Below are 124,358 nucleotides of genomic sequence, written 5' to 3' on the forward strand. Positions count from 1 at the left end.
TCCCTCAACTGCAAAATGGGGATTCTGTCCTTTATCCTGTTCTTTAACTGTGATCCCCATGTGGGACCTGATTACCTCGTATCTACCCAGTACTTGGCACATAGTAAATGCTTAACAAATGCCGTGATAATTTTTATTAGTTCATTCATTCATTCAATACTATTTATTGAATACTTACTATGTGCCGAGCACTGTACTAAGCGCTTGGAACGCACAATTCGGTAACAGATAGAGACAGTCCCTGCCCTTTGACGGGTCTACAGTCTGTACATATAGTAAGTGCTCAGTAAATATCACTAATTAGAACCTTTCATGAAGTGATTAAACATGAGATGATTTTACCCTAACTCACCTGATACTTACCACCCCTGTTGCTTGAGGAATGGTGATTTCTTAAGCAAAGGCAGTTTCGGTTTGCTCTTCAAGGTAAAATGGGTTTATGATCCTTGCTCTACTCTGTTGTTTTCAAAATTTTCAAAATTTTTGTCCCCCGTGAGGCTCACAGTCTTAATCCCCATTTTACAGATGAGGGAACTGAAGCACAGAAAAGTGACTTGCCCATAGTCACACAGCTGACAAGTGGCAGAGCCGGGATCCTACTCATTTAAAGAAGCAGTCAAGGAACGAAGTGAACAAACATGGACAATGTGAAGGTAAGACTAAATAGAAAACACAGACTCAACCACACAGGCGAAAAGACAATTGGGTCACGCGCAGACAGGAAAAAATGGACTCAGATGCCCATGACTTAAAAATTAATATATTCATATTTATCCCAATGTGCAGTCTTTAAAAACCTCAAAATATTATTTCTCTTAAATCTAAAAAATGAAATCTTGGAGACCCTAGCTCCTTAATGCTCATCAGTTCACTGACTCTTATAAAATGCTTTGATAGGGTGTTTTCGAAGAACATAACTATACTGTTACACAGGAGAATTTACTGTATGTCATTATTTTTCATCAATCCATAAGTGTGCTCCTTGTCTGAATAGCCCACAGATATCCTAACATCTTAGGATGATAACGAAGATTAAAGAAAGGAAATCTTTTCTGGTGTTCCTAGTTGCCACATTAATTTCAAAGTGAGAAACGACGATTGATGCAGTTTTTCTCTCATCTGCCAGTATAATTTGTGTTCACAAACACTGCCTCGGCTACCTCAGGTGTTAGGGAGAAATAAGATTGTTTTGGCCACTTCAAGTCTTTTTAAAGGACAGTAAATAATTCCATTTTTTACAATTCCTCATATTTATTTGTTTTTATCACATATTAGAGTTATAGAGCACTTTTTCCTCTACAGAGCAGAAGGCCTCATAAAGAGGGCTGCAGATCTGCGTTTTCCATTATAAAGTGGAACACAGTGACAGAATATAGGGAGCGACTTATCACCCACGTCCTGACTCTGGCATGGAACTCCCTCCCTCTTCTTGTCTGACAGATGATCACTCTCCCCAACTACAAAGCCTTATTAAAAGCACATGTCCTCCAAGGGGCCTTCCTTGACTAAGCCCTCATTTCCTCTTCTCCCACTCCCTTCTGAGTTGCCCTTGCACTTGGATATTCATTCTCTATCCACCCTTACCCAAGCCCCATAGCACTTATGTACATATCTATAATTTATGCATTTATATTAATGTCGGTCTCCCCTTATAGACTCGTTGTCGGTAGGGAACATATCTACCAACTCCTATTCCTAATTCCTCTACCGACATATTGTCACTGGCCCAGTTCACTGTGTAGGTAGAGGGATGGAAGTCGGCAAAGAAGTATCTGGCATTCTTCAGTGCCATGATTCACCATTTACTGTGGAGGGGCTGGAGACATTTCGGTGAAGTCGGAGGGGGTGGGGTGGGTTGGATGTATTTCTTTAAATCCTCTTGCAGGATCGTCACATTATTGATATGGGTAATCTCCACCTCCAAACTCATTTTTCACTCTTTCTTTGAAACAGTAATGGCACAGAATCTTGTACCAGACTCATTCATTTCAGCCGTCATTATTGTAGCATGCTTGGTAGCCCCCTAAAATCTGATACATCAAAATCAACCCCTCTTGGGGTTAGGGGAAACCAGTTAACTTCTCTCTGTCTCAGTTTCCTCATCTGTAAAATGAGGGTAAACTATCTGCTTTCCCCTCCTCGTGATCTCTGAGCCCCATATGGGACAAGGACTCTATCTGAACTGATTATCTTACATCCACACAGTGATAGGCGCACAGTAAGCACTTACTACAACAATTATTAGTTTCTGTTGGCCACTGTGTGTCGATATCAGTGGTGTTTCTCCTCAGCTGAGTCCTCTTGAAGGATGCATATGAGAGACTGGATGAGAAGTTGTACTCAGCAATAACCCACAGTTTATTTGATGGAGCTGGGGTGAGAGCCAGAATTAGAGGCTGACAGGATTTCTGAATTTCTACTTCCCTGAAAAGGATCAAGAAGCCAGCCCAAAGTAATTAAAGGCTGACAGGAAAATTGCTGAAGCGAAAAGGAAAAGATGCTTGTGGCTGCCAGGGACTACGGGAAGAGGAAGAAGAATTCAGTAGAGGAATAGAGCAAAGACTTTTCAAGGCCTCTAGTTGTGAAATCCCTAGTCAACCGAGTCTAATCCTAAAACTGTCTTTGCGTGTGCTGACAAGATGCCTGAAAAGCTGAAGTTTGTCTTTTGGCTGCTTCACTGGAGTTATAAATCTTACAGACCTGAAGGAAACACTCCTGGAGAAGAGACTAAAAGTAGACACTTGGCATTCCCACAGGCAGTCTTTCTGTGAGTTCAGTAAGGTGTCCCATAAAGAGGAAAAATGCCGTTGCAATCATAGCCCTGCACTCTCCTCTCACTTCCGACCAAATCCGTAATTCCCTAACAAATTGTCATTGGAACCTGCCAGCAGGACCCAGATTCTCAAGCTTTAGAGAGCTGGAGTTGGCGAGGTCATAGAAGTAAGCCCAACTGGGACTGTCTCTCAGAAAAAGGTTTTTCCGGCCATGCAGACGGCAAGGAGATGGAGTTGCTTACGCTCTTGCGGATATGTGGGAGATGAGAGCGTGAGGCTTCTTAGAGGTGGTGGACTGTATTACACAGGGAGAGGCTGGGGTAGGAAGAGAAAAAGAAATGGAAGTTATCCCTGATGAAATAGTCAATTATATCTCTGTCGGTATTTAAAGGTGACTTATTGAACCATCAACCTGTGGGTATAAAGCTGAAGAGCCTGATGGGAGACCAGTTGCTCTTTCCATCCTAGTTGTATTTATTTGGTATAGGTCTAATGCATGATCGCAGATATGATATGAATTTTTGTTGAAGTTCAGTGCCAAAGTAATCTTGTAGCACAAAAACTGAGCTCCTTATCTTCCCTCCCAAGCCCTGTCCTCTTCCTGACTTCCCTATCACCGTGGATGGCACGCCCATCCTTCCCGTCTCTCAAGCCTGCAACCTCACTGTTATCATTGACTCAGCTCTCTCATTCACCCCACACATCCAATCCGTCACCAAAACCCGCCGGTCTCACCTTTATAATATCGCTCAGATGCGCCCTTTCCTCTCCACCCAAACGGCTATTTTACTAATACAGGCTCTCATACTATCCCGGTTGGGTTATTGTGTCAGCCTTCTCTCTGATCTCTCTTCCTCCTGTTTCTCCCCGCTCCAATCTATTCTTCACTCCACTGCCCGGCTCATCTTCCTGCAGAAACGCTCTGGGCCTGTCACTCCCCTTCTTAAAAACCTCCAGTGGTTGCCTATCGACCTCCGCACGAAACGAAAACTTCTCACTCTAGGCTTCGAGGCTCTCCGTCCCCTTGCCACCTCCTACCTCTCCTCCCTTCTCTCTTTCTACCGCCCACCCCGCACGCTCCGCTCCTCTGCCGCCCACCTCCTCACCGTCCCCCGTTCTCGCCCATCCCGCCGTCGACCCCTGGTCCACGTCCTCCCACCGTCCTGGAATGCCCTCCCTCCTCACCTCTGCCAAATTAACTCTCTTCCCCTCTTCAAAGCCCTACTGAGAGCTCACCTCCTCCAAGAGGCCTTCCCAGACTGAGCTTCCCCTTTTCCCTCTGCTCCCTCTGCTGCCTCTCTGCCCCCCCTCACCTCCCCTCAGCTAAACCCCCTTTCCCCCCCTTTCCCTCTGCTCCTCCCCCTCTCCCTTCCCCTTCCCTCAGCACTGTGGTTGTCTGCTCACTGTATATATTTGTATTACCCTATTTATTTTGTTAGTGAGATGAACATCCCCTTGATTCTATTTACTGCTATTGTTTTTGTCTGTCTGTATCCCCCGATTAGACTGTAAGCCCGTCAATGGGCAGGGATTGTCTCTATCTGTTGCCAAATAGTACATTCCAAGCACTTAGTACAGTGCTCTGCACATAGTAAGCGCTCAATAAATACTATTGAATGAATGAATGAAGAGCTCATTACCAAATTTCAGCAAAAAAGGAATCCTTAATAATACTAATACTATCTATTAATAAAAATATAGTATTTGTTAAACTAATACTATCTACTAATACTATTATAATGTTGGTATTTGTTAAGTGCTTACTCCGTGCAGAGCACTGTTCTAAGCGCTGGGGTAGATACAGGGGAATGAGGTTGTCCCATGTGAGGCTCACAGTTTTCATCCCCATTTTACAGATGAGGGAACTGAGGCAGAGAGAAGTGAAGTGACTTGCCCACAGTCACACAGCTGACAAGGGGCAGAGTTGGGATTCGAACCCATGACCTCTGACTCCCAAGCCCGGGCTCTTTCCACTGAGCCACGCTGCTTCTCTAGCTACTATCTACCGCTTTACTACTTCTCGCTGCTTTACTGTCTACTAATACTACTAATACTATCTACTAATAAAATGATACTAATAATATCTACTAATAAAAATATAGTATTTGTTAAACACTTCGTGTCAAGCACTGCCTTGGGGTAGGTACAAGATAATCGGGTACCACATGGGTCTCACTGTCTAAGAAGGAGGGAGAACAGGTATTAAATCCCCATTTTGCAGATGAGTGATTTGCCCAAGGTCACACAGCAGGTATGTGACAGACGATGAATTAGAACCCAGGTCCTCTGTCTCCCAGGCCTGTGCTCTTTCCCCTGGGCCAGGCTCCTGGACTTGATGAGAAATTCTCCTTTGCCTGTCCCCCCCTAGCTGACCTGCATTTATCACTGCTACTTCTTTCTGATCATCCCAGCCCACCCAGATCTCACTCAATCTATAATCTGTTGCTTGCAGTCTGCCTAGTGGCTTTCATGAGAGCATACTGAGTTCTCCCCAAAATCATTCTCTTCCTTTTTCTGCTATTTTACATTTTGCATTTGATCTCTCTGATCACCTTCCTCCCTTCTTATTTCCTTGCCTAGACACTTCCCATTCTCCTCTTCTCTCAGTAAATCATTTTGTGTGTGTTGCTTCTGTTAGATTTGTGAGGTCCTGGAGGACAGGAATCATGACTTCTATTACTATATACAAAATACAGTGTAGGGTACATTGATATGCTGTATGTGCTCAATAAATACTACTGAGCTACTATGCTGCTGTTCCTTCCTCTTTTAACGTGTAGTTCACCTCACTTATATTCTAAATTGTTACCATGTTTTGATCAATCCTATTTATTTCGCATAACACTATACCAAGCACTTGGGAGAGTACAATATAACAGAGTTGGTAGATATATTCCCTGGCTACAAGGAGCTTTCAGTCTAGAGGGAGAAACAAACATTAATATAAATGAACAAATCACAGATATGTGCCTAAGTGAGGGACTGAGAGAGGGATGAATAAAGGGAGTAAATCAGGGTAATATAGAAGGGAGTGGGAAGAGGAAATGAGGGCTTAGTCAGGGAAGGCCTCTTGTGCCTTCAATAATGCTTTGAAAGTGGGAAGAGTAATTGTTTCCTATCTTCTCTATCAAATTTGGTTTGTTCCAACCAGATACTCAGTTCTGTGTTCCTTCTATATGCCTGCAACCTAACCCTTAGATTTCTATCCTCTTGCATTGTTCCCATTTGGCCATAACAGCTCCTTTTTTATTCATCTAGAAAATGCTTTTTCTTCCTTCACAATCTTCTTCCACACCCACACTTTTCTCAAAGCCTTTCAAACGCTGCCTCCATCTGAAGTTATCTCCACTCCACAGAAGACACATAATTATGTATCTTAAAATAAAAGCTGCCTTCATACCTGATATAAAAGGAATTCTGATTTGCATTGTTTAGCTTGGACTAAAAGGTCCTTCGGTTTTGTAAAAACTCTATTCTCAGAGTTGGCACACAAGATCAAATCAAAGTCAATCACCAGCAAGCTAGGAATAGAGCACAGTCAGCAAGGTAAATGTCTAGTCTTCCATTTAAGTTAGTAACATATAGTGAAAGCACATGTTCCATTGAAAAAAAAAATTCCTGTATCCATTTTTCTTAAAGGTTATAATAAAAATGCAAATTAAAGCATTCGCAACGCTGCAGTACTAAGAACATGGAATTCTATATTTATTAGACCCAACAAAGCTATGTCTTCAGACTAAAATTGGGGTAGCTTTGCTGTGTAACCATAAATGAGAACCAATATCAGTCATTGTAGATTTAATCAATCAAACATATTTATGCAGCACTTACTGTGGGCAAAGCACTGTACTCAGCACTTGGAAGAGTACAATATAATAGTGTGGGTAGGCATGTTCCCTGACCCCAAGGAGTTTACAGGTTAGGCTACTAAAGGAAGATATGAATTAGGAATTCCATCCAGGATCTGATTGAGAGGGTAGGGTCCAGCAACCATGACTGAACTAAGCAAGATCAAAATAAGGATTTAGTCGACAACCTAAATGACAAACCTCACAAAAGGGAATAGTAAAGATGCTAGATTTTAGGTTCCCTAAAGGCAGAGATCATGTCTGACAACTCTGTTTTACTCTTCCAAGAGCTTAGGCCAGTGCTCATTATCGAGTAAGTGCTTAGGTAGTATTTACATCAACTAAACTTTGAGACTGTCAGGACCAAACTGAAGATCCAATTAACCAACCGTACAGTTTGGCCATGTGCTGCCTGAGAGTTCGTCTTGAGGATAAAGTGGGATGTAGGGTTCAGACTAAAATACCTGCCAATTAACCCACCTTAGTTTACTTGTTTTATATCCCTGGCATATCTTGGGTAGAGAGAAATACATTCCCACAGGCAAATCTTTCTATCTAGATCTCAGGGAGAATAGGCGGGCAGGAGCGTATAGCAATATCACTAGCTTCAACTGAGTCATTTCTTTTAACTCTTCTCCTAAGAGGGCTCAGCTGGGCTTCCGGAAGAGGGAGGAGGAAGATCAGGGAGATGGGAGGGTAGGGTTTGAAACTTTTCACCACTATTGGCAGAGAAACTAGTGCACTTCCCAAAATCCCAAACAACCCTGTGGAAATGAAGGATTCTGACTCGGGCAGACCTGATCAAGCCTGTGAACTTGATTTCTAACAGTGTTAAAAGTGTCTGGAGAGCCCACAGTCTTTTTCTTCTTCTTCTTCTTCTTCTTACAGGGCAGCATCATTATCATTGTAATTAGCCTTCTAATCACAAATGTTTCCTGTACCCTCTTTGCATAACATGATACCCCAAACCATAATATAGTATCTTCTGAGTATGTAGTGTGTTTGCCAAAAAACAGGAAGTCTTACCATAGCCTATTAAAAAATGCATTATCTAAGTTCTTTAGGAAGTATCTTTAAAAACAATTAATGAAAGATGGTGGAAGGCTGAGGCTCTGTTGCACACAGCCAAAAGATAGGAGTATAAAGAAAACCAGGCTAACGAATGGATCTTCTATCAGAACTCAGCTAAAACCATCCAGGAATGTTGGTCAACGCTTCCATTTTTTAAATAATAATAATGTTGGTATTTGTTAAGCGCTTACTATGTGCCGAGCACTGTTCTAAGCGCTGCAGTAGACATGGGAATCGGGTTGTCCCACGTGGGGCTCACAGTCTTAATCCCCATTTTACAGATGAGGTAACTGAGGCACCGAGAAGTTAAGTGACTTGCGCAAAGTCACACAGCTGATGTCACAATCTCCCTTAGTGTATTTCAAGACGCTTTTAATGTGAGTGGGTTTTTTTCCTTAAAGATTGTCATATTAAATGTTGGTATTCCATTCGGCATGCAAGAGTGGATTTTTTTAGAGATGAATGGGTTCAAATCAGCAGGTAATGAAAATATGCAATTTAAGGCATAGTCACTTCTTATTTATGCATGGTTAAAATGTTCAGGGGTATCACACTTCAGATGATAGTTTTAATCTCCTCCCCAGCCAGATGTTTGAGAGCTGCTAACAAGTAGCAAAAGTAGTAGAATGGGTTTTGTCTCTCCGTTTCCTTTTTCAAGACTCCGGAAATGGGTTCAGATGAGCAAGGACATGGCTAAGAGATGGCCAGAAAGAGGAAAAACAAAGCATCAGGATAATCCACTAACTGGATACTGTACTCAGTCCCTCAGTGAGCTCTCTTTTCAGGGAAACATTAATTTAGGAATTAGCTAATGGTATTGATGAACAACCAGAGAAGCAGTGTTGTTTAGTGGATAGAGCACGGACCTGGGAGCCAGAACGACCTGGGTTCTAATCCCAGCTCTGCCACTTGCGTGCTGTGCGACTTGGACAAGTCACTTCACTTCTCTGTGTTTCAGTTATCTGTAAAATGGGGATTAAGACTGTGAACCCTGTGTGGAACAGAGACTCTGTCCAACCTGATTTGCTTGTATCCACGGTGCCTAGCACATACAAAGCTCTTGACAAATACTACAGTTATTATTATTATCGAGTAGCTCCTGGGGTGAATTCTGTCCTGGCAGCAACAGATGGTTCGCCGTTACTCCCTCTGGTGCCATAGAGGAGGAAAATAACCCCTCTCCACTTCTTGCTGGGTGTGATTTAAATGGATAATAATTATGGGCTTTGTTAGCACTTGTTTTGTGTCAAGGAGGGTATTAAGCCTTGAGGCAGACACAAGATAATCAGAGCCATCACAGTCCCTGCTCCCACATGGGGCTCACAGTCTAACTGGAGAATTGCTGCCTGGGAGGTAGCATCCTCCAGCAACCCAGTTCAGTTAATAGATGGCATTTATCGAGCACTTCCTGTGAACAGAGTACTGTACTGAACAATTGAGAGAGTAGAATACAACAGAGTTTGTAGAGTTGTTCCCTGCTTACAAGGAAATTATAGGCTGGAGTCCCTGAGGTACGTGCAGGAGCTGGAGAAGGGATGAGGGAATGACTCCTTGGCTACACTCAGGTACAAAATCACTTTGACCCACTTAGCAAACCAAATAGGCCAAAAGCATATCAATTGGTTTGTGTTTACAGGCACGGTTGCCATCTAGCACAATGTGGAAGCACAGTGGTCAAGGTCCTGCATTTGTCCACCTTTCTCTTTGACCTTTCCCTCTGCTTAGGCCCGCTTGACCACTTTGGGGGTGCCTGATTGGTTGACTAACTCAAATTGAGTAGCCAAGCTAGATCTCAGTCAAGCACAATACAACATGGTAAAACCACGCCCTTGAACCAATCATGCCCCTGGCCCTATTTATCACCTTATCAAAGGAGGTCCAGGCTTAAACAGAAATGCCCCGGGGACTCACTGCTTTCTATCCTAAAGTATTTCTCCTATTGTATTATTCTGATCATTGTGAATGCTGTACTAATGGTATATAAAGAAACTCTGTATTGCTTGAAGTCAAGCTGGCCTTGACTAGCAGGGGAATCTCTGCCTCTCAACCCCTCTTCCTACTAGTGCCAGATGAAATGCTGCTAGTACTAAAACTTATAATAATGTTGGTATTTGTTAAGCGCTTACTATGTGCAGAGCACTGTTCTAAGCGCTGGGGTAGACATAGGGGAATCAGGTTGTCCCACATGGGGCTCACAGTCTTAATCCCCATTTTACAGATGAGGTAAATGAGGCCCAGAGAAGTTAAGTGACTTGCCCACAGTCACACAGCTGACAAGTGGCAGAGCTGGGATTCGAACTCGTGACCTCTGACTCCAAAGCCCGTGCTCTTTCCACTGAGCCACGCTGCTTCTCTGTGACATACCCTTTTCTGAACACAACACAGAGTCTGTAAAGTTTTTCTTCCACAATACTTAGATGGAGCCTAAAACAGGAAGACATTTGCTGCCCTGAATCAATCAGTGGTATTTATTGAGCACTGTACTAAGCGCTTAGGAAAATACAATAAAGCTGGTAGACATGATCCTTGCCCACAAGGAGCTTTAGGTCAGTGGGCTGTCCTCTTTTAGTTTTATGATAGCCCACTCTCAACACTTCAGGCAAGGAAATTAGGCTCGGTTTTTTTTGGCAATTTACAGAAATGAGAAGTTCATCAAGATCAGAAAGGAACTTACCTTAACTCTGGAAAAAGAATGGATTGAGATATTACACACTGGTCAATTTTATTTAGCTATTCAGCAAGGTAAAAGAACAAAAAATTCACTGAATTGGGAAAATAATTCATGTTACATTCATAAATTGTTTGGTTTTAAAAAAAAATGAGTTGAAGCCAGTTTGGTTGGCAAATCTGTTATTACACAGCTCCTGGGACGAAGTATAATCAACTATTCAGTAAAAAGGAGAGCTGTAGAAAATTTAAGAATCTGTACTTGGGATGTTCCCAATTCATGCCAAGTTTGTGTGGGTGTCAGGAAGAAAGAGATGGAGAAATAAAGAAAAGAAAGGGGTATGTGTGTGTCTAAGTTGGTGTTAAAAGCCTGCAATATTTTATCATATCATTTTTCTGTTTCTAGCATTCGTAAGAACATAATTGTTTGCTGTTTCTATGATATCCTAATAACCATACTTAGATAGCTTTAATCTTGAATATTGTATTAAAGTGCATTTTTAAGAATTCTCTAATTATCTCTGAGGAGCATGAATTAAGAGGATATTTCATGGTTTCATTATTTGACTGCAAATGTCACCTACCAATCAAATTTAAATTGATTAATGGGAATGGAAATATTTGGAAACCTGAGAAAATAGTTTAATAAACTGTTTCTTACTACAGTATATTCGTTTGTAATAATGAAATGATCAGAACATCAAGCATTACTGGTAAATGAATTTTTAAATCTTTTCATCCACTTATTCATTCCTAGGATATACTTTATGCCTTAATCATTGTAATTAAAAATGACAGTGGGATTTTTCTGGTTTTCTTTTTCTAATCCCTTTGTAGTAGAGTATGCTTGAGGTGGAAAATTGTGAAGAATGTAACCCCATTTCCTTTTAAGTGATTTTTATGGGGTACTTACCACTGATCTTTTTGTTGACCACTCCCTGATATCTCATAGTTGGAAAGTTCACTGAGGGCAAGGATTGCAATAATTATTTTGATCTATCCATTCCTGAGAATATAGCCAAGGACAAGTTGTACTTTTGGAGTGGGCAGGTGGTTGTGCTTTCTGGCCCAGGGAAAGGTAAAAAAAAACCTTTATGTCCGGATGTTTTGCTGTAGCCAGGAATTAGTTACTCAACACTAAAAAACTCGAAGCAGGTTACAGGGCAAAGTAGAGGGCAACAGGGCAAGGAAGCCAGTGATGGCAAGTGGAGGATACTGGGCGGGATGGAGTGCTTGCTGCATCCTCTCTTCCCCCCCAGACAAGATGGAATGACTGATAATGAAGAACAGTTTATCATTTGAGTTATTGAGGGTGACATGGTCTCCCCCACATATCAGAACACCTCAGCTACTGAATGTTTCCCCTCAATCTTTCATGAAATAGTAGAAGCAATATTATTTATTGAGTTCCCACTAGGCCCAATGTGCTGTACTAAGCACTTGGGAAATACAAAGTCAAGTGACCCATTCCCTGCCATAAAGGGCTTAAACCTAACGTAAAAAGTATTTACAAACTGAGTAGTCAGAATAAATAATCCAGTGTGCAAATAAATAAGTATAAATACCAAGGGATAAGCATAAATAAGTTCAAAAGTGCCAGAGAGAGCTGATGGGTTAGATGATTTAGGGTTCTGGGAAACTAATCGAGGAAGGCTTTAGAGTGGGGGGAGGTGGGATTTTAGAAGGGCATTGAAAGGGGAGCGATCTGTCAGATTTGGGGAGGGAAGCAGTTCCAAGCCGGGGGAACGTATGAGCAAGGAGATGGAAGCCAGAGAGTCAAGAGCAAAGTAAAGAGGTTAATTTGGAGAAACAAATAGAGCAAACTGGGGAATAACTGGCATAGAGAGCTGACAGGAAAGGTGGGCTGAGACTGTGGAAAGCTTTGAAGCCAGTTGCGAGGTGTTTGTTTAATGCAAAGGGACATGGTTAGCCAATAGAGGTGGCTCAGGAGAGATGTGTGCCAAGCTGTTTCAAGAAAATGATCCACATCCCCAGCAGTAACAGAGATTATAGTGGGGAGAGGCTAGAGACAGGGAGACCTGCAAGGAGACCGATAAAGTAAATTGAGCTTCTTTACAATTTTTTCAATAAATTCCGGAATCATGGCTTACTTTTTTTTCTTAATTCATTATTTACCTTCACATTTTAATACATGGACATGTCCCAGTTAGGCATTATACAAATGAAAGCTATCCTCTTTGGTTCTTACCTGATAATACATTTTGGATATATGCATAAGAGAACATTATTTATGATACAGTTGTACACTTCCTTTATTTTCATATTTTCACCTTGTAAGAGGTCAATTCTATGGAATTAATTAGGTCCCTTGAAAGAGAATGGTGATATTTACATGGTTAATTTTGAACAGTGTTGCTACATTAAAATTCGACAAGATCTCGGAGAGAAAGCCAGTATTTGCCTACACTGTCACCATAATTTGAGCATCATGGAATTAAGATTACGTGATTTTGTCGGAGAAGAGATGCCTGTCTTCTCTAAATCCCTGTAGTCATTTCTTTGGTCAACTTACTAGAGGAAAATCTGAAATTATTTAGTAATTCATAGAGGCTTCTAGCGCTCTGGCTTTTTCCATGAAATTCTTTTGAAATGGCATCATGACTTTTTCAAAGTCCACCTCATAAGTAAAGCGCTCCCGGCGCATTTCCCGTTTCCTTATCAGTTCTGCTGTTGTAGTATCAGGGCTCCAGACCTGAAACAAAGTCACCAATAACGGTAAAGTACTGTAAGGCAAAAAACAATTTGTGATGTTAGGTTTCATATTTGTGATCATATTTTTGATCATTAGAAATATCAATGGGGGAAGCAAGCATGAAAGCTTCACTGATGGCCAGGATTAGAACCCAGGTCCTCTGTCTCTCAGCCCCTTGCTCTTGCCACTAGGCCCCGCTGCTTCTGAAAGGTGTCTTGTATAGTAGACAGACCCAGAAGGAATCCTGACATGGCTGGCAAAGACTGCAACAGCTGACCCAGAGGCTACCTTAGCAACCACCACCTGCTCTATGGTGCTATGGCACAGCCTGGAATCAGAATACGTCTGTGGCCAATTTGACCATAAAAAGCTTATATACACAAACATTTTGCTGCACTTGACAGTATGTGGGACCCCTATTTTCTCCAACCTGATTAACTTGTATCTACTCCAGCTCTTGGAACAGTGCTTGGCACATATTAAGAGCTTAACAAAAACCAATATTATCATTACTATTACCCTCCAACTTGCCTGTTGCACTCACTGCCCTAGGGACATTTTAACTGAGATCTTTACAAAGATTACAGTGATTTCCAAAAGTAACAGTTTAGAGGATTAATTTTTTGGACGCTAATGAACTCCAAGGACATGGACCATATGCATGATATAAAACATAAAGTAGTCGTGAGCAATGGCAAAAATAGGTCCTGCTTAACACATTGCACTCCGGGAATTATGACTTGAAGTGTTAGTTGGCCTTTGCAGTTTATAAAACCCATCATTTGACAAGCAAGGGAAACAGAAACGGCACGGAATTAAAATATTATATAGTTTCTGGCAAAATACTTACTCTCTTCGGGACGAAGGTAATATCAACTCTCTTCGTGTATCCGCTAGCAATCAGAGAATTTAAATTAACAACATTATCCTTAGCCGATTCCTTTTCTTCTTTTACAGTGGGGATATCAAAAGCCAGTGGGGGTGGTGCCTGAAATTTCAACCAAAAGAAGCCACCAGTTACAAAATCCGGTGCCGCGATACAATTTATCTTACATATAGAATATATAATTTCAGGACCGCTACAGCAGCCTGAAAGTTCTTGGATTTATAGATATAAAAATAAACACACACTTTAAAATAGCAGATTCTGGCCCTTGGGTGTAGGAAACTGTTACAACATCAATCGTATTAGTGTCTTTCTCCCCTATCATGTCTTTTCTCTTATTGTACTGTCCCAAGTGCTTAGTAGAGTGTGCTGCACACAGTAAACATCCAAGAAATACTATCGATTGATTAAAGTATGGGCATGACTAGTTAGGAGCATATCCCAAGTTACACCAACCCCGGGGATACATACACCTGACCGCTCTTAGAAAACTCATATAGTAAACTTGGTGTTCCAAAAGGGAGCTCCAAATGTTATTTTTTTTTTTTAATCACAGACTCCTAATATTTTTTTAGCTTGTTACCACTACACCGTGAGACTTCTGGAAAGAACATGAGGCCTTCTTGAGTCAGTTTCCTAATCTCTCAGTAGATTAATGGAATAGTGCCGCTTAGATAGCAGAATTCTTTGACAGTCTTCAGCTCAGTGTTGCCAGTGAGTATTTTTATTCATTCATTCATCCATTCATTCAATAGTATTTATTGAGCGCTTACTATGTGCAGAGCACTGTACTAAGCGCTTGGAATGTACAAATCGGTAACAGAGACAGTCCCTGCCCTTTGATGGGCTTACAGTCTAATCAGGCAGTGTGGCTCTGTGGAAAGAGCCTGGGCTTGGGAGTCAGAGGTCATGGGTTTGAATCCCGGCTCTGCCACTTGTCAGCTGTGGGACTGTGGGCAAGTCACTTCACTTCTCTGTGCCTCAGTTACCTCATCTGTAAAATGGGGATGAAGACTGTGAGCTTCACATGGGACAACCTGATTCCCTTGTATCTATCCCAGCGCTTAGAACAGTGCTCTGCACATAGTAAGTGCTTAACAAATACCAACATTATTATTATTATTATTATTATTAATCGGGGGAGACAGACAGACAAAAACAATAGCAATAAATAGAATCAAGGGGATGAACATCTCATTAAAACAATAGCAAATAAATTGAATCAAGTTGATGTATATCTCATTAACAAAATAATAGAATCAAGATGATGTACATCTCATTAACAAAATAAATAGGGTAATGAAAATATATACAGTTGAGCGGACAAGTACAGTGCTGAGGGGAGGGGAAGAGAGAGGTGGAGCAGCAGAGGGAAAGGGGGGAGAAGAGGGTTTAGCTGAGGGGAGGTGAAGGGGGGGTAGAGGGGGAGCAGAGGGAGCAGAGGGAAAAGGGGGAGCTCAGTCTGGGAAGGCCTCTTGGAGGAGGTGAGCTCTAAGTAGGGCTTTGAAGAGGGGAAGAGAACGAGTTTGGCGGAGGTGAGGAGGGAGGGCGTTCCAGGGAGGTGGGAGGACGTGGCCCAGGGGTCGACGGCGGGATAGGCGAGACCGAGGGACGGTGAGGAGGTGGACGGCAGAGGAGTGGAGCGTGCGGGGTGGGCGGTGGAAAGAGAGAAGGGAGGAGAGGTAGGAGGGGGCAAGGGGACGGAGAGCCTCGAAGCCTAGAGTGAGAAGTTTTCGTTTCGTGCGGAGGTCGATAGGCAACCACTGGAGGTTTTTAAGAAGGGGAGTGACAGGCCCAGAGCGTTTCTGCAGGAAGATGAGCCGGGCAGTGGAGTGAAGAATAGATTGGAGCGGGGAGAAACAGGAGGAAGAGAGATCAGAGAGAAGGCTGACACAATAATCCAGCCGGGATAGTATGAGATCCCGTATCAGTAAGATAGCCGTTTGGGTGGAGAGGAAAGGGCGGATCTGGGCGATATTATAAAGGTGAGACCGGCAGGTCTTGGTGATGGATCGAATGTGTGGGGTGAATGAGAGAGACGAGTCAAAGATGACACCGAGGTTACAGGCCTGAGAGATGGGAAGGATGGTCGTGCCATCCACAGTGATAGGGAAGTTAGGGAGAGGACAGGGCTTGGGAGGGAAGATGAGGACCTCAGTTTGGGCCATGTTGAGTTTGAGGTGATGGGCAGACATCCAGGTAGAGACGTCTTGGAGGTAGGAGGAGATGCGAGCCTGAAGGGAGGGGGAGAGGTCAGGGGCAGAGATGTAGATCTGTGTGTCATCTGCATAGAGATGATATTTGAAGCCGTGAGAGCGAATGAGTTCATTGAGAGGGTGAGTGTAGATGGAGAACAGAAGAGGGCCAAGGACTGACCCGTGAGGAAACCCAACAGTTAGAGGATGGGAAGGGGAGGAGGAGCCCGTGAAGGAGGCCGAGAATGACCGGCCAGATAGATAAGAAGAGAACCAGGAGAGGACGGAGTCTGTGAAGCCAAGGTGAGATAAGATGTGGAGGAGAAGGGGATGGTGGACAGTGTCAAAGGCAGCTGAGAGGTCAAGGAGGATTAGGTTAGAGTAGAAGCCATTGGATTTGGCAGGAAGGAGATCACGGGTGACCTTAGAGAGAGCGGTCTCGGTAGAGTGGAGGGGACGGAAACCAGATTGGAGGGGGTCTGGGAGAGAATGGGAGTTAAGGAATTCTAGGCAGCAAGTGTATGGTTTCAGTGCGGGACCCTGTATTTCTGTAGATTTAATATTCAGCCTCTTTTGGATATCAAAATAAAACTGTGACTAAATGCAAGTAAAATTTGTACCAGAAATACCAATGAATCACATATAAGTTAGAAAATGACATCTTGGAGTGGGCCAGAGACCCTTCCCCATCAATTCATCAGAAAATATTCTTAATCTTCCACTTTTTAAAAATTTAGAGACTCACTTTTGGTTGCAGATTCAATTTGATTTGACTATTTAGACTTTCCTTAAATAATTTTTTTAATTGCTCATTGAGACTTTCCTATGATATTTTAGAAGTCTATCTAAACTGCTTTTGTTGTGCAAAATCTTGTTGAAAATTTTCAGTTTCCAAAAGCATCTTATAAAATAGTAGTGTTTAAGAGAGAGGTATCCATACAGAGCATTCTACCACGGTTCTAGATATTTAAATTAGCCCTTGGTGTCTTTCATACCTCTTCTACTTTAGCTTCAGACCCTTCAGCCTTGGGTTTCCCAGCTTTTTGTTTGCCACCTTTTCCTTTGCCCTTTTTAGTGTCTGGTGGTTTGGGAAGATGCTCCATCTTTTCTTGAATTAGCTCAATTAATCTGTAGTCTGCATATGCTCTGGCAATGTCCAAAGAGTTTTCTCCTGTTTACGAAAGTTTAGTTAATTCAAATATCCAAATTTTGAAGGCACAAATCTAGAATCTATGATTTCACCTCCTACACCTTAATAGTCTGACATTCCTAAACTATACCTCCTCGCTCTTAACCCCAGTCAGCCCTCCAATTCCTAGATTTGAGGGAACATGTCCTGGGTATGACTCTTCCCAATGTTCTTGATTCCCTTTGCCATATTCAACTCACCAAGTTCCAATCTGGATCCCCTCACCTCCATTTTCCTCTTTTGCTTGGGCTAAAATATTAAACTAAATTATGTTTGAAATATTTACATTTTAGTATAATTTGCTCTGATTGAATTTTGCTACTTTTTTCCATCGTTTCTTTTGAGACATTGTCCGTAAAGCCCCTGAATCTCCTAAAATACATTTAAGATGGGAGACCTTATTATTAAAAGGATCATATTAACTAAGTGCTTACTAGAACTAAGCCCTGGGGAAAGTATAATAATAATAATAGTGCCACTTGCGAAACCCTTAATAGGTGTCAAGCACTTAGGTAGATTCGGGGTAATCAAATTGAATAAAGTCCCTGTCCAAAAGGGGGCTCACAGTCTAAGCGTAAGAGAGAACTAATGCTTAATCCTCATTGAAGAGATGAGTTGACTGCGGCACAGAAAAGTTAAGTGACTTGCCCAAGGTAACACAAGTTACCTTGATTAGATTAGAACCCAGGTCCTTCCCTTCCAGCCTTGTGCTTTATTACCTAGGCCTAGATGGTGCCCAATACGGTCCCCACATGGACCTCCCAGCCTAAAGGGAAGACAACCCTTTCTTAAGGATTTGAAGAAAGAACATTAGGCATTTGGGATATAATTAATTTTGAAGTGATTATACACCCACATGCCTTGTGGTTTTTGTGAAGATACTTTTGCTAAAAAGCCTTAATTTCATATTTGTATCGAATGTATGAAAAAAAATTAACCTTTTTTATTAACTTCCATTTAAAAGGCTACTATATGAGTTTGGCAGGATTACATAGTAGTAGCCCAAACAAAGAACCAAAGATGAGAGTGGCACACTATCAAAAGCTTTTTAGTACTCTGAACTTCTATTGTTTCTCCCTTGTCTTTGTGTTCTTTCACTCTGATATATAGAGAAATTAGATTTATTTGATCCAATTTTCTCTCCACAAAACCATTTTGTTGCTTCCTATTATCTGCCTTTCTTCTGGAGGCTGAAATCAACTGATAGCATAGATATGTACCTTTTCTGTTTTCCAGCTGGATTTTAGCTCCAAGATTCATTAAATACTGAACAGTGTCCAGCCTACAGCTTTCAATGGCTCTCATCAGGGGAGTTGAGTTGTTGATTGAAGTTGCATCTATCACTGCTCCAGCTTTAATTAGAAGTTCAACAATATCTTGTTGACCAGCGTGACATGCATGGTGCAGAGGCGTCCAAAGGAAATTATCCGTAGCATTGACACTGGCCCTGCAAGAGAAGAGGTATTAAAGAAAAGATAGAGTGGAAAGTACATTTCATTAGCGGTGGCATTGTATGGATTTTCATCGAATTGCTAAGTAAATGTCCATCTACATGAGCTATAGGATCATTTTGCAGTCACCAAAGGTTTAATGTGATAGGACCAATGTATTCCGGACTAACAAAAAGCTCCTGGTGGGCAGGGAATCTGTCAACCATCTTCCAAGCATTTAGTACAGTATTCTGCACGCAGTAAGCATTAAACACCATGTGCAGAAATGTGATCTCAATAACTTGGAACGATCTCCTGCCTTTTCTCAACTCTGAAGATGCCAATCTAGTAAAATCAATCAACCAATCAATGGTATTTATTGAGACCTCACTGTGTGCAGAACCCTGTATTGAGTGCTTGGGAGAGTACAATAAAGTAGACAGACCCCTGCCCTTTAAGGAGATTACAATTTGTAACATTCAGTATTATTGTTACTTGCTTTAGGCTACTTAATGTGGCATAAATAGTAATAACTGTGGTAACTTTAAACCTTTACTATGTGTCAAGCACCATTCTAAGAGCTGAAGGAGATACAAATGTGGTTAAACATGGTCATGAACCCATGGTCCCGGAACCTGGAGCTTCTTAACCTCTGAGCCCTCAGGAAACGAGACTGATCTTTAAACAAATCCATTGAAGCAACTTGGTCGATGCAGAAAGTGGAGCCGAAATGACTCTGGAAAACTGCAGTCGCTGCAGGAAATTCCACAAGTAGAATTGAAGTCTTTCGAGTAATAGGGGGAATAATCATCCCTTTTTTGAGTTCCCTTTTATAGGGCTTCTGCCATTGCAGTTGTCATCCTGGCGTGTCCTAATGGATAAAGCCTGGACCTGGGAGTCAGAAGGATCTGGATTCTAATCCTGACTCTGCCATTTGTCTGCTGTGTGACCTTGGGCAAGTCATTTCACTTCTCTGGGCCTCAGTTCCCTGCTCTGTAAAATGGCGATTAAGACTGTGAGCCCTGTGTAGGACAGGGACTGAATCAAACCTGATTACCTTGTATCTCCCCCAGCACTTAGAACAGTGCCTGGCTCATAGTAAGTGCTTAACAAATACTCTTTATTATTACTACTACCAGATAATCAGGTTGGCAGTCCCTGTCCTAAACAGGACTCAAAATCTAAGTACAAATCCACAGTTTGTGGATTTAAATCTATCATAGTTTGTATGGTGTATTTCTATTTGTTTTCTGAGTTAAATCATGTCGTTTTTTAATCCTGTCTGCTGTTAGTGCAGCTTTATTAATGGAATCCTGGGTGAAATTTCTAGGTCTAAATCTTCCTTCTGTCCTTAGAAGTACAGGATGGGGTTGGGATTAATCCTTGTTTATAGTTATATAGCAAAGCAACCCTAAATTCAGTCCAGGGAGAACCCCAGTTTGCCTCTGGATTCTAACAGAATGTTCATTTCCCCAATATAGTCTCATTTTCTTAGGCCTAGAAGACACATGAAAACCCAAACCAGAAATAAACCAAGTAATTTACCCTTTTTCTAAAAGAAATTTCACAGCCTCTATATTTCCACCTGCACAGGCAGCCATTAAAGGAGTTTTATAAAAACAATCCTTCATATCCACTGGTATTCCCTCATCAAATGCTTTCTTCAGCGATGCTAGGTCTCCTGCCTTGGTGATGTAGTTAATACTGGAATAAATCTTTCCTGGCTCATCAATATACCATGCAGAGTCATCTTGAATGGGATGTATAGGTGGGTGATCTCGATTAAATTTACTAAAATCAGTAATATTCTGGTAGGTTTCAATCATGTAGAATGGAGGCCCACCATTTATTCGGCGGGGAAATAAATTCTCAGGAATGATGCATACTGGCATTGGAAGGATAAATTTGCTTTTCTTTCCCTTTCTGGCCTTGCCTTTTTTCTTTTTCTTAGGTCCGTAAGATGCCATGAGAAAAGGTTTTTGCAAGTACTTGGACCCCTTGAAAAATTCATCAATTTTGACCCCTGCTCCTCGCAGTTTTTCATGTAATTGAGCCACGATGGCAATATTTTCAAGTTCTATGGGGGCACCATTTGCCTGAAGTACTGTCCCAAAATCATCTTTGGATACTGTTCCATCGCCCCTGTCCACAGGTAAAAATCCTTCCCGGAGTGTTGCCTCGTGTTCCAGTGACCAATCATACAGTCTAATAGCCCAAAGTGGATTCGGGTCTGTCGCTCCTGGCTTGGAACGTTTGGTAAACAGCCGCTCAATTTTGCGTAGTTCTTTGGATGCTGCTTTGAAGCCACCTTCTTTAGCCACCATTCTGGGTGTTTTAGTTAACAAGTTCTTCCATTTAGGATCACAACCTAAAAAAATAAATCCACTTTTGTTTTAGCAAATGGCATACGAAAACATTACTGATCTGTAGAGTTAATCCCACCCAAATATCCAAACTACACTGCTATAAAATTCGAGAAAAGAACCAACATTCTATCCTTCAACATCCCTTTTTAGTTACATACTGTAATATATAAAAGAAAAATTTGACAATTTAGGCCATAAGTTACTGAAAAGCACAAAATTTAAGACCCTAAAAAGAATCATGAAAGCTTGCCCGCTCCCTAAGATGGATTTCTTCTCTGGTCTGGATGACAACTCACTCTGTTTTGTTTTCGATAAAATAGGGGACTGGAAATAGAAAACTTCCAATTTACGACTGGGTACACACACAATCAGAGATTCTGTCCACTCTATCGATAAATAGTATTTATTGATGGTGTCCTGTGCACAGTGCTTGAGGGGGGTAGGGGGGGCAGTTCAAAAGAGCTAGACAAGCTTTCTGCCTGCAAGGAGTCTACAGTCTAGCAGGGGAGATGGATACAAAGTAATTTACAGATAGAATTAAAGAGAGATAGTATATTCTATCTGTATTTTAGGAAGAAGTGTTTAAACAGGGAATCTAAGTCTACGAATGAAAGTACTAGAGTACTTGAATGTATAACTGGTACAAAAGTACTGAGGTGGTAAATCAATGCTATTTATTGGGAGATTACTATGTGCACAGCACTGTTCTAAAGATTTGGGAAAGTACAGTATAGCAGAGTTGATAGTCATGTTTCCTTCCCACAAGGAGTTTACCAGATAGAGGAAGAGGTTACAGTCTAGAGGTAATAGTTATAATAGTATAATAGTAATAATAGGGATATTCATTCACTCATTCATTCACTCAGTTGTATTTATTAAGCGTAGTGCAAAGCACTGTACTAAGCGCATGGGAGAATACCCTATAACAACAAATAGACACATTCCCGCCCAAAGTGAGCTCACAGTCTGTGATTGGGAGAGGAGAAAAATTAATCGGGATAGGTCCCTTAACTGTTGTATAATGTGTTTGATCGTACTGTATCATATGTTTAATTGGGATGAGGTGGGCTCCATCAGCTCCCTAGAAACTTCTGTTAATTGTTTAACTGTCCTAAGGGTCAGGAAATTTTTCCTGAATTTCAGTCAACACACCTGATTAGGATTAGTGCTACTGACTGTTGTACAAGCAAGTAGTTAAAAAATTATATGCTGAAATAGTCTTCTCTCTCTAGCCCAGCTTCCTTTGAGAAGTTGGTTCAGTTTTGATAAGTGAATTTATTTACCTCTTTGACCTATGAATTTGCAGCAATCTGCAAATCCACCCATAGCAGCATAATGAAGTGGTGTGTTCCCGTTCATTGCAATAAGTCCTAAATCTCCATCGTATGCAGAAATAATCTTCAGTATCTAAAAAAACCCAACAATTTAGTAAATTGCCAAAAACTGTATTTATACAGAAAGCTACCAGCATCTAGTTCTGGAGCAAAAATGACTTAAGAACTAGAACCAAGTAGTAAGATTTCTGAAATGTTCTGCTAATGAGAACAGAACTTCAGAACTGGCTAAACTGACATAAGGATTTTTATTTTTAAGTATTGTTTTACATGGAGGAATGAGACTTAAAGTCAAGATAAATTACTGATACTTCAAAAAATTCCCTCATTCTAATTTCTGTTGATATTAGTTGAATAGCAAGCATAGTATTTACAGATCAATCATGCCCTTTAAATTCTCCATCGTTGTTACGGTAACAATTTCATATTCAATTTTCCACTTTCCAGTTCATTTCTGTACTTAGTTTTAAACCTAGATGTGCAACTAAATTCACAATGTTTAAACAACAGATATAAAGTCTGCTCTGTATTGTTATTGATCTGTACAGTTAATCCCACTTAAATACCCACTCAATTTTTAAAATCGGACCTTGCCTTTCAGACTGAGAAGTCACTGAAAAACTATTTTTAATGTTTTAACGTAAGTGCAACTACCCAAAGCTGAAACTGAAACATGTTGGTGAATGAACAAAAAAATATATATAATTTTCAGACTAAATATTTTCATAATTTGGAATTATACTTTTTGTGAGTTATTATAAATTCATGCATAAATGCCTGCTTAGAAAAATCATCTTCTCCTGATCCCGCTTCGCTTTTTATATAGCACGAACACACCTGTCTCAAAAGAACGCGTGGTATAGCTTAGAGGGAAAGGGGAAAGACAACTTTTAAAGTGGTAAATTTGCCAAGTCCTTAGCAATTACTTCGAAGTAGCCTCCTCTGGCAGCGAAATGTGCAGCATGATGTCTCTCATTGTCAAAGGCATTGACGTCTCCTCCTCTTTCAAGTATGCCCTGGACTACCTCCAGAACACCTTCCCTCGCGGCTTCCATTAAAGCAGTGCGACCTGTTGACTACAGATTCACTCGATCAGTCACTGTTAACTTTGTTGTTATAAAATGTAAGTCCATTCATTCATTCAGTCGTACTTACTGAGCGCTTACTGTGTGCAGGGCACTGTACTAAGTGCTTGGAAAGAACAATTCAGCAATAGAGAGAGACAATCCCTGCCCACACCGGGTTTATAGTCTAGAGGAGAAGCAGAGAAGGAGCGTGGCCTAGTGGACAGAACACAGGTTTGGGTGTCAGAAGGACCTGGGTTCTAATCCCAGTTCCACCACTTGCCTGCTTTATGATCTTAGGCAAGTCACTTAACTTCCTCTGCCTCAGTTCCCGCATCTGTAAAACGGGGATTAAGATTGTGATGCCCATGTGGGAGATGGACTGTGTCCAACCTGTTTAGCTTGTATCTACCCCAGAGCTTAGTACAATACCTGGGATATGAAAGCGCTTAACAAAATACCATTAAAAACACAAACAGGACAATAATTCAGTGTCAAACGAGATAATGAGTAGAAAACATTCTTCGAAAAGGAATTGGTCGCTATTTGGTGCAGGGTAAGCTGAAGACTGAGTCACAAGGTGGATACACAGTTATGTAGAGAGTTGAATCACAAACTGGGGTAACCAGAAAGGGTGAGAAGGGATGAGACATGAAAAAAGTTTAGAAGAAAGGTATAACTAAAATGCACCAGAGGGTTTCAACACCACAGAATAGTATTGACAATGGAAAGCTGTGAAAGTAGCAAATATCGGTGGGATCAAAACACATTTAGACTATATTCAAGCATGACAGATTCACTAGTACTTAAATAGAGGGATGATGTAGGGCTAGAAATTGCCCCCCCAACCATGGGTTGGATGTTAAGGAGGGCAATTATTCCAGTCTATTTCGTTCTTTCCCTACATGCCTCTGTTGGAGAACACATACCAACTGAACTGGCTATTTCCTCTCTTGAGAGAAAGGAGTTGTGCATTTTTGGTTTTTTTAAAAGGAAAATAGCAATACTAAGCTGTTACTGTACTTTAAGCTTCCAGCTATTTTCTTATAATTAATATCGTATAAACTATAAGCTACTATTTCATGAAAGATAAAACCATTTTCCATGCCCGATAATTTACATATATAATTATGCCAATAGAGATGCCCTATAACCTAAATAATAGAATGGTTTTTTTCCCCATTATGGAAATACTCATACAGTGTTCATTGCATTCGGATCTGCTCCTCTTTCCAGAAATCTCAGGCATGTGTCTTTATTTTCATAAGCCTCTTCACAAGCTTTAAGAAATACTGGTTTCCCATCGTAAGTAGAATTGTTGACATCAGCACCATGTTCAAGGGCAATCAGCACACAGTGGTAGTGCCTTTTAGTTGGCACAATGCAGTAAAACAGAACTCCTGCAGAAAAATTAAATCAGAAAATAGTAAGAAAGTCCTTTTAATTACCTTTTATATTGCATGTAACAATTACAGGTCTATTGAAAATAAGCGTTTTACAAAAAACATCTTTGTCTTTTAAAAACGATCCATTCTAACACAAAGAGTTAGTGTTGATGCAGTAGTAAATTGCACATGTGTCGGATGTACATTAATTCCTTCTGGTCATGAGAAACTTTGGTTCACCTGGAAAATGGTTTAAAAGGAAATCATAATTGATTGAAATCAAACAAATTGTTTAAAGAGATACTGAAGCTTTCCCATTAGATCATTAACTCCTTGAGGACAGGGACCATGTCTTCTGCTTTTATTGTATAATTTCAAACACCTATTTCTGTCCTCAGTGTTGGCACTCAAATACTACTATGATGATGAGAACAAGCTGAGTTGCAGGGAAAAAATAAAACAAACTACAATCTGGATTTTAAAATGCATTGTCTACTACCTGATATTATTCAGCACCTTTTCTTTTCATATCAGTCTAGGATTTTACATAGAATAAAAAAAACAGGGCCAGGCACTGCAAACTGTGAACAAAACTGGCTCCGCCGCTTGTCTGCTGTGTGACTTAGGGCAAGTCACTTAACTTCTCTGTGCCTCAGTTACCTCATCTGTAAAATGGGGATTAAGACTGGGAGCCCCATGTGGGACTTGTATCCTCCCCTGCCCAGCACTAAGAACAGTGCTTTGCACATAGGAAGTACTTAACAAATGCCATTATCATTATTACAGCAGAGGAAAGCATGTATGTGTGGTCAGAAGTGTATTGGCCTATTTAGACATCCAAGGGCTCAGAGTTGAACTTCATTATCCAAATTTCATCTTTGAGGACTGAGCAGTACTGTACTTGACAACTATATAAAGTATATATTTACAAAAGAAGTGACAAGATTTAGCAGTAATCTGAATGTGAAATTTGAAAAAGCAGTGAGGAGCTGAGGAATACGCCAAGGTTGTGGGCTGGCGCTGTTATCAGTAGAGATGGGAAAGTTAGGAGGCAGGGGCATAGGAAGGAAGATAAGTTCAGTTTTAGATATTGAGCTTTAGGTGCCCACAACACATCCAAGTGCAAATGTCCTGGAGGCAAGAGGAAATGATGGATGAGAAGTTAGATAAGAGGTCACGACTGAAGAGGTTGATTTGGGAATCATCCATATCGTGTTTGTCCTAATTTCATTCTATCCAAATTGCTTATTGAAAACATGCGTTACAATAGGTGAAAGAGAGTGTGTGCTTGTGTGTGTGTGTGTGCTTAGTACAGTGCTTTACACACAGTAAGCATTCAATAACTACGAGTGAATGAAATATGACTGAATAATAATGATGGCTTTTGTCAAGCACTTATTATGAGCCAAGCACTGTTGTATAGAGAGAAAGGAGGGGAGAAATAGGGGAGCAGAAAAAGCAGACAAGTAAAATATGCTTAAGGGACAAACATAAAATGGCAAAGGAAATAAAAATCTGGACAATGACACTGAATGTTTACTCATTGAATATATAAAGCTATTTCTCTCCCTTATCCTAGCCTCCATGTGCTCCTAAACAATACTGTGCTTCATTAGGGATGTTTGGAATATTTACAATGGAAAGCATTAGGTAGAAAGCCGAAACTACAGAATGCTGAAAATCCCCACATTCTTCATCAATTATATTGATTGTGTCAAACTGTCAAATCCATATTTTTGGCTCAGAAAATACCGTGAGCTTCAAAAACCTATTCTAGAACTGTTTACATATAAGCATGAATCTATCATTAGGTTAAAAATAAAACCTCCCAAACTAGAGTTGGATCCTTTTTTGAAAAGCCTGGCTATCCAAACTTACACGTCGTTGAAGCAAATGTTCGCTTCCCTATTCTGGTTTTTAACGAGTAAATCTTTTTGTCCTGCACCATACAGGTTTCTTTTGGTTGGTTTTTTGGGGTTTTTTTTACCTTTTCCTTCATTATCAACGATGGTCATGTCTGCCTGTGCCTTTGCCAGTTTCTCCAGGGTTAGTTCATGACCCAGCTCTGCAGCTTTCATTACGGGGGTACAGCCCATCCGGTCTTGTACATCAGGATGAGCTCCCAGGTCTAGCAGAAAGCCGACCATGTCGAGATCATTGGAGACACAGGCCAAATGCAGGGCGCTTTCTCCTCGAAATGGTTCTCTGAAATTGATGAGTTCGGGATATCCGAACTTAGTCAACTTCTCTATCTGCTTCTTATCTTTTTTACGTACGCACTGCAGAACTTTGTAGATTTGCAAGTTTTCCAGCCTCTTGTCTACCAAAGCCATTCTTGATCAAATGATGCTTGTCTTCTTCTTGTAAATTATTTTCTGGATATATGTATGGAAATAGAAAATGAGAGTTCATTGAATCCTTTCCAGTTTTACAGGTTGTTTTTCACAAGGCTCTGCTAAGAACACAGGATTTTTCTCTAGAAGCTCAATTGTTACCAGAGATCAAACAATAGTGTTTATTGAAAACTCACTTCCTGCAGAGGACTCTACTAACCGCTTGGGAGAATACAGTACCACAGAGTCGGTAGAATCGTTCCCTACCCACGAAGAGCTTACAGTCTAGAGGGGGAGATAGAATTTCATAAATAAATAAATTACAGATATGCACTTAAGTGCTGGATGATGAGGGTGGAGTGACTACTAGTACAACTAACAGTGATATTGCAATTATTGAAATTTGAAATCGAATTCAGTCATATTAGAGAGAAAAATGAAAATGACTTATAGTAACTAAATAAAAGATATTTCAATCTTTTGAAAAGATTGTCACAATCCATAGTTTTATTATTTTGAATACGAATATAAATATAAGACTCGGGAGAAAAGCGAGAAAAGGAATTTTTTGGGTCTTTGTGTAAATCACAGACCTGTCCCAGAAGTTGACCTCACAGAGCAATGGAATTTATATCCTCTGCTCAAACGATGGGAATAGCCAAGCTTTCACATATCAGAGCTGACATAAACTTGTCTAAATTGAGTACAGGAGCTCGTGGAGAGTTTACTGCAATGCAGTGTGGTAAATCCTTACCTTGGCTGAATTCACTCAGGACCCAATCAGTGGTATTTTTTGAGTGCTTACTGTGAGCAGAGCACTGTACTAAACACTTGGGAGAGTAGACCACAACAGAGTCGGTAAACACGTTCCCTGCCCACAAGAAGCTTACAGTCTATTGAGATACAGACTGTTCTTAGGGTCAATTTTTCAACGGCGTAAAGTGGCCGGCAATTTTACTCGCGATCTCAGTCCACAATGTCTGGGTTCATTCTTTAAACCGTGAAGGCGAAAGTAATCATCAATGTCAGAAAGTGAGGGCCTACTTTGTAAAGAGCCTTCCACTGGTGCTGTAGAACATTACGAAAGGAGATTGACGTGATCCCTGTCGAGGATTTCACGATCTATGAGGATGCAGCATGGAAAAACATTCAAGAGAATGAAAAGGCCAGAAACAAGCAGTTAGATTCAAAGGTTAAAGTGTCAGTCCTTGAATTAGTGCTAAGAGTCTCCCATCAGAGAGGTGGGAAGCAGCGTGGCTTAGCGGATAGACCGAGGACCTGGGAATCCAAAGGACCCGGATTCGAATTCCGGCTCCATCACACGTCTGACGTGTGACCGCAGGCAAGTCGCCTCGCTTCTCTGTGCCTCAGTGACCTCATCTGTAAAACGGGGGTTAAGACCGTGAGCCCCACATGGGACACAGACCGTGTCCAACCTGATTAGCTCATATTTACCCCAGTGCCTGGAACATAGTAAATGCTTAAGAAATACCGTAGAACAGACGATCGTCTTTATCGAGCACTTACTGCATGCGGAGTACTGTATTAAGTGCTTGGGAGAGTACAGTGTAACAGAGTCGGTAGACGTGTTCCCTGCTCACGACAAGCTTACAGTCTAGAGACTGTAAGCAGGACACTCTAGTCCTGCCCCGGAGTCTGTGAGCATGTTGGTGTGCGCCAGTTTGAGATGAGAAAAGAGACAGGCAGGTAGGTAAAGGAGGGTCAGTTTGTGTACGGTTTGAAGCCCAGGATCAAGGATTTTAATTTGAACCAAGTTGGAATCGGGAGCCTCTTCAGTCATCTGAGAAGAGGACTAAGTCGGTCCACTTGACATTTGAGAAAAGTACTCTGTGTTGCACTGTGAAGAAAAGACTGGCGAGGAGAGAAGCCAAAGGCAGAGAGAGCAGTGAGAAGACCGTTGCAATAGTTTACTCAAGAGGTATTTGAGTTTGGACAAGTTAAGTTCCTGGAAAAGTGGAGAGGAAGGTTTGGAGCCTTGAAATATTGGGAAAAAACACAGACTCGTCGAAGGATCCGACAGCGTCCGAATAAGAGTCAGGAGGAATCTGTGACAATAAAGCGGGGAATTTAAGGGGCGGAAGAACCGCCGTCGTCAGTCACGGTAAATCTAGGAGGGGGTGAGCGTCCGAGAGTCGGACGGGTTCATTTTCTGACACGTAAGTTAGACGGTGCAGCGAGACATCCGAGCGGAGACGTCCTGGATATAGGAAGAAACCGGAGAGGACGCGAGAGGTCGGGATCGGAGATCTGGATCTGGGAGTCATCGTAGAGAAGCGGCGTGGCCCGGCGGATAGAGCGCGGGCCCGGGGGTCCGAAGGCCCCGGGTTCTAATGTCAGATCTGCCACTCGTCTCCCGTGTGACCTTGGGCAAGTCACTTCACTTCCGTATACCTCAATTCCCTCACCCGTCAAATGGGGATTAAGACCGGGAGCCCTAGGTGGGACAGGCACCGTGTCCAACGCCACAGTCCGGTCCCTACCCCGGGGCTTCGAACAGTGCCTGGCCCGTAGTGAGCGCTCAACAGGACCGTCATTATTAACCGTGGGGTGACGTTCCCATCTCTGTTGTAGCAACCGCAGGCGCTGGGCCGGAGTAGAGGGGCGGATCCACCCGGCCAGGGCCAGGGCCAGGGCCAGGGCCAGGGCCAGGGCCAGGGCCAGGGCCAGGGCCAGGGCCAGGGCCAGGGCCAGGGCCAGGGCACATCTACGATTTTTCCTCCTTCGTCCTCCTCCCCTTTTTCCTCCACCTCTCCCCTTCTTCCTCCTCCCCTTCTTCCTCCACCTCTCCCCTTCTGCCTCCACCTCTCCCCTTCTTCCTCCTCCTCCTCCCTCTCTTCCTCCTCCTCCTCCTCCCCTTCTCCAGGGTCCCAGGTTTCCCCCCTTTTCTGTGTCCGTCTGGCCTCCTGGAGGCTTCGGGAACGGAATGGGAGGAGGAAGAGAAAGGGGAGCAAGCAGGGGAGGGGAGCGGCGGGGCTGCCCGGCCCCCTGCCCGGCCCCGGGGTCAGGAGGGAAGGTCGGCCGTGCTGACTTACCGGTCGTGCCCGGCTGCCGAGGGTGAGGCGGGGGCGGGCGCGGGGGGCCCGGGGGGCGCAGGGGAAGGTCCCGGGGCTGGGCACGGGGCGGGAGGAGGGAGGTCCCTGAGGTGGGCACGGGGGCGTGGAGAGGGAGGTCCCGGGGGTGGGCACGGGGGCCGGAGAAGGAGGTCCCGGGGGTGGGCCCGGGGGCTGGCGGGCCCGGGCCCCGGCGGGAGATGAGACTCGTCGGGGCGGGCCGGGATGCCCCGTGTGGTGACCATGGCAACGGAACCCCGGAGCGGCCCACACAACCGCTCCACGTAATAAACTCCCCCTGCGGCCCCCTTGCTTGGCTCGCGGCCCCCAAGGCGGGGGAGGGCGGCGGTTGGGTTCCTGGCCGCGCTCCTTGACCGGTCGGCGGGACGATTCACCCGATTATCAAAATGTCACCCTTCGAAACGGAAGAGGCTCGGATGAGGCGGCGTCGCCCTTAGGCCGATTTCACATCCAAGGGGCCATAAGAGTCTTTAAAATGAGTGGGTCTCCGCGTCTGGTGATTTTAGTGATCAGATGACATTAAAGATATTATGCTGTTCCTCCTCAGATTCGGCAAAGAACGAAGGGACGAAAGGGAAAGGGAGAGACACTGCGCTGCTTCGATCGATAGTGTTCCCTGAGCACCGTGCTAAACACTCGGGAGGTTAGGATTCAACAGAATTGGTAGGAAGGGGAAAAAGTGTGGCCTAGCAGAGCAGAGGCCTGCAAATCGGAGGCCCTGGATTTTAACAACCCTCCACCACTCGTCTAGCCGTATGACTTTGGGCGAGTCACTTTATCTAGACCTCGGTTTCCTCATCTGTAAAACAGGGATTGAGTCTGAGCCCCACGAGACCCCACGGACTGCGTCCCATCCGATCGGTTTGTGACGCCCAGTACGGTGCCTGGAGCTTCGGTGGCACTTCGCAGATACCATTAAAAAGGATTCTGTGATCTTGACTTCTTTCCGTCCGTAGTTTCGGTGTGGCCGTACGTATTTAGGGAACGCAGGGTCTAGAGGGCTGTAATCCCTTGTTCGCATCGCGCTGTCAAAGTTCTCGCCGCCTCACCCGAAACTCTGGTTTGGAGTCGCGGATCGATCCTTACCTACCTTGCTGTGACCCGTGATGTGCGGCGGCGACGGCAGGGAGATCAGGAGCCTGGAAGAGCTTGGGGGAGGATTAAGAGATCCAGCCTCCGGGGAGACGGATTGAGTTCGTTCATTTGTATTTACTGAACTCTTACTCTGTGCGGAGCACTAAGCACGTGGGAGAGTACGACATAACGATAGACATTTCCTGCCCACAACAAGAGTCGGCCATGGATAGTTTATGGCTAGGTGTTCATTATAATAGGGTGGCAAAGGAGAGGCCCGAAATGTTGAGCTCCTTAACGACCGAGACTCTCGGCAACCTCCCCGTCTCTCGGTTCGAGCTCACTGGGCCAGTGCTTTCCATTTGCTATTGTTTTATTGAGACGTTCATCCCCTCGAGTCTATTTATTGCTATTCTTGTCTGTCCGTCTCCCCCGATCAGACTGGAAGCCCGCCAGAGGACAGGGACTGTCTCCATCTGTTACCCATTTGTACATTCCAAGCGCTTAGAACAGTGCTCTGCACATAGTAAGCGCTCAATAGATACGATTGAAGGAACGAATGGATGAATTTGGCCCTTTTCACCATTACTCATCCATTCCAAGCACTCAGTATGGTGTTCTGCTGATAGTAAGCACTCAATAAATGTCATCGATCTCGACATTCGTAGCTCCCGAAGCCACCGTCTCTCTTTGCTGGGTCGGAATCTTTGGGACCATAGGCTCTTTCATATGCTTTCATGACATACGTGGAGAATACTGGTTTTATGTTTTCAGTCTGTACTTTCCTAAATGCTTTCTACAGTACTCTGCATACAGTAAGCACTTAAATGTCAAACATTGACAGATCGATGCCATGAATGCTTTCTCTTTATTGAGCTGCACTTTGTTGGTTAGGTCAATTTATAGAATCATTCGGTAGTACTTAATCGTTTTTATTGAGCACTTAATTTGTGCAGAGCACTGAAATATTCACTTGGGAGAGTACCATATACAGAGATGGCAAAAATTCATTCATTCAATAATATTTATCGAGCTCTTACTATGGGCAGAGCACTGTACTAAGCGCTTGGAATATACAAATCGGTAACAGAGAGAGACAGTCCCTGCCCTCCGATGGGCTTACGGTCTAATCGGGGGAGACGGACAGACAAGAACAATAGCAATAAGTAGAATCGAGGGGATGAACATGTCATTAAAACAATAGCAAACAAATAGAATCAGGGTGATGTACATCTCATTAACAAAATAAATAGGGTAATGAAAATATATACAGTTGAACAGACGAGTACGGTGCTGAGGGGAGGGGAAGGAGCAGAGGAAAGGGCGAAAAAGAGGGCTTAGCTGAGGAGAGGTGAGTGGGGGTAGAGGGGGAACAGAGGGAGCAGAGGGAAAAGGGGAGCTCAGTCTGGGAAGGCCTCTTGGAGGAGGTGAGCTTTAAGTAGGGTTTTGACGAGGGGAAGATAATTAGTTTGGTGAAAGTGAGGAGGGAGGAACAAAAATGTTTCCTGCCCCCAAGTAGCTATTTTTATTGAGTGATTCTATAAATTGAACAATTCTGAAACCAGTCAGTGGACCCTGGATGGAATGGTGAATAAATTAGCTCTCAAAGAGGAAATAACATTTAGACAACAAATAGGAAGCTTTGTTTTATGAATATTCCTGTGAGGCCAAACTATGACTACAGGAGTGTGGAAGGCTACGGAAGTCATGCTTTCCTGGAACTGCATTGCCCAGAGGGTTAAGCGATCCAAGAGAGGAGGCTTGCATATCTCCAAGATGGTTCTACGAATTGAACTCGAACATTTCTCCTTTCTGTTCTCTTCCCTCCTCCTTTAACTCTTCGCCTCTCTTTCCCTCTCCTCTCCTAGGGTGTAGCTTGCCCACTTCATGTGACTGCTTGGTGAGTATCTGGATAGTGGGTGGGCAGAATTCAGCCTGTGGACAATATGTAGCCTGGCTCCAAGTCCTTTGCTTCAACCTATGACTGCTCCTGCCTAATAATAATAATAATTGGGGAATTTGTTAAAACTACTAAAGTGCGATATTTAATAAAATATTAGAGTGAAAAATGCTTCTTTAACATAAATGAATCTTATGGGCATTGGAGAAAGATCACGCGCATTCTATTTGGGAAATAAGCTTTGGTAAAGATGAGACTGAGATTACCCACACACCTTCATCACGGCGGTCAGATGAAGTACCGTCATAGCACGTGAAAAGAGCAGTTATTGCTTCTTGCTCTTGTTAATGGTGATTGACGGCCCCGACGAAGCGCCTCTCTCCTTCATTTTTGAACATGGAGGAATTGTATCCTGGCGTGAGGGTGGGGGTCTGTAGGATACAAAAAGGTTTGGGAAATGAGAAATTTAAGAAAAGCCCAGTTGGTTGAGGGTCAGCCTGTCATCTTCTGCCCTCTTACCTAATGCTCGGCCGGGCATCGAGCCACAGACGAGAAAATTTTAGACCGTTATTTTTTTTAAACTCAGGAAGTCTTATGTTTCAAGACATGTGGTGGTATATGAAAAACCCCAGAGCCCTTTGGAAGAAAGACATTTATATGCATCTGAAGTATGAATGCATCTTGCAAATATCATGTCTTGACTCATAATCTTGAGAAACCAGCTCGAGGAATCAGAGGTAATTAATTCCTTTCTCCTGGGCCCATTTTGACTTTGCTTCAGCTGAAAGTAACCACCAGGAAACCCACTCTAACTGACTATGGAAATAGAATTTCCCCAAGGCCAAAAGCTATGAAAAATCACATTTTGAGTTCAGTGTTCAAAATCCAAAGTAATTTCCTGGGCTTAGCCATATTTTGGATTCTTCCGAAACAATAGAGGACAATCTCATATAGACCTGATAATATAGCAGCCAAGAAAACATTCACCGCTTTGTACCTCCCTCACTTACCAATTATTCAATTCAGGGTTCAAACAAAATGATTCTTGTTTTCCTACCACAGGAACAGGGTTGAAGGAGCGGGCTGCACAAACCTCCCCCACTCAGAAGACTGTTCTCCACTCACACGAGCAGAATAACTCTGCCTTGCTCATCTGCCGTTAGATTTGCTCAGGCCCAAAAGAACAAGGATCCACTTCTCCTTTAAGTTCCGTTAGACTAGTGCAGCGGGGCTTGTTGCAGAGTTTGAGAAGGAGTGCGACCTAGTGGAAAAAGCACTGGCCTGGGTGTCAGAAGATCTGGGTTCTACTTCTGCCTCCATTACTTACCTGCTGTGTGACCTTGGTCGAGTCACTTGACTTCTCTGTGCCTCCCTTTTCTCATCCGCAAACTGACGATTTTCAAAACCTACTCCCTCTCCTACTTGGACTGTGCACCCCATGTGGACCTGATTATCTCAAATCTACTCCAGCAATGTTTGACACCTAGTAAGTGCTTAAAGAATCCTATTGCTACTATTATTATTGTTTTCTTTATTATCTTGTTTTGCATAAACCCAGATGTATCAAAGAATACTGAAAGGAGGTGAAGGAAACTCTTCTTCTAGGTAGATGAGGGCACCCAGTTCACACCTTCCTAGGGAAAAGGGGACTATCAAGTTCATTATAAGGTTTTGTTTATGTGTGGGAAGGTAGTGAGGATCCACGTGGCCCTTGTGAGTCCCTGCACTCTGGAGAATGTTGTATTTTCTGAGTTGATTTTTTTTAATGGTATTAGTTATGTGCTTCATATGTGCCAGGCACTGTACTAAGCGCTGGGGTAGATACAAGTTGATCAGATTGAACACAGTCCCTGTCCCACAGAGGGCTCACGGTCTTAATCCCCATTTTACAGATGAGGTAACTGAGACAAAGAGAAGTGAAGTGACTTGCCCAAGCTCATACAGCCGAAGAATAGAAACTACATCTGCTTAAAGGAGCATAAGAAAGTATCGCGTATTAACGAAGACCTGGGAAGATCTTCGCAATGCACTTCGATGACGATAGATACTTAAAGAGAGTTAAAGGTAAGAAACAAATTCTAGGAATCGTGTGTGCGTGACTTTTTGAAGTGCCACTCATGCCACTCCCACCGTACTCTAACAAGAGCCAGGGTTATCTATAACTAGCAATTATTCGTCTTTGAATAAAGCATGAGAAGTTTTGTTGGTATCAGCATGGTGTCTGTCGGTGACAGAATGTGATCTGATCCTGGAGGAGGCTTCTTTGGTTAAACAGCTGTTGCTTAGTCACTGCAAGCCGGCACTGTAAACTGACTTGAGATAGATGTGTTTTTTGCTTGGTCTGTCTCCCTTATAAAAGTGGAAACTGCATTCCCTTTTGCTTTCTAATGACAACGCAGGGATCAATCCAGCTAAGTAGCTCCTAAACAATGGAGAGATGCCTATTCCAGCACATTCATGGCACATTAAGCTAAGGATGATATAGCTTTTGGGTCCTTGATGACTCTTGGAGAGGGGTTATGGCACCCAAGAGAAAAGAACCTCAGAAGGGAGCTGAGAGGGACGGGACAAAGCAGTGAAAACTGATCATTGGATTCTAAGATCCTTTTGGGCGGGAATCATGCCTGTCAATCAATCAATGATATTTACTGAGTACTTCCGTGCAGAGCACTGTACTACGGGCTTGGGAGAGTATGATACAATGGAGTTGGTAGGCACGTTCCCTGCCCACAAGCAGCTTACAGTCCAGAGGGAGAGATGGGAACCCTGCCCTTCCCCCCCAGCCCCACCTACCTATCAAGCAGGGACAGAGACAGCACAGGCAAGGAGCCCCATGGAGCCAGTTTGCTCTGATCTAAGCGGGATAGGATGAGTGAGTGTATTAACATGATGGCAGTTTAGATGGAGAGGAAAGAGCAGATTTTAGCAAAGTCGTGAAGGCGGGACCGACAGATTTAGTGATGGATTGAATATGGGGGTTGAATGGCAGAGAAGAGTCAAGCCGAGGGTACAGGTCTGTGAGACAGAAAGGATGCTGGTGCCATCTACAGTGGTGGGAAAGACAGGAGGAGAACAGGGTTTGCGTGGGAGGCAGAGGAGGAGCCCGCGAAGGAGACCGGGAATGAATGGTCAGAGAGATGAGGACAGTATCCCTTTGCGCTCTAGTAGGGGCATTTGTGGTACCAAAGTTAGTTCAAACCCTGCCATGCTCTCCAAACTCATTAGAAATTTAGAGCAGGGAAAAAGGCATCTTAAAGCATCTCCAATCCTTCACTGGTTTCTACCCACCGAGAGCTACTATGGATAGGAGTCACCAAGGGAGGATCCTCTTGGCAATCCCAAGGTGTACCCCTGCCACTGCATGGTTTAGATAGGGCATTGAGATTGGCCAATATCTAGCTAAATGCTAGCTTACTGGAATATGTACTAGCCAAATCACTAATCAGAAGGCTTATTCTGGTTTGGGGTTATTAGAGGGAAGAGTAGAACTGTTGGAGCTTATGTCCCTAATCATTAGCATGGGATCAAGGAGGACAGTTGCATCACATTGTTCCTTCAAACATTTTTTGATGCCATTATCAGAGACAGAAACCTGGATGGATCACTGATATGATCCAACTAATAGCTTTTACCGTTCTTATTTCGTGCTGAACAAGCAGCTATTTTAAGAGAAATTGAGACAACGACCACTAATTGCTCTACTTCTTCCAGAGAAGAAGTACTTACTTTTATGAGGAGCATCATAATACTGATAATGAAAAATGGTAGGTGGTACGGTAAGATATTTGATGGAATAATTGTTTTTTCATTGATCTATACAACAAAGACATCAAGAAACTTTCCAAATAAATCCTTGTAATGATTTACCAGGGGAAAGATATATTCGTGTCCCTACTATCCTATAAAGGATAGCTGCACAGTAAAATTACATAAATGCAAAACAGCTAGATTGAAGAAAAATCAGATTTTTAAATTAATCATATTTAGATGAGCCGCTATTTTTATTTATGAAAAATGAAGCACCAAGTTGGCTGGAGAGTAGCAGTTGCTGTGAATTAGAGGTTATCTTGAATTTTGTTGTGGGCAGAGAACACGACCGCTAACTCTATTAGACTGGGGTCTCCCAAGAGCTTAGAACAGTGCTCTGCACAAAGTTAGTGCTCAATAAATACCACTGATCAATAAACCAGTATGAGTTTAAAGATGTTTTTACTGTAAGTATGAAAATCTATAATTTTTGAACAGATGTCTTCTCCAAAGACGCTGCCTAGCTGCATTACCACCTTATTCCTAGTGTTAATTGAATTGCTAAATGTAGCACTCATTAAAAAATAATTTGTTCCTATCTGCCAGCATCAGATTGCCTGGCAGCCGTAAGCTTTCTCAGAAGCCTGCTACCTCCTCCAGTGCTGGAGGTAAATTTCTCATTTAATCCATCTGCGTGTTTATTTTTTATAGGGTGATTTTTAAAAAAAAAATACAGCAAATAGATAAAACATTCATTAGCCACCATTCTAAAGAAGATGTAAGGGTTAATAGTCTGAAAATGTACTGAACACTTTAGGTTCCTCATAGAAAATTTTCTGTACTGATCTAAATGCAAATAAACTCACCGATGCCCACTGAGATTCGGTGGGAATAAACTGCTGCAAGTTTTCCTGGAAAATCTGAGATTTAACTGCCACGGAACAGCATCTGCTGTCCCTGATGTCTGTGAAGATCTTCAGGAATTAATGTACTGTATTGTGTAACATCCATCTTTCCAGCTCAGTGCACTGTGCAGTTCTTTAGGAGCTGTCCACTTGCATTATTATCTCGCGGTTTTTTTATGCATTCTGGCAGCAAAGGCTGTGGCAGCATATTCAAGTCCAAGTTAGGAGTCCTGATCACAGGGAGATTTGTGCCCTTATTGCTTCTTGGAGACCATAGGACAAGTTGTGTGAAGGCAGTGTTTTTTTGTGGTATTTGTATAGCGCTTACTATATGCCAGGCACTGTTCTAAGTAATGGAGTAAATACAAACTAATCAGATTGGACACAGTCCATGTCCCATATGGGGCTCATAGTCTTAATCCCCATTCAACATATGAGGTAACAGAGACACAGAAAAGTGAAATGATTTGCCCAACGTCACACAGCAGGCGGGATTTAGAACCCAGATCCTTCTGACTCCCGGGTTTATGGTCTAACCACTAGGCCATGCAGCTTAAAGGCATGTGGTAGATGATGGAAAATAGCGTACACTGAATATGCCACGTTTGAGAAATCGTCCCGTTATCTATAAAACCCAGCACGGCCACATTTCCTACTTAGCCCTGGCGGGTTTTTCCTTGGGCTGGGCCTGGTCCTTGGTTTCCGGTGGTCTTGGGCTCAGGTGGGCAGGGTGGAGGCCAGCCCAAGGTGAATCAAGTTGGGGTCGAACCAGGATTGTATAGCTCTACGCTGTAGCTGGCAGACCCAGTGTTTCCAGGATTTCAGACGAGTCGTTAAGGTGCAACAGGAGAGGAATTGTTGCAAACTTGCAATGCTACTGAATGCATCTGGTTATTCCTAGGGCTCCTGGTACTGTAACTTCCAACAGCTCAAGGGGGTCAATATACCCGTACAACAAGCAGGCCTAAATTCACTTCCACTTTGAGCCAGTGTTATTGCTGGTCCAGCTTAGTACATGGAGTCACGGTCCCGGAATAATGCAGAACGTGCCCTAGATGGGTGGGTTCAACTGAGATTTGCACACTTGGCTCGTGGTCCCGTACATCCGGGACAGCCAGTGATGTGGCCCATAGGCGCGCAAGTCCAGCCTTTGCTCAAGCAGAGGTGGCTCATAAAGCTCACTCATCCACATGTGGAGCCACAGCTAATGCCTTGCAGTCCCTTGAGCCTTATACAGGGGCACGGGGTACCAGGTGATACCCAAGACCAGTAAGTCCCAAATCTAGCCGGGACTCAAGACCTTTGAGCCGGGTCCAGCCTATGCAAAGCCTCAGTGTCTGGATTTGGATTTGTTGTCACCCACTGCCATATAGTGCAAACAGCATGACAACCTGGCAGTTGGAAAAAACAAAAGGGGACCTGAAGCACAGCCTACCTAATACTCAAACCACAGCTGCTTTCCCCTTGATTTCCACAAGTCTAGTACGGGGCAGAAATATGTTACTCGTTATGTCAATCAAGCAATATAATTATTGCCTACTAAGTGCAGAGCAGTGTCCCCCTTGTTTATCCCAGGAGTGACATAACTAACCTCCAGAGTTCAATGGTACTTAGACAAGCAAAATTGCCTCGGAGCTAAAGAACGGGCCTGGGAACCAGAAGGATCTAGGTTCTAATCCCAGCTCCACCACTCGTATACTGTGCGGCCTTGGGAAAGTCACTTGATTTCTCTGTGTCTCAGTAACCTCCTCTGAAAAACGGGGATTAAGACTGTGAGCGCCAGGAGGGGCAGGGACTGTGTCCAGTACAGTGCCTGGCAAATGGTGTTTAACAAATTCTATTATTATTATTAGAAGACTGCCCAGAGGATAGCCAGGCCAGTTATAAAGTGAAGGTCAGGGATGGGGCGTTGTTGGAAAGCTTGTTAATTAAAATGGCACAATGGTGTCAGGATCCCTGGGGCAGGATCACAGGGAGAACTGGGAGTGAATGTCTCTCTTATAGAATTGCAAGTACATTGTCAACATTGGTTTGCCTCTGTCAGACCTAGTGAAGTGGAGAAACATAGCAAATACCAGAAATTTCCCCTAGAAAATTTGGTTAGAATAATACCATTTTCAAGCCTGAAGGGGTTATTCGCTGGGGCCCGCTGCTGCTGACTGACTTGATAGTGATCAATAAAAGGGATTGACTGCTTAGTAGGTACTTAACACTAATGACTGTAATAAAATTGATGAGCTGAGAGTGACCTCAAGAGATTATCTACTCTAATCCATCTCTTGATTTATAGAGAGTCAACTCCTAAACCATTTGTTGACTGAGTACAAATTTTTTAAATCTCCCGGGATGGAAATTCCACAGTTCGGTAATTCAGTATGAGCATATAAGACAGGTTCTTCATTATATCTGCCCTAAGTAGACACCATTGCAATTCCACCACTAAGATACTTAGGGGTGTTAGGAAGAAATTGGCTATTGTTTGCTTTTTCTGTTCCTTCAGGCCGATTTCTTTATGCAGATGATCATCAGAAGATGCACTATTGGCCCTATACCTGATAACACAATTGGAAATTCAAACCTTAGTTCGCAGGGATCCCCGAAAGCTGCAGTTTCTTCCTATCCCCATTCTAGTCTCCCTGTCCCCTTCCTACTGGTATTCTGAGTGTTTAAGCAAGAAAAAACAAATCCTTGGAATCCCAGTAAATCACATTTGAGCTATAATTTGTGGGTTTGAATTGGACACTGCTGTCTGGGTTTGCAGTTTTCTGAGTGAAGTGAAGTTTGAGAACAGTTCATCCTTTCCAGCTTAATAAAGAGGCAATTTTATTAGAGGTGATTCTTTTGGCTTATTAGTAATGCTCCACCAGGCTAGAGCTTCTAAAATTCTATATCCTTTTTTTACAATTGTATTTATCGAGCACTTACTGTGTGCAAAGCACTATACTAAGCATTTTTTTTCCTCCAAAGTATTTGTCCATGCCATCGAATGGCACCCGTACATTGCTTTGGATTGCAGTGCCTGTTCTGGTGGTAGTTTACTGTGCTGATGTAGAGAGAAACATATACTCAGTTCTCTCATAACATGGGGTTATGTTTTTGGTGAACTCTGCATTTAAGGAAACCTGGCATTACAGTCCAAGTGGCTTTACCAGCGTTCTGAGCTTGTCGTTGCATACAACCTTCTGAAATCAGCTATCTATGAGGATGTGGGTTGTCAGGAGAATGATCTTCCAGCTGTGTTCTACCCAAAGGCCATAGTGAAGTTTTATAGAGAACTTTGTGCTTTTCCTTTAGAAAATAGGGCTTCTGGGTTTTAATTAAGCTCTTCTCTCTTGCCCTGTTGCCGCACACCCCTAAATGGGGACTCCTTGCTGGAACCTTCCTGGGTGGGGAGAACCGGTAGGAGTCAGCCCAGACTGGCACCACCAAGTATTTGGGCCTGGATTTACCATTACTTGTATAAATCACTTAATATAATGATAAGAATAGGATTAAGTGTTTACTATGGGCCAAGCACTGTACTAAGTGCTGGGGTTAGATACAAGACTATCATTCTGGGCATATTCTCTGTCCCACGTGGGGCTCCGAAGGAGAACAGGTATTGAATCCCCATTTACAATTGAGGAAACAGAGGCACATTGAAATAAAGTGACTTGCCAAAGGACCCACAGCAGGCGGGTGGTAGAACCAGGACTAAAACCTAAGTCCCCTGACTCCCAGGCCCATGCTCTTTCCACTAAGCCACAATGCTTCTCAGGGCTGTCTCTGACTCTCCCTGTAACACCAATTAGCCATTTGCCAGATGGTTGCCCAACAGCTAAAATTGACTACTGTATTGGTCCCCTCATTGGTCTCTCCAGCCTCCCCCTTCTCCAAACTATACTTCACTCCAGCTGCCTAGATTCAGCGTGGCTCAGTGAAAAGAGCACGGGCTTTGGAGTCAGAGGTCATGAGTTCGAATCCCAGATCTGCCACTTGTCAGCTGTGTGACTGTGGGCAAGTCACTGAACTTCTCTGTGCCTCAGTTACCTCATCTGTAAAATGGGGATTAAGACTGTGAGCCCCACGTGGGACATCCTGATTCCCCCGTGTCTATCCCAGCGCTTAGAACAGTGCTCGGCACATAGTAAGCGCTTAACAAATACCAACATTGTTATTATTAGATTATTTTTCAGGGACATGATTCAGCACACATCTTCCCACTCCTCAAAATACCCAATGGTTTTCCATTTCTGTCTGCATCAAGCTGAAACATCTGACCACTGACTTTAAGGAACTATATCTCTCTCCCTCTTTTCCCACTCTCTTCTCCTTCTACACCCAAGCTCACCCTCTTCAGTCTTCTAGAGCTAACCTACTCACTGTACCTTATTCTAAATGCTCACACCCATGACCCTTAAATCCAACGGACTACAACTCTCCCCATGTTAGAAGCCCTTCTAAAATTCCACTTCCTCCAAGAAATATTTCCTGAATAATTTATCCCCCAAGATATACCCTCACAAGCACATTCTCAGCACATGTGTGCCACCTCACAGCTCATAATGTAGTGTTTCTGTACCTATAGACATCATACATCTGTGACTAAGCATTTATTCATCCACATATCATTTTTTTCTATTATTTTGCTTCTCATCTGTAATGTTTTTGTGTCCGTCTCTCCATCTAGATTGTAAAGTGCATGAGGGCAGGGATTGTGTATTCTGATTTGCTTATAGTGCTTATAGTTCAGTTGTCTGCACACAGAAGCATCGAATAAACACTTTTGATTGTTTGCTGATACTAGAAAATCCCAGCTGTTCTAATAGGTTCAGGAGGCATCTAAATGGAATTAGGTCTTGCCAGCTACTTCCCTGTCTATAGTTGTCATCCTTAAGACTTATTTTCTCTAAAATCTCAGCTCCTCTACCCTTTCTGAAAGTAATTCAATTAGAAAATTCTTTGCCGGTTTTGATTGTTCTTAGCTGGAACCTTTCCTGTTTATCTTCATGCCTCTTGAAATGTGAATCTTCAAATTGAACACAGTACTCAGTGCCAGAAGTACTGAGAAGATTAGCTAACAAGTGGTCTCTTTTCCATGATATGTGGAAAAGGTAGATATCTTCAGGTAAGTAACATCAATTACTTGGCAGTAGTTGTGAGGAATTACTGGCGCCAAAATCTTGTTTCCTTAGCTATAAGTCCTACAAGCAACTCATTCAAGGTAAACAATGTAGTATCCTTGCTGATTTTACCTTCTGCAGGATCTTTGTTTGCTCTAGGTGATTAAACTGGGGTCTTCTCTTTTTTTCTTTTGTATATGGTATTTGTTAAGCACTTTTTAAAGACTTTACAGCAGTGTCAAGCACATTTTAATTTTACTTGTCATAAAAATTCAGTAGCCAACTCCAAAGCTCAGAAGAGCTCCTAAATCTGTAAGTAACTAGCCCGATAACCCCAAAATGTCGGAGGCCTGTAGGGTCATTGTGGATTGAAGGGGCTAATTAGAAGAGGAAATAACTGGTTTGCATATTTTATTGCCAGTAAGAGTCTATTAAGTCATTGATATTTTAAAACTGATTTTGTCCTAAGTTAATGGGAGTGTTGCTTAGCCATCTTTTCTCTCAGATCTGTTTACTGTACTTCTTAGAGAAGCAGCGTGGCTCAGTGCAAAGAGCCCGGGCTTGGGAGTCAGAGGTCATGGGTTTGAATCCCGGCTCTTCCACTTGTCAGCTGTGTGACTGTGGGCAAGTCACTTAACTTCTCTGTGCCTCATTTACCTCATCTGTAAAATGGGGATTAACTGTGAGCCTCACGTGGGACAAACTGATTAACCTGTATCTATCCCAGCACTTAGAACAGTGCTCTGCACATAGTAAGCGCTTAACAAATACCAACGTTATTATTAGTAGTAGTTTTATATTCTCTCTCTGTATATAACTGATGCAGAATTTGATTTTTTGTCCTCACTTAGAAAGAACAGTTCAATAATCCAATTGAGACATCCTTCTGCCTTCATCCTAGAGAACCTTTCAGTAAATCAATCAAAGGTATTTATTGAGCACCTACTACATACAGAGCACTGGTCTGAGCACCTGGGAGAGGGCAGATGAGGAAGTAGACTTGATCCCTGCCCTCGAAGAGTTTATAATCTAGTCAGGGAGACAGACATTAAAATAAACTACAGGCTGTGGAATCAACTGAGAATGTTCGTAAATGTTCTGGGGGTAGGGTGAGTTGTATAAGTGCTTTGGGGGTACAGATCCCAAAGCATGGGGGATGCATTGGGGAGATTGGGGATTAATCAAGGAAGGTTTCCTTCATTCAGTCATATCTACTTAGCAGTGCAGAGCACTCTACCAAGCACTTGGAAAGTATGCTATAACCATAAAGAGAAAATTCCTGCCCACAACGATCTCACAGTCCCGGAGGAGTTGTAATCCTAGTAGGGCTTCGGAAATGGGGAGAATTTTGTGATTTGCCAGCTGTGAAGGCGGAGGGATTTCCAGGCAAGAGGGAGGACGGGAACCTTTTATTGAGAGAATGGTATTATGGGGTTTAGCCATATTGGGATTTCATTAAATTGTATGGCACCTTCAGCAGAGGGAACCAGGACTCTTCATTCCATAGTGTCACTCCCGACTCAGACCCTGTTCCAAAGTTATCAGTCAATTAGACACAAGTGGATAAAAAGAGGGACTGAGGTTGGGGGTAATGGGTCTTACAAGGGAAGACACAAAATAGAGGAGTGAGTCATCAAGGACTCTGAATCATCTTCTGAAGTCCTTTTCCAAGTAAAACAGCATGAACTGTATTAGCAGTTCCAGGCAGAGCAGGAGCAGGATCTCAGATGCGGAAATACGGAAAGCAGCGGCAAGAACAGCAATTAGTTATCAGTTCCTCACAGTCATCCTTCTCCTAGCTGCTGTGTTCATCACAACTGGCAGAGCTGGGATTAGAACCCAGGTCCTTTGGCTCCCAGTCCATGCTCTTTCCACTAAGCCATGCTGCTTCTCTACCCTCCTCTTGCTCTACACACAGGAAGAATTTGATAAATGTCCTTAATCATTAGAAAAGATTATCTTCTACAAGTAAAAACAGTATACTTATAACAGAGTAAAGGCTGGGTGAGGCCTACATAGTGCTTTTTATCTATTTTCAAATGAAATCAGTCTTATATGTAGGATTTTCCTCATTTAAAAAAATGTCGACTGTTCGATATGCTTTTATAACATGACCATCTAAAATTGCCGTCTCCAATACATAGCTCTGATAGATCAGATTCTGAATTGCTCATTTTCCCCCTAGCCCATCACTTAAATTTTTCCTTTTTCCAATGCTGCATATAATTCAAGGAAATTGAGCTGTACTCCCCCAGCACACACTTGACGGAAAACCTGTTAAAAAGCAGATGGATGAGCCTCTTCCCTGCTTCCGTTATTTCAGGTGGTATTTCAACTCTGATCCCTGGCAGGCAAACAGTGCGAATGGCCAAACTCAAACCCCTAGAGTCTGGCCAACGTGAGGTACAGGATGCCGATAGTGCCTAGTACAGTGCTCTGCACACAATAAGTGCTCAATAAATACGACTGGGCGATTGGACACGGCTCTCAACGTGAACTGCCATCTGTCTAATAAAGAGCATGGCCAGCTTTCTGGGTTGTCTGCTGATGGGAAGGACAATGGACTTCTCATTTGCCCCCCCATGCAGCGTGGGCATTGGTGTCTACAAATGTCTTCAGTGGCTTCAGTGACCTGGATCCTAACCTCCCTGCTGCTTTCCCACCTTTATCTCACATCATGCCTGAATCTATTCTCAGCAGCAGCAGGATGGAAGGTTTCCTGTGGGTTCATATGTCCATGGAAAATTCCATGTTCACCACACCTTCATCAGGACCTCTCTGAGCCCTTATCAACTGAGCAGACAAATACAACCCCATTTCTGGTGTTTCATGGGGGAATTTTTTTATGATTTTTACTAGCCACTTACTATGGGTCAGGCACTGTACTAGTCCCTGGGGTCAATACAAAGTAATAAGATTGGACACAGTCCATGTCCCACATGGGGCTTTTGGTCTTATGCCCCATTTTACAGATGAGGTAACTGCAGCACAAAGAAGTTAAGTGACTTGTCCAAAGTCACAGCAGGCAAGTCGTGGAATCGGGATTAGCTTTACACTGTGGTGTTTAAATCTGACTCAAATGAGAAATAAATCGGAATCTGAAGGATTCTAAAAGTCAGTCGATCAATCAGTGATATTTACTGAGTGCTTTGTGTGCACGGATCACGATGCTAAGCACTTGGTAATGCAGGTAGACACAATCCCTGCCCTCGAGGAGTTTACAGTTTAGCAAGGGAGATAAGCATTGAAATAAATTACTGATAGGGGAAGCAACTGAGTATAAGCATATCCTCTCTAGACTGCAAGTTTGCTGTGGGCAGGGAACGCATCTATCAACTTTATTATATTCTCCCAAGTGCTTAGTACAGTGCTCTGAACCCAGTAAGCACTCAATAAATATGGTTGATATGCATACGAGTGCTGTGGTTGGGGGTGAACACCTAAGTGTTTAGCTGCATAGTTGATGAAATAGGGAAGGAAAATAATGTGGGGAAATGAGAGCTTATTCAGGGAAGACTTCCTGGAGGAAATAACAGTTTAGTAGGGCTTGGAATAATGAGGAAAACAATAGTCTATCAGATATAAAAGGGGGGGGGGGGTAGTTCCAGACAGGAGGAAGGGAACGGGTCTACCAGCTCTATTATATTGTACTTTCTCAAGTACATCGTACAGTGCTCTGCACACAGTAATTAATCAATTATTGATTGAGCAAGGGGTTGATGGTGAGGAAATAATAATAATGGCATTTATTAAGCGCTTACTTTTTGCAGAGTACTGTTCTAAGCGCTGGGGAGGATACAAGGTAATGAGGTTGGCCCACATGGAGCTCACGGTCTTCATCCCCATTTTACAGGTGAGGGAACTGAGGCCCAGAGAAGTGAAGCGACTTGCCCCAAGTCACACAGCTGACAAGGGGCAGAGCCGGGATTTGAACCCGTGACCTGTGACTCTTTCCACTGAGCCACGCTGCTTCTCTACACAATCAAAAAGAGAAAGCAGCACAGTGTGTCGGTTGGCAGTTGGGAACCAAAGTGTGAAAGCTGAATGTTCATGTGTGCTTACTCCAGGCCAGTTCTCAATTATAAATGAAGCCACACACTCTGTGGAGTCAGTGCAGCTTTCTGTGCTTTGTTTGCTGGCTCACACAAGTGCTTTCTCTCACTTGACCCGGATTCTAGTTAACGCATCTCTTGCTTTAAAGTAACACAATCCACTTGGGGTGAGGTGAGAGGCGCTCTCTTGGAGTACAGGTAGCATGTACGTTTATGAAAATTGAGCCAACTTCAGTTGAAATATTTCTGCTTCGATCAATCAGTCAATAGTATTAATTGGAAACCTCATGTTTGCAGAGCACCGTACCATGAGCATGAGAGAGTACAACAGGATTAGCTGATGTGATCCCCGCCCTCAAGGGGCTTACAGCCTAGCTGGAGAGTAGGGCACTAAAGTAAAATACACATAGGTGGAAGTTAATAGAGTCTAAAAAATGTGCATAGAAATGCAACTCTGAGTACTGCTGTTCTTTGATGGCATGAAAGTTCTGATATGGCGTGGCACAGTGGAAAGAGCCTGGGCTTCGGAGTCAGAGTTCATGGGTTCGAATCCCGGCTCTGCCACTTGTCAGCTGTGTGACTGTGGGCGAGTCACTTCACTTCTCTGTGCCTCAGTTCCCTCATCTGTAAAATGGGGATTAACTGTGAGCCTCACGTGGGACAACCTGATTATCCTGTATCTACCCCAGCGCTTAATAATAATAATAATAATGTTGGTATTTGTTAAGTGCTTACTATGTGCCGAGCACTGTTCTAAGCGCTGGGGTAGACACAGGGGAATCAGATTGTCCCGCGTGGGGCTCACAGTCTTAATCCCCATTTTACAGATGAGGGAACTGAGGCACAGAGAAGTTAAGTGACTTGCCCACAGTCACACAGCTGACAAGTGGCAGAGCTGGGATTCGAACTCATGACCTCTGACTCCAAAGCCAATGCTCTTTTCACTGAGCCACGCGTTTAGAACAGTGCTCTGCACATAGTAAGCGCTTAACAAGTACCAAATACCAACATTATATGGGAATTGAGAGCGAAAAGATGGGGAGAGGAGAAATTAATCGGGGAAAGCTGCTGAAGGAGTTGTGATTTCGGAAGAGCTTTAAAGATGGGCCGATCTGTGGTTTGTTGGGTGTGAAGGGGGAATAAATTCCTGGGCGGTGGGAGGTGATGCATCCTATATAATTATTCGACCACAAATAGTTCGCTGGACTTTGTTATCTCTTTTGCAACCTTAGGGGGTGTGATAAGCTGCTGCACACAGCTGCAGGAGGCCAGAGAGCCTCCTTTCATCTTCTCCCATATCACCATGGAACTGGGCTTTCTCCATATTACTGGGGTGGGGGAGCTGCTTCTCCAGTCATATTTATTGAGTGCTTACTGTGTGCAAAGCACTCTGACCAGAGCTACAATTGCCCACACCAGTGATCCCATGTTTGCCTTGCTCAGGTGCTTAGAAACATTAGTCTTGAAAGGCCATTTTTTGCAATTTCCCCTCCCTTTACAATGATTTTTGTTTTGTGTTTTGTTTAGGTTTGTGCTTGAATAACAGTTACTGTGCCAAACAATTCCCTTTATCTATGTAATGACTTCCTCTTACACTCTGAGCCTCCTGAAGTCTGAGACCTGTTTTATCTTTTCCCTACCTTCCTCAGGTTCTGGTTCAGTGCATCGCACATCAGAAACATGATAAATAAATAGCTACATTTCAGCAGAGCTTTTAGAAAGACAATCTCATCATTATTTACAGGCGGCATTTACTTTTCTTTAAAAGCTGATTTTAAATGGTTAATGAGTTTGGAAGGGTAGCCCTTTTTGGCACAAATTCTGCTTAGAAGCAAGGTTCTATCATTTTCCTAGGTGGTGTTTGTCAGGGGGCATGTTTTAATACTTTACACGTCTGCACCATCAGATATTAACTACATCACTAAAACTCCATGAAGATAGGCCCAAAGGGACGTCGACATTTCCATTGGTATGCTTAAACAGGTTTTTCCCTAGCAGTTCGAATCCCTGACATAGCCAACTAATTAATATAAAAATATCTCATCACCAAAGTTCTTATGTTCTGTTTTGTACTGAGAAGAGAGTCCTGCACAGAGTGTTGGCTCAATAAACAGCTTTCTATCTGCAATGTCATAGATGAAATGAAAACACACACATTTTTTATAAAGATTTAATATATTAAGTAGCAAGGAACGAGCCTCCCTCGCCAATCTTGCTTCCATTTAAACCATTCGGGTAAGTCTCATTTAAAAAGCAAATCGGGCTTTAGATTTGTTTGAATCTTAAACACTTTATTAACTCTCCAGAGAAGAGCAGAAATGATTGCAGCCTCCATGTAACAATATATGAGTTGTGCAAATGTTTCCAAAGCTCATTAGACTCCAGAGGGCACATACAAGATGACATGCAGAATCCACAAATCACCATAAATCAAGAATTAGAAGAAGACCAAGGCTGTATAGAGGCAGAGCTGTAGATAGATGAGAAAGAACAGCCTCACAGATGGCATTGAGAAATGAGATATTTCTCCTACAGGAGGGGTTTTATGATTTTAAAAAAGAGAAAATTGAAAGCACTTAATAATTAGAATGGTATTTGTTGACCACTTACTATGTGCCAAGCATTTTGTCAAGTGCTGGAGTAAATACCAGATAACCACCTCAGACATGATCCATAGTCCATACAATGCACAGTCCAATAATAATAATAATGATAATGTTAAGCACTTACTATGTCCTATGTTAAGCACTTACTATGTCCTATGCGCTGGGGTCGATTCCAAATAATCAGATCAACATGGTCCCTGCCCCAGATGGGACTCAAGGTCTAAGATGGAGTGGGAATGGGTACTTAATCCTCAGTTTACAGATGAGAAAGATGAAACACAGAGGTCTAAAGCAGGCAAGTGGTGAAGATGGGATTAGATCCCTGGTTTCTTTTTATTCACTAATTTTTTTTTGTTATTGGTATTTGTTAAAGTGCTTGCTATTTACCAGGCACCATAGTAAGCACTGGGGTCGATACAAGCCAATAAAGTTGAACAGGGTCCGTGACCCATGTAGGTTTTGCATTATTCGTAATCTCTATTTTACAGATGAGGAAATTGAGCCACAAAAAGGTGAAGCGACTTATCCAAGGTCATGCAGCAGACATGTGGCAGAGCCAGGGTTGGAACTCAGGTCCCCTAACTCCCAGGCTCGCACTCTTTGCATTAGACCACTTCACTCCTCTTGGAAGAGTACTGTTGTAGACTCTACTGTTGTAGAGTTGGTCGCGTTGTAGAGTTGGTAGACATGTTACCTGCCCTCAACAAGTTTACAGCCTAGTGGGGGAGATATATATTAATATAAATAAATAAGATACGGATATGTACATAAATGCTGTGGGACTGAGGATGGTGTGAATTTCAAGGATCCTACGGGGGAAAAATCCAAGTGAATTGATGATTCATTAAAAAGAAGGAGTCGGGGAAAGGAGGATTTAATTGGTGAAGTCCTCCTGGAGGACATTTGACCTTAATAAGGCTTTGTATGTGGGGAGTATGATGGTCTGGTGGATATGGATGGGAAGAGAGTAGGCCGGAGGGAGGAAATGGCAGTAAGATAAATGAGATGGGGACACAATAAGCAAGCAGGCCCTAGAGAAACTATACTGCAAAAGCTCTAGCATCAGGGAGCCCCAGGCATATGACAATACAACCTGCAGGCTAGGTTGACCTTGTTTCTGGCAAAAGCCATTATCTCCAGTGACTTAAGATAATTTGCCACCAGCCACTTGCAGATGTGTAAAATCATTTCCAGGTCGGATTGGACTAGAAAATACTCTCCTGCTAAAAAAATGTTGTCAACTTTCTGTGGGCATAGCAACAGAATTCGTCGTTGAGAGCTGAACATAAAGTGGATATTGATAAATAATAAATGGTTTAATGGTTGGTTAAGTGCTGACATAAAACTAACTTCTAAATATAGACTTTGTAGCCGCAATAGCTTTAAAATGTCACTGTCTTCTTTTGAATCTTTTATTTTCACTTTTCTCCCACTTTTACTTGAAAAGAGTTCACCGACGTGCATAAAATATTTTACCGTCTTCTTCTTCGTAAGAACATCATTATATAAATAGCTCACACATCTCTGTTTGCCATGGCATAGAATCCATAACATTTTAGTTCTAAACTTGCTCTTCACCTGTAGACTGTAAACTCCTTGTGGACAGGTATTTCATTCATTCAGTAGTATTTATTGAGCGCTTACTAGGTGCAGAGCACTGTACTAAGCGCTTGGAATGTACAAATGGGTAACAGAGACAGTCCCTGCCCTTTGACGGGCTTACAGTCTAATCAGTATGTCTACGAACTGTCGTATTGTACTTTCCCAAGGGCTTAGTATAGAACTCTGCACCGAGTAAGTGCTCGATCAATAACGTTGATCGATTTTTTTCGTTCATTCAATCGTACTAATTGAATGCTTACTGTGTGCTGAACACTATACTAAGTGCCTGAGACAGTACGGTACACATAAACAGTACACAGTAACCACAAAGGGTATTTTGTTGGAAGATACTTTAATATTATTATGGTCATTATTATTGTATTTGTTTAGCACTTACTATGTGTCAATCACTGTTCTAAGCATTGGGTTAGATACAATTTAATCAGGTTGGTTGCAGTCCCTGTCCCACATGGGGTTCACAGTCCAAGTAGGAGGGAGAACAGGTATTGAATTCCCATTTTACAGATGAGGAAACTGAGGCACAGAGAAGTGAAGTGACTTGCCGAAGGTCACACAGCAGGCAAGTGGTGGAGCCCTTATTAGAACTCAGATCCTGTGACTTCCAGGCCCATGTTCTTTCCACCAGGCCAAGCTGCTTTCCCGTGTCCTTTAATTATCCAAGAGGGTGAAGGTTAAAGAACAATCTCATTTCCAAGTCAAATGTAAATTTCTGTTGACACTTTCTATTTACTTCCCACCTACTCTGACTCACTTATAATAGGCCTAGAAATGTACATGAGGGCTTTGTTTCCCCCCTAAATTTTGAGTTCATCAAGCCATATCAGGACACAAGTTAAAAAAAAAAAAAAGAAAATTCCTAAAATATGTAAAACGTGAAACAGCAGGTATGAAAGTAGTGTAAGTTGTAAGAGAGGACGAACAACAGCTCAGAAATCAGAGAGTCTACCACCATGGAAGCTGAGCTTATTGTAGAACAGCTTCTCTGGGTGAGGTCTGTGCAAAGAATAGAGAATGGCACAATTTCCAAACAGCTCTGAGTGAGCTGAATTAAGGCAATTGTAAGCAGGGAGCATAGATACATACTCCGCTCCTCTAATACCAACCTACTCATTTTGATTGGATCTCAGCTATCTTGCCACTAACCCCTCACCCACATCTTGCCCCTGGCCTTGAACCCCTCCCCCTCCCACCCCCTCCCACCCCTTGCTTTATATCCAACCGGCATCACTCTCCTCACCTTCAAAACCCTCCTAAAATCACATCTCCTTCCGGAGGCCTTCTCTGACTAAGCCTTCCTTTCCCCTACTTTCTCTCCCTAAGCATCACCCTTGCCTTTAGATTTAAACCCTTTATTCACTCCACCCTCAGCCCCACAGTACTAATGTACACATTCATAACTTATTTTAATGCCTGTCTCTCCCTCTATACTGTAGGCTCCTTGTGGGAGAAGAACGTATCTACCAACTCTGCTGTATTGAATTCTCCCAAGAGCTTAGTAAAGTGCTCCGCACCGAGTAAGCACTCGGTAAATATGGTAGATTGGGAAAAAAACACAACAGGGAGACTTCTCTGCCAAAGTCATTAGGAATCGAGTCATTCTTTTAAAATCTGAGCTTTGAAAAGAAAATCATACTAAAAGGCAGAATCTTAAAAACTTGTAGTCATTGTGTATTTGAAAATGCAGCAACCTAGCGAAATACGTGGTGGGGCTGATGGGTCGTTCATTCAACCTTTTAGCCATTCCCCCATATGGATACAATTCTTATACTGTATTACACTCACATATTGAGTACTCAAAATGGCTCCTTTAACGCACTGTACCATTAGGGAAAGAGAGTTAAAATGAATGACAATAAAGAAGGTAGAATTAGCACCACAGGGAGAGAAATAGCAAAGAGACCTTCAACCCACAGATTCAGGCTCGTTCCTAGAGAAGGAAAGGGAGAGGGTTGCCCTGGGGATTTTTGTGTATGGACCGGGACCCCCTCTGAATCCATCTGGTGTTCCAAACATTTTTGAGGGCCTACGGCCACTATCGTGGAGTGGCTCAAACTGTTCATTCTGGCCCAGGCTGTGTTTTTGAAATCATGAGATTAAACCATCTGGAGCTGTCCAAGGAAAATAGTCTCCGGACACTCATGAATTGGAGTTCCTCTGTGTCAGGTAGACGTGATCATTCGTGAGACTTTTAAAGTTATGCTTCTGAAGGTAGCACTTGGGTTTTCCTGGAAAAGAGAACAAAGCAGCGCTCAGGAATAAACACTCTTTTCGTCCTGGATTGAAATGTCTGAAATGTCTGAAGTCCCAGGCTCCTGGAGAAAGCCCTAGTCACTTCTTGTTTGCACACTACCAAGTGCAGACATGCTAACTTGGTGGCAGTTCAGCTCAGTGAGTTTTTTGAAAAGAGCAGATAGCACACTGGGTTCACTAAATAGCGCCGGGTAGGTTCTCGCTCACACTTACCTGGACATCTTAGAAGTAATGCACTAGGTCAGATTCCCCTAGATAACATCATTATTTCCATCTCTACAGTGCCTTCCTCTATGGGTAGATTTCTGTGGTTTCTTTCCGCGAGCTAATTGAGAGGCAGTTTCACCCTGAAAAGTCAGAAGCAATTACAATGAAAATACAGTATCTGGCTCATGAAATGCCCCTAAATCATCCAGAAGTCTTCACTAGTTGAGTACTGCTGTTTATATCACTCTGCACTGTTCACCCATTAATCGGTTGTTCATCATTTATCCCAGAAAGAGGCAGATTCTCCCAGTAATTATTATGCAGTACATCCTGCTCTTAATACAGTTTCAGAAAATGTTGCTAGGGAGTAATTTATGCTTTACAAAAACTAATCTTGTCTTCTAAAAAACCTGTAGGACTTAAATGCCAGTAGATTGTATGATCCTCAAGGACAGAGATTGTGCACAGGAATAGCACAGTACTCTGCCCCCAGTAAATGCTCAATAAATACTATAAATCAATCAAGCAATCGATGGCATTAGTTGAGTGCTCACTGTGTGCAGAGCACTGTATAATAATAATGTTGGTATTTGCTAAGCGCTTACTATGTGCAGAGCACTGTTCTAAGCGCTGGGGTAGACACAGGGGAATCAGGTTGTCCCACGTGGGGCTCCCAGTCTTAATCCCCATTTTACAGATGAGGGAACTGAGGCACCGAGAAGTGAAGTGACTTGCCCACAGTCACACAGCTGACAAGTGGCAGAGCTGGGATTCGAACTCATGAGCCCTGACTCCAGAGCCCGTGCTCTTTCCAATGAGCCACGCTGCTTCTCAAAGCTGTGTTAAGTGCTTGGGAGAGTACAGTATACAACAGAGTTGGTAGAGACATGTTCCCTGCCCTCAGTGAGCTTACAGTCTAAAGAGGGAGACAGTTAATAAAATACATTTTGGATGTGTACAAAATTGCTGTGGAACTGAGGGTGAGGTGGATTTTAAATGCTTAAAGGGTACAAATCCAAATGCAAGGGCAGAGCAGAAGGGAGAGGGAGTAAGGGAAATGAGGGCATAGTTGGGGAAGACCTCTTGGAGGAGATGTGTCCTTAATAAGGCTCTGAAGATGGGGAGAATGATGGTCTGGCAGATTTGGAGGGAAAGGGAGTTCCAAGCCTAAGGAAGGACAAGGGAAAGGGGTCGGCAGCAAGATAGATGAGATCGGGACACCGTGAGCAAGCTAGAAGAGTGAAGTGTAGAGGCTGGGGAGTAGTAGGAGGAGGACTACTGATTGATTGGAATGTAAAAGGTTTTGGGTCGCCCACGCGTGTTAATGGAAGGAGAATAACAAATGGGGACAAGAATTTGCTTCCAATGAAGTAATGATAGTAATTGCGGTATTTGTTAAGAGCTTACCATGGGCTGAGCACCTGCACCAAGGGGACGTTTAAATACTAGTAGAGAAGCAGCGTGGCCTAGTGGAAAGAGCACGGACTCCCTAGTGGGAGTCAGAGGTCATGGGTTCTAATCCCGGCTCCGCCACTTGTCAGCTGTGTGACTTTAGCGAGTCATTTCACTTCTCTGGGCCTCAGTTACCTCAATGGTAAAATGGGGATTAAGACTGTGAGCCCCTCCTGGGACAACCTGATTACCTTGTATCTCCCCCAGTGCTTAGAACAGTGCTGGCACATAGTAAGCGCTTAACAAATACCATTATTATTATTATTATACTACCAAATTAGCAACACACGGTGCTCACCTTCTAAGGCGGAGGGAGAATAGATCTCTTATCTCCATTTTATAGGTGAAGATTAAAGTCACAGAGACTTCAAGTAACTGGCCCCAAATTACTCAATATGTGAATGGCAGAGCTTAGTTTAGAATAAGATCTCACTACCCTCTCTGAAGATGAGATCAAGGACACCAAAGACTTTCCCTCTCCATTTCTAAGACATTTCAGAACAGAGCCTTTGGGTTTCCTTTTGCAATTGCTGAGCTCTGTTACGCCATCATCAAACATCATCACCAGTTGCAGCATCGCCAGAAAGAGATGGACTAACTGGAGTACATAAACCCAGTAGGTCTTACCAGACAATGTTGCAATTTGGAGCTACATCAAAGAACAAATACCGGGCCAGGGATCAGTTGCCCCAGAATGATAATGAACCATTATATTTCCCCCCTCTTACTCGGTTTGGTAAATATACCCAAACCTCTACTGGCCCAATTTTGAATTATATTTAAAGCCACGCTTGTCTGGAGCCAATCTAATATCAACCTAAATATTTTTTGCCCAATCCACATTTGTCTGTGTATCTCTATTGAATACGTGGATCATTTTTAGCCTGATAAAATTGGGGTCGATGGTATTTATTGAGTGCTTGCTGTATGCAGAGCACCATATTAAGAGCTTGGGAAAATGCAATACAACAGAGTTGTAGACGTGTTTCTTCTTCCCCATGTAAAAGCTTACAGTTTAAGAGGAGGAATTCACAGTCTAGGGGTATGTGCTAGTAGTGCTTTTAGTCCTTTTTTTTGTTGATTTCTTTTTTTAAATAAGAATGCATCCTCAGACACGGTTCCGGATTGGCTCGGGAATCTTAAACATGCATGTTTAGGCCAGAGCCTACATTCATATCCTGCAGATCCAGGTTAGACTTGGACTGTGAACCTTGACACTTAGACTGTGAGCTCCTGGTGGGACAGGGACTCCATCCAACTTGATTATCTTGAATCACCCCAGTGCTGAGCACATTGTAAAATGGAACAAATATCATAATAAAAATCCAGGTTGAAAGATCTTTGTATCCTTTTAAAAGGTAGAAAAACTATTAGGTCACTGGGTGGAAATGGGCTGGAGAAAGTACCTAGAAATGTCTTCCTGTGGGTCACTGGGACCCCCAACTAAACATTTTTATTTTTGTATTGTACTCTCCCAAATGCTTAGTACAGTGCTCTGCACACAATGAGCACTCAAGAAATAATATTGAGTAAATGAATGAATATCATTTCACAGTTTATCCATAACCATCTTTTTTCCAGTTTTAAGTTGTAAGTAATGAGTCAATAAGGAGAGAATTGCAAGCTGAATACAGTTATAAGGTTAACTTGGGATGAGTGAGCTGGGTGTAGTATAAGAAAAGAGTTAAAAATAAAGAATCAGCTGGTGGAGAGTATAAAGTCTGAGAGCTAAGAGATTTTACTTAATGCAGAGAGAAATGATAACCACTGGAGGTTTTTATGGAGGAAAGCCAGGTGTTTTAAATGGCATTTTATGGAAATGATCCAAATACGTAAGAGGAAAAAAGCTTGAAGTTGGGACTAAGGAGGCTATTGCAGTAGTTCAGCCAGCAAGTGAGAAGGGCTTGAAAAAGGGTGGTGGCCATCAGATTTATGAAATATTGTGAAAAATGAACCACAGGGGTTTATAGATGAAAGACAGAGAAGAGTCAAAGATGATGGCACGATTGGGAACTACTGGGAGAGACATAAGGGTAGTATTGTTGATGGTGGTGGGGTAGTTAGAATGAGGAGAAGGTTTAGGAAGGAAGATAAGAGTTTACTGATTGGCATCTTGAGTTTAAGGTTTTGGAAGGTGAGATGTGCTGGAGGCAGAAAGACCTACACTGGTGAATGGTTAGGGCTGGTGAGTTAGAATTGGAGGTCAACTGAATATAAGTGGTAGCTGAAACCTTGCAAGTGGATGGGCTTCCTGAGGGAATGAGTGTAGCGTGTTGTGGGTTAAAGGATGAGTGGAGCATGAAGATTAGAAAAGGAAGCTAAGAGGAATAGGAAGAAAACCCAAAGTGTACTTTGTTGATAATACCAAGGCCAGAGAGTTTCTGGGAGGAGGAAATGATCAAGTGTGAAGGCTAGCCAGGAGGATAAAGATTAGGACGGGGTAGAGCCCATCAGACTGAGCCATAAGGACATCATCGCTCAACATCTTTTCAGTTCTTTTGTGCTGACCTTTGAAACAAAGTACTAACATTGGCTGGCTAATGGTTCAGATACCACCGGTTCTGCGAACAGTCAGAGCCTGTCGTAGATTTCCCAATTCACCATTAGTTTGGAAGCCGGTAACATGGCCTCTGTTCCTGTTTACCCCATACTTCATTTAGTCCATCTGTTTGAACATCATTGTTATTAAATTATGATTCTTACCTGTCAGGGATAGTATAAGTGATGTGCTCAAGGTTACCTACAGAATTTTCTGCCACAGATAAGATGCAACTTTTACTGGGGTCAGAGGAAGAGCAATGAAGGAAGCTTGGAATCAGAAACCAATTTACTAAAACCAATTTATGTGTTAAACCAAGTCATTTACAGCCTTAGAACATATTGGTCCATTTGCTCAAAGAGTAAAAATCCATCCTGGAAAAGTAATAAAAAAAGGTTTTTCATGCATTCCACTACCAGTGTAACTGGCTAAGTAGCCTGGATGAACTGGTGTATTTTTGATATCTATTTAAAAGATCTTCTTATTGTAGGCTTCAAATTGAGGTGGTGAGAATTAAGACACAAATTAACCCTGTTTATATAGTTCAAGTAGTCCAGTTTAGAGATATCAAACAATCTATCAGTGGTTTTTACTGAATGCTTACTCTGTGTAGGTCACTAAGTTCTAAGTTCTCTAGTACAGTATACTAGAGTTGCTAAACATGATCCCTGCCCACAAAGAGCTTATGATCTGTAGAATTTGCTAACTACAGTCACCTATGTCAATCAATCAATCTATTTATTGAGCATTTACTGAGTACAGAGCACTTTATTAAGTGCTTAGGAGAGTACCCAAACATGATTGGATATTCAAAATGATAAATATATCCACTAAAAATATTGTTTTTTCATGTACCTTATTCTTTTATACTTCCCTTACTACTTTCAAATTAAAATAATTTATCACTAAAATTAGTCTTTTGCAAAAGTGTTGCCACAAACTTTGGAGGTGGCCGACACAGCAATCACAGGAAATATTCTGTGAGAACACTTGAGCCAGAATTATGATTAGATATCAGAAACCACTCTCTTAGTGAGTCAGCAAATAGATACCCATGATATTGAAATTGAATTGATACTGAGGTCAATCGATCACTTGTATTTATTGAGCACTCACTAAGTGCAGAGCTCAGCATTTTGGAGAGTACAATACAATAGAATTAGCGGATACGTTCCCTGCCCAGAGGTAGCTTACTCTCTAGAGGGGGAGAGAGACATTAATATGAATAAATAAGTAATCCCAATAAACTCAAATGAAATTCAAGTGAAGTTTGAGGATGACTGAATTTTGATCCAGTAATGAGTCAAATTCTGAATATTTTGAGGTTCACTTATGTGTAATTATTACTACAAGTTGTATTTATAATAATATGTAAATATTTGCATCATTTGTAAATATAAATGATAATTTGTAGATAGTTGTATTATTTGTTAAGTTCTTCCTGTGTGCTAAGCACTGAACTAAGCCCTAGGGAAAATAACCAGGTCAGATACAGTTCCTGTCCCACATGGAGCTCACAGGCCGAGTAAGAAGAAGAACAGGTATTTTGAAGCCCATTTACAGGTGAGGAAACTTAGAAATAAAGAACTATACTGACTTGCCCAAGGTCACACAGAAGGCAGGTGGTAGATCCGGGATTAGAACTCCAGTCCTCTGACTTCCAGGCTCTTGCTCTTTCAAGTAGGACATGCTTTTTTATAAATGCACCGGAAATATAGAGGCAGTTTATGGGAGAGGAAATTCTTTTTACCTCTGAATAACCAATGGCTATCTCCTGCTCAACAGAAGGACTTATACAGTTAAATAGAAATGAGTTCCCTCAAGGGAATATGATTTAGATTTCATGATACTGAAATGATTAAGTTTGACTCACCTTTCACTGTCACCGAAGGATAAACATAATTTCTCATCTAGTAAGATATAAGGGTAGCTGCAGGTTTTTCTTTAGTAGAAAGTCTTCTCGGTTTAATGAGAAAAAAAGATGAGAATTTTGAAAAGAAATTTTTTTTAATCATTTTACTATCAAAACCTGTCTATATTTTTGGAAAGATGGGGGTTCCATGGCAGTCGGGACAGTGGCTCAATAACAAAGAATTGAAAAAGGAAAGTAGTGTTATTAATGGTATTTACTGAATATCCACTGGTGCAGCGCTTGGGAAAATATAACAGAGGCACGAGACCCGTTCCCTGTCTGTAGGAGCTTGCACTGTAATGATGATGATGTTGGTATTTGTTAAGCGCATACTATGTGCCGAGCACTGTTCTAAGCGCTGGGGTAGACACAGGGGAATCAGGATGTCCCACGTGGGGCTCACAGTCTTCATCCCCATTTTACAGATGAGGGAACTGAGGCCCAGAGAAGTTAAGTGACTTGCCCACAGTCACCCAGCTGACAAGTGGCAGAGCTGGGATTCGAACTCATGACCTCTGACTTCAAAGCCCGTGCTCTTTCCACCGAGCCACGCTGCTTCTCTAATAATTTGTAAATAATTGCATAGTGAATTATTACTTGCATAGTGTAATGCATAGTGCACTATGCATAGAATTGCATAGTGAATAATATCGCTATTCACTGTAATAGCAAGAAAGGTAGCTAGGGGATACAGAGAGATGGGTAGGCGTGGAGCTAGATGCATAAAGAAAAATGGAAAGAGACATGCAGAGACAGAGTGGCCCGCATATGAGAGGGAGACAGTCTTGATTCCCCGTAACCCCTTCCTCCATCCCTCTTCTCTCCGGCTCCATCGGCACTAAACCTGCAGTGCTGGGATTGGGATCAGCCGAAAGGGAGGTGGATTTTCTGGGCATTCCTGGCTCTTGGGCTATCGCTGCCTTCCTCGACACTCTACTGTGCCACTCTGCTATACAAACTTACACTCTCACGCAAGCGCTTCACATCCACACTCACAGACACACCAGGTGTTGGGTCCAGTTTCTCTCTGTGGCACATTCATGGATGTCCAACCTCCTGTGCAACTTTAATAGATACTCTGAAGAGAATCCTGATTGATTTGGGGTCCACACTCCTCCCCCCATCCCCCCCATCCAGAGCACTTGCGGGTCCTCTTCAAGATCTCGGAATGCTGGTCATCTCACCGGTCACTAGCTCCAGTTCTGCAGGCAGCTAGCTTTTGAGCGGCTGAATCATATGACGCAGAACATTCTCAAAACCTCTAGCATCTACTAACTCTGTAGTACTCTCCCAAGTGCTTAGCACAGTGCCCTATACAGAGTAAGTGCTCACTAAGTACTATTGATTTGATTGATCTTAAAAGCCTCTCCGTCTCAGGGATTTCTCACCTCATCGTGGCGAGGAAGACAGAGAGTGAGTGTCAGCTGTCAGAGTCACTCCAGGAACGTTCTCTATCGGTACATTTTCAGGATAGCGAGAACTTTGGGACAGACTGCACCTCCAAATCGTACTAATCCCCCAGCAATCTTCGGAATGAATCCATCTGTTTATACCCGTCCTGAACACTTCTGTTTGTGTTATTCAACTACTTTGATTACTCTCTATATGAATAATTTTATGCCCGTATCCCTCAAGATAGTATGTACTTCTAGTGGTGTTTCTCAAAATGCCCGGAACTAGCATAGCGCAGTGGATAGAGCACGGGCCTGGGTTCTAATCCCGGCTTAACCGCTTGTCTGCTCTGCGACCCGGGGAAAGTCACTTCTCTTCTGTGGGCCTCAGTTACCTCATTTGTAAAATGGGGATCAAGACTGTGAGCCCCACGTGGGACAGGAACTTTGTTGAACCCAATTTGCTTGTAGTCATCCCAGCGCTTAATACAGTGCCTGGTACATAGTAAAGCACTTAATAAACACTATTATTATTATTATTATTATATTGCTACTGCTACTATAAACAATCAATGGTATTTACTGAGCACTTTGTACAGAGTGCTTGAGAGAATATAATACAATAGAGTTGGTAGTACTTCCACTTGACACTCTCCTGTTTTCTTAGGGGTATCTTGAGCTTGATGGTTTTCAAAATAATGGTGGAAGTCGGAGAACAGAAGGGCAAATGAACTTACATTCAGAGTTGGCCTCCAGCTTTACCCAGTGTACAGATAGAATATTAAGACAAGCAGTTAGGATATTTCATAGCTATTGCACAATTCAAACATGCCATCAAAGCAGCATTGCAAATTTAACTTAGCCCAGTTCAAATAGGACCTACTGGATTTTTGGCCAGTACCAGTAAGCTTAAATGAATTCAGGCAGTTTTGAAACTGGACCTTTATGATGCAAGGACCAAAACAGGGCCAGATACTTGCACTCCATTTCTCTCTCTTCTAGGCTGAGTTCCCACTGTCAGTAACATTGAAAATGGAAAGCAACAGCTACCATACAAGGTGTATTTCATCTGGCAAACGGCATGCCATTTTGGCAGGACTGTGTCATCATGGACTATTCTAGACATCTGCTCTAGTTGATGAGATCTGGACAGATATTTGGATTATCACAAGTCAGTTTCTTGCTGCTTAATTCACTTATGCTATTGAAGCAGGCTCTTTCTCTCTGCCTGCCCATTATTAATGACAAGTCCAGCCATTCTCCTAACAGATAAGCACATGTCCTGGGAGTTAGAAGGTCATGGATTCTAATCCTAGCTCCGACTCTTGTCTGCTTTATGGCCTTGGACAAATCACTTCACTTCTCTGTCCCTCAGTTCCTTCATCTGTAAAATGGAGATTAAGATTGGAAGCCCCAGGCAGGACAGGGACTGTGTCCGATCTGATTTGCTTGTACCCATCTCGGTGCTTAGTGCAGTCCCTGGCACATAGTAAGCACTTTAAAAATGCTACATTTATCATTATTATTAGGTCCCCCAAAATGGAAATAGATCAATCGTGAGCCATATCCCCTCATGGTGCATACAGTCTACCCTCAAACTTGGGCAGGAACAGACCTGGGGCCTATGGGTGGCCACTACATTCCCAAGCAAAGTAGTCTGGGTAGGGAAGGGGGTCAGCAATTCAGGCCAGTCATTCTATGATTGGAGCAGACACTTGACTGATATTCTAATATTGCTAATCCTTAAAACCTCTCAGTTTGAAAATTCAACTTCCAGATCAAATAGCTAAATATTTTGGCAGGCCCAGTAGAAGGTTTTTAGAGTACTTCACTTCTTAGCCTAGGTTTCCAAAGCACTTGAGTGACCAAATTCAATTTTATTTAACCACTCAGGGAGAAAGCAGCCTTACACCCTTTTTACTGATAGGCACAATAAGTTCCCAGTGAAACACAGTGAATCACTGAGAACTTTCCTTCTCTTGTTTTTAAGGTAACGCTTTCACAACCTGCCTGCTCTGAAGGTTTGCTGTGAGAGTTCTTTTTACTTCCCACTCAGGGGCTCTTTATGAAAATAACCTTACATTTGTAGAAGCCAGCTTTCTTAAATTCCTCTTTTTTTAATGCTATTTATTAAGAGCTTACTTTGTGCCAGGTACTGTGCTAATCGCTAATTAGATACAAACTAATCAGATTGGACACAGTCCATGTCCCTTATGGGATTTGCAGTCTTAATCCCCATTTTAGAGATGAGGATACTGAGGCACAGGGAAGTTAAGCGACTTCCCCAGAGTCACACAGCTGACAAGTGGCTGGGATTAGAACCCAGATCCTTCTGACTCCCAGGCTCGTGCTGTAGACCACGCTGGTACTCATCCCGGCATGTTCCACCTCTCTGTGCACTCCTCAGAATTGAAATGAAGTGAGCTGTGCTGGATTTCATTTTGAGAATCCTGTATTATGCTGCCCTGTGCCCTCATGCGGCATTTCAATTTGAAGTTGCAAGACCTTGTCAGTGGAGAATATTGAAAACATTTAGATATAAGCTGATGGACTGGTTGCAGCTTCCAATATTCAGTCTGAAAATTAGCCCAGGTAGAAAACTTACAAGGTATCCTGGGACTATTTGTAAGCAGATTTTCTATTCCAAGTAGAGTTTTAAAGATACCTTTACCACAATCAATTTGTTACACAATATTTATGAGGCCTTTTATCTTCACCCCAGAAGAATACCTTAAAATAAAATTCTCCTATCATGTTAAAAAATGATCCAGTCAGACCCGTCATAGTCTCTATCTCTCACAGTCTAAGGCATAGGGAGAACAGATTCCGTATTTAATCCCCATTTTACAGATGAGAAAACTGAGGCCAGAGGACTCAAGTGATTTGCCCAAAGTCACACAGGAGAGAGATGGCAGAGCCAGAACTAGAACCTAGGTCTCCTGACTCCCAGCCCCAAAGAGCGGTACTACCGTCAAATAGTCGTAGTATTTTAGGTATATTTCAAAAGAAATTTGTCAGGAGACCAATCTTTTGGCTCTACTTCAGTAATCTTTCTACTTGGTTTTGTTTTGTTTTGTTTTCGGGGGGGAGAAGTCTTCAGGGTGTGCCATCTGTACCCTATTTCAAGGTCCTTTGCCACTGCTGCTTAATCCAATCTGTCAGTCAGCCCCACACAGTCATGAGCTACTGATCAAAGGAAAAGATTTAGAAATTGCACTTCACAAGCTCCTAGGAGAAGGAATAAAACACACCTTGTAAAATATATTGGAAGTATTTCACTTTTCCAGAGAACCAAAACCCATCCCGGGATGCATTATGATTTTCCTTTTGAGATAGGGAATCAATTCTATACCTCCTACTGATGACCTTCAGAATTATAAAGGGACAAGCCTTTGGGTTTATAGATCGATATAGAGACAAGCATAGTGCCAATCTTAATAGACCACGTCTTATTTGTAAGAATTGGCATATCACAGAAACTCTGTATCTTTAAACTGTTAACATTCATGCATTCATCTGTAGAAATAGACCAAAACCTGTTTCGGTAGTTGAATGCCTCTCTGAATGTACGGTTTCCATGTTGAGCCAGTCCGAAACCTGTCAGGTTGGGGTGTATTACCTACGGCCAACCTTGTCTACCTAATTCAAAGAAACAGAGGACTAAGCCCATTGTATTTGAAATAAAAATGAATTGGAAAATCCACTGTCATTTTTTTTTCTAGTTACAATTTGCAAGGCTTGAAAATGCAGATATTAGAATTACCCTCCTCTAGACTGTAAACTCTGCTCTAGACTGTAAGCTCCAGGTGGGCAGACATAATGTCTACCAATTCCGTGCTGTGAGAAGCAGGATCGTATGGTAGATAGAGCACAAGCCTGGGAGTCAGAAGGTCATGGGTTCTAATCCTGGCTCTGCCATTTGTCTGCTGTATGAACTTGGGCAAGTCACTTCACTTATCTGTGCCTCATTTACCATCTGTAAAATGGGGGTTAAGGCTGTGAGCCCTATGCAAGACAGTGACTATGTGTAACCCTATTTGCTTGTATCCTCCCCAGCGCTTAGTACAATGCCTAGCATATAGTAAGTGCTTAACAAATACCATTATCATTATTATTATCATTATTATTATTAATTCTATTACATTATATCACCTAAATGCTTAGAAAAATGCTCTGCCCACAGTAAGTGCTCAATAAATACCATTGATTAATTGACTTACCTAGAATCAGTGTTTATATTGAACCCATGCTATCCAAATATATAAAATACAATATATAAAATATATAAAAATATACCTAATCAATGTTCCAATGTGCCTTGCCCAGGGCATTAAACTCTTCAAGAATTGTTCCTAGTTAGGATGAGTAATACTAGTATTTTCCCCAGAGAGAAATCAGTTTCTTTTTCACTGTGCACACTTTTCAAGCAATGGGCAGCAAAAGCCTGGAGAACTTTGCTGCTTGAATGTTTTTGAAACCCAAAAGTTACATGTCCGAAGGAGCTAATCGGAGAGCGGAAGCTGGACTTTTGTAACGGCGCAACGATGGGACATATGGGGCGGCTCACCGTATACCCGCACAAGATGGGGGCCACCATTTGTCACGGTGTGGCTGGATGAACCTCAGCAGAACTGGTGGCTCACAGGCAACCAGACTCAAAGGCAGAGCCAGCTTTAGATCTGGACGAATCAATCCATCAGGGGTATTTACTGAGCGCTTACTGTGCATGGAGCCCTGTACTAAACACTTGGGAGAATACAGTAGAGTTGGTAGAATCGGAGCTTACAATTTTGCCAAACCAGGGAGGAAGCACTTCAAGACTTTCCGACGCCCATGATATGAAGTAGCCCTCCTTCCCACCCAAAGCTAGCCCACTGCGCCACTCAGCAAGTTGTCCCTTGGGCTGGTGGGTGATCTTTTTGGCCCTTTGGAGTGGGGCCCCCTCAGATTCCACCATTGGTGGTACAGAGTCTCTTACCACAGCCGGCACAAGCTAGATGTCAGCCTCACCCACACAGCCTTGGCCGCTCTGGGTGACACATGAGCAGGCACGCTTGCCTCTCGACCACTCGCAGCCACCGGCGGAAGGGCACCCATAGTCCAGAGAGGGGGCGAAGCCTGGCGTTGCCTCGTTCCTGCAGGGTGCTGGTGTCACAGCACTCTGAGGAAAACCTACCCACCTTGTTTTATTAATGATAATAGTAATACTAATAATAGTATTTGTTGAGTGCTTACTCTGTGCCAGGCAATGTAGTAAGTTCAGGGGTGGATGCAAGCAAATAGGGTGGGATGCAGTCCCTGTCCCACGTGGGGCTCATTTCAATCCCCATTTTACAGATGAGGTAACTGAGGCTCAGAGAAGCGACCCGAGGTCACACAGCAGAAGAGTGGTGGAGGCGGAATTAGAACCCATGACTGACTCCCTGGTCCCCGCTCTATTCACTATGCCATGCTGCTTTTCAATTTTAATAATAATAATGTTGGTATTTGTTAAGCGCTTACTATGTGCAGAGCACTGTTCTAAGCGCTGGGGTAGACACAGGGGAATCGGGTCGTCCCACGTGGGGCTCCCAGTCTTCATCCCCATTTTACAGATGAGGTACCTGAGGCACAGAGAAGTGAAGTGACTTGCCCACAGTCACACAGCTGACAAGTGGCAGAGCCGGGATTTGAACCCATGACCTCTGACTCCAAAGCCCAGTCTCTTTCCACTGAGCCATGCTGCTTCTCTTTAGATTTGAGACTGTGAGCCCCTGAGAACTAGGACCCATATCTAACTCTCACCCTTTTATTCTTCCTCAGTGATTGGTACAGTGCTCCGCACCCAGTAAACACTTAATAAATACTAATACTACTACTACTAATGACTACAGTCTGTGTTAAACACTTACTATGTGCCAAGCACTGTACTAGGCACTGGGATGGTTACAAGCAAATCAGATTGGACATAGTCCCCGTCCAATCACAGTCTCAATCCCCATTTTTCAGATGCGGTAACTGAGTCACAGAGAAGTGAAGTGACTTGCCCAATGTCACACAGCAGATAAGTGGTGGAGACAGGATTAGAACCCATGATCTTCTGACTCCCAGGCCCCTACACTATCCACTACACCATGCTGCTTCTACTAGGCTTGGTTCGGGAGTGAGGGGAGGCCTTCTATAGTGTGGAATTTCTGCACCAGTCGGGAGTTGCATACCTTAAATTCTCTCCCTTTTTCCCTTTCCCACGGTCTAAAACCGGGCCATGAGACCAAGTGATCTGGCTGGGACGGCCACATCTCGAGTTCAGGTGCTGTTTGAAGGGACAAGGAAGAGTTCACTGGTCCCACTGTTTACCAACCCAAATGAAGCTTCCACGTCATATGAAGGTATGGTTTGCCATTCTAATTTGGGTGTTGGAAGCAGAGGCTTAGTTCTGGGACATCCTTCCTTGGACTGTCAATATCCAGGAGTGTGAGGACATTGGTGCATTTTGTCACACATCCTGGGAGTCCCCAACAGGGCAATCAATAGCCCAAGTTGATCCTGTCGTGACTAAATTGGGCAGACAGCCTTTTCCCCATCCCTAGATGCTCTTGCTTATGGACTTTCTGTGCTGAAATGTCCTTGCTACCCACTCAGCTAGGACCCAGAACAATCTGGGGATTATAGTTTGAATTGCCCAGAATGCAAGGGGACTTAATCACCTCATTTCCCTCTTTTCTCCCCTCCCATCATTCAGTCACTTAGAGGAATAGGAAGAAGCACAAGCGTGGGCATTGTCCCGGTATCCCGTATTTCCACAGAAATAATGAGGTCGACCTGGTCGCGGGTATTCTGAGAGAGTCAACATGGGAGAGAGATGGCAGTACATATATTAACTACGTTCGCCGACTTTCCTCAAGACCTCTGATTTAATCCTTCTGTATAATTTCAAGTCGCATGGTGATTTAACGTGCTTTCGTTAATCCATTTACTTATATTTATGTGCATAAAAATTTGTCTTGACAACAAGACTGTAAATCTCCCTAAATGTTTGAACGCACCTGACCTTCCAAATAACAACATTCCCAGGAGAATGACTGAACATCTGTGTGAGTCATTTTTGTCTGAATTAAATTTTTGATGAGCTGGGTAATTGGGCCTGTATGTTGGAAATGCATTTTAATAGTTATGAATGCTTTCATGAAATTTTGTATCTCAGTGCAAATTGGCATTGTCCCGTAAAGTAGCTCCTAGAAAAAGATTTTCAGAAGACATTTGGACAGTGTACATGGAGAAGAAATCAGAAGTTTTGGTAAAAGGTCTGTTGCGAAGGCAAATTGGCCTTTACTTCAGCTGCCTATGTAGATGATGATAATAATAATAACAACTGTGGTATTTAAGTGCTTACTATGTGCCAAGCGCTAATCTGCACACTTCAGTCCTCTAACACCAATTCTCCGTACATCGATCTTGTCCATCTTGCTATCACAACCTCTTGCCCACATCATCCCTCTGGTCCGGAGCTTACTCCTTCTTCATATATGTCAATCCGTTATTCTCCCTACCTTCAAAACCCTCCTAAAATCACTTTTCCTCCAAGATTCTTTCAGCGACTAAGCCCTCATTTCCCCTACCAGCCCTCCCCTGTGTCTCGCCTCTAAACTTGGCTATGTCCTCTTAAAACCCTTTTAATACTCACCCCAGTTCCATAGCACTTATGCACATTTCTTTATACTCTACTTTCACATCTATCTCTAATTTATTTTAATGTCTCTCTACCCCTGAGGACTGTAAGCCCCTTGTGGGCAGGAATCATGACCACCAACTCGATCATATTGTACTTTTGCAAGCACTTAGTACAGTGCTCTTCACACAGTAAGCACTCAGTAAATACCTTTGGTTGATGAACTGGGCTAAAAGAGGGGCCTAGCGGATGGAGCAGAAGCCTGGGAGAAAGGAGGACGTGGGTTCTAATCCCAGCTTCACCATTTGTCTTCTGGGTGACCTTGGGCAAGTCACTTAACTTCTCTGCATCTCGGTTACCTCATCTGTAAAATGGGAATTAAGACTGTGAGCCCCATGTGGGACAGGGATTGTGTCCGATCTCATAGCTTGTATCTACGCTAGCACTTGGAGCAGTGCTTAACACACAGTAAGTGCTTAATGAATTCCATCATTATTATAATCAGGCTGGACAGAGTCCCTATCCCACAGAAGAACAGGTATTTAATCTCCATTTTCCAGTTGAGCCAACTAAGGCACAGGGAATTTAAATGATTTTCCTAATGTCAGGCCCCAGAAGAACTATAGGACACCTAAGGGTTCTGTACTGGCTTGAAAGAGTAGATGCATCTCCCTGAATTCCTTTTTACAAGTAGGGATTTATGCAGTAGGGGCCGATGAGAAAATGTTGTGGGAGTGGGGAAAAAGAAAGTGAAAGCCTGACTTAATGGATCTTACAGTTGAGAACCCTATTGCACTGTAGAGATGGGAAGATCCAGGAGGAGGAGGAGGTCAAGTTTGGGGCACAGGAGAACAGGAAAGTCCCTAGGAACAAGGGAGTAGAATAAACAAAGGGAAAGTTAGGGATAGGGATAAGGTTAGTTTAGGGTTCCAGGATAATTTTTACTTATCTATAGGACCCAGGCACCGTGACTGGGAATGGTTCTGGATTGCAACCTAACACACTGCTTATAAACCTATGGGAAACACCCCAAGGCACAAGAGTTTAGGATGAATCCATGTTTTTGAGGAATAATAATAATAATTATTATTATGGTATTTAAGTGCTTGCTATATGCCAGACACTGTACTAAGCGCTAGAATGGTTATGAGCAAATCGGGGTGGACATAGTCCCACGTGAGGCTCACAGTCTCAATCCCCATTTTACAGATGAGGTAACCGAAGCCCGGGGAAGTTAAGTGATTTGCCCGAGGTCACCCAGCAGACAGGTGGAGGAGCCGGAATTAGAACCCATGATCTTCTGACTCCCAGGCCCGGATTCTATCCACTACGCCAATCATTGCTATATCCTTGGGCACACAGTGATTCACGGTTAAGGGCCGTGTCAGTACGGAAGGGTATAGGACCCCAGTGACAGGAAGGCACTTAGGTTGTAAGAAGACCCCCACCCCCCCCACAGACACACAACCAGACACGTGAGTCAAGGACAGTCCAACAGCAGTGCCTTCTTGCTGGGCACCCCGATGAAGCTTCACTGCTGGAAACAAGAACCTCACCTCCCGAAAGTCACACGAGCCAATCTCCTCCAAGAGGAGCTGCCCTGCTAATGGCACTGTGGAACAGTCCTTTGGTCATGCTCAGTCTCTTCCTTTGGCCCAACCAGCAAGGGCCCAGGAAGAAAGGAAGGTAACTGAGACTGCAGAGAGGTTTCAGCAGACTTGAGAGCGAGGAGGAACGGAAGCAGGATTGTGGGGAGAGAAGGAGATCTTCTAAAAGGGCAGCTTGACCTAGTGGAAAGAGCAGGCCTGGGAGTCAGAAGACTTGGGTTACAATCTTGACTCCACCACTTACACACTACCACTTCACCCCTGCTGTGTGACCTTGAGAAAAATCACTTAGTCTCTCTGTGCCTCAGTTTCCTCACCTCTAAATGGAGATTAAATACCTCCTCTCCCTCTCTCTTAGACCGTGACTCCCTCATGGAACAGGTATTGGGTCTAATCTGATTGTACGGTATTTACCCTAGTTTAGCACAGTGTTTTACACAAAGTAAGCACTTAAATACAATTATTATCATTATTACCCCCTGAGGACTCTAGTAAAAATCCCATGGAAATGGGACTATGAGCAGATTTCCTATCTTGCTAAGATTCTCATTCAAAGTATACACAGGAGTGTCACAACGCATCATGATGAGATTATATATTTCAACCACAAAACTAGATTGTACCCAAGAGAATGGTAACAGGTGGCAGTGGATAACAAGATTTTCTTTATTCATCCAGAAAAAGCCCTACATTTTAAAAAGAAAGATACATACAGGAAGGATGAAGCTTTAATTGTCCAACGATAACAGCTGATTCCCAGATGTTGATAAACAATCAATAATATTCATTAAGCAGTTACTCTGTACGGCGCACTGAACTGCTTAGGAGAATATATATGGTGTTAAATAGCAGTCGTTCTCTCCCGGAAAGCCCAGGACAAATCCAGAGTTCAGAGATCTGAAATTCACACATGGACCCTACTGGCTCACTGGAAAGAGCCTGGGCTTCGGAGTCATAGGTAATGGGTTCGACTCCCAGCTCTGCCGCTTGTCAGCTGTGTGACTGTGGGCAAGTCACTTCACTTCTCTGTGCCTCAGTGACCTCATCTGGAAAATGGGGATTAACTGTGAGCCTCACGTGGGACGACCTGATGACCCTGTATCTACCCCAGCGCTTAGAACAGTGCTCTGCACTTAGTAAGCGCCTAACAAATACCAACATTATTATTATTTTAACACCCTTTGGGTGTGTCATTTAGGAAACAACATGAAACATTGGCTTGCTCTAGTAGGGGCAAAGGGAATTTTTGGAAAAGATGTTTCAAAAGAAAAGTTCCTTTTATAACCTGAATCTGCAGGAACCACACCCAGTCTTTGGCACAAAATATCTGCTGGTGACGAATATACCATATGGACCTCCAGTCCTGTACCTCTACCTGCCCTGTCCCTCTGCCCCTTTGCTACTCTAAACAGTCTCAGGGCAGTCTCTGCAGTAGAAGCTTTCACAGCATTAAGCACTTAGCACAGTGCTGTGTACATAGTAAGTGCCCAATAAATACTACATATTGATTGACTGATTAAAGAACAGGGGGGTTGGGGGAGATAAATGTGGATTTTGTCTCATGAAGGCTGGGCCAATGCAGTCAGAATGCAGTCAGACTCCTATAGCATGTGTTTTTCACAGTATGTTAGTGATAAAATGTTTTAGGGGAATTTTTTAGGGAACATTTTGAGGGTAACAGATGTCTATCTGGGTAGAGCAGGGCACTTGGTTGGAAGAGGCAACACAGTGCTGGGTCAAGGGATGTGTGCAGTACCACAGTTACAATTTTCCTTAATGCAAGTTTGTTCAAGATCGTAACTCCTGCAATATGCAAAGAGAAAAGCAACATTATCTGCCTTTGGAATAGTCCAATTCAAAGCACCTTATCCCAATCGAATCCCAGAGGAAAGCTTTCAAGGCCCCCTGCCTCTGAAGGACAGAGGCAACATATTCTCATTAGACCTGGAGTCTCCATGAAGGTTTTTCCAAAAGCCACATGAAATATTGCAGTTAGATATGGGCCATGTGTACGCTGGCATCAAGTTGTGTAAAGGCAAATTACAGAGGCTTACATAGGCTACTTCATTGATGCAATTTTCATAAGGAAATTTCATTAAGGAAGTCATTTAAAAGCAATTTAAACTTTCTCTTCCTTTTACCTAATTTATCATCACATCTGACCATGATTTCCTGCATCAGAGCAAGTAAACAGACAGGGTCAAGGGATAGTCACTTTGTAAGGTTCATGAGGACTCTGCTACTGTTCAGAAAAAACATGCCAGGGTTCCTTGTGGAAGATTCAAGCAAAGTGGAGCCTCATTAACTCATGAGAGTTTACTGGTTGTAGCCCCTTAGCTTGGAAGCATTTTTGACCGCATTCTTCCAGTGAACCCCTGCATATCTTCACAACAACAGGGACACATTTGACAGTTATTTTCATTTAAAGGGCAATTTTTTCTTAAACAAAAATGGTTGATGCTCTCCTTGAATAAGCACATATATTGCTTTCTATTGAATACTCTAGAGACCACAGGAGATTTAACACCTTTTCTTAAAAGAAAAAAAAAACAGGTTGTGCATTCACATTCATATCAATTGAAATACTTTTGCAGTTTTTAGAATACTGCCAATTTACCATGGAGACACTTTACGGTATTAGAAACCAAACACTGTGGGTGGTACCTCTAACCTCTATTACCCATTACAGTACCTTTCACTATGAGAGGTTTAGTTTGTTGCCACCGGCAACATACAATGTTAGAATCAGCTCGTGGTGGTGGCAGACACAGACGGTATTCTGGAAACCAATAAAAAGCAGATCTATCGACTTCCACTCATTAGGGTGAGGGAATTAAGAAAAAGGAGATGATAAATATATATGGCATAAAATGTGCCATTTGAACCCTAAGGATTCTTTTCATCATCGTATGCTACAATGATAATAGACCTTTTTCAAAGGCTGCAGAGTGTTTCTCCTAATTTATTATTGTCAGATTATATAAGCCTAAGATATGGGTCAGAGCAGTGCTTCATCTATCTCAGTATTATTCTGCTGTTTCACCAAATATATGTTTAGAGGAACCATATGAACCACAAAGCACCTTTTTCTTGCAATTTATCCTATGTATTACGGCCCCCAAACTGTTGCGGCTGATTCCAGCAGTGGAATCTTTTGCTTCAGGTATGACTCTCGCCTTAGGCCTCCAGATTTTCCAACTCCTTGTCAATTACTCATCCATCTTGGAATCGTGGAGATTATTGACAACCCAAATCCACAAACAATCCAAGGACCACAGTAGCTTCAACTTGATTGTAAGCTCCTTGAAGACACTGATTGTGTCTACCAACTCTGTTGTATTGTACTCTCCCAAGCACTTAGTACAGTGCTCTGCACACAGTAGCAGCACTCAAAAACTATCAGTGATTAACTAATTGATTTTTTTCCTCCAGCCAAAACTATTTTTATCAGAGTTGCTAACAAATGGCAAAATGTACTAATTTAGAGATTTCACTTCTTCCTAAATAAAAAGATAAATAATTTATTTATGTATAAATAAATAGAGATTTCACTTCTTCTTCCTATCCGTAATAACTTTCTGAAATGGCCAAAATTGAGAGAGCAGGAAGAGGAGAAGCAAGGGGCCTGTATACCACCTCTCACTCAATCAGTGATGTTTATTGAGGGCTTACTGTGTACAGAGCACTGGACTAAATGATTGAGAGAGCAAAATACAACAGAGTTGAAAGACATATTCCCTGCCAAAATGAGTTTACCGTCTAGAGGGGCAGACAGGCATTAATAGAAATAAACAATTTACGGTTATGTACTCAAGGGCTGGGGGACTGAGGGTGGGGTTAGTCCTGATTAGTCCTTGAACACTGAAGAACATACCATACCTACTTTTTAGGTAATTAATAATGATCTTCCTCTAAAAAAAAAATTTAACTCTACCTTACTTTCTAGCAAGTTTCTTACCACCTCCAGATATGCTTCTTCTGCCGGCGACACGTACTTCTGTCCTTACGTCCAAAGAATAGTCTGTCTCAGCACAGATGCCTCCTTTCCTTCCGGCAGCAAAGAGAGAAAAAGTATCCTGGGTCCTGCTGAGTCTATGTTTTTTCAAGTATCTGCCCTGGAAGAGTATTGGTACCCAGGATCCAAATCCTTCTGTCATTTGAATCCCAATTTCTGCCTATTTGTCTTTTGCGATAAGAGAAAAGGACAAAGGTAACCAGGCAGGAGACCACCAACAAACACACGGAGGAATAGAGAGTAATGGAAACAACCAAGGCAAGCAGGAGATCCACAAGAATGGTGGCAAATTTTACGCACATGGCTGTATTTCAGTGCTGGATTTGATTTCCCTCTGCCTTGCTCACCGGAGGTTTAAGAATCAAGAAGCACAGCATGCAGCCACATTTCCTTCAAGTGTGAAAGAAAAAGTAAGAGACATTTCCAAATATGCCTAAGCATGTAATAACCTCTTTGGGAGAATGAATCATCATGCTAGGAACTATACAACAAATCTGATTTCTCAACTGGCATAAAACAAGAGGCCCAGGCACAGCTTGAACTTAGAGACGTTGCTACATCATGCATCGGATAGTCTAGTGGGAAGAAATCCAATCTCTTTATTTTGGCTTGGAATTTCACCACTGAGTTTTTCTGGTTAGTAATTTTCTACTAACAAAGGCACAAGGCTGTTTCAAAAGGTCTTAAGTAACTACGACATTTTTCATCTTATTTCATATCTAAAAGATTTTCTCCTAAATCCAAGGTGTTCCCCTTGAAATAAAGCTATAGCTATAGAGAAGTTATATCTGCTCTTAATCATTTAGAGGTTGTGTTGTTTCGAGGTCATTCAATCAGTAGTATTTGTTGAGCACTAACTATGGGCAGAGCGCTCTACTAAGTGTTTGGCAGAGTACAGTCCAACAGACTTGGTAAACACAACCCCTGACTTCAAGGAGCTTACAGTCAGCTTCTCTGTGCCTCAGTTTTCTCATCTGTAAATGGTGATTCAGTACCCATCCCTCCTCCTATTCAGATTGTGAGTCTGATGAGAAGGAGGGACTATGTCCAACCTGATGAATTGGTATCTTCCCCAGTATTTTGAATAGTGCTTGGCACATAATTAGTGCTTAACATATACAGTGATGATGAAGACAATAATAATAATACTCTTTTCATTGCAATTATCTTTTTTCACAATGGAATTGCCACTCAACATCTTGGAAGGCCTAAGGGTAAGGGTATAGTAGAGATGATATCCTCAGGCAGGAGACAAAGTAAGTGATTGTAAACAGGGACCATGGACTGTCAGAAACAAAGTAAGGTGGGAGTATGTAATAGATTTGCAAATGCTTTTAGGGCAGGGATCATGCCTACTACCCCTCTTGTGCTTTCCCAAGTTCTTAGAAAAGTGCTCTGCAGAGAGTAAGCACTCAATAAAAGTAATCGATTGATTAATTGCATTAGGTAGCAGGCTAAGTAGATGTGTCAGAGTAGTGGGTATGAGAGGAACTGGCAATTGGGTGCAGGCATTACAGCAAACAAGTGTGGTCTTTCCAAAAAGGACTCATCTACTGCCCCTGGATGAATTTTTGCCCAACAGACAACAATATAATCCAGCCTCTGTGAATCTCCACGCTGTCCTCTCTCTCTCTCGCTCACTCCCACGCTCAGGAGTCTTTCATCTTACATTGGTGCAGTATTACTAGCACATTGTTAGCCTGTGCATGGAAAACTCCCTCCAGCTAATGTAAAAAAGACTAAGAAATTATCAGTCCCTTAAAGTCCTTCTTCGATCATATTGCACCAGCTGAAAATAGAGCATGGCTGCCCATAAAGATGGTCTTCCCTGACTAACCCCCAATCGCCCCTGCTGTGCCTAACCCTTGGAGGTTTTCCTTCAATGGTTTACCCACCCTGGTTCCTACTGTTCCATTTCAGCTCTCCTTAGAGCTACAGTTTGGGCAACTTGGAGGATACTCTCATTCCTTCAACATCCTCCCCGTCATTAATGCTCACTGAAACAGCAGGGAGCGGGAGGTGTCATAGGGAGGTATCACTTTCTCCATGAGGTCAGGAAAAGGACACCATAGTATTATTTCCTCCTGCCCTGTACCACAAACAACCCAAAGGTGCAAAGCCAGGGGCAAGGGGGAATTGGGAATGGAGAGAGGATTTTCCAGGTGCCAGTGTCCTTGTAGAAGCCTTTTCCGCACACAAAAAAAGTCAGGTCAATAGCCCTTCCTCTGGTTTTGTCGGAGAAGGGTGGGAGAATCCAGTACGAAGCAAACAAGTCACATCTCCCTGGAAAATACAAGAATCAACCGAGATGAATTAATTTCCTGTGATAGAGAATGTAATAATAAATAGAATTTTTGACTGTTAAGTATTTTCTGTTCAGTAATCCACAAAATTAACAAAAAAAGGCATCATGTCTGTTTAATCTGCTTTTGATCACAGGGCTAGGGATTTATTAATTGGAATTTGAAATGCCAATTCTAATTGTTATATTTTAAATTCCAGTTATAAAATGTACTGTCCTGCAGGAAGGAGTTGGGTATGTTATGAAAAGAAGCTTTCTTGTCCCTGGCATGTAGTCATTGGAAGATTATTTTGCTTACTGGAAGTCTTGCTAGTCAATCAAATCTCAGCTTTCACTTAAAATCAAATTTGGCTATTCATCATATGAAACCAAAGAAGGATATTTCCACTTATTTAAAAGAAGTTTTAATGCTGTAGCAAACAAGATATCCATCAGATGAAACTTAAAATGTATACTAAATTCAGCTAAAAGCTCACAGATTACTTTACTATCTTCATTACTTCTCCTCCTATCATCAAAGCCTGTAAGACTTGCTTTAATAACTGCACTGACCCTAAAATGACTTGGGCAGGAACTTTCAGAATGCAATGACTCAAGCAGAGTTGGATTAAGGCTGCATATTTTTTTTCTTTTGTACTTTCAAACCAGTGATCTCAAAAAGCACTCTACCAATCTTTATGAGATACTAGTGAAATACCTTGAAAAAAATGGCAGCACAGTGAGTTATAAGTGATTGGTCCAGGGTAATAGTTTATGCTCAGGAGACATAAAGCTGTCCTTCTAAACCTCAAACTAGACTGTGCTTTTGCAGTTTGTGTTGTGGCACTGACTCCTGTCTTGATTTTTGGATCACCTGAAGGAGTCTCTCTGGAGACAACTGGCTGTCGTATTTAGAAACAGGCTCTCAGTGCCATGAACCGATTGCTATTTGCAGTGCAATTTTCAGGAGAGTATGTGTAGCTTTAAAGGTGATGCACTTGGCAGTGATATTATCTGACAGAACCAGTGTCCAACTGAAAATCCCTTTCCGTTGTGTGCATGTATAGATTGTTCTTGCTGTATTGTGCCATTGGTTTTTACCTGATGCCATGTTCCTTTTTTCTTGGTGTTGCGATCTTGTGAAAACCCTGCCACAAGGGAGTTTTCCTAGTCTCGTACGTGGAAAGTCTGCCTAATTAATCAATTGATGGTATTTATTAAGTGCTTACTATGTGCAGAGCACTGTATTAAGTATTTGGGAGAGTACAACACAGTTGTTTAACAGAGATGCTGTTGTCTCCCAGCTGGCACAGAATTGCCACAGTTGCGGTTTTGCTTTATTATGGGGGATAAGACTCAGCAGGACCGTCTCTCTTTTTTATAATATTTAAGTGCTTACTATGTGCCAGGCACTGTACTAAGCACTGGGGTAGATACAAGCTAATCAGGTTGGACACAGTTCCTGCCCCACATGGGGCTCCCAAACTTAATCCCCATGTTATAGATGAGGTAACTGAAGCACGGAGAAGTGACTTATCCAACGTCTCATAGCAGACAAGCGGCAGAGTCAGGATTAGAACACAGGTCCCTCTGAGTCCCTGTACTGTGCTTTATCCACTAAGCCATGCTGCTTCCCCTAAGTACTGTGTGGTCGGGGTATGACGAATACCGAAACATTTAGGGGGTAGACTGATTGCATGGGTAAGGCATGGGTAGGTACTTAGCGCAGAAAAGGGCTTAACAAATACTACAAATGTTATTATTGGTATTATTACTCCAGGTTGGGGATTGTGTGTTGTACCATGGTTATATTCCCTGCACATTCTACACAATATGGATATGCCATAAATAGTCAACAAGTATTATTGTGAAATCTGCAATTTTCCCAAATTCAACAGGCAAATACGTTTCACATGGAAAATCAGTTTCTCAGTGGCAGCTGTCCATGCTGTTTACGTTTCTCCTCAACAGGCAATTGACAGCAATGAGTGAAAATGTTCCATTTTCTTCACCACTACAGCAGCACCCCCCTGCCAATGATGCAAGCCAGAGATGACATGGGAGAATGTCCCCAGATCAGCTACTCTGAGCAGCTAAACAGACCAACAAGACCTTCCCCAAATGGTCTGTGCCCTTATTTCTCGGAAGAGATTCTTGTTGAGAAGGAGATCCCAGAAGATCCCTGTTCTAAGATCCATTCTAGAGGTAAGGAATATCCCATGGCACTGAGTAATTCCAGGATGGAATTGGTAGGTTTAAAAGGCTTGTCACAGCCCCTTCAACTTGGTTTAAGCTGTGCTTTCTTTTTTTTTCTAATATTTATCAAGCACTTACTATTTGCCAGGCACTTTACTTAGTTATAGGGAAGACGCAAGCTAATCAGATTAGACACAGAACATGTACCACATGGGGCTCACAGTCTTAAAATCCCAATTTTGCAGATGAGGTAAATGAGGCACAGAGAAGTGAAGTAACTTGCCCAAGGTCCCACAGCAAGCACGTGGCAGAACCAAAATTAGAACTCAAGTCCCTCTGCCTCCCAGGCCTGTGCTCTATCCACTATGCCATGCTGCTTCTGATCTCCCTTCTTAGGTTCCTGAGCTTTCTGATTCACCGACCCAACACCACAGTCTGATGGGAGTTTAACCAGTGATGGTTTTAGGAGAGCTGTGAGCTGCAGGAAGGAAAAATCGGCCCAATTTGTCACCTTAAATGGGTTTCCGAATTAATTTCACAGAAATTCCAGGATAGAATCTGAGTCACGCAGAAGCTGAGAGAGTGTTCACCCTCAGAGAACCGCTAGGTTTAACCGTCCCAGTCCCCACCAAGAACTTGGAAATTGTCCTTAGTAAAGCTGTGCGAACTGAAATTCTAGCGAGCAGTCTCAGTATTTCCTGCCAATTCGTTCTTAGCCCTCTCGAGAGAAAAGCCCATCGCAATTTGTGTTTTGCAGATTTGGAGGGGTGTTTTCCAAGTCCTTCTAAGCCTAGAAGGAACCCACTGAAGCGTGAATGTGCTATTCAGAATTGACATACCTCCACTGCCATTCCTTTCTGAATATAAGAAGGTGGTGTACTGTTCAAGTCAGAGAAGAAGCACAGGATTGGAAGGAAAATCTGGCAATTGAAACGAGCCCCCAAAGGGCGTTTTAAGCTATTTCTTTACTTTTTGGCCAGCGAGACGGAGAACTGCACATACCTTCCTTATAAGGTATACTCAAAGAAAGAGAAGTTTGGGTGGGCTGGGTCCTTTTATTTTCCTCACCAGATTTTCTTCAATGACTGCCGGTGGTTTTTGCATATAACGATAGCACCATCTATTGGTCCTCTGATCGGTTGCTTTGTCTCTATTCCTTTATAGAGTTTGGGTTCTTGTTAATCGGATTTTTACTTTGGCTCCCCTTTTAGCAGTATTTTCACTCCCACCACCAACTTCCTATGTGGAGCACCCGCAATGTAAAAAACACATATTGTCAGCGTGGCTCAGTGGAAAGAGCACGGGCTTTGGAGTCAGCGGTCATGGGTTCGAGTCCCCGGCTCTGCCCCTTGTCAGCTGTGCGACTGTGGGCAAGTCACTTCACATCTCTGTGCCTCAGTGACCTCATCTGTCAAATGGGGATAAAGACTGTGAGCCCCACGTGGGACAACCTGATTCCCTTGTGTCTACCCCAGCGCTTAGCACGGTGCTCTGCACATAGTAAGAGCTTAACAAATACCAACATATTGTCTTATATAGACATTTAGTTTCATCTCCCACTGAACCTAGTAGGAGTGGTGGTGGTGGTAATGTTATATATTACGTTATATAATATATATGTTATATTTTATATATATATGGGGAAGCAGCGTGGCTCAGTGGAAAGAGCCTGGGCTTCGGAGTCAGAGGTCATGAGTTCGACTCCCGGCTCTGCCACTTGTCAGCTGTGTGACTGTGGGTGAGTCACTTCACTTCTCTGTGCCTCAGTTCCCTCATCTGTAATATGGGGATTAGAAGTGGGTGAGCCCCACGTGGGACAACCTGAATACCCTGTATCTCCCCCAGCGCTTAGAACAGTGCTCGGCACCTAGTAAGCGCTTAACAAATACCAACATTATTATTATATATTGAACATCTGTTGAGTGCAATCAGTAAATCAGTGGTATTTATTGAGCACTTAAAGGGCTGGGAGTCAGAAGGACCTGGATTCTAATTGCTGCTCCTCCACCTGTCCACTGTGTGACCTTGAGCAAGTTAATTAATTTCTCTCTGCCTCAGTTACCTCATCTGTAAAATGGGGATTAAGACTGTAAGCTCTATATGGGACAGGGACTGTGTCTAATGAAAGTACCTTGTATATATCTCAGTGCTTAGTACAGTGCCTGGCATGTAGTAAGTGCTTAACAAATGCCATTTAAAAAAAAAGATGCTTTGAGGAAACCACAACTTGGAGCCCTAAACCTCAGCAGAGAGCCCTACAAAAAGATTTGACTGGAGGCAGGTGAATAACTGGTAAGAGCGCTCCCCTAGAATTCTTTGGGTATAAACATCTTTCTGTGCATATGCCGCTGTGTGCATCTGGATAGGGAGATAATTGAGGTATTTGTTAAGCGCTTACTATATGCCCAGCACTGTGTTAAATGTTTGGATGGATACAGTACAGTCAGATCAGACCAACCCTCGTCCTACACGGGGCTCACAAGCTGAGAGAAAGGGAGGACAGGCATTTCATCCTCATTTTCCAGATGAGGAAACTGAGGCTCAGAGAACTTAAATGACTTTGCCAAGGTTACACAGCAAGGTTGTGATGACAGGGCATGGGCATTTTGTTGGCAACCCCTTGAGACTGCACAGCTGGGAGGGTACATCAAGTGGTAGCTAGCTGCTATTAATTCAGGATGTAGCCAAGGGATGTTTTGTTGCAGAGTCTTCCCAAATGCAAAAGGAAGAATGTGACAAATTATGATGAAAAGTGGCCCTCCCTACACATCCCAAAGTTCTGTGTTCCTGTCTCTTGTTTAGGAGTAGTCTCCAAGCTTCTCCATTATCTGTACTCTCTTGAGGGAAGAAAGGGCACAAGGTAGCCAACTGCAGCGCGGACCTTGAGAAGATTTTGGATGATGGGAGTTATACACTTATAGAAGGTACTCATTATGAATAATGATGAGCCCTGAAACATCGATATGGAGTTTGTGTGCTCCTTGATTGCTAAAGTATACTCCCCTTGGACTCCATCATTTCATCTTTTTGTTCAAGATTAAATAACCTCCTCACTGTTCTGTCACCAAAAGGTGATGTCCTTTGCTAATGTCCTTTCATCTCACTTTTCTCACTTTTCCCTAATTGTCCTACAACCTGACATTGCTACCTGAGTCCTCTCATCCTCCTTGATTTCAGTCTTACTTTTGGACAGTGAACCTCACCTTTGACCCAGTGTTTTCTTTTCTTTTCATTCATGTAGTCAGACTGGAGGAGTGAACACAATTTCTCAGGTGTTCACTCCTCCAGTCTGACTCTAAGTGAGTGAACTCTTTACAAACGATTCCTCTGGTGAACAGAGTGCTGAGATCTAGGGTTTTCTGAGTTTGCTTTCTTATTTGGTGAGTGTGGAGGAGTAACTTCATCTCTTTGTTCTCAGTCAGGGAAGGAACCCACAGATGGACTTGGGAACCTTTTATATATTTTTTATTACCCTATTTTGTTAATAAGGTGTACAGCCCTCTGATTCTATTTATCGTGATAATGTTGTCTTGTTTTGGCTTTGTTCTGTTTCGCTCTGCCGTCTGTCTCCCCGTCTGTCGTCTGTCGTCTGTCAGAAAATGGCAAAAAGTTGGGAGCGGTGAATATGCAGGAAAGGGATGTAAGTTTCAAGAGGGCAGTGCAATGTCACCAGACAGTCACTTGTACTGAGGGGAGAATCGTGAGGACTGTTACCCCCAAATTGAACTCCATACCAGCCTGGAAACTAAAAGCAGGAGATCCACGCTTCCCCAAGAGTCCCCTTTTCTGTCAGGCCAATGCAAACAGCACTTATATAAGATAATAATCTAGATAATCATGGTATGATGATTATATTTCATAATATTCCTGAGGGTGCTTGAACATTACCTCAACTCACAGCTGTGTACTTAACATCTGTTTCATTGTTGAGATGAACAATGGCTAAAATGAGTGAGTCTCTCAGAAAGACATGCTTAATGTTTGATCATTTATGCAGGCTGGATTAATTTGGGGCCTCAGGCTAAGGAGGTCCCTTATTGAGTAAACTACACATGAAAGACAAATACTCCTACCCCTCCCACCTCTTCCCATCCTGATACTCCCCTCCAGCCCCGACTCCCACACCTTGTGTCTCCTCTTGCAGGGGAAGTCCCTTACATCCCCTCACCCACTCCCCTTCCGCTGGGGGTCCCTCAGAGAAAGCCAATTCAGGAGAAATCCAAACTTTCCAAACATGGAAACCTCGGCCAGCTCTGGCCCTCACTCTTGCACAAGGCTTGGGGGTAGATGGGGGAGGTCGAGACCCAAGGAAACAGAGAGAAAATAAAGAGAAACAGCCTCCCGTTGCCAGGTCTGTGTGTCAGGTATGTCCTTCGGGAGGAACTGGGACAATCGTTGAGATGGCCGTTTCAACTCCTGTCCGCCCCGCACCCTCCACTCTGTCTCATCAGAGAACCCAGAGGTGAAGCCGTAGCCACAGCCGTCCACAGGGCAATATATTCCACAGCTGCCCATCCGCTCCCTCTCTGATCTGCCACCTAGTTCAACTCCAACCAGCTGGAGGTGCAAGGGAAGGGGAGGAGAACAACAGGTTTCCTTCTTGTGAAGGGTCTCGATGGACCTGGATGTGAGAGGAGTACAGTGGATTCTCCTCCTGTGGTCCCTTGGTGAAGAGTTATATGTCAGGACTGGCACAAACCAATGAAAGTAACACAGTGTGATATAATGACAACATCATATTGGTCAGCCACATCGTGGCATAATGTCACCACATATCACATGGGGCTTAGCTCAGCCCTTGTACATGGACCAGGACATATAGGTGCATTATGAGTTACAGCGACACAGAATTATGTATATCCTGAGGATATGCCTGCACTATTTTCTGACTTACCTCAGCACTGTATGCCCCAACTTAATGTGTTCCCATGAGTAAGTCAATTAAAGCTCACACAAAGAAAGAAATAGTATTAGAGGATGTGGGGGGCGGGGGGAGCATAGAAGAGGAAATTATCAGTGGTGCGGAGAAGCAACATGGCTCCATGGAAAGAGCCCGAGCTTGGGAGTCAGAGGTCACGGGTTTGAATCCCAGTTCTGCCGCTTGTCAGCTGGGTGACTGTGGGCAAGTCACTTCACTTCTCTGTGCCTCAGTTACCTCATCTGTAAAATGGGGATTAAGACTGTGAGCCTCACGGGGGACAACCTGATTACCCTGTATCTACCCCAGCGCTTAGAACGGTGCTCTGCATGTAGTGAGCACTTAACAAATACCAACATTATTATTATTATTATTGATCTACTCTAGCTGTAGCCGTAGAGCCCCAGAGAAGTTTAAAAGAGATCAAGAGGCCAGTACTTTAAGAGAGTGGGAATAAATTAATTCTCAGCCAGGTCCTAGCTTTCTGTCATCCTTATCCCCAAATGACAATCTAAGTGGCTTTAATCTTTTCACATTATTGTCTGAAAGCTTTGATGAAATCATATTGCTTTCTCTCGCTTTAGAGTTGAGTGCACTTCTGCTGGTTTGATATTTCCACTTATACATCCCAATCAATTGTTTAACAGGTTGAGAAGCATGGGATTCAATAATACCTCTTCTTTGTGCAGGCCATCTGACCCAAAGCCTGCCTTTCGAAAGATTTTTTAAGATATTTCACTTAGCTTTTGCTCGGGCTTCAGGAATCCTCATTTTAGTGAAAAGCCTGGAGGTTTTTTTATTTTTATGGCATTTGTGTATGCCAGGCACTGTCCTAAGCGCTGGAATAGATTCAGTGCTTAGTACAGTGTATTTGCTTAGTACAGTGCTCTGCACACAATGAGAGCTCAATAATTGTGACTGACTCACTGACTACAAGATAATCAGGTTGGACGCAATCCATATCCCACATTGGGCTCACAGTCTTAATCGCCATTTTACAGATGAGATAGTTGAGGCACAGAGAAGTTAGGGGACTTGCCCAAGGTCACATAGCAGAACAGTGGCAGAGTTGGGATTAGAACCCTGGTTCTTTTGACTCCCGGGCCCGTGCTCTATCCACTAGGCCAAACTGCTTCTCATGTGTATGTTTTCCTGGAGGCGGATGGAGTCCTGCTCCTTTGAAAACCCTAAAGGAGATGAACTCATTAATTACACTACCATCAGTTCTTCGTTGGGGGCAGACAAAGACAGGATTTAAAGAGGACCTTGAGCATCCAAAAGAATCATCTTATTCAGCAGCCCTCCGTCTTCACATTTATATGACGGAACAGTAGCGGAGAGCAGGGTTTTATGCCCTTTAAGAGACCAAATCACAGGGCTTCTCCACCACAAAACCTGCCTTTATTTGGCAAGCCTAAGTCAATTAATTACACACATTAGGATTGTCTTATTGGCAGAGATCCTGAAGGGCTCTATCTGAATATCCAAGATCTCCTAATGGCTGCTTTGTCATCTAGAGGTGGAGTGCAACCACTTAAGTCTAGTGTCTTAATGGGAATCATTTCAGTTCAGCCATAACTCATCAGGAAGCCAGCAGACACATCGAGCCTCGCTTGGCTGGTCCTTCATTGCATTGTCCAAGTGACTTCCTGTTCCACAACCAACGAATAGCCAGAAAGCAGTCACCAAGTGAATACAGGATCTAGCAGATGGAACACAGGACTGTGTTAGGATACCTGGGTTCTAATTCCAGCCGCCCCACTTGTCTGTTGTGTGACCTCGGGCAAGTCACTTAACTTCCCTGTGACTCTGTTTCCTCATCTGCAAAATGGGGATTAAATACCTGTTCTCCCTCCCCATCTAGCCTATGCGTCCTCTGGGGACAGGGACTATGTCCAATCTGTTTATTCAGTACCTACTCCAATATTTAGCAGAGGGCATTGAACATAATTAGCACTTATGAAATACCTCAATTATTATCATTTCTCACCTGCCCTCCCTAATTTCCCCCACGTCCTCCCTCTTCAATACTTTGGCATCACTATGCGCTTGACTCCTCACTCCACAGTGACTTAGGTACTCACCCAACATGTTTCCCCTCAAAGCACTTATGTATATATTCTTAAACTCTATTGCTTCCCACTATCCCAATTTATTTTAGTGTCTGCCTCTCCCAATAGATTGTAAGGTCTTCAAGGGCTAGAATTATGGCTATTAATCTTATTCTATTCATGTACTAATCTCAGTAAAGTGCTCTGCATGGAGTAAATGCTCAGAAACACTTTGACTGATTAGGCCACTGGATAATGGGAGGAGAACACATGTTTCCAAAAAATGGTTTTACCTGAAAGAAGATGAAGGGCCAAGAATGGAGGGGAAGGAGAAGTTAGGGTGGGCCATTAAATAAAAAATAGTTTGAAAGGGCAGGGAAAAAAGGGGTAGATAGAAGGCCTTGAGAAGGGCAGCATGGCCTAGTAGATAGAGCATGAGCCTGGGAGTCAGGACTATGGTTCTAATCCTGACTCTGCCACTTATCTGCTGGAAGCCCCATGTGGGACATGGGAGTGTGTCCAACCTGATTATTCACCCCAGTGCTTAGTACAGTGACTGGCACATAGTAAGTGCCTAACAAATATCATTAAAAAATGATAATAATAATGGTAATTTTGGTACTTGTTAAGTGCTTACCATGTGCCAAGCACTACACTACGCATTGGTGAAGATACTAGGTAATCTTAGATGTGAATTCCATGAAGGATCAAGTGCTTGTCTAATCTGATTATCTTGTACCTACCTGAGCACTTAACACAGGGCTTGGCAAATGGAAAGGGTTTAAAAAATACTATCATTGTTATCCGTACCCTGCCAGATCACTGTACCTGCACATGTTCTTGGCATAGATAAAACGTGGATAAGACTTTGATCTCGTCAGCCATACCTGCAGACATGGAGCCCAGTTCTGCTCCCTGAAATCCTTTTGCACTTGAGGTGGCTTTGCTCCAGCACCTGTGAAATCTGTGAGGAGGATACTAAGAAGAAAGAGGGGCTTCTCATCAGTAAAAATGTCTGAGTGGGGCTTCCAATCCAAGTCTGGAAACTCTGATGTTCTGAACTGTCAAGGTCACAGCTGGTAGCTATCACTTTATTTTTTTTATGATATTTGTTGAGCACTTACTATGTGCCAGGCATTATACTAAGCGCCGGGGTAGATAATTAGGTTGGACATGAGATAATTGAGGCACAGATAAGTTAAGTCACTTGCCCAAGGTCACAAAGCAGGCAAATAGCAGTACCAGTTTTAGAACCCAGGTCCTTTTGACTCCCAGGCCCTTGCTCAATCAGTACAATCAATACAAGGCTAATCAGGTTGGACATAGTCTACGTCCCATATGGGGCTCCAAGTCTTAATCTCCATTTCACTGATGAGGTAACTGAGGCACAGAAAAGCTAAATGCCTTCCCCAAGGTCCTAGAGCAGACGAATGGCAAAATTAGGGCTTGAACCTGAGCCTCTGACGTCAGGCCCCATCCTCTTTCCACTGGGCCACATATGACTGTTTTGGTTGTAGTTTATCTCGGTGATACTTTAATTGTCTGGGCTCTGTCATTCGGCTTCCCACACTGCATATTGTCTTTATTCTAATGGAGTTGCCTGGCACTGGTTCATTCATTCCCATCCTTCCATATTTCTGTGGCACTGCTGCAAGTGGTAGGTGCTTGCCTTTGAAAGGCGACCAAAAAGAGATGTCAGTCAGAATCTGTATTTGCTCATTCATTCACTGGAATTTATTGAACTCTGTGTTTGGCCCTTGGAAGAGAAGGCTAAAAAGCTCAGCTACCCTCAGGAACTTAGAGTCTAATAGAGGAGGTGGGGAGATGTAAACCGAACACAGCGAGAGTGGGAGGAAAACTGTGATGCAGCTGGTAATAGTGGGATCTGAGAAGGACCATTTGGGATTGAATGAATGCATTTTTTATCAATGACTTTAAAAAAGTAATTCAGAGAATTATCCGAAACCAATTTCTATTGACTGTTTAGGCCAGTGATTGTAAAGAAGAGGAAATATACTGTTCCTATAGCATGAATTTCTGGAGGAATAAAAAGGGGAGAGAAGTTGTGAAGTGCAGGAAGGGGTTTGCAATGGGAGACATTCTGCCAATCCATGCTTTCTCAACTGTTGATTTTTCAATCCTTCCATTGTAAACTGTTATATTTTTCTGCACGTGGCTATAATTTAGGTTGAGGGAAAAATTTGTGTTTAAACCATTTCCTGTAACCACTTTGCCCAATACTTAATTCACGAAGTAAAGGTCCAATACAAAACAGATGATGGGGATACTATGAAAATGAGGAAGATAAAATGCTCCTACAATGGTTCTTTCCTATTTTACAACTGTTCAGTGTTTTCTGAAAAAAATCCCTATGGATTTTTTTTATTTTAATCTGATTTGAGGTGTAATGATCGTGCCTTATCTGCATCCTTCCAAATTTTTATCCATCAAAGTCATCCAGTAATAAGTGATTTTTTTCCCAACTGGACTGATTTCAACATGTCCCATTCTAGAGGGATTTAGGAAGATTTGTTAATCAGCTTCTGATTAAAGCATATTGAAATGAACTAAATGGGATATTGCTAATTTGCAATTAGACTTATTTTTGGCTTTACTTTGTGCTTTGAGATGACAGATGTGACTTGGGTCTATACAAATAAGCAGAGCTTGTCCTTGGAGTTCAAGGTCTGAGTACTCAAAATGCATAGTTTGGACCCAAGATGATGTCCCATTTTTATTTTTATTTTAGAAATGAGGTTCATAATACAAAAGTCATCGATTTGTATCTCTTCTTTATTCCGGTTAGATTTTTTTAACTTCTTGACAGTTAAGTAACTTCCCTTTAATATCCTCCAAGTGCCTTAGCACTGTGTTCAGCACAGGGTAGCTGATTAATAGATACTGATGATGATAAAGATAGGAAAGAGTAGCTCATCTCATTTATCATTTAGTTTATTCAGATACTGTTTGTCTTTACCTAGGATCACAAGACATCTTTTATAACCAATTATAAGGACTAAATTAAGCACTTAGTACAATGTCCTGCACTCAATAAGTGCTCATGTGGCCCAGTAGAAAGAGCATAGGTCGGGGAGTCTGTGGCTCAGTGGAAAAAACACGGGCTTGGGAGTCAGAGGTCATGAGTTCGAATCGAGGCTCTGCCACTTGTCAGCTGTGTGACTCTGGGCAAGTCACTTAACTTCTCTGTGCCTCATTCCCTCCTCTGTAAAATGGGGATGGAGGCTGTAAGCCCCACTTGGGACAACCTGATTACCCTGTATCTCCCCCAGCGCTTAGAACAGTGCTCTGCACATAGTAAACACTTAACAAATACCAACATTATTATTATTATTATTATTATTATTAAATCCCACCTCTTCCACGTGCTGCTCTATGACCTTGGACAAGTCACTTAACTTCTTACTCAAACTTTCATGGCTCTCCTCCACAGTAACTGTGTACTTTACAAGTTGTACCTAATACTCTAACAATGACCTGGCTAGTGCTCAGGCATTTCACTGCAACTTCAAACAAGTTATGTCTCATTACCCCCATAAACATATTTTCTTAGAGCCTTCCAGTGATGCATTTTATTTTGCTTCTCATTATTCTCTCTAGCAATCTGAAAAATGAGATTGTTTTTCAAGAGTATTGACTTCCTTGCCTTTTTAATGTTTTCTGAATAGATAGGGCAATAAATGCAAACTTGCAAGTAAAAATGTAAATACATTATACTATGCAAAAGAGATAGTTGGTACCGAATTGTATGTACCTATTAGTCTGCTCAACAGAATTTGATACTCTCTAGTCTTCCAGAATAATTCCTGAAAATGAGGCCTATTGTGAAAATTATTCTTTTGGATATTATTAGAAACTATGGGAGTTGGGTACTCGTTTGGGGGCCAATTGCATACCAGTAATAGACCTCACTGGTATCCTGTTGACCTGAAAATTTCAACTATAATTCCTAGGAATAGCTCCTCACTCACTGACTCTGGTGCAATGTTCAGTTAATTTATAAAAATAATTTTACCCCAAAAGTCCATTAGAAAGCAAAACTACAAGCTTGATTTAAAGTCTACAAAATTTAGATCATTTGGTCAAGTCCTTGGCTGTGGGTTTTAGAACTATTTCTGAATACCCTCCTGCTTATTGTGTAGCCCAAGGTATACAGGTTAAGTTACAAATTAAAAAGGTTGTGATATGAAACTGCCACAGAACACCAATACACATAATTCTAGAACAACCCAGGGAGTGCCTTTCCTAAATTTTCCAGCTCTCTGATGGGAACTCATGGATCGACTCCATTTTATGCTTTGAAACCTGGTCTAAAAAGCCTAGAATATTTGTTTTCTGATTCTTTTCAGAATTACCCATTTATGCAATATGCTTCTATTTTTCAAATCGCGGCCTAATAATTGTTAATTCAGTGCTGTCCAATTATGACCCCTTTTTCCCCCCTTAGTGGATTAATGTTCTAGGATGTCAAATTCAAACAAAATGACAATGTTTCTTTTGTTTTTGGAGAGTGGAGGAGATTTTACTGTGATAGATTGACAGGCAGTCAATACCCAACGGTGTGTATTAATTACTAAAATTTTTCTCATTCTGTTTTAATTTATTATTGATTGATTTGCTCTATTTTTCTCACTGCAGATCAGCCGTGATGAGAAGGCACAAGTTAAGCACAATCATCTCAAGGAGTGTAATCTCTGAATCTGGGGTAATGGTGATTTATTGCTAATCTATATGAAATCAATTTTCATAAAATGCATGCACATTCAGTAGTTTAATCAACATTGTTTCAAAGGAACATAATGCCTCTAAATAGTTGAAGGACAATATGGAATTTTGAGTCCGAATTTTTAAAATTGAATTTACAAACTCATCCTTTCCATCATTTATCCGTGGACTATTGCTTCTCAGAAATATTTACATTGACATTGCGAGAAAACAAAAGTCAGAGGTTCTCTTTTCTCATCTTTTCTTTTTTTTCTCATTTAAATCTTCAAAACTAATTTGAAAAAGAAGCAACGACCAAGAAATCAATGCACACTGTACAGGTGTTTACAAGAAGCAAAGGTTGTCATTTAATCTGCCGAGTTGTCAAATTCTTGTTCACAAATATCATTGAAATTGCCGCCACTGTCATTCATGAACAGAATCCTATAGATTGTAGTCCTGTTGGCACAGGAGGGCTGATTCAGCTTATGAGAAAAATTCTCAAGGAATTTAACTTGCTTGAGACATCCACAGATTGATTAATTATCATACCCTACATGCCAATCTCTCAAGCTGCATGTGGTCTGTCAATGTCTTTTTGTTTTTGCTTACTTGTGTCTTCAGGGCACATGCATTATTTGTCGTTCAAACGTCGGCTAAGAGCATACAATAAATAGCCTGAGAGGGAAAGGAGTGTACTGCCTTTCCGTTGAGTACCGTAGAGGTATCATCCCAGCATAATCTCTTTTCGAGCTCCTTAAACTTCAACGCTCTACTAGAGAGCTACAAAAACCATAGTATTTGAACTTGTAGTTTGCAGCCTCAAGGAGAAGATGGACACTCAAATGTATCTATTTGACTCAGTGGATCATCTTTTAAATATCACCACAAAAAATAAATAACATGTGAAGGACATTGGGTATCAGGGGAGAGCAAGAAAGGAAAAGATCATAGGCCAAAGGGTACATTCAGATGGTAATAAGGCATACAGAACTCTTTAAAGTTCAGCAGTGAAAAGGTCATGGTGGTTCTGCATATAGTAGCATCATCGTCATAATGGAAACAACTTTGGCATTTATTAAGAGTTTGCTACGTGATAGGCACTGGGTTAAATCTAAGGTTATTAGATTGGCACAGTCCCTGTCTCACACGGGGCTCACAGTTTATTTCATTCCCACTTAATGATAAAGCCCCAAGAGGTTAAGTGACTTATCCAAGGTCACAGTAGGCCAAAGGAGAGCTAGAACTAGAATCCAGGTCTTCTGACTCTATGTATTGTACTCTTTCTTCCAGGCTACACTGTGTTTCTTGGGCATCTACTGGATGTAAGGTATTGTGGCCTAATTTAAAGGCCACACATCTAGAAGTCTGAAAAACTGGATTTTAAACCCAACTCTGCTATTTACCTCCTGTGTGACCTTGGGCAATTCACTTATCTGTGCCTCAGGTTCCTCGGATATAATGGGGCTGAAATAACTTTTCTCCCTCTCTCTTAGACTGTGATCTTCATGTGAGACAGGGACTGGTTCCAACCTGTTTATCTAGTATCTACGCCCGTGCTTAATACTGTGCTTAGTATTCAGTAAGTGCTTAACAAATAGTATTCTTATTGTAATTATTTTCATCATCGTTATGAAAATACGAGGTGCTTGGGAACATTTGATAGATGTAAATGATCCTCATCCTCAACAAGTATCATTTGAAAGGGAGAAAATAAGTCATGTCATTAAGCTATTACCAAGAATAGAATTAGTAAAATTTTGAAGAAAAATATTATAGAATTCAAATCATTTCAACTTTGCTGTTCGAATTTTGAAATGAAACATTATTGGATTTAAAATAATGTTTAAGCTTGTTCCTAAGAATCTATGAAAATTGACTTTTTGAATGGTAATCGTTAAGTACTTTGTCTGTGCCAGGCTCTAAGCTCTGGGGTAGATTCAGAGTAATCAGATTGGACACAGTCCATGTCCCACGTGAGCCTCACAGTCTTAATCCCCATTTTACAGATGAGGTAACCGAGGCACAGAGAAATTAAGTGACTTGCCTGAAATACCACAGCAGACAAAGTGACAGAGCCAAGATTAGAACCCTGGTCCTTTTGACTCCCATGACTGTATTCTATCACTAGGTCATGCTGCATCTCTGTGCTGTACTGCAAAATTGTACCATATTGCACAAATGAATGTTGCCATTAATTTTCTTCCTTTCTGGCAGTTTACTTTTACATTCTACTAGAAAGCTTAAATATAAGAATGTAAATGGGAGAACAGTCCTAGCAAGATCTATCCCTATAGTCTTCTGGTTGTATATGTCTCATTAAATTCCCAAGGATATGGAGGGCCAGCAGAGATATAATTTGTGTGGTGTGAAAGTCATCATGCATTCTTTGGTGTGAAAAACTAACGTTTCAATTTATATAGCAGGTACAGATACTGATTGATAACCTTTTTAATTACTAAATTCATTAAAAAAATGTAAAGCGTTTCACAAAAACCTCTGCTTACTAGTGGAAAGAGCAAAGGCCTGGGAGTCAGGGAATCTGGGTTCTAATCCCAGTTCCTTTGGTTGGCTATGTGACCCTTACCATTTCAATGTTCCTCAGTCTCCCCATCTGCAAAATGGGGATTCAGTATTTGTTCTCCCTCCTACTTAGATTGTGAGCCCCATGTGGGACACAGACAGTGTCCCATCTGATTATCTACTCCAGAGCGTACTACAGTGCTTGAAACGTTAGTAAGTGCTTTAAACTATTGTTATTATTATCATTGTCATCATTATTAATAATGATAATAATTTAAACTGCTTAGCATTTTGTATTTGTCATGCTTTAATTATCAGCTATCAAGGAAAATACACTGTACAGAACCATCAAATCTACAGCAATTGGTCTTGTAGACATTTCACTTTTTGGTGACTTGAATGATGGTTTTTAATCAACAGATTTATACAGTGAGATAATTCCATTCCCCTGATGTTTTGGGAAGAACATTATTCTTGATGTCATCTATAATTGCTAGTATTCAGAGAAAAAATTCTGAAGAAATATTGTGCAGATAAATTTGGTAAGGACAAATCACACTTGAATGCAAAGACTCTATAAAATAAATAATAGTGGGGAACAGAATGTTCTTGTCACACCTTTGCTCCATGCATGCTCACAAAGTTAAACTTACCCACCTTTCAAATTATTTTTAATGAAGCTGGAACTGTTTTTTTAAGGGAAATCAAGCCTACTTTCCTTCCCAATAACTTCACTCTTTACCTGTGAAAACAGTCACAGGTCACACTAAAGGCTTAAGAGAAATCAATTTGAGCCAAAGGAAAATAGAACAGTGAGTTCAAAATGCATTTATTATATTCCCTCTTATTTCTAGACCCCCATTTTGCCCAGTTTTTTCAGGTTTCTGTGTTTGTGGAAGAAATATCTGTGTTTGCTGTATGTGGAGATACGTATGCTCTCCCTGTATAGGAGAAATAGATGAAGAAAGAAGAGAAGGTTAGGAAAGGATAGAAAATGCCTTGTATAAATGTGGGTGGAATCAAGGTAAGTTTTGTGGGCTACATAGAATTTTTGGGGTCTAATACATTTTTGAAAACTATTTTAAAGGCTTGTTCTCTGATTTCTGAAATGATGGGTTGGGAGAACAAAGGAAATATTTGTTTGTTCTCACCCTTAGTAAGATCCAAGATCTGGAAGGATGTGAACAGAGCTGTATAACTAGTCGGACTTACTATAAATACAGTAATGGAGCCAGAATACGTATCTATAAATGAATACAAAATATCCTCCCTAATTAAAAAAAATAAGGTATCTGACCATGGTTCAGGAGCTAATCCCCCATTTAGAGTAACATTTCTATAAGAAAATTGGTTCCAACTTTCACCTGATGCAGTTTTCAGGAACTAATTCCATCCTGTGTCTGAGAAATGCCAGTAATTGTATCTGGTCAGCTGGAAAAGCTGAGCCGTAATGGGTCCGTGACATTTCACTGGATCCTAATTATGGGACAGAGAGGAACAGTACTGAATCTAGGAGTGAAAGAATGAAGATTAGGTTTCCAAGCAAATAAGCTCCAATACCTTTTGGCCCCGGGCCTCTCACAGTTTTCCAGGCCAAACACCCATTTAAGGGACAACTAGGTTTCAGTAAATTAGGCAAAACTCATTTTAGATCAAGTTTTGGCCAGCAGGGACTTTTCATCCTTCTAAATTGTCTTTCAAATGCCACAACTGTAAATCCCTTTTTAATGCAACCTGAGCAACCTTGCGTGAACTGGGATCAGCACACAACACTTTGAACAGTGCTCGGCACATGTTAAGAGCTTAGCAAATACCATAATAAATTAAAAAATAAAAACCTAAAGGAAAAATTATGTTTTTTAATAAATCATTTTGATTACCTTTAAGATGATTTCCTTCTAATAGTAATAGTCATAATTTTAATGTATTTATTAACCGCTTACTATCTGCCAAGCTCCATTCTAAGCACTGGGGTAGATAAAAATTAATCTGGTGGGACACAATCCCTGTCCCACATGAGGCTCTCAGTTGAATAGGAGGGGGAACAGGTATTGAATCCCAATTTTACATTTGAGGAAACGGAGGCACTGAGAAGTTAAATGATCACACAACAGACAAGTGGTAGAACAAGCATTAGAACCCAAATCCTTTGGCTTCCAAGCCCATGCTCTTTTTACTAGGCCATGCCACTTCTAGGAGGTGGATAAATCCTTCCCCATCCTTGCCCAATTTTGCTCCCCATACCCACCTCATTTCATTTTATTATTAGTAAAGAGCTCTACATACATTAACTGCTCAATAAATAAGAATTTGACAATTTCATTGCTGTTTTGGTTAAGGGCTTACTCTGAGCTAAGCACTGTACCAAACACTGGGCTAGCTACGTACATAATAATCAGGTCGGACACAATCACTGCATCACGTGGGGCTTACATTCTAGAGGGAGAACAAATAGTGAATCCCTATTTTACAGATGAGGAAACTGAAGCACAGAGAAGTTAAGTGACTTGTCCCAAGTCACACAGCAGGCAAAGAGCAGAACTGGGATTAGAATTTAAGTACCAGAATTTAACTCCCAGGCCTGTGCTCTTTCTACAGTAAATCACACTGCTTCTAGGAGATGGGTAAATCCTTCCCCCATCTTTCCCCAGTTTTGCTCCCCATCCCTATCCTCATCCCATTTCAGATCTTTCCTACCATTTGATTGAGGAAGAAAACCTTCAGAAGACTGAGACACCACGTTTTGGCCCAGTTTCCCTGTTATTCTCCATACTCTGAGGTCAGATATTTTAAATGAACATGAATATTCATTCGATTCCAAAAGCATTTCTGAAAAGGTGCCGTTTTACCTGATGTGTCACACTGTTAAAGACATCAGAATACCTTACGGGAGTCAAGCACTGTTTGAACTTAGGGTTTTCAACTTTCACCTCTAGGACTCATGGTGACTTGCAGCACTAAATGCCAATACACAACGGAACAAAAAGGAGAAAAAATATTCACCACATCTTGAGCATATTGAGAGGAGACGGTAAAACTCTTGAAAAACTAGATGATGATGATAGTAAAAGAAACAAAGTGTCTACTATGTGCCAACCACTGTGCTAAGCACTGGGGTAGGTACAATACATTCATATCCGACACAGTCCCTATCCTACATGGAGTCATAGTCAAAAGGGGAGTGTGAACGGGTACTGAATCCCCATTTTGAGAAGCGGAAAGAGCCAGGGCTTGGGAGTCAGAGGGCATGGGTTCGAATCCTGGCTCTGCCACGTCAGCTGGGTGACTGTGGGCAAGTCACTTAACTTCTCTGTGCCTCAGTTACCTCATCTGTAAAATGGGGATTAACTGTGAGCCTCACGTAGGACAACGTGATTACCCTGTATCTACCCCAGTGCTTAGAACGGTGCTCTGCACATAGTAAGCGCTTAGCAAATACCAACATTATTATCAGCGCTTAGAACAGTGCTCTGCACATAGTAAGCACTTAACAAATACCAACATTAATTTTGCAAATGAGAAAACAGAGGCACAGAGCGGATAAGTAACTCACCCAAGGTCACCCAGCAGGCAGTGACAGATCCGGAGTAAGGAGAATCCTGCTCTTCTGACTAAGATCTGTATTCTTTCCAATAAGCCATGCTGCTTCTCCAATGAGAATTGCCCACACCTGAATAACCCTGAGGACATTTTATCATATTTGGCAAGACAATTTCTGCAGATGGATCAGATAAAATTAAAAGTGACGGCAATATGTAACTGAGCTCTCCAAATCAAAAGGACATCGGCAGTAACTGCAGAAAAAGGTCTGCTCATTAACAATGAACATAATTTCCCAAACCAAGGACAAGGAGTAGCATTCTAAACCAAATAATGTATTTTAAATATTCACACTGTCATTGTGTTGGGCAAAATAAGCAATTGTTATTAGTTCCTTATGTCTGGACGCATGGACGCACGTAATCGGAGCGTGGTATAAACTCCAGGTCAAAAAACAGATGAAAGCTATGTAGTGTTTGTATCTTGGTGTTTTAAATTTGCTTTCAAAATCTGAAAAATGATATAAATGTACCCTGAAATCATCACCAAGGAGGAAAAAAATGTACCAATAGAACTACAGGGTAGTAGAGAACTATTTTTACATGTATTCAGAAAATAAAACCAGGTTCAGTGCTGCAAGAAAATATTGGTATCTTGTTGAATGTCATTGTGTTTTTCCCAGTCTGGTCCTAGGTGTAATAGCTCAACGGTAGTTAATAGGAATGTGTCTGTTATATTGTGTTGCACTCTCCCAAGTGCTTAGTGCTTAGTACAGTGCTCTACACACAGTAGACACTCCATAAATATGATTGACTGATGTTATTAAACTTTCCAGAGCAAGCACTGCAATATCAGCCTCCCCCGCCAACTTCCATCCAAAATAAGATCAATATCATAAATTCCAATAATTGACAATAACATGGGAATCTCTTCCTAATCATAATATTAATAATAATATTAAGTGGGGTATTTGTTAAGTGCTTATTATGTGCCAAGCCCTGTACTAACAGTGGGATAAAAACAACATAACCAGATCAGACACAGTCCCTGTCCCTGTCCCTCAATAGGCTCACCATCTAATTAGGAGGGAGACCAGGTATTGAATCCTCATTTCTCAGATGAGGAAACTGAGGCACAGAAAAGTTAAGTGCCTTTCTCAGAGTCACATAGCAGGCAAGTGGTAAAGTCTGGATTAGAACCCAGGTACTGTGACTCCAAGGCCTGTGCTTTTTCTAGGTACACATAAGAGCTCTTCAGTCCGCTGCCTGCATTGAGCCAAAGAAATCTCAGGAATCCGGATGGTACCTTGAACGGTACATATAGGATGGCAGGGGAACTCTCTGCAAACCCCATAGGGTTAACGTAATCTCCTAAAATAGTGGAGAGGGATGAATTGCTTTCTTTATTTGATCTATTCAGCTTCCCTCCAAGAACATCTCATCCCTATGGGTCTATAAGCAAAAGTTTCTCTGATCCTCTTAGAGCTTAGAACTACAGCTGAGCAGTCGGTTGATGTGGCTTTTTGGAGGTGCAGTGCTTTAAAAACTCATAAGGCTTTAATGGGGAACCAAAGATAAAATGAAGGCTAACTATTTTTTCTATCCTCCTTTTCCTATGCTAGGAGCCAGCAAGCTCAGACTGGGAGGAAGTAGACTGCTTCTCATCTTCATCAACACCATATATCCTGGGGCTTCAAGTTTAATATGACCTGAGAAGCAGAAGTGTCCTCCATTCTGACACCATGAAAACAAAATCAAATCTCCTCCAGGATGCCTTTCCTGACCAACCATTCATCCCCTCAATCACCATATTTATTGCATGGCAGAGAATAAGGATATGGGTTTTCTGGTTCTGTTTTCAATTCTGCATCCTTAATTTATCTTTCCTTAGACATAAATTTTTCAGTGGCAGTCCACATTTTTCATATTGATGATTTGGGACTTTATGATGCCTTTAATTTGTGTCCTCTCCCCTCTTGATAGTCGATGAAGACTTCAACTCTTCATACAACAACAGAGATATAGTATTGCCTAGTGGAAAGAGTGCAAGCTTGGGAGTCAGAGGACCTAGGTTAATCCTGGCTACCTGGGTTAATCCTGGCTCCACCACCATTTGTCTGCTGTGTGACCTTGGGTAAGTCACTTCACTTCTTTGTGCCTAAGTTACCTAATCTACAAAATGGGGATTACATCCTCCTCCCTCTGGCTTATTCTCTGAGCCTTATGTAGGACAGAGATTGTGTCTATCATGATTATCTTGTATCTACCCCAGCACCCGAACAGTGCTTATCCCTTAGCAAAGTCTTAAAAAATATCATTAAAAAAACTGTTTAGGGAACCTTCTCTCATTCAGTCTGAAAATGACCAGTTCAGCAGAGCTATAACAAGCTTTACAGCCACCTTACAGGACCTCAATGTTGCTAATCCTTCCTGACATTTGATGTTAAATGTGACTTGTAAGTAATGCTGACAAAACTACTCCAGAAGCTGAAGATGACTTTTGTGGCACTTAGAAGGTTGAAAGGTCCCACCATCTTCTACATGTTCATACGATAGCATCCTTCTGCCACTGAGATACCCCAGAGTAAGTCCCTGGACCTCATTCCAGCAGACAAGAGGGAATGGGTTCAAACTCAAGAAGGAAGATGAGAAGGGATTTCTTCCCCAGCCCCCCAGCACTTATGCACACATTCATAATTCATTGATTTATATAAATGTCTGTATTCTCCTCTAGATTATAAGCTCATTGTGGGCAGGGAACATGTCTACCAACTCTGTTATATTGTACTCTCCCAAGAGCTTAGTACAGTGCTGTGCACATAAGTGCTCAATAAATGATTGATTTTTTTCACATTACGAAGCTTCCTGACAAGGAGTTAAAAGGCCTTGGAAAGAAGGATGTAGTTTTGATTTCTTTGAATTTTTTTAGAAAAAGAGAGGGATTCATCTATCCTAATTGCTCTTTCAGTTCTCTGCATAGAGTAAAGGCTCAATAAATATTATTGATTGATAGGTTGATTGAATGATTTTTGTGCAGTGCTCCCTGGAGGCAGAGGGATTGACTAGATGGAATCTCAAATTTCGGTAATTCCAGGAAGAACAGACTCTAACCATAAGATAATAATATTAAAACGATGTGTCAAATGCTGGGGTAGATACAAGAGAATAAGGTCCCACATGGAGTTCGTAGTCTAAGTAGGAAGAACAGGTACTGAATCCCCCTTTTTCAGATGAGGAACCGAGGCACAGAGAAGGTACGTGACTTGCCCAAGATCACAGAGCCGCAAAGTGGCACAGAAGGGTTTAGAACCCAGGTCCTCTCACTCTCAGGCCCATTGTCTTTCCAGTGGGCCACGCTGCTTCTCAGGGAGGGAGATTTCTTTGCACTCTGATATTTAAATTCTCTTAGCCCTATCTGAGCTGGGGAAAGTCACACTGAAGCTAACAAAGTTTGTCACTTTCTTCCTGAGAACTATTCACAAATTCCAAGGCTGTTGTGGTTTGGGTTCCTAGGTCTGCGAACTGAGAAGTTGCAGAAAGGCACCTAACCTCGGGGGGTTAAAGAAAGCTTTCCTCTCTGAGTATATGATTTGAGTGCACCTGTGGAACAGGTGCAAAAAGATGGGCAGCTGTGGGTTGTTAACTGATGATTGGAGGAGGCAGGCAGCCATTTTCACTCAGCTTTTCTGGCTCAGCACACTGAGCTGACAGGGAGGAGATGAGAGAAGATTTGCTTGAGGTGTTTAAGCTGTTTCTAGGACACAGAGGGAACTTATTCTTCACCTTTTGGGTAAAGGTACATTTTTTTTTCATTTTTGTACTCTGTGTTTTTCTAATTGCAAATCTGGATTAAATATAGCTTCTTGGATAGCCCTCTTGCAAAAGGGGCTTTAACAGACTGAAACAGAAGTGTGCTTTTTATTTTCTTTTTAATGAAAAGTATGTTTGTTGCCCACCCCAATACTGAAAATTCACAAAAATGGAACTTCTGTTAAGACGGAATTCAAAACCAACTACACCTCTTTTTATCTCTGTTCATCTTTGTCCACTGCTTATAATCAGTATAAATATTTAATATATTCTGTGTTTGGTGACTTAACTATTTGCTTTTATATGTCTCATATATTTATCTAAGTCGGGTCTGTCTATTAAACTGTAATGTCTTAGAATTAGCTCCATATCTTCTTGTCCTCTCTTTCATAGTGCCATTTGAAGGTGAGCGTTTTAGTGCTTTTAGATACTGATTATGGCAAGGGGAAAAATAGCAGCTTTTACTGATTTTCGTTGTTTATTTTATGATACACAGACTGTGGCACTAAGGGGATATTCATTCCTTCTTAATGAACCTCATGTGGGACAGGGACTATGTCTAATCTCTATATATTATAGCCACTCCAGCGCTTAGTACAGTGGTGCCTAGTAAGCACTTAAATTATTATCGGTATCTAAAAAAATCCATAGTACTCTAACACTTCAACTGTGTCTGCCAAGAAAAGCAACCATCTACCCTATCAAGTGATTTACCAAATGACTGTGACTAATCCACTTTTTACAAGCTTATCAGGATTGAGTTCCTGCCTTTCAGGAAACTGATCAATATGGAGAGATCTACAATGTAATGGATTATCTAGAAGATGAGCTCCTTCAATTCTGTAGTAGTTGTAATACCAGTAGCATTTACTGAGCCATGCTCGGTACTAGAGTCTTGAAGAATGTAGAATAACGGAGTGACATGTTGGTTGCCCAGAAGGATCTTGCACCCTAGTAGGGGAGAGAAACATAAAAACACTTATCACTAGAGTATTCAAAACAATAAATTGAGTAGACTAGTGGACAGGAGTGCTAAGGAGATTGTCAATTCTATGTAGGATAGATTTGGCCTCTGTGCTTTGATATTTTGCACACTCTATGTGGCTTTTCTTTACTGGATTTTTTCATTTTAAATTGTGTGAATGTTTAGAGCTATGATTTATCTTCGGCTTATTCTCCCACTGATAATCATTTCAGTTGAAGGAACTTGGCCGAAGCAAAGACTTAACACGTTGTTGTTATGCATCATTCTGTAACTTGAGTTAAGAATTTTAAACTGATACAGGGAATGCTACTTTAGCCTGGCTACTGTCCATATTCCTGCTGAGGCAGGATCTTCCTGTTGTGAGCCATATGTTTCAGGTCATGCAACCAAAGACTCATCTCGGTGCAGAGAAAGGATGCCATACCTGGCTACTCAAAGAACTTTATTGGAGGCTACTGTCATCTTGACCTCAGCAATTATCTTCTGCTGGCTTTCAGAATGAGAACTTCTTAGAGCTAATGGGAAGTGAAAAATCTTTAAGCTCTAATTGTAGGTTAGCGCTGCTTCTTATTAGTTCTGATTTCAATAAGTTTTATTTAATTATTAATTTAAAATGTATTGATTTTATCAACAGTATCTTCTACAAAGTAAAATAGCATTTCATTAATTGACCTGGATACGGAAGGGACTTTCACCAATTAAAAACTCCCTAACAAGTTCTACTGTCAAGGCAATCCTTGACTATATTTGGGAGAAAAAAAAGAACAGAGGACGGATATGAGCAAAAGTTCTTCCACAGATATAAACTCCACGATGGCAGGGATCATGTCTACCGACTATATTGGATTGTGTCCTACCAGGCATTTAATACAGTGCTCCATTAAACACTCAATAAATAGCACTGATTGATTGCAGTCTTGAATGCTCTGTATATGAGCTGAGCTGCCAAACCTTCCCCTTTGTGTTTTCTCAGAAAAATGAGAGAAGTGTTTTCCAGTGCAACCAAAGCAGCTCAGTCGATCTCTCAGTGGTATTTGAATGGTTACTGTGCACCAGGCACTTGGGAGAGTACAATAGATTGGTAGCGTACTGCCCTCGAAAGAGCTTACAACTCGTCGGGAAAGAGGGTCATTCCGGATGGGAATCGTTCTGGACTGACCCCAGCAAGCCTTAGTCCAGGTTAGGGTTGGTAAGATAAACTACACTAGGTAAGGTAAAATCCAGGACCTGGAATCCCCACGAGAAATCGAAGACCGGTCAACCACTGGCATTGTTTGTAATTGGCAGGATAATGGAGCAGATTGAGGCGGAATCAATCAGTTATGGTTATTGAGTACTTATTGTCAGTCAATTGTATTTATCGAGTGCTTACTGTGCAGAGCACTGTGTTAAGCACTTGAGAGAGTATAATGCAACAACAACAAATGTGCAGAGTACTGTACTAAATCTTCGGGACCGTAAAATACAGTTGATAGACACGACTCCTGCCTTCAAGGAGAGTACAAGTAAGGAGGGACGTTTTGGCAGTTTGCTTTAGGATATGCTGGATGGGGAGAAGAAGGGAGGAAGGAAAAAGTGCCCTGCAGTGGGCTGCCTGGGATTTGATGGGTCTCCGGTTGAGAGATGCAGAGACAAGAACGGGGAAGATGGAAGTGGGGTTCGGGGTTTCGGGAAATCTCCATGTGCAGGGGCCAATTTTGGCCAACAGAGGGAGAAGTAGGACATAGTAATGTGGTTATCTTTTAACGTTATTAACACAGGAGGGCCAGTTTCAGAACGCAGAGTAAAATACGAAGTTTAATTTTCTTGGATGTTGATTTTTGTTCTCTTTAAAATAAGAGCATACCATTTTCAGTAGTTCTGTGACAAATAGATCGGTCTGTAAGAAGCAGCTAAAATGAGGAAGCAGCGTGGCTCAGTGGGCTTCGGAGTCAGGGGTCATGGGTTCGACTCCCGGTTCTGCCACTTGTCAGCTGTGTGACTGTGGGCGAGTCACTTCACTTCCTCTGTGCCTCAGTTCCCTCATCCGTAAAATGGGGATTAACTGGGAGCCTCACGTAGGACAACCCGATGACCCTGTATCTACCCCAGCGCTTAGAACGGTGCTCTGCACATAGTAAGCGCTTAACAAATACCAACATTATTATTAACGTTATTAAGAATGGACTGTCTTGATGATGTTTTCTTGAAAACTGAACCCTAAAATTTACTAATCCCATTTTGAATTCGGTGTCACTTTATAGTGAAGGACACTTCAGAAATAAATCATCTCGTGTTCTACAATTTGCTCTTGAGTTTTTCCCGAAACTGCTGCTATGTTTTTCGGCGTTTGAAGGCCGCAAAGAGACCTGGCTTTAAGGCCGGCTCATAATGATGAAAATGGATAGTGATATCAGCCGGAAGCTAGAAAACCCGTTTTGTTACTCTGCAAGCTCACTGATTACTGGGAGGAGCGCTCTTTCCTTCTGCGTGAGGACCCTGGTCGTGTGCTCATCTGTAAACTAAGCCGGTATCTACCTTAGCGGATGTAGGGAAGGCATCAGGATTTAACTGACTCCAAGCAAAGTGGGATAGCCAAAAATGGTGAACTCTTTTATCCTTTATATAATCTTTTACATAATCTCTTACTCTTTTATATAAATTATTTATATTAATGTCTGTCACCTCTGGAATGTAAGCTCGCTGTGGGCAGAGAATGTGTCTACCAATTCTGTTGTATTGTACTCTCTCAAATGCTTAGTACAGTGGTCTGCATGTGGAAAGCACTCAAAAAAATACAATTGATGATAGGATCCCTGCCTCCAAGGAGTTTATAATCTAGTGGAAGGGAGAGTAAGTAAAATAACCGTAGATGGGAAGCAGGAAATATGTACATGAGTTAACGTTTAAGCAAATAAGGTATGAAAGATATGTACATAAGAACTATGAGAGAATATGAGTACTTAATTGCTTAGGTGAGGTGGAAGAGCTGAAATGGTAGTTGTGATATAAACTGGAAGAAACAGAAATTAATCTAGGAAGTCCCTCTGGAGGAGTCAAGGCTTTAAAAGGGCTTTGAAGATGAGGAGAGCTGTAGTCTGATGGATTTGAAGGGACTTCCAGACAGGGACAAGGGCATTAGCAAGAGATCAGTGACAGGAGAATGAAGTAAAGTGAGTAAATTAACTTGAGAGGATCGAACAGTACAAGCTGAGTACGAGTGAGAGACGAGTGGATAAGTAGGAGAGACCTGATGGAGTACTCTAAAATGAAAGAGAGTTTCTTCTTGTTGCAGGGTGGAATGGGTAGCCATTTGAAATTTTTGAGAAGTGAGGAGACATTCAGGTTGATGTTACAGAAAAATGACATGTTAGAAAAATAAACTGGGCACCAGAGTGGTGTAAAACAGAACAGGGAGAGATTGGAGGCAGGGAGATCACTCGTGAGGCCGGAGCTGTAATCGGGCCAAGAAATTAGAATTACTTGTACCAGTCTGGTGGCTGTTTGGATGGAGAGGGTGTTGATTCTAACAAGGTAATGGAGGAAAACCTTAAAGGATTTGACAGCAGACTGAGTTTAGTTGTTCAAAAAGAGAGAGGAGTTAAGGGTGATGACAAGGTTCTGGGCTTTAGAGACAGGGAGGTTGGTGGTTCTGTCGACTCTGATGGGAAATTTAAGTAGGTGAAAGACTATGGAAACAAGGATGAGTAGAGCTTTGGACAGATCGTGAGGGCAGGACATTCCCATAGAGCTGTCCTTGAGGCAAGAGGAAATACCAGATTTGCTAGTCCTGTCTAGCGAAATAGATTTGGGATTTATCCACCTAAGGGTCATAGTTGAAATCACTGGAAAATGTAGCCCAATGGAAAGCACAGGTCTGGGAGTCAGAGGACCTGGGTTCTAATCCCAGCCATGACGCGTCTGCTGTATGACCTTGGACAAGTCACTTAACTTCCCTGTGCCTCAGTTACCACATTTGTTAAATGGGGATTCCATATCTGTTCTCCTTCAAATTTAAGTGTATGAGCTCTGTGTGGGACAGGGACTGTGTCTGACCCCATTATCTTGTATCTTCCCCAGGACTTAGAATAGTACTTGACACACAGGAAGCAGTTAACAAGTACCACAATTATTATCAATTATTACTCTACAGTTTTGTTTATCTCTAATGAACAGTTCAATGAGTGAGCAATTAGGACCCACTCTTCAGTGACTCAAATGACATCAGACCCAGTTTGAGTCAGAGTAGCAGCAGCATGGACTCATGGAAAAATCTTAGTCTTGAGAGTCAGAGGAATTGAGTTCTAATCCCACCTCTGCTACTGGTCCGCCTGAGACCTTGGACACGTCACTTTAAAGGTGATCAATGAATATTACTGATTGAGGGTAGAACAGTTGGTAATTTGGGGAGCTGGCAAAAGGCTCACCAATAGTGGGAACAAATGGAGGAGTTGTCTAGACCCTAGTGAAGTTCCCTTGAATTAGTGCTTTTCCACGTATATATGACCATCAATTAGAGTTGAAAGATATTACTAATGATGGGATTTTATGAGTGTGTGCAAGTGTAGTAATAATTTTTTGATGGAAATGTGTGTTTGTGTATTTAGAGAGATGAAAACAATTAACCAGTGATGTTTAGTGAATGCTTATATGCTCATATCGCTATATGGATGTGTGTTTGAAATCAATCAGTGGGTATTTGCTGAGCAGAGCACTGTTCTAAACACATGGGAGAGTTACAATAAGACTGTTCTCTACCCTCAAGGAGCTTACAGTCTAACAGGTGAGACTGGCATTAAAATAAATTACATGTAGGGGAGGTTACTGATCATAAGAATATATACATAAGTGCTGGGGTTGATGGTGAGTGCTTAAGTGCCCACGGGAAAAAGAAGGAAGGAAGTGCATGGTGGAGAGATTAAAGACTAGATTGTGGTTGAAAAGGCCAATGTAGAACCCACAATACCGGGCATATTGGGTACACAAAGGGGGTCCCTAATACTGTTCAGTGTTTGCAGCCCCTGTCATTGTAATCTCTCTTTTTATGCGTGTGTGTGTATAGTATTTTGTTAAGCTTTTACTATGTACCAGGCACTGTACTAAACAGTGAGGCAAATGCAAGTTTATCAGATTGGACACAGAGAGGGTCCCACATGGAGCTCACGGTCTTAATCTCCATTTTACAGATGAAGTAACTGAGGCACAGAGGAAGTGAAGTGACTTACCCAAGGTCACACACGAGCACATGCCATAGCCAGGTTTAGAACCCAGGTCCTTCCGATTCTTGGGCCCATGCTTTATCCATTGACAAATGCTCCTTCTCTTTTGCCTCTCTATATCTTGTTCTTTGTAATTTTTTTGCTGTAAAGAACCACTCCTTTCATAAAAGTGTCATATGCTAGCCTGTCCTTGGCAGTCGACTCCCAATTTTCATCAGGGATGCACCTTTGTTTTACTGTACTCTCATAATTTCAGCACACATACCCACAGCAATATGGAACTACTCTTTCAAAGAGGTTTAGAAGCCTTCTGTGAAGGTGGAGGTAAGTACCCAATTGGTGCTCTATAGTCAACAAAAAGGAGTTAAAGGAGAGCCGGCCTCAAGGCTAGGGGAAGATAGTGGAGAGGTGGGGGTTTGTTTTGTTTTAAGGAACCATCTTATCCCTGATTCTTTCAAGCTGCTCAGGATCTCTTAGCTCCTATCTGCAGCAGTGCATTATTGAAAAGTCCTACTCCAGATATCACATGACACATCCAGGCTCTCATCCAGACGTCAACAGTCCCGGGATCCTTTGATCTAGCTTAAAGTAATGGTTCCACACCAACCAGGCATAATCACTTCTTCTTGAAGTAATTGAAGTTTGGATCTCCACTTCAGCAACTTTCAGGAAAGTAACTCCATCCCAGCATTCCTGGTCTAGCTTCTCCCTCACCACAGGTTTACCGATTCCTTTCCTGCCCATCACATAGAAGGAAAGGGGTCAAATTATGTATTTGCAATTGGGCTCCTCTGACAGGTAACTGCTAGAAAACATGTGTGTGCATGTGTGTGTGTGTATAGATAACTATGTGTTTGTAACTTAAAGCACATCTTGCCAAGCTCTGATTTCTCTCAATGGGGCAGGTACTTAGGATCATCATCATTACCGTAGAAGCTTCATTTTAAATTCTGGAAATAGTGTCTCCAGCTCAGTTGTCAGGACATTCAAAGGAAGCAAGGATGTATATGCCTTTCATCTGAACACTGTATGCCTCTTCATCATCCTTTGAAATGAAGATTTTTCTTTCCCACTGGCAAGTCACAGATGACTTTTAAGGGAGAATTTTTTTTATTATTTTCATCTTTGATGTTAATCGCAGACTTGGCTAGCTAGGTCTGGCAGCCTAGGCAATAAAAAGATTTTAAGTGAAATGTGTCATTTTGGTATGAAGTTGTAGACTTGATATACTGACTCAGAATAACAGAAAATGTGAAATCAGATCTTAAGTGTAATATCTCTCATGTAAAGTATGTTTTTTATGTGCAAAGGAATAGGGACTTATATAGAACTGTGGGAAATCCACTACCTTTCTATACAGCCTAGAGCAACTACCAAACATTTCAAGGGAGAAGAGAAAGTCTGAACAACCTATTTCATACAGCTGTAATTCTCACATCCCTTTTCTAGAACTAACACGGATTTGTAAATGAGCAATCTGCCGCCATTAGCACAGTTCCTCCCTCAGTAATGTATTTTATTTGCTGATTGTAACAGACAAGAAGGATGACATTCCACATAAGATCCCTGTCAACATTTATTGAGCACCTTTGAGGAACAGAGTACTATGCTAAGTGTTTGAGTACAATAGGTAAAGGATTCATGATATCTGGCCAATAGGAGCTTTCTATGAAAAGTCCTTCAGGAATAAACCTCTTGCTTTCAGGAAAGCAAATGCACAGATACTGGGAGTTTTGTCTCACCTCTGAGGAGACTCTTCCTCAGAGAAATGGACGAGAGGAAATAAATGATTATTGGAAGCCGTGGCTTTTTTTTCCAAAGTCACTGATTTAAAAATTGGTAATCAAGAATTTACCCTGCATTGCTGAGCTGTTAAACATGTCCGACGGGGTGGTTGAGAAGGGAGTTGAGCATTAGCTCTTTCAGTCTGCTAGAGGATCATTTACTAAGTTGAGTCTGCGATGGAGATGTGATTTGCCGAAGAGGCATTGCGTTGACTTACAGAGTTTCTACCAGTTCTACCGATCCTGAGGTGAAGAGGTTGAACCACTGCCCAACATACGGCAATCGTCCCCTCTCGCATGACTGGCCGGGTGCTTGTGCCCTGCACACGACCCTACTCACGGCCTCTAAATTGCTATTTTTCACACACAAAAGTTAGTCTACATAGCACCAGGGGAAATGGAGAGATGTCAAATCCAAAAATATAGCCTACAGTTCCAAATTGTATATGTCTATTCCAAAAATCAGAATTATCTGGTTGGGATGACTATTTTTGGACAAATTTGAGTAACTGATCTCCTCACCCCACTTAGTTCTTTCAGGATTCTTTAAGATCCTGAGTCTACAAACACATTTCCTCACGGTGGGCTATTTATTGCCCTCTCAGTGACTGGATTGATTCCAAAGTCTAATAAGAAGAGAATGAGAAGAGAACAGACAATAGCATTTATATTGCATCCTGCTGTTTCATTTTATTATCTGGACTCTGTTTCACTGATAGTCTTTTGGCTTATGTGCTTTGAATTATAGGAAATCATTCCATGCGAGAGGCTTTTTCCCTTATACTCAGTACTTTTCCTATCATTTCTGTATTTCCAGAGCTTTATATGATTTTTACTATACACCCAAGTTCTGTGATTTCATGAGTATTGATCTGGTTATTCAGGAAACACAGCTGGCCACATTATTACCATACGCTGCTCAAATAGCTTTGGAGAATAGTTATGAAGAAAAATTTTGTGCTGTAGATTTCCTTTCATTATTTTCTTCACTGCAATCGCACATAGACTATTACCCTGGATAAATTTTCTGTCTGACCGATACGCATGCTTTTTAAAATCTAGGAAGGCCATTTTTATTGGTTTGACTCTCCTCTTGTTTTGCCCACATAACACACTATGACACTGATAGTGAAAGTGTTATTACATACTCATGTTTTAAGAAATTTAGCTCTGCCCAAGAGAACCAGAGGAATTTATGTAGACCAGAGAGGGAAGATAGTAGGTGATTTAAATATCAACAGAAGTAAAGGATATTAAAGGCTGATTAAAAATAGGGCCAAGATAGCAAGAAAAAATTTTGTGGGATCATGTTAAGAGTATCTGTAAATGTATGCTAGACGTATCACAGCAGAAGCGGTGGCAGGTTGACGTGGCTCAGTGGAAAGAGCGCGGACTTGGGAGCCAGAGGTCATGGGTTCGTATCCCAGCTCTGCCACTTGTCAGCTGTGTGACTGTGGGCAAGTCATTTCACTTCTCTGTGCCTCAGTTCCCTCATCTGTAAAATGGGGATTAAGACTGTGAGCCTCATGTGGGACAACCTGATTACCCTGTATCTACCCCGGTGCTTAGAACAGTGCTCTGCACATAGTAAGCGCTTAACAAAAACCAACATTATTATTATAGCTAATGCTTATTGCCAAAATGTACAGTCCGAGGCTATATGATTTTTCAATCAGTAATGATTGAGCACTTACTCTACGTAGAGCACTGACCTGAGAGCTTGGGAGAGTACAGTAGTTAGTAGACATGATCCCTGCCCTCAAGGATGTTATAATCTTGCAGGTAGGTAGATGACAAAATAAATTACAGGCAAGGGGAAGCAACAGAGTTTAAAGACATGTGCTTGGTGTGGGTTGGGGGTTCCCAAGAATTGAAGTGAGAGTAGTTGAGAAGCAGCATGGCTCAGAGGAAAGAGCACGAGCTTGGGAGTCAGAGATCATGGGTTCTAATCCTACTCTGACACTTGTCAGCTTTGTGACTTTGGGCAAGTCACTTAACTTCTCTGTGCCTCAGTACTCTCATCTGTAAATTGGGGGTTGACTGTGAGCCCCCTATGGGACAGCCTGATTACCTTGTATCCCCCCCAATGCTTAGAACAGTGCTTGGCAAATAGTAAGTGCTTAACAAATAATGATGTTGGTATTTAAGCGCTTACTATGTGCAGAGCACTGTTCTAAGCGCTGGGGTAGATACAGGGTAATCAGGTTGTCCCCCGTGAGGCTCACAGTCTTCATCCCCATTTTACGGATGAGGGAACTGAGGCCCAGAGAAATTAAGTGACTTGCCCACAGTCACACAGCTGACGAGTGGCAGAGGCGGGATTCGAACACATGACCTCTGACTCCCAAGCCCGGGCTCTTGCCACTGACCCAGGAAGTTCCAGGCAGAAGGGGCAGGGGGTGGCCTGAGCAAGACCTTAGCCGTGAAAGAACGAGCCACTATGAGCGTGCTGGCTCGAGAGGAGCCTAATGTGCAAGCTGGATTGGTGCGCATGAAGAACGGGGCTAAGTGGGGTAAGGAGAGCTGAAGTGTGTTTTCTTTTTATCATGGGGTGGAAAAATGAATCTGTGAGTGTGATCTGACAGGACACTGAAAACTGGTAGCACAAGGGTGTCCCTGAAAACAACTTGGAGGGAAAGAATGATCTGAATCATGGCAAGGGGTTAGAAATGAGGAAAGTAGAGGTGAGACAAAGATCATCAATATCAAATTGGAGTCCTCCTGAGTGTAACTATGCAATAATGAGGATTGTGGTTATTTTGCAGTTCCTTCTTGGATGACATCACTTTGCTGCTTTTTAGTATAGTGTTCCTCTAGACCGCTTCAGGTGCCTCCAGGTTTGATGACAAAATGATTCACTCAGAAATTCACCTGAGAGAAAACTTTATTGCTTTGGAGGTATATTTCCTCAACAGAAAAAGCTGCTTTTTTAGAACAGGTACACTGCCAATATGGTGCCTTTCTCTCCCTCAGCAGAAAACTTTGCCTCCATTTTAAGCTATCTATATTAAATGCATGCAAGTCTTTCTGAAGATGAGCACCAGACATATGACATACTAGTAAAGTGCAACTATCTCTTGTTGCCATGACAACATGATGTGCAGAATGAATAATCCTTCCTTGGATTCACAGTTCCAGACTCGAAGCCCTCATGCTCCTTCAAATTGCTGAACAGTAACGTCCACAAATAAAACTGACTGTTGTTCACTCTGAAATCTGCTCTGCCATTTTCTCTAGTCCACTGCTCTTCATCAACACCAGTTAATTAAATGACCACAGAGTGATTCTTCCACAGTCCTTCATCTTTCCTAAATTCCAGTCAAGGTGCAAATGACACACCCCATGTCAAGAAATGGGAAGGGAAATTAGTGCTGGCTTCTGAATCTCTGCCACAAGATGAGGGACAATGGGCTTTCCAGTAACAACTCTGTAACTGGCTTCCAAAAGGAAATCACACCCACGAGTAAAGCCATCTTTAAGAATTACTCTGAGAGTCTAATTTTTTTAAAGTTTGGTGTTTTTTACAAATCTTCTCTGACTCTTTGGAGTCGTTACTGCCAATCAATAGTATTTATTTAGTTCTTATTGTATGTAGAGCACTAGACTAAGTTTTTGAGAGAGTATGTTGCAACGGAGATGGCAGAAATATTCCCTGCCCACAAGGACCTTACAGTCTAGATGAGGAGACAGCCATAATTTATTTTAATATCTATGCCCATAGCTGCTGTGGGTCAGGTGACCTTCATGTCCTTAAAGGGTACAGGTCCAAGTGCATAGGTGACGCAGAAAGGAGAAGTAGGGGAAATGCGGGCTTAGTTAAGGAAAGCCTTTTGGAGGAGATGTGATTTTAATAAGGCTCTGAAGGTGGGAGGGTTAGTCATCTGTTGGATATGAAGGGTGAGGGAGTTTTACTATTATTATTAGGGTATTTAAGTGCTTACTATGTGCCAAGCACTTTTCTAAGCATGGGGTAGATACAAGGTGGAAATAATGATGTTAAGCACTTACTATGTGCCAAGCACTGTTCTAAGTGCTAGGGTAGATATAAGTTAATCAGGTTGTCCCATGTGGGGTTCAGAGTCTTAACCCCTCTTTTACAGATGAGGGAAATGAGGCCCAGAGAAATTAACTGACTTGCCCAAGGACACACAGCAGACAAGTAGCGGAGTCGGGATTAGAACCCTCCACTGACTCCCAAACCCGTGTTCGTTCTGCTAAGCCAAGCTACATCTAGGGAGGAAGCAAGGGGTCAACGGGGAGAGAGATGAGATCAAGGTACAGTGAATAGGTTGGGGTTAGAGGAGGGAAGTGTATGGACTAGGTTGTAGTAGAAAATCAGGGAGGTTAGGTAGGAGAAGGCGAGCTAATTGAGTGCAATGATCTCTTAAGAAAATCCTCTATCTTTTCCGGTTGAGTCGTTTTCATTCCTGTAAGCCACCTTTGTTGCATTTCTAATCTGCTTTTCCTGAATTGTGATGTATGTGGATGCAGAGTGAAAGTAAAAATGTAAGCTTATAAAATGCTTGGTGCCAAATAGAATGAGGCATTAATAGAGGTGGGGAATGTTTTGAAAACAGATATTTAAATATATATTATGTCCCCTTAGAAATGAGAAGGAAATTAAATTCAATAATATTTCTAATTGAGGTTTGCCCAGAGATGTTGTTTCTAAATAGAAAATGATTTAATGGAGTAAAAGTGTAGAAATGCTTGTAAACACTAAGTTATGTAGAGAATCCAAGGTCAGGGAATGTGGGAAGAAGGAGTGATTGTGGTGGAAACTGTGTTGAAGTGGGAGAGAGAATGTTTTGAATCCACTTGGGTCTACTTGAATACAAACCACTTGATAACAGACAAGTGATCTAAAGTACAACGTGTGGTTTCCAATGTAAATAACTTCCCCCATGCCACTGGATGGATATATCATTTTAAACCAATATAAGCATCTTAGCCCTTTCATAGATACTGAAACCCTTCAGTTCTGTGGAATAAGTGATATTATAATGTTGCACTTTTCAGAATGGGGCAGCTTATCCATATTTTAATCTAATGGGATTTGAGAGAATTTTCTAAGTATCTCTCTATGGTGTTTGTTAAGCCCTACTAAGCGCCAGGCACTGTACCGAGCACTGGGTTAGATATAAGCTAATAAGGTTGGGCACAGTCCCTGTCCCACATAGGGCTCACAGTGTTAATCCCCATTTTGCAGATGAGGTAACTGAGGCACAGAGAAGTTGTGACTTGCTCAAGGTCACACAGCAGACAAATGGCAAAGCTGGAATTAGAACCCAGGTCCTTCCGACTCCCAAGCCTGTGCTCTATCTGCTAGACCACAATGCTCCTCTTATTATGCCTTTAAAAACAGACATTTTGAGCATTAAAAGTGAAATCACCCCCTTCACTTTTCAGGGGTGCTCAAAAATTCATTAAAGCTATGGGATTAAAATTGTTTGTGTTACCTCATGACAGAATTTTCTGATTTTTAAATCCCATTTGAAGAGAAAGTCTCCCTCCTTCTCCCAGACCCCACCAACCCTCACCCAACTTAAAGCACAAAGACCAGACCCACTTTCCATTTGAGATTTTTGCCTTTCCCCACTCTTGGTTTTAGGAGTAATGTTTTCATTTCCCATTTTGTTGAGTCAGGTTGACTTGTGAAAACAAATCCTAAAGGCCATAATTGTCAAAGCAATGTTTAAAATTCCGGGGGTCCTGTCCTAGAATCATTCCTCATCCTTGGGATACTGCTGTACTCTTAAGCTTTGCAGTTGTATGTGATCTCTCAAGCATCCATATGAGAGATTTTTTTCCAGGTGATTGATAGAATGTTTGGCATACGCCCTTTGTGGAACGTGAGTTTCGATTCAAAGAGTTCAAAAACTGGTCTGTATCAAATGATAGCCTAGGTGTGGAGTAGGCAGTCTTTCAAGCTATTGTTTAATGCTAAAGGGCAGAAATTTATTCCGAATTGTTGCAGTGACCAACAGACTGGTTATGAATGGCTGACAGACCTGAAAATATGGCCCATCATTTAGCCCTTACAGGTCATGAGCAGATAGCTTTTTTTTTCTGTCTCGGAGACATCGGGCTAGCTCGTGAAAGAAAACTACACCTTTTTTTCCACCCCGCAGTCATTTACTCATTCTTGCCCAACCTAAAACTTTCAGCCACCTGCTCCTCTTTGCTTCCGTAACTTTTCACAACTACTGGTTCTTGCCCTGCTGGGCCCCAGTGACAGGCAGCATGGTAACCTGGGAAAATTGTACTCTCCCAAGTGCTTAGTGCAGTGCTCTGTACATAATAAAGACTCGATCGATTGTTATGCCCATCTGCTGCCTGCTGTGTGATTTCCAGTATTTTCTGAGACACACAAGTGAAGTCTCCTGTGGGGTGGAGAAGCTGAAGATGGGCAAGGAGCTGGCAGGGGAAATGCAGAGGGCGAGCATGCTATAATTATTATCTGCACCACTGGAAGTACTGAATGGGGTAATGGACAGCAGTAGCAGGTGAAACACAAATCTAGTCTCCTTTCATCTGGCCTCATTAACTAGTCACGCACCCAGCTCTAGGGAAAAACCCCACTGGTACTCAAGTCCTCTGTTAATATTTAAGAGTATTAAATAATATGATATGGCAAAGTGGGATGCTAGCAAAGGAATTTGGAGAAGTTAGATGGAGGAAAGCAAAAATGAGTCAATAGGATTTGGGATCCTGGGACAAATCACAAACCAAGGAGGACTGCCACCTGTCATTCAGGATGGTGGGAAACTCCAGCAGGGGGGAAATAAGGAGGGAAAGGATTTTTGCTATAGTTTGGAGTGTGTTTTCTTTCCTCTCTTGTGGATTTCTCCCATGCAGTGATGGTTCTATGAGGAAGATCCTCAATAATGAACTTTAAATTAAAAAAAAACACCAAAAACCCATGACAGCTCCAATCTGATCTTCTCCAAGTCATCTTCCTCTTCCTCCTACTCCATGAGGTTTGACACTACCTCAGCATGACAGGGTACAGGTTTTTCCTCTTCTTCTCTAAGCAACAATATGTTAGGGATTCTAGGTATGTCCCAGTAATTCAGAACAGTGGCTTTTTTAGAATGGAGATGGAGGGCAGATGCTGGAAATGTTATGGAGGAAGAACTGGTGGGATTTGGCAACAGACTGGTTATGGGGGTTGAAAGAGGGAGAGGGGTCAAAGATAATGCCATGGTTAGGGGCTTGAGACAGGAAGGATGAAGGTGTTGTAAATTGCGATAGGAAATTTATATGGAGGAGAAGAATTGGCAGAGAAGATTGGAAGCTTAGTTTGGGACATCTTGAGCCTGAGCTGCTGGCAAGGTATTCATGTAGAAGTTACCTTTCCACAAACCAGAAAAAATTTGTGGCAAAATCTCAGGATCACTTTTCTTTCATGTTACATTTTGATATATTTAGTTTTAAAAAGCACTGACTGAATTTGAAGTATAAAGGGGCAGACCGATTTCCCATTAAATCAAAGTAATTATGGTTTTTCAAGTGCAGGTGAAACTTCAATATTACAGTCATAGCTTATGGTGAGCACTTACGTCTAGTTAGACAAAATAGAAGTTTTATTTTAATTTCCAGCAATAACAAAAAAGGATTTATATCTTTTAAAATATTAACTCTCATTCTGTCAGTTTCACCCACAACAGCATCTGTTCAAAGTTTATTTTAATTTTAAGCTTTTGTCATGTTCACACATTTAAATAAAATTTAGAAAAACCAGGCACTGTGGTGGTGTCTAAAGATGACTTCCTAGACATCACCTCCAATTAGCATCGGAGTAGTGAGATGTATATTTTAAAGGATAATTTTAAAAGTTCCCATTGCTGCAGTGAAATCGTTATGCAACAGATAATATCTAACATACCAAACCAGCCAAAGAAAGCATTGCCATTATTAGGTGAAACTGGTGAGAAGCAGAATGACCTAGTAGAAAGAGCAAGGGCCTGGAAGTGAGAGGACCAGTGTTCTAATCCCAGCTCTGCTAATTACTTGCTGTGTGACCTTGAGTATGCCCTACTTTGACTGTGAGCCCCTTGTGGAACAGGGATTGGGTCTGACCTGAATACTTAGTACAGTGCTTGGCACAAAGTAAGAACTTAAATAACAGTGGGTAGCAATGGGTTATTGGAAGCACCGGTGTGATTATCCTTCTTGACATCTATCGTAATGATTAGAGATGCACTACCCAACATCCCTTATTTTTCCTCAGTATCGCTAACTTTTCTTCTTGAATCCACCGGGTATCTCTTGTCAATGAGTCTATCCAGACTTTTCTTGCGCTGGTTCATACTTTGATCGTGCACGGCCTCTTGAGGTCGTGTCTTCCGTCTGTTATCGCCAGTTGAGGGAAGAACTTTCTAGAGTTTGCTTTGAAACTTCCACTTTCAAGCTCCTTGGTGTGGCGGGATTTGATAAATGATGTTGGTGATGATGGTACTTATTAAGCATTTACTATGCACTGTGCAAAGCTGTGGGATAGATTTAGGGTAATCAGGCTGGACACTGTCTCGGTGCCACATGGGGTTTCCAGTCTGAGTAGGAGGGAGAACAAGAGGAAAGCTATACTGCTTTAATCCTGCCAGTTCTCTTCATGATTCTGTAAACATCTATCATGATTCTTCTTGGCCTTTGGCTTCCAGGCTGGGGTCTTACTCAGCTTTAGACAGATCCTAGATAAACGATCTGATGTTAATGAGTAAGGCGATTAGCCTTGCATAGAAAAGCTCACTAGTTGAGTAAACAGTTTCACAAGGCTTCTATCCATGTCCTCCCTCAAAATCTTCCTACCCTAAGCAAGTCCATTCTTTTCAATATTATGTGTAACCAGCTGGTTACCCAGTGTAGCCCTGTGGTTTTCTTGACGTGGAAAGATAGCGTGTCAAATACGTTTGTTGTTTGTTTCAGCTTTCAATATGAAGTTGTGATTTAGGTAGTTTTTTGGAATAATAATAGTAGTAATTGTATTTATTGGACATCTACTGAAAGCAACACACTGTATTTAGTGCTTGGTAAATACAACATAAGTATGACTCAATCTTTGCCCACAGAGAGCTTACTTTCAGGAGCTATCAGATATTCTTCCATGCACAACTGCTGAGGATAGGTATCAATTAGTAAATATATAAATGAAAGATGTAGTCTTCAGCTCTTCTCTGGCTGAACCTTGCTCTCATTTTGCCTGCATGTTACTCCTTCCTCATGTTGTCTGTGCCCAGGATGCCTTTAAAAGCTATTTAAGAACTCTCTATGTGCCAGACACTGCACAAAGCGCTGGGATAGTCAAGCTAATCAGGTTGGACACAGTCCATCTCCCACATAAGGCTCAAAATATAAATCCCCCTTTTACAGATGAGGTAACTGAGGCAAAGAGAAGTTGTGACTTTTTTTAATATGATATTTTTTAAGCACTTACTGTGTGCCAGGTGCAGTAGACTAGTTCAGCTGGGATTAGAACCCAGTCCTTTTGACTCTGTCCTCGTCCGCTCATTTGTATATATTTTTATGACCCTATTTATTTTGTTAATGAGATGTACATCTCCTTGATTCTATTTATTGCTATTGTTTTAATGAGATGCACGTCCCCTTGATTCTATTTATTGCTATTGTTTTTGTCTGTCTCCCCCGATTAGACTGTAAGCCCATCAGTGGGCAGGGCCTGTCTCTATCTGTTGCCGATTTGTACATTCCAAGCACTTAGTACAGTGCTCTGCACATAGTAAGCACTCAATAAATACTATTGAATGAATGAATGAATGAATGAATGAATGACTCCAACACCCGAGTCCTATCCACTAGGCACATTGCTTCTCTTTCTTGCCTAGACCCCCCTTTTTCTGCCCTATTCACTTTCAAAGCTTTCCTAAAGGTGTGTCTTCTCTAATTATCAGTACCTTGATTGAAGCTGATGAGTCCTTCTTCTTGAAGTACCTCCCGAAGAGCTGGAATTCACACTAAAACAACATCCTCTAATTATTCCATGCTAAAAATGCCCGCAAAAGTATGTTACCACATCCTAACTTTGTGACAGATTTTCTCTCGGCATTAGCCACTCAGGGGAGAAAATTAAGTCAGTTTTGGAAACTGTGTTATCTCTCCTGGCCAGAATGATTGAATTTTAGGAAGTTACTCTACAGATTAGTAAACTTCAGCTAGGTGTGGTCTTTTAATTCTACTAAGAAAATGATATGCTCAATCTATTTATTTTTCTTTGGTGTGGATTATTGCAGGTGTTGCTCTATTTGCAAAAATAATAGGCCTAAAGTTTGAGGTACCATGGTAATAGCATGGGACCTTCAGTACATTTTACTCTGCATATACAGTAATAACAAGTGCTCTCTCTTTTTTCTTTTTTTGTCTTGACAAGTCATTGCTTTAACTCTCTATTGTCAATGCTGAAAAGAAAACAGAAATGCTCTCTAACGTGATTTCTTTGAATAAAGCTTTTTCAAAGTTTCTAAATTTTGGAAGATTGTTCTCCAGAAAGGGGAGTTTATTAAGTTACCTTCCAGGTGAGACCAAGCAGGCTGTATTTTAAACAGAAAGTCAAAGAAAAATGAGGTTGGTGTGAATTTGCCAGGCAAATGTAATCGTGAGCGTACATTTGTGTGGGAACCTACAATGACTTTTTCAAATCTCTGATGAACTAGTTCAGAAAAAAAGTTAGATTCCTCTGTATTTGATTCCCTCGGATGCTGGATCACTGAAAGCCAAGGAAAAGATGCAATTTTAAATAAATCTGGGCCATGTTGTAGATAGTGACAGTTTTACAAACTAGCCAGTGAAATCATTATAATTTATCAGATGGAAGTAACATAGGAAACTTGGCTAAACAGGGCAGAAAAAAAAAGTCAAAACACAATAGTAATTCCCTAGTCATTCCTATTTATTTTTATTTCCTAGCTGGCAGCATAGGAATACAATGAAGGAAGAGAAGGGAGATATTCCATGTTTATTGACTATTGGAGCAAAAATCATTTTTGGTATTACTCATTAGCATGCTGGGATTTTAAAAAAGGGAAAGGGTCTTGAGTACTTTCTTATGTTAAAAACTTAGACAGCACGATGACTGTAGAGCTGCTACACTTTATCATCATCAGTGGTATTTAGTGTATGCTTACTGCACTCTACTAAGCACTTGGGAGAATACAACAGAGTGGGTAGACATGTTCCCTGCCCACAGTGAGGTTACAGTTAGACTGTACCCAGATCAGCTTCAAATACTAAAAAAAAGCAAAAGTTTTGTTTAAATTTTCCTTAAATCCAGTATCTCCAGTATCTTTTTCTCCCCGTCTTCCTTTGGGAGAAAGTCCTATTTAAATCCTTCAAGGGAATTTCATATGAGTTTCGTTAGATCAAACTTTCCTCCAGCAGAAAGATTATCTATTAAAGAAATGGATACTAAGCTGTATGATGGCGTGATCTCTGGCAAAGATCTGGACAAAGAGACTCGGTGTAATTCAGGCTAAGGAGCCAAAGGCTTAGGAAAACCTGGAGTAGTCTAAGCCACTGGAAAACAGCGACTTTAACCCAAGGTAACAAGATCTAACTATAAGTCTAGAATACATGAAGGTAGTCGATAGTATTTTATGTGCAGGGAAGCAAAGGAAAACCCTTGGGACTGAAGAGAAAACTCACTTAGTTCAGGGCTCTGTACACAGTAAGTCATCAATAAATACAACTGAGAACTTGCAGAAATAGAATCAAATCCGAACTTTGCCGACGAAGAAACTTTCTCCTGCAATGACACAATAATTGATGATTAACCAAGAGTTGATGGGTTGCTACCCCTTCATAGGCTTTGGACCCAAAGAACTTAGTCTATGGTAAACCTAATCTGCCATGCACTAGAAAATTTTATTAAGATATTTAGGATATTAGATCTTATTTTATGAGATTACTAGAACAAATTTTAGGATGTAAGGATGGGACTGGGATCATGGAGCAGAATCACAAAGCATTTAGGGAGAACCAAAGCTATGTGACCTGGCCAGTTTCCCAGTGTACTCCTCCTGAAGTAGGATTTACACTGAAGAATACTTGTGATCTATTGCTTTGCTAAGAGATGTAACATCTGGGATATTTTACCCAGAGGCCTAGTATAACATATTGTCATACTGTCAATTGAGAGATTTTATATTGTTTTTCCTCCTAATGTAACACCTGTGATATTTTTCTTTTTTATTGTTCGCAGGTATTCTCTCATAGCCCATTTATGAAGTTTCATAAATAGTGAATTTTGCGCACGTTGTCTTGTGTAATCTTTTTTGAATATCAGCCTGCTGCACTCTCAAATTGGCTAAGGGCCATTGATCACTCAAGGCAGCTGTCACAGCCCCGTCTACAGTCATTCCATCCTACTACATTTCACATGCACTTTGATAGAGTTCAGTTCCTAAATCATCAGTGCTATTTATTAAGCGCTTACGATGTGAAGAGCACTACCCTCAAGGTTTGGGAGAGTACACTACAGCAGAGTTGGCAGACACATTTCCTGCCCACAAAGATCTTATGGTCTAGAGGGGGAGGCAGTCATTAATGCACACATATGTATATATACAAGTAATTTGTAATATATTTTAAAGATATGAAAAAGTCATTCAAACCCCTACGCAACTAAAGATAAAATATAAATAACGAATCTAAATAGCTGCTTCTGAACTATTTAAATATCATGCAACTGAAAAGGATTGGAATAGATTCAACAAGTTGAAATATCGATTGGACCTTGATTACGACATACATTTTCTTCATTTAAATAAGCTATTTGTATTCTGATACCACTTCTTAAAGGTATTAATCTCAAACTGAAATAACAATCGATCATATTTATTGAGCGCTCACTGTATGGCAGAGTTGGTAGGCACATCCCTCAGTGAGTTTAGAATCTAAAGGGGAAGTCTAGATTATGGATACATACGTAGGTGCCGTGGGACTGAGGATGGGGTGAAAAAGGGATATAAACAAAGAGCAAGGGTGATGCAGAAGGGAGAGTGAGTAGGGTAAATGAGGGCTTAGTCAGGGAAGGCCTCTTGGAGGAGATGTGATTTTAATAAGGCTTTGAAGGCAGGAAATATGATGGTCTGTCAGATATGATGGGGGAGGGAGAGTCAGGCCAGAGGCATTATGTGGATGAGGGGTCAGCGGCGAGACATAAGATTGGGGTTCCGGTGAGTAGGTGGGTTGTAGTAGGAAATCAATGAGGTAAGATGGGAGAGGGCAAGGCAATTGAATGCTTTAAAACCCATAGTAAGGAGTGAGGTGATGCGGAGGTTTGTGGAGCAACCACTGGCGGTTCCGGAGAAAAGGGAAAACATGGACTGAACGGGAGACAGGGAGGGTCAGCAAAGGAGGTTGATGCAGTAATCAAAGTGGGATAGGATATGTGCTTGGATCAGTGTAGTAGCTTTTTGGATGGAGAGGAAATGTTAGATTTTAGAGATAATAATAATGTTGGTATTTGTTAAGCGCTTACTATGTGCAGAGCACTGTTCTAAGCGCTGGGGTAGATACAGGGTAATCGGGTTGTCCCACGTGAGGCCCACAGTTAATCCCCATTTTCCAGATGAGGTAACTGAGGCACAGAGAAGTTAAGTGACTCGCCCATAGTCAGCTGTTGTGAAGGTTGAACTGACAGGATTGGGTGACAGATTGAATTATGTGGGTTGAATGAGAGAGGCGAGTTGGGTATTTTGAGAATTTTTCACTGAGTGGAGATAAGCAGGTAGGATATTATCCATAATGAAGACTAGCTATCTTTGCTTGGGAAACAGCATGGCATAGTGGATAGACCCTGAGCCTGGGAGTCAGATGGACCTGGGTTCGGATCCCAGCTCTGCCACCTGGCTGCTGTGTGGCCTTGGGCAAGTCACTTCACTACTCTATGCCTCAGTTACCTCATCTGTAAATTGGGGACTGAGCCCCATGAGGCACAGGGACCGTGTCCAACCCGGTTTGCTCGTATCCACCCCAGGGCTTAGTACCTGGCACCTGGTGACTTGCTTAACAAATACCACGATTATTATTTGTTTTATAGAACAGACTGTATTTCTGGAGAATTGATGTCTGATTATGGAAATTAGCAGATGAAAAAAGTCACGAATAGCTAGCCATAGGAGTAACGCAATTTAACAACGAATGAAAGGATGCCGCCTACGCCGGTCACACTATGTCAGTCTTAACTGGGAGAATGTTTCTGCTACCGGTGCAAGTAACGTAACTATTATTGGGAATGCAAATCAATTTCTGAAATTTCTCTTCGAACGGGATGCAGAAATTAGTTCTTGTGAGCCTGAGATCATCCCGGGACATTTCTTTACCAAGTAAACTCTCTCCCTGTCCTCTCTCTTTTTTTCTTCTCACTTCTTCCCCACCCTAATTCCCAAAGTAAATCTCATCAAGAGTGGTCCTCTTCAAAAGAGCCTCCTTCACTGGGAGTCCTTCACCCTTGCCCTTTCTGCTCTGATGAAAAGAAACTAAGCTCACCAACTCTCCAGTATGAGAGATTCTGTCCTTCTATAGACGTACACTTCTTGTTTCTCATGTATTCATCAATTCATCTTTCCATGCTTCTTCGGTTACCAGTTCCAGCTTTGTTCTGCCTCTTGCTCCTAATATTTATAAATATTGTCATTTATTTATAAATCTGCATCTGCCTTTCTCTTCTATTTTTATCGACTCCTTGAGGGCAGGGGCTATTTTTTTTCTTTCAGTGTATTCTCCCAAGCACTCAGTACAGTGTTTTGCACCAGGGTGCTCTGTATTCATGACAATGAAGCCTCCTGGGGCTCTGTGTAAGAAGGATATGAACAAACTAAGGAAATAATAGACATAGCATCACTTCATTTTTTTAAAAAGTGCCATGATTGGGTCAGTCCAACAGTTCAGTCCAGTGTTCTGACTCAGACACAGGCAACGTAATGCTTGACAGAATAATGGGTTGCTGCCCTATTTGACAGCTACCCTAATGATCAGGATTTACTGTGATTTTTTACGGATATACTTTTCATATAGAGATGGACTAGTCAAAGAATAAGGGAATTGCGTGGGGGTCAGGATACTTGGGCATACTTGCATGACCTTGAGCAAATCACCTAACCTCTGTGGTGGGCCTCAGTTTCCTCATCCATCAAATGGGAGTAAAAGACGATTGAGAAGAGTGGAGACTGGATATGATTGCATAACCTGTTGGCTAACCCCACCTTTTGCAAGAGAAGCGGCGTAGGTTTGGGGGAAGCCGCATGGCCAGTAAAAAGAGCACTTAATCTGTCTGGTTCCGTTTCCTACCTATAAAAATGGGGATTAAATCTCTGTTCTTCCTCCCCCTTAGACTGTGAACCCCAGGTGGTGCAGGGACTGTGTTTGAGTCTCAACCCTGGGGCTTAGCACAGTGTTTGGCACATAACGAGCACTCTCTAAATACCACAACTGCCATTATTGCTATTTTCCCAGCAGGAGAGGCATAGCAGAGGAGGCATTCGAAGCGCCTATTAAGTCTTGGGGCACCGGCTTCCTACCTGAGATGACAACCTGACCCGACCTGAGCGTGCCCAGTCATTCCCTGAATGTGTTGTGCACAGGAATTTCCCATTTTTCTTTTTCCCACGTCTTACTTGTAGTAAGGGAGTGGAATAAGGAGATTGCAAGAGGAAAGTGTAAAGCTGTAGGAAGGTTTGAACTTGCAAAGGGCTGAGGCAGCACACGTAAAGGAGTGGGAGAAAGTCGTGGCTCAGTGGAAAGAGCCCGGGCTTGGGAGTCGGAGGTGGTGGGTTCGACTCCCGGCTCTGCCGCTTGTCGGCTGTGTGACTGTGAGCAAGTCTCGTCACTTCTCTGTGCCTCAGTTACCTCATCTCTGAAATGGGGATTAACTGTGAGCCTCACGTGGGACAACCTGATTACCCTGTATCTACCCCAGCGCTTAAAACAGTGCTCTGCACATAGTAAGCGCTTAACAA

At 42.1% G+C, this 124,358-nt stretch overlaps 1 protein-coding gene and 2 long non-coding RNA genes across 6 annotated transcripts; 2 read left to right on the forward strand and 1 right to left on the reverse strand.

Annotated features, from left to right (window-relative positions):
- Nucleotides 1-12,467: 12,467 nt before the first annotated feature.
- On the reverse strand, nucleotides 12,468-30,405 carry ANKEF1 (ankyrin repeat and EF-hand domain containing 1). 4 transcript variants are annotated; one of them, XM_007672102.3, is made up of 10 exons: nucleotides 30,309-30,405; nucleotides 26,910-27,297; nucleotides 24,738-24,937; nucleotides 23,400-23,549; nucleotides 22,423-22,546; nucleotides 20,319-21,141; nucleotides 18,564-18,790; nucleotides 17,150-17,325; nucleotides 13,924-14,061; nucleotides 12,468-13,104 (listed from the first exon to the last, which is right to left on the reverse strand). In XM_007672102.3, exons 2-10 carry the CDS (start codon nucleotides 27,253-27,255, stop codon nucleotides 13,060-13,062), a joined length of 2,229 nt encoding a protein of 742 aa, XP_007670292.2. In that variant the 5' UTR covers nucleotides 27,256-27,297; nucleotides 30,309-30,405; the 3' UTR covers nucleotides 12,468-13,059. The 4 variants fall into 4 exon arrangements, with proteins under 4 accessions (XP_007670292.2, XP_001514865.2, XP_039769063.1 ...); XM_001514815.5 differs by having other exon boundaries at nucleotides 12,468-13,073; nucleotides 30,309-30,404; XM_039913129.1 differs by lacking the exon at nucleotides 30,309-30,405 and adding an exon at nucleotides 28,300-28,377 and having other exon boundaries at nucleotides 12,468-13,073.
- A 4,814-nt stretch (nucleotides 30,406-35,219) lies between these two features.
- Nucleotides 35,220-90,542, forward strand: LOC114814272. The gene is made up of 5 exons (XR_003762045.2): nucleotides 35,220-35,385; nucleotides 78,679-78,863; nucleotides 79,612-79,868; nucleotides 81,657-81,778; nucleotides 90,480-90,542. It is a non-coding gene; the product is annotated as an uncharacterized LOC114814272 (long non-coding RNA).
- LOC120638632 lies at nucleotides 67,242-68,224 on the forward strand. The gene is made up of 2 exons (XR_005660394.1): nucleotides 67,242-67,475; nucleotides 67,829-68,224. It is a non-coding gene; the product is annotated as an uncharacterized LOC120638632 (long non-coding RNA).
- Nucleotides 90,543-124,358: the final 33,816 nt, after the last annotated feature.

The sequence above is a fragment of the Ornithorhynchus anatinus genome, chromosome 9, assembly GCF_004115215.2.
Source record: "Ornithorhynchus anatinus isolate Pmale09 chromosome 9, mOrnAna1.pri.v4, whole genome shotgun sequence".
NCBI classification, from domain to species: Eukaryota; Metazoa; Chordata; class Mammalia; order Monotremata; family Ornithorhynchidae; genus Ornithorhynchus; species Ornithorhynchus anatinus.

Coding starts and splice junctions, on each gene's coding strand:
- ANKEF1 (XM_001514815.5), bottom strand. CDS start 27,255: ATGGCTTTGGTAGACAAGAGGCTGGAAAACTTGCAAATCTACAAAGTT. Junction 23,550..24,737: donor ATCCGAATGCAATGAACACT/GTATGAGTATTT, acceptor GTGAATCTGTAG/TCAACAGGTCGCACTGCTTT. Junction 13,074..13,923: donor TTACCTTCGTCCCGAAGAGA/GTAAGTATTTTG, acceptor ACTTTGTTTCAG/GTCTGGAGCCCTGATACTAC.